Source organism: Scyliorhinus canicula, chromosome 9 (assembly GCF_902713615.1).
Source record: "Scyliorhinus canicula chromosome 9, sScyCan1.1, whole genome shotgun sequence".
Taxonomy (NCBI): domain Eukaryota; kingdom Metazoa; phylum Chordata; class Chondrichthyes; order Carcharhiniformes; family Scyliorhinidae; genus Scyliorhinus; species Scyliorhinus canicula.
In genome coordinates, this window is record NC_052154.1 from 2347272 (window position 1) to 2458543 (window position 111272).

Sequence of the window (111272 nt, forward strand, 5' to 3'; positions counted from 1 at the left end):
CACACTCTCACCCTCACCCCTTAAGCCCCACTCACACCCTCACCCCGTAAACACCACTCACTCACCCTCACCCCCTAAACCCCACCCTCAGCCCCTAAACCCCACCCTCACACCCTAAACCCCAGCCTCTCACCCTCACTCCCTAAACCCCACCCTCTCACCCTCACACCCTAAACCCCAGCCTCTCACCCTCACACCCTAAACCCCAGCCTCTCACCCTCACTCCCTAAACCCCACCCTCTCACCCTCACACCCTAAACCCCAGCCTCTCACCCTCACTCCCTAAACCCCAGCCTCTCACCCTCACTCCCTAAACCCCACCCTCTCACCCTCATTCCCTAAACCCCACCCTCTCACCCTCAGCCCCTAAACCCCATCCTCTCACCCTCACCCCTAAACCCCACCCTCACCCCCTAAACCTCACCCTCTCACCCTCACCCCCCTAAACCCCACCTTCTCACCCTCACTCCCTAAACCCCACCCTCGCCCCCTAAACCCAGCCTCTCACCCTCACCCCCTAAACCTCACCCTCTCACCCTCACCCCCCTAAACCCCACCTTCTCACCCTCACTCCCTAAACCCCACCCTCACCCCCTAAACCCCACCCTCACCCCCTAAACCCCACCCTCTCACCCTCACCCCCTAAACCCCACCCTCGCCCCCTAAACCCAGCCTCTCACCCTCACCCCCTAAGCCCCACCCTCTCACCCTCACCCCCTAAACCCCACCCTCTCACCCTCAGCCCCTAAACCCCACTCTCTCACCCTCACTCCCTAAACCCCACCCTCGGCCCCTAAACCCCACCCTCTCACCCACACCCCCTAAACCCCACCCTCTCACCCTCGCCCCCTAAACCCCACCCTCTCACCCACAGCCCCTAAACCCCACCCTCTCACCCTCACCCCCCTAAGCCCCACCCTCTCACCCTCGCCCCCTAAACCCCACCCTCTCACTCTCACCCCCTAAACCCCACCCTTGCCCCCTAAACCCAGCCTCTCACCCTCACCCCCTAAACCCCACCCTCTCACCCTCAGCCCCTAAACCCCACCCTCTCACCCTCACCCCTTAAACCCCACCCTCACCCCCTAAACCCCACCCTCTCACCCACAGCCCCTAAACCCCACCCTCTCACCCTCACCCCCCTAAGCCCCACCCTCTCACCCTTGCCCCCTAAACCCCACCCTCTCACCCACAGCCCCTAAACCTCACCCTCTCACCCCATAAACCCCACCCTCTCACCCTCACCCCCTAAACCCCACCCTCTCAGCCTCACCCCTAAACCCCACCCTCATCCCCTAAACCCCACCCTCTCACCCTCACCCCCTAAACCCCACCCTGACGCCCTAAACCCCACCCTCTCACCTTCACGCCCTAAATCCCCAACCATTATCCTCACTCCCACTCCCTCATCCTCACCCACCTTCTCACTCCCGACCTCCTAACCCATCAACCGTTATTCTCATCCTCATCCTCCCCACTCTTTGACCCCCACAACGTACCCCCAACTCCCACCTGCTCCACCACCCCTTCACCCTCAGCCTAACATCCCTAAACCCCCACCCCCTCATTCCCCACCATCTGACACCTTAATCCCCAACCATCACATGCCCACCCTAAACCCCACCCCCTCACACTCACCCCTAAATCCCCCGCACACTTCACTCTCTCCTCACCTTTAAGCCCTTACACTACACTCCTCATACCCACCCCCAACACCCCACTCCCTCAACCCCTAACCCCACATCACTCCTCATCGCATCCTCTGAACCCCCTCACACTCAAAGCCCCACCCTCCTAACCTCCCATCCCTCTCACTGACTAATTTCCCACCACAGACCCATTCCCTAACCCCACACCCCTCACCCACTCCCACCTCCTACATCCCACCCCCACCCTTCAATGGGCTGTCCATTGGTGTAAAACAATGGTTGTGGGTACCCCATGGGCTTATAGTCCTTCTCTCTGTAAAACCTATTCTGTAAGGTCACAAGTCAGAGTGGGATGAAACATAATTCTCCAGGGCATGAGGGTTTAGCTGCTTATTTCCTGCAAGGTTTACAATACCTGATAAGTAACCTGCCTTTAATTAAAGATGAGCAGATGTCAGAGATTGATGTCTGAGAGATCAGAACCAGCGTTATACACAACATAGTTGAGAAAGTTTGAGATGGAAAGTGTTCCAGGAAGTAAATGTGACACTTGCAGGAAGTGAGCACTCGAGCAAGGTTTTTTAAATATATCACTGGCTGCAGCGTCCAGTATCAATCAGCCTGAACAGCAATGAGATGAAGGAAATGAGACCCCAGGATTACGCCGAGAGACACAAAGATTCAATTTCCCATTTTTAAGTTGCACATGTCTTGTGGTAATCAACCTGTTGTATATATTAGGAGATGTGTGGCAAGACCCTGTACTACAGGTACGGGGGGTAGATCCCTGCCTGCTGGCTCCGCCCAGTAGGCAGAGTATAAATATGTGTGCTCCCCGTACAGCAGCCATTTCGCCAGCTGCTGTAGGAGGCCACATATCTTACAGAGTAATAAAGTCTCTGTGCAATTGATCGTTTATCAATTTATTACTCTAAGATTTTCAGAAGATGGACCACCGCATCAAGCCGGATCGCCTGCAGCTGGATCCGCAATCAAGCGACGCCAAAAAGGACTTTCAACATTGGCTAGCTGGTTTCGAAGATTACATCAGGTCTGCACCAGACCCAATTCCGGAAGCTCAGAAGATCCAGATCCTCTATACGCGGCTGAGCTCCAATGTATTTCCTCTTATCCAGGACGCGCCGGCCTACGATGTAAGCCATGGCGCTACTGAAAGAGAATTGCTCCCAGCGGACGAACACGCTTTTCACCAGACACGTACTCTCTACTCGTAGTCAGCTCCCTGGTGAGTCCGTAGAAGATTTCCCCTGGTCAGAGACTGTGACTGTCCGGCCGTCACGCTGGTCAGAGACTGTGATTGTCCGGCCGTCAGGCTGGTCAGAGACTGTGACTGTCCGGCCGTCACGCTGGTCAGAGACTGTGACTGTCCGGCCGTCACGCTGGTCAGAGACTGTGACTGTCCGGCCGTCACGCTGGTCAGAGACTGTGACTGTCCGGCCATCACGCTGGTCAGAGACTGTGACTGTCCGGCTGGTCAGAGACTGTGACTGTCCGGCCGTCACGCTGGTCAGAGACTGTGACTGTCCGGCCGTCACGCTGGTCAGAGACTGTGACTGTCCGGGCCGTCACGCTGGTCAGAGACTGTGACTGTCCGGCCGTCACGCTGGTCAGAGACTGTGACTGTCCGGCTGGTCAGAGACTGTGACTGTCCGGCCGTCACGCTGGTCAGAGACTGTGACTGTCCGGCTGGTCAGAGACTGTGACTGTCCGGCCGTCACGCTGGTCAGAGACTGTGACTGTCCGGCCATCACGCTGGTCAGAGACTGTGACTGTCCGGCCGTCACGGCCACGGAACATTCGAACCTCCTCATGCGGGACGCTTTCGTTACGGGGATAGGGTCAGACCTCATACGCCGGAGACCTTTAGAGGCCACACTCAACCTCGCAGAAACCAAAAAGCTGGCGCTATCGATGACGGTCGCCTCGCGCAATATCCAGGCCCACACCCCCAGCCGCGCGACCCACCGCTCCTACGCAGCATGGACCCCACAGACGGCCACCCCACCGGGGACCTCACCTAGCCAATCCTATGCCTGTGCCACACGCCAGCCAGCCAACCCCAGGGGCCCCAAATATTACTTCTGCGAGCAAGAGAAACACCCCTGCCAACGCTGCCCGGCCCACAGCGCCCTTTGCACGGCCTGCGGCAAGAAGGGGCACTTCGCTGCGGTGTGCCAGGCCCGCGCAGTCGCCGCTATCTCCCCGACCCCCCTTGCGTACGGCCAGTTGGCGCCGCCATCTTCCCCTCCTCGGACCACGTGCGGCCCATGGGCGCCGCAATCTTGTCTCCCCCATGGCACATGGGCGCCACCATCGTTCCAGGATCCGTGCCCCCCCGGGCACCCCATCATTCGACACCAGCGACGACCAGCCGCGACTCGCCTCGGTCACGATTGACCAGTCGCGCCCGCACAATCTAGCCACCACCTCGACAAGCGTGAAGATCGATGGGCACGAGACCTCTTGTCTGCTGGATTCCGGGAGCACCGCAAGCTTCATCCATCCAGATACGGTAAGCCGCTGTTCCCTCGCGGTACACCCCGCCAATCAGAGAATCTCCCTGGCCTCCGGGTCCCACTCCGTGGTGATCCGGGGGTGCTGTATAGCCACGCTCACGGTCCAGGGCATAGAATTCAGTGGCTTTGCCTCTGAGTCCTCCCCAACCTCTGCGCTGCCCTACTACTCGGCCTGGACTTCCAGTGTAACCTCCAGAGTATAACACTGAAATTCGGCGGGCCCCTACCACCCCTCACTGTGTGCGGCCTCGCGACCCTAAAGGTCGACCCACCTTCCCTATTCGCAAACCTAACCCCGGATTGCAAACCCGTCGCCACCAGGAGCAGACGGTACAGCACCCAGGACAGGACCTTCACCAGGTCCGAGGTCCAGCGGCTGCTTAGGGAGGGTATTATCGAGGCCAGCAACAGCCCCTGGAGAGCCCAAGTGGTGGTGGTGAAAACTGGGGAGAAACACCAAATGGTCGTGGACTACAGCCAGACCATCAATCAGTACACGCAGCTCGGTGCGTACCCCCTCCCTCGCATATCTGATATGGCCAATCAGATTGCGCAGTACCGGGTCTTCTCAACTGTAGACGTAAAATCCGCCTACCACCAGCATCCCATCTGTAAGGCGGACCGCCCATACACTGCCTCCGAGGCAGACGGCCGCCTCTACCACTTTCTCAGGGTTCCCTTCGGCGTCACCAACGGGGTCTCGGTCTTCCAAAGGGAGATGGACCGAATGGTCGACCGGTACGGGCTGCCGGCCACTTTCCTGTACCTAGATAATGTCACCATCTGCGGCCACGATCAGCAGGACCACAACGCCAACCTTGCCAAATTTCTCCACACCGCCTCTCTCCTAAACCTCACCTATAACAAGGAGAAGTGCGTATTCAGCACGAACCGCTTAGCCATCCACGGCTATGTGGTCCAGAACAGAGTTCTGGCACCCAATCCTGACCGCATGCGCCCCCTCATGGAGTTCCCCACTGCCCCAAGGCCCTCAAGCGCTGCCTGGGGTTCTTTTCTTACTACCCCCAGTGGGTCCCAAACTATGCGGACAAGGCCCGCCCACGCATCCAGGCCACCCTTTTTCCCCTGATGGCTGAGGCTCAACAGGCCTTCAACCATATTAGAGCCGATATCGCCAAGGCCGCAATGCATGCAGTTGACGAGACGTTACCCTTTCAAGTGGAGAGTGGCGCATCAGACGTCGCTCTAGCTGCCATGCTCAATCAGGCAGGCAGGCCCGTGGCATTCTTTTCCCACACCCTTCATGCCTCCGAAATTCGGCACTCCTCCGTTGAAAAAGAGGCCCAAGCCATCGTTGAAGCTGTGCGGCATTGGAGGCATTACCTGGCCAGCAGGAGATTCACTCGCCTCACTGATCAACGGTCGGTAGCCTTTATGTTTAACAACACACAACGGGGCAAGATCAAGAACGATAAGATCTTGAGGTGGAGGATCGAGCTCTCCACCTACAACTACGAGATTTTGTATCGCCCGGTAAGCTCAATGAGCCCCCAGATGCCCTATCCTGAGGTACATGTGCCAGCGCACAAGTAGACCGACTCCGGCCCCTGCACGACAACCTTTGTCACCTGGGGGTCACACGGTTGTACCACTTCATTAAGGCCCGAAATCTGCCCTACTCCATCGAGGAAGTCAGGGCAATCACCAGGGACTGCCAGGTCTGTGCAGAGTGCAAACCTCACTTCTACCAGCCGGACGCGCGTGCCTGGTGAAGGCCACCCGCCCCTTTGAACGCCTCAGCGTGGATTTCAAAGGGCCCCTCCCCTCCACCGACCGTAACACGTACTTCCTCAGTGTGGTCGATGAGTACACCAAATTCCCCTTCGCCATCCCATGCCCCGATATGACGTCTGCCACCGTCATCAAAGCCCTAAACACCATCTTCGCTCTGTTCGGCTTCCCCGCCTACGTCCACAGTGACAGGGGATCCTCATTCATGAGCGATGAGCTGCGTCAGTTCCTGCTCAGCAGGGGTATCGTCTCCAGCAGGACGACCAGCTACAACCCCCGGGGAAACGGGCAGGTGGAGCGGGAGAATGGGACGGTCTGGAGGGCCGTCCAGCTGGCCCTACGGTCCAGGAACCTCCCAGCCGCTCGCTGGCAGCAGGTCCTCCCCAATGCACTGCACTCCGTTCGGTCGCTCCTATGCACTGCTACTAACGACACACCCCATGAACGTCTCTTTGCCTTCCCCAGGAAGTCCACATCCGAGGTGTCGCTCCCGACTTGGCTTGCAGCTCCAGGACCCGTACTCCTCTGTAAGCACGTACGACTCCACAAGGCGGACCCGTTGGATGAAAGGGTGCAGTTACTCCACGCTAACCTCCAGTACGCCTACGCGGCGTAATCCCGACGGCCGCCAGGATACTGTCTCCCTCAGGGACTTGGCACCAGCAGGTTCCACACATACACACCCCCGCCCGGCCCGGCACCACCCTCCCCTCTCCCGGTGCTCCCAGCAGCAACTCCCCCCGGGACCATCCATCCTTCCCCTGCCCACGCCAGAGGATGAAGAGGATTTTGGCACGCTCCCGGAGTCACCAAGGATCAGACTACCACCGGAATCTCCGCCACCACTGCGTCGCTCCCAACGTCACATCAGGACCTGGACCGGCTAAACCTGTAATTGGTTCGGGACAGTTAAAGCACCTTGTACTGGACTTCAAAAACAAATTATTTTTTTTTGCCTCTGTATATTAAACTTGCTCTGTATATAGTTCTCCGCCACCCCCGCCGGACTCAATTTTAACAGGGGGGTGAATGTGGTAATCACCACTGTTGTGTATATTAGGAAATGTGTGGTAAGACCCTGTACTACAGTTACGGGGGTAGTCCCTGCCTGCTGGCTCCGCCCAGTAGACGGAGTATAAATATGTGTGCTCCCCGTACAGCAGCCATTCGCCAGCTGCTGTAGGAGGCCACATATCTTAGAGTAATTAAGCCTCAGTTGTATTCAACTCTCGTCTCTGTGCAATTGATCGTGCATCATGTCTTTTTTACATTTCATGATAAACTACTGTATTACATCAACAATGGGAATAGAAATGGTGCTTGTCAGGGTTAACACTCACAGGGGTATGGATGTTCCCAGTGTTACAGGACAAGAAGACACTACACGGGACTAGATACAGAGTAAATCTCACTCTGCACTGTCCCATCAAACACTCCCAGGACAGGTATAGCACAGGGTTAGATACAGAGTAAAGCTCCCTCCACACTCTCCCCGTCAAACACTCCCAGGGCAGGTACAGCACGGGGTTAGATACAGAGTAAAGTCCCCTCTACACTGTCCCCATCAAACACTCCCAGGACAGGTACAGCACAAGGTTAGATACTGAGTAAAGCTCCCTCTACACTGTTCCCATCAAACACTCCCAGGACAGGTACAGCACGGGGTTAGATACAGAGTAAAGCTCCCTCTACACTGTCCCCATCAAACACTCCCAGGACAGGTATAGCACGGGGTTAGATACAGAGTAAAGCTCCCTCTACACTGTCCCCATCAAACACTCCCAGGACAGGTCCAGCACGGGGTTAGATACAGAGTAAAGCTCCCTCTACATTGTCCCCATCAAACACTCCCAGGACAGGTAGAGCCCGGGGTTAGATTGAGAGTAAAGCTCCCTCTACACTGTCCCCATCAAACACTCCCAGGACAGGTAGAGCACGGGGTTAGATACAGAGTAAAGCTCCCTCTACACTGTCCCCATCAAACACTCCCAGGACAGGTACAGCACGGGGTTAGATACAGAGTAAAGCTCCCTCTACACTGTCCCCATCAAACACTCCCAGGACAGGTAGAGCCCGGGGTTAGATTGAGAGTAAAGCTCCCTCTACACTGTCCCCATCAAACACTCCCAGGACAGGTAGAGCCCGGGGTTAGATTGAGAGTAAAGCTCCCTCTACACTGTCCCCATCAAACACTCCCAGGACAGGTACAGCACGGGGTTAGATACAGAGTAAAGCTCCCTCTACACTGTCCCCATCAAGCACTCCCAGGACAGGTACAGCACGGGGTTAGATACAGAGTAAAGCTCCCTCTACACTGTCCCCATCAAACACTCCCAGGACAGGTACAGCACGGGGTTAGGTACAGAGTAAAGCTCCCTCTGCACTGTCCCCATCAAACACTCCCAGGACAGGTACAGCACAGGGTTAGATACAGAGTAAAGCTCCCTCTACACTGTCCCCATCAAACACTCCCAGGACAGGTAGAGCACGGGGTTAGATATAGAGTAAAGCTCCCTCTACACTGTCCCCATCAAACACTCCCAGGACAGGTACAGCACGGGGTTAGATATAGAGTAAAGCTCCCTCTACACTGTCCCCATCAAACACTCCCAGGACAGGTACAGCACGGGGTTAGATACAGAGTAAAGCTCCCTCTACACTGTCCCCATCAAACACTCCCAGGACAGGTACAGCACGGGGTTAGATACAGAGTAAAGGTCTCTCTGCTGGATTCTGTAACTGTGCTGGAGCAGTTGCTGATTTGTATTATTTGATGATTTCTGACACATTTACAGACAAGGCCATGACCCTGTCGAACATTGTTCTACATCTTAGTCAATATTTTACCAAAGACAGTTCCATTCCCCTTGTCCAGAACTCTAATCATCAGTTTCTCATCGGCAGCAGATAACTGCGAATGAGTTACAAACACTCTAATCTAATCTGGGCTTCAGATGATGCCTTGAGAGGTTTATTAACATCATCTGGATTCCACAGATTAGATTGCAGCCTTGGAGTCAGCCACTACACACTCTGATTTTATAGAATACATGCTGGATATCTCCTGAGTGTCAAAGAGTTCATTCTTCTGGCTGGAACAGAGTCAGCCCCTGTCTGCTGTCCCCGTTTCAATACCAGACCAGTCAAACCCTGGGCTGAAACCTGGTCATGACTGAGCTGGCTGCCCCGTTTGATGCTCATTGTCAAGGATCGCGTGTGTTACACGTGTAAAACAAATGCCTGAGAAGGAGGATAGACATTTGATTTGATTTGATTTATTGTCACATGAAATGAAATGAAATGAAAATCGCTTATTGTCACGAGTTGGCTTCAATGAAGTTACTGTGAAAAGCCCCTAGTCGCCACATTCCGGCGCCTGTCCGGGGAGGTTGGTACGGGAATCGAACCGTGCTGCTGGCCTGCTTTAAAAGCCAGCGATAAAGGGCGGGCATCAGCAAATTGAGGGACCTGTTTATTGGCGGGAGGTTTGCGGGCCTGGGGGAACTGGAAGATAAATTTGGGCTTCCCCAAGGGAACATGTTCAGATACCTGCAGGTAAAGGCGTTTGCTAGGCGACAGGTAGAGGGATTCCCTTTGCTGCCCTCGCGGGGGACGATGGACAGAGTGCTTTCGGGGGTGTGGGTAGGAGAGGGGAAGGTGTCTGACATCTATAAGGTAATGCAGGAGGTGGAGGAATCGTCAGTGGAGGAGCTGAAGGCTAAATGGGAGGAGGAACTCGGGGAGCAGATAGAGGACGGGACTTGGGCGGAGGCCTTGGAGAGAGTCAACTCTTCCTCCTCATGTGCGAGGCTTAGTCTCCACCCCCCCACCCCCAATCACCAACCCCCCCCACCCCCAATCACCAACACCCCCAATCACCAACACCCCCCCACCCCCCCCCACCACCCCCAATCACCAACCCCCCACCACCCCCAATCACCAACCCCCCCCACCCCCAATCACCAACACCCCCCACCCCCAATCACCAACCCCCCCACCCACAATCACCAACCCCCCACCCCCAATCACCAACACCCCCCCACCCCCAATCACCAACACCCCCCCACCCACAATCACCAACCCCCCCACCCCCAATCACCAACACCTCCCCACCCCCAATCACCAACACACCCCCCACCCCCAATCACCAACCCCCCCCACCCCCAATCACCAAACCGCCCCCACCACCCCAATCACCAACCCCCCCACCACCCCCAATCACCAACCCCCCCACCCCCAATCACCAACCCCCCCACCCCCAATCACCAAACCGCCCCCACCACCCCCAATCACCAACCCCCCACCACCCCCAATCACCAACCCCCCCACCCCCAATCACCAACACCCCCCCACCCCCAATCACCAACCCCCCCACCACCCCCAATCACCAACCCCCCCACCCCCAATCACCAACACCCCCCCACCCACAATCACCAACCCCCTCACCCCCAATCACCAACACCCCCCCCCCACCGACAATCACCAACCCCCCCCCCCCCCGCCCCCGCCAACAACAGTATAAATATCATCCTATTTCCAGTTATATCAAGCATTGACAAAGAATCATCCAGACTCAAAACGTTAGCTTCCTTCTCTCACAACAGGGAGACAGTGGCGTAGTGGGCTAGTAATCCAGAGACCCAGAGTAAAACTCTGGGGGTGCATCACATCAGGGCAGATGACAAAATTTGAATTCAATAAAAATCTGGAATTAAATGTCTAATGATGATTGTCGATTGTCGTAAAAACCCATCTGGTTCACTAATGTCCTTTAGGGAAGGCAATCTGCCGTCCTTACCTGGTCTGGCCTACACGTGACTCCAGACCTGCAGCAATGTGGTTTGGATTTGGATTGTGTTTATTGTCACGTGTACCGAGGTACAGTGAAAAGTATTTTTCTGCGAGCAGCTCAACAGATCATTAAGTACACGGGAAGAAAAGGGAATAAAATAAAATACATAATAGGGCAACACAAGGTATGTGGTGGACTCTGAATGGCAATTAGGGACGGGCAGTAAATGTTGGGCCAGCTGAAGACGCCCACCTACCATGAATGAGTTTTAAAAATGCTGTGAGATTTGCTGAGATTGTCCGGTATTTTCTGTTTTTGTTTCAGATTCCAGCATCCGCAGTAATTTGCTTTTATGCAGTATACACTCGTGACTGTATATGAAATGAAATGAAAATCGCTTATTGTCACGAGTAGGCTTCAATGAAGTTACTGTGAAAAGCCCCTAGTCGCCACATTCCGGCGCCTGTTCGGGAAGGCTGGTACGGGAATTGAACCGTACTGCTGGCCTGCTTTCAAAGCCAGCGATTTAGCCCTGTGCTAAACAGCCCCATACTCGCTGGGGATTTATTTTATTCACGTGTTTAAAATGCAGAAGGGCTTCAAGGGGTGGCGCAGTGGCACAGTGGTTTGCACTGCTGCCTCACAGCATCAGGGACCCGGGTTCGATTCCGGCCTCAGGTGACTGTCTGTGTGGAGTTTGTACGTTCTCCCTGTGTCTGCGTGTGTTTCCTCCGGGTGCTCCGGTTTCCTCCCACAGTCCAAAGATGTGCAGGTTAGGCGGATTGGCCAAGCTAAATTGCCCTTAGTGTCGAAAGATGTGTAGGTTAGGTTCAGGGGTTGTGGGATAGGGCTGGGTCTGATCTTGGATGGAGTGTTCTTTCAGAGGCTCAGAACGGGCTTGAAGGGCCAAATGGCCTCTTCCTGCTCCTGTGCATTGGGGTTTTATGGGTTGGGACCTGATCACTGCCCAGATGTTCAAAAGTTCATGGTGACTGATAGGGTCAGGGAGGAGACAGTAACATTCAGGTATGCATTATTCTTTGAAATCATTGTAATGTTTCAGAAATAAAAGAAATAGAATCATTTCAAAGAATGCCATTCGAAAGGGCAGTTAGGGATGACGGCTTTGCAGCAATGCTCACTTTTTTGAGGACCGCGATGAGTTCAACATGAGTTTCTGAGTCAAATGAGACTTTATTTACAATAATATTTACACAGCACCAGTACTTTGCCACTGGTCTTCTCTCTAGCCGGTACCTAACTGGCCGGCTCTGTACTTGATTTGATTTGATTTGATTTATTGTCACATGTACCGAAGTACAGTGAAAAGTATTTTTCTGCAGCCGAGGGAACGTACACAGTACGTACATAGTAGACAAAAGAATAATCAACAGAGAACATTGACAAATGTTACATCGACAAACAGTGATTGGTTACAGTGCGGAACAAGGGGCCAGACAAAGCAAATACATGAGTAAGAGCAGCATAGGGCGTCGTGAATAATGTTCTTACAGGGAACAGATCAGTCCGAGGGGGAGTCGTTGAGGAGTCTAGTAGCTGTGGAGAAGAAGCTGTTCCTATGTATGGATGTGCGGATATTCAGACTTCTGTACCTTCTGCCTGATGGAAGGATCTGGAAGAAGGCAATGCCTGGGTGGGAGGGGTCTCTGATAATGCTGTCTGCCTTCCTGAGGCAGCGGGAGGTGTAGACATAATCAATGGAAGGGTGGCAAGCTTGTGTGATGCGTTGGGCTGAGTTCACCACACTGCAGTTTTTTGCGATCTTGGATCAAGCAGTTGCCATACCAGGCTGTGATGCAGCCGAAGGATGCTCTCTATCGCACATCCGTAGAATTTTGTGAGAGTCGATACAGACATGACGAATGTCTTTAACTTCCGCAGGAAGTAGAGACGTTGTTGGGCTTTCTTGATTGTTGTGTTAACGTGAGTGGACCAGGACAGACTGTTGGTGATGGTGACCCCCAGGAACTTAAAGCTATTGACTGTCTCTACTTCGGAGCCATTGAGTGTATGTTGTGCTGCGCTTCCTGAAGTCGATGATCAGTTCCTTGGTCTTTCCAACATTTAGAGAGGTTGTTTTTGGTACACCATGCAACCAAGTGATCTATCTCTTGGTTGGCACAGCAGAAAATACAACAGAAAAGGTTAACGATTGTCCCGCCCCCATATCTGGAAGCTCACATTCCCCATTCTCTGACTGGCTGCCGGTTGTGGCTCCTGTGTCCAGCAGCAGACTGCTTGCAGGCTTAGTTTCTGTTTGCTGCCCCTTCTGCTTATTTGACCTGGAGTGAGGCCAGGCAATGAGGAGATATTGGCTGGCCTGCTCCCGGACTGAAGAAGGGAGAGGGATGCTTTCTCAGTGCCAGAGGAAGAGGGAGTGAAGTAGTAGTGACCCGGATAATACTGCTGCTACCTGAAGGCTGTGGGTCTGTTGCTTTGGTCCTTTCTGCTTCTTTGACCAGGCGTGAGGCAAGGGTAGGTTTTTTCTGGCCTTCTACTGGACTGAAGATGGGGGCGGGGGTGCCTTCTCGTTTCTTCTGCAATGCTCTGTGTTTCTGTGGCTTCCGGTAATGATTGTTTCTGCCTGGAGTGTTCGCTGCTGGAACTGCCAGAGGGCATGAGAGAGGAGGAGTGTTACTGAAACTATTTGGAGCCGTGTGTCTGCTCATCACGGCTCCTTCTGCTTCTTTGACCTGGAGTCAAGCAAGGGGAAGGCCGACCTACTAATGGGCTAAAAACAGGGGAGAGTCTGCACTTGCAGTTTTCTGGTACTTTAGTTGTAATATTGACTTTGACAGTTTCAAGTTTGGAAGTGTGAGTTGCTTGCTGCTGCCTCCTTTGTTCCTGTGGCCTGGACCATGGACTGGGTGGTGTCAGGTGATCAGATCCAGTATTGCAGGAGAGGAGGGGTGGCAGTAGTCCGATTCCACTGAAAAACTTGAAGGCTGTGCTGAGATACCTTGTGGACTAGTGGTGGCTTTATTGTGCTGATGACCATTACTGCTCCGGTTGGAAGCTGTGCCAAAAGGCTGATGGTTTTTTTGCATTGTTGCCTGTTTATATCTTTCATGTTTGGAAGTTGAGTTGCATGCTCGTTATTGCAATGTTGTTGTTTACTGCCTAGAGGCTGTGGGGTTGTCTGCTGCGGCTCCTCTTGATTCTGATGGCCTGGGGTCTCTGGAATCACTGCTAGTACTGGAGTGGGGGAGGGGGTGCTGCTTTCTCTCTTTCGCTATCCTCTGTATCAGTGTGACTTTTCTGATGGATTGGTTTAGCGATTTTCCAATGATGTGGGTCTACTGCTAGGGCTGTGGGAAGAAGAGTTTTTGTACTGTTGATTGTGTATTTATTGCTCCATGTCTGGAAGCCATGTGTTTGTCAGCTACTGCCCCTTTTGTCTGCGGCTTGGCTGATGGAATGAGGTGCTCACTTGCCCTTCCGCAATGCCCTGCGGGAGGGGGAGGGACTGGTGGGTTGATTTAGATGCTGAGATCCTTATTGTATTGTTAACTGTCCACCGTTGCTATTTGGAGGTCATGTGCGTATCACCTACAGCCCCTTTATCCATGTCTTCGCCCTCGGATGCGGTGCTTTCTCGCTCTTCCGCTGTGCTCTGTGCCAGTGTGACTTTCCAGTGCATCGTCGCATCACCCCCAGCGGCTTTCCACTGGTGTGACTCCACTGTCGGAAGCTGTGGGGGAGGGAGTAGAGGGTTGATTTGGATGCTGGTATCTTCATTGTACTGTGGCCTTTCTTTTTGGTTCATATCATTGTTCTGTGATTTGGTTTATCTCCTTTGTAAAGGTGAAATGTTGGTGACCTTATTGAATTGTTGCCTGTTTATTGTTTTATGTAATTTTTTTCTACTTGTTTTGGTTTTGCTTTGTACAAATTCAATGAATTAAATTAAATCCATGGGGTAACCAGTTGCCCCTACCCAGTAAGGTCTGTGCAGGTTACAACAGTCACATCTATGATCAAATATATATCTGCAAAATACACGCTGGAGGCCATTTGGCCAATTTTGCTGTGTTGGCTCTGTGAACCATCTCTCAAATTAACCCTTTCTCCATTTCCGGAAACTGTTTTCACTTCAAGTACTTATCCAATTCCCCTTTTGAAACTTACTATCGAACCTGTTTTCACCACATTTTCCAGCGCTCCAGTTCAGGGGTCATAAAAACTGGCTGTATTAAAGAAAAATTATTATCTCCCTCTCTGGTTCCTTTGCCAAGCACCTTAAATATGTGTCTTTGCCTGCCCGCCTGCCACGAGAAACAGTTTGTTCCTTTCTAGTCCATCAAAACCCACCAAGAAGCTGAACAGCTCGATTACATCTCCCCTTAATCTCCTCCCTAAGAACAATCCCAGCTTCTCCAATATATCCGTGTAACCCAAGTATCTCACCCCCGGTATCATTCTCGTAAAATTCCTCTGGACTCTCTCCAGAGTGTTGTCCACCTTCCTAATGCACATTCATGGCCCCTCTCCCACATTTTAAGCTCCGTCAACTTCAGCTCATCCAAAACAATGCTGCCCAAGGTTTAACTCGGAGCAAGTCCCATTTCCCCTTTTCACCCCAGTGCTCTCACCTACACTGCCTCCTAGTCAAGCAACATCTGAATTTTAAATCTCTCATTCTCGTTTCCACTTCCTTCCATGGCCTCACCCCTTCCTATCTGAGTAATAGCACAGTGGTTAGCACTGTTGCTTCACAACGGCAGGGTCCCGGGTTCGATTCCCGGCTTGGGCCATTGTCTGTGCGGAGTCTGCACGTTCTCCCTGAGTCTGCATGGGTTTCCTCCGGGTGCTCCGGTTTCCTCCCACAAGTCCCGAAAGATGTGCTGTTAGGTGAATTGGACATTCTGAATTCTCCCTCTGTGACCCGAACAGGCGCCGGAATGTGGTGACTAGGGGATTTTCACAGTAACTTCATTGCAGTGTTAACGTAAGCCTACTTGTGACAATAATAAAGATTATTATTATCTCCTGTAACCCTATAATCCTCTGAGATATCGGCCCTCCTCCAATACCAGTCTCTCGTGCATTCCCAAATAATTGCTCCACCAACGGTGTCCTATCTGCCTCGCTACCTCACTCTCCTCCTTCAGGACACTTCTTCAAATCTAACTCTTTAACCAAGCGTTTGGTATCTGACCTTATATCTCCTTCCATGACTCGATGCCAGATTTTGTTTCATAATGTTCCTATGAAGCAGCTTGGGATGTTTCATTCTGTGTAAGGTGCTGTGTGAATATAATTTGTTATATAGTGGAAACTGAAAGGAAAGGAACGGCCCAAGATTTTGATTTGATTTGATTTATTGTCACATGTATCGAAGTACAGTGAAAAGTATTTTCTGCGGCAGTACGTACATAGTAGACAAAAGAATAATCAACAGAGAACATTGACAAATGGTACATCGACAAATAGTGATTGGTTACATTGCGGAACAAGGGGCCTAACACAGCAAATACATGAGCAAGAGCAGCATAGGGCGTCGTGAATAGTGTTCTTACAGGGAGCAGATCAGTCCGAGGGGGAGTCGTTGAGGAGTCTTGTAGCTGTGGGGAAGAAGCTGTTCCTATGTCTGGATGTGCGGGTCTGCAGACTTCTGCCTGATGGAAGGGTCTGGAAGAAGGCAATGCCTGGGTGGGAGGAGTCTCTGACAATGCTGTCTGCCTTCCTGAGGCAGCGGGAGGTGTATACAGAATCAATGTGTGGGTGGCAAGCTTGTGTGATGCGTTGGGCTGAGTTCATCACACTCTGCAGTTTCTTGCGATCTTGGACCGAGCAATTGCCATACCAGGCTGTGATGCAGTCGGATAGGGTGCTCTCTGTGGCACATCTGTAGAAGTTTGTGAGAGTCGATGCAGACATGCCAAATTTCTTTAGCTTCCATAGGAAGTAGAGACGTTGTTGGTCTTTCTTGACTGTTGTATCACCATTTTCCCAGGATAGAGGTGTCGATTACTAGAGGCATAGATTTAAGGTGCGAGGGGCAAGGTTTAGAGGAAATGCACGAGGCAAGTTTTTTACACAGAGGGTAGTGGGTGCCTGGAACTCACTGCCGGAGGAGGTAGTGGAAACAGGGACGATAGTGATGATAAAGGGGCGTCTTGACAAATACATGAACAGGATGGGAATAGAGGGCTACAGACCCCGGACGTGTAGAAGATTTTAGTTTAGACGGGCAGCATGGTCGGCGCAGGCTTGGAGGGCCGAAGGGCCTGTTCCTGTGCTGTACTTTTCTTTGTTCTTTGTGAGTGGACCAGGACAGACTGTTGGTGATGGCGACCCCCAGGAACTTAAAGCTATCGACCATCTCCACTTCAGAGCCATTGATGTAGACGGAAGTGTGTGTCGTGCTACGCTTCCTGAAATCGACATTTAGAGAGAGGTTGTTTTCGGTACACCATGGAACCAAGTGATTTATCTCCCTCCTGCAGTCTGATTCGTCATTGTTTGAGATACGGCCCACCACAGTCTCAACTTATAGATTGAGTTGGAGTTAAATCTTGCCACACAGTCATAGGTGTATAGGGAGTACAGTAGAGGACTGAGCACACATCCTTGAGGGTCTCCGGTGTTGAGGACTATTGTGGAGGAGGTGCTGTTGCCTATTCTGACAGATTGCAGTCTGTTGGTGATGAAGTTGAGGATTCAGCTGCACAGGGAGGGATCAAGTCCAAGATTGCGGAGTTTGGTTATTAGTCTTGTTGGGATAATGGTGTTGAAGGCGAAGCTGTATAAGTTGTTGTTGATGGTGTCCAGAGGTGTATCCAATGGCCCAGTTGATGCCTAACAGTATTCTCTCAATCAGCATTCCCTCGAAATACAACTCTCTTCACACTCAGAACTCTTCCCGTGGGAAACACCTCAGCATTGCCCTGCAATCTGCTCCATCTCTTTACAGCCATCAGAATCCATTCAATGACCAACAAGGACTAAATAAATCATTCCTGGGAAGGTTTTGTAAATGCAAACATTTAAAAAAATAAAACCGCAATAAGATTTGAATGTACAAAGAGTAATTGGTGAGTAGATGAGTAGATTGGAACTGGAAAGGTCCAGTTACCCAGCAACAGGCCGGTGGGACCTCTACGCTCACTGATAACCATTAGGTCAGCTCATATTGCGTTTATGGTATGTTTTTATATATAAAATAGATATAGATTTAGAAACCATACAATTTGTTAAGCAATTTAAAAATATGTATTCTCTCATGAGATGTGAGTGTCACAGCATTTATTACCCATCCCTAATTACCCCTTGATGGGGCAGTTAAGAGTCCACCACATTGCTGTGGGTCTGGAGTCACAAGTAGGCCAGACCGGGTAAGGACGGCAGATTTCCTTCCCTAAAGGACATTAGTGAACCAGATGGGTTTTCACAACAATTGTTGATAGTTTCATGCTCGCCATTACCGAGAATAATTTTCAATTCAAAACTTTATTAATTGAACTTAAATTCCACCACCTCCCGTGGTGGGATTTGTACCTGTGTCCCCATCACATGTGTTCCGATGATGTCACGTTCCAAAACAGTGCTGCTGACATGCCTTCCTTCTTCCTTAATCATGGTTTCCCACCTACAATGGTCCGACAGGGATCTCAACCATGTCCGGCTCACCTCCCGCATCTCTACCCTCACCCGCACCCCTCTTTCCCAGGATATGCTCCCCCCCCTTGTCCTCACTTTTCACCCCACCAGCCTCCATATTCAAAGAAACATCCTCCGCCAGTGCCGCCAACTCTAGCATGATGCCGCCTCCAAACACATCTTCCCCTCATTCCCCGTGTCAGCATTTCAGAGGGACTGTTCTCTCTGAGATACCCCAGTACATTCCACCATCAGCCCCACACTTCACCCTCTTCCCATAGCACCTTCCCATGCAATTGCAGAAGGTGTAACACCTGCCCCTTTACCTCCTCCCCGCTCACCATCCAAGGCCCTGAACACTCCATTCAAGTGAGGCAGTGCTTCACGTGCACCTCCTTCAATCTGATCTATTGCATTCGCTGCTCACAATGTGGTCTACTCTACATTGGAGAGACTAAATGCAGACTTGGTGACCGCTTTGCAGAACACCTCCGGTCCGTCCGCAAGTAAGACCCAGACCTTCCTGTCGCTGCCATTTCAACTCACCGTCCGGCTCTCACATCCACATGTCCGCCCTTGACCTGCTGCAATGTTCCAGTGAAGCCCAGTGCCAGTGTGAACTGGAGGAACAGCACCTCCTCTTCCGATCAGGCACATTACAGCCTTCCGGACGTAACATTGAGTTCAACTACTTCAGACTGATCGCTGTCCTCCAAAGGACCATAAGATATAGCAGCAGAATTAGGCCATTTGGCCCATCATGTCTGTTCTGTCATTCGATCATGGCTGATATGCTCCTCACCCCCATTCTCCTGCCTTCTCCCCATAATTCCTGATCCCCTTATTAATCAAGAACACCAGATTTTTGCTTAAAGGTGCTGTTACCGACAGGGTTACAGACCAAGAGCTGGAAGGTGGAATTAGACAGAATAATTAGAACATGAGAACCAGGAGCAGGAGAAGCCAATTTAGCCTCTCAAGCCTGCTCCACCGTTCAATACGATCATGGCCCGTTCTCCACAACCCTTCAACCCATTACCAATTAAAAATCTGTCTAACTCCTCTTTAAATTCATTCACTGTCCCAGCATCTACTGGGGTAGCGAATTCCACAGATTCACAACCCTTTGGGAGAAGTAGTTTATCGTCAACTCTGTTTTAAATTTGCTACCTCTTATCCTGAGACTATGACCTCTCGTTCGAGAATGCCCCACAAGAGGAAGCATTGCTCCATGTCCACTTTATCCATACCTTTTATCATCTGATATACCTCAATTTGATCTGCCCCCATTCTTCTAAACTCTGGAGAATGTGGGCCTAAACTGCTCAATCTTTCTTCATAAGACAAACCCTTCCACTTCACCCCATTTTTATTTCTAGCAATTTGTTTTCATTTCTTCCATTCGTCCGTGGTCTAATTCTGCTCATATATCTAATGGTCTTATGGGATTAGATGGCAACATACCATCCTGGAGTCTCTGACACGTCCACAGAAGTGCCTATCTGGGCCCCTTACTATCGAGTCCCTTACAACCTTCGCTCTCCTGCTCTTTGCCCTCCCCTGCTGAGCAACAGAGCCAGTTGTGGTACCACTGTTCTGGCTGCTGTTTACACCTCATAGGCTATCCCCCAACAGTATCCAAAACGGTATACCTGTTAGAGGGGGACAGCCACAGGGGATTCCTGCACTGACTGCCTGCCCTTTCTAATGGTCACCCATCTGTCTGCCTGCACCTTGGGTGTGACCACGCCTCTATAACTCCTATCTATACACATTTACACATGACTTCTCAGATTTTCCCCCACAATTTGAAAACACAGAGACACAGACCAAAGGGAGTCACAGACACAGACACAGAGACAGAAACAGACACAGACACAGATACAAATACCATTTACCTTCCCAAACTGCACTCCAGATTTCTCCCGCTCAGCTCCGCTCCCGATGTGAAGGCCTTACCTGCCTTACCTGCTACTCACCAATCAGCTCTCTCCCTTGTAGTCACCTGCAGCAGGGCAAGGCCACTCACTGGAATTTGAGAGTGACAAATCAAGGGGGGAAAAACACCTCCTCCCACCCAGCCTCGAATTCCCATCTACTGTCATATTCCCAGCTGCCAGACTCACTCTTCGGTGTGTCTCACTCTGGATGTGTCTTCTCTGTCTCACTGGGAGTGCGCAAAGCTCCCAGTGATACTGCCTTGTGGAGTACCCGCTCCCTCGTTAAGGGAGAGCGGGAAACTCAATCTATAAAAGCAAATTACTGCGGATGCTGGAATCTGAAACGAAAGGGAAAATACTCGAAAATCTCAGCAAGTCTGGCAGCATCTGTGTTACCCCATTTAACGTCAACTGCCCCAGCATTTAACAGCTGGTGACGCGGTATTCATCCGCGACTCTGCTGACTGCGCACGCTGGCTGTCAGGGTCTGACTACTGTCGGACTGGGCTAGTCTCCTACCAGGTGCGTGTTCGCGGCCAGCTGATGAAGAGGCACCTGGATCACCTTCAGTCGCGGAGACCACTCCTTCATCAGATTCCTTATGTACGACTGGTCCTTGATCGTCCAAACCGATGCCAGACCAGCCGTGGTGGTGCCCTGCGCTTGTCTCGATGCCAAAGTACAGGACGTCGTCTCTTTGGATTCAGACATGGAAACACAGGCTTCTGAAGACTCCGATGCAGATTTCACTGTGCAGCTGCCTCCAGCCGACTGCCGATCACAGCGTTCCTGTAGAAAACGGCGTTCCCCGGTGCTGCCTGCACCGAAGAGGGTGTGGAGTCTTCCTCCTCCTCCTCGTCCACGACCGTCAGGGGTTCCTTCAGGCTTTGGAGGAGGAGGAATCTCATTTTTGTTGAATATCTCTAAAGTCTCTTCTTCCAGAGCAACCTCAGGCCTTCAATGTGACTCAAATCCTCGATCCCCCTCGAGTAAATCTCCTCTGCACGCTCTCCAAATCACTGACATCTTTCCAAACGTTTGCTGCCCAGAGGAGCATATATGGCTCCGGGATCTTTTCTTTTTAAACAGTCCTTCTCAACCTTAACTCCAACCGTGGGAGATTTCTGCACGTACATCCCAGGTCAGTCTGTTCCTGCATCACCTTTAGTTTGTGGTGCCTCTCCCCATTCGGCCCAGCAAAGCATATCACTTCACACCTCCCTGGGTTGAATTCCGTCTCCCACATGCCTGCCCAATTCACTGGTCCGTCTTTGTCAACTGTGAGAGCCAGATCTGACACTCTGGGCAGGATCCCCCCCACCACACAGGGGGATTCCCTCAGCGGGACCGGATCATCTTCCTGCTGGGAGCACGCACAGAACATTGAACATGGCATTCCCTTGATGCCTCAGCAAGTTAAAGGAGTCACATTAACGTCCCAATTACACATTGTCAGCATGCATGTTAATGTATACTGATGACACGGTGCTGACATGTCAGGAGTTGCTCCTGTTATGGGCCAGGGTTTAGAGAACCCCAAAGTATATCATGGAGTTTACCTGACCCACAACTTTTACTAGATTGTGGTATGGGGAGCACACGGCCCACTGTACAGGTGCAGTACAGCAGAAATGGAAAAGTATTTTTTAAAGCAAAACAATGTTTATTCTATGAACTCAAGTTAACCTTTTTAAAACATACAGTGAACATCTTAGCAACCATTAATTCAAATATAACCCCCAAAGAATATAACACTAAGTAATCCTTTAAGCTTTCCTTTTAACATCCATAAGACTTAAAAACACCTTTTAACAGAAAGACTTCAGGCTTAGCGTCACTACTGAGAAGAGTTACCACGTTGAAATCAGCAAATGGACATTCATAAGCTTGCAGAGATTCACACACATCCTGGTGTGATTGCAGCTTCTCCACAACTAAAATGAAACCAAACCCACCCTGCAGCAAAAAGCCTAAAGCGAAAGTAAAAAGCTGACAGACAGCCCAGCTCCACCCACTCTCTGACATCACTGCAGTAATAAATACCCATTTCTTAAAGGTACTCTCACTACAGATATTTATATACACCCATTTATAAACACCCATTTCTTAAAGGTACTCTCACATGACACTTCATTACACCCGAACAAAAAACAGAAAAACAACAGTACAATTGAGCTGTTTTACATTACAAGCATTAACAGTACCACTGGATGACTGAAAGTTGTGATTGAATCACCATGCAGACAGTGCTTGGGGTATTAAATGTTTTACCAGAGGGACTGGTGGAGACGGAGACCATTCAGTTTTCAAGAGAAATTCATAGAATGGTACAGAACAGGAGGAGGCCATTTGGCCCATCGTGTTGTGCCAGCTCTCTGAAAGAGCTATCCACTTAGTTGCACTGACCCAGTATCTCCTCCCGACCCTGGACCGTCTGTATCTTTTTAAAATATGTATCTAATCTCCTTTGGAAAGTTACTATTAATTCAGCTTCCAGCGTACTTTCAGGCAGTGCCTTCCAGATCACAATAACCCACGGCGTCAAAACATTCTCATCTGCCCACTGCCTTTTTTGTAACCTCCCCTCCCCCTTCCCTCCCTTCCTTTCCCCTTCCCACTCCCTCCACTGTCCTTCCCCCTGCCCCTCCCCTCCCTTGTCCTCTTCCCTCCCTGTCCTTTCCCACTCTCCTTCCCTCCCCTGTCCTTTTCCCTTCCCCACCCTGCCCCTTCCCTCCCTGTCCTTTCCCCCTTCCCTTCCCTCCCTTTCTTTCCCCCCACAGCCCTCCACTGCCCTCCCCCACCAAGCCCCTCCCCATCCCTCCCTTTTCCCACTCTCGACAAGCCTATCCCTGATAATCTGTGACTAGGGGCTTTTCACAGTAACTTCATTTGAAGCTTACTTGTGACAATAAGCGACTTTCATTTTTTCATTTTAGTCTGTGAAGCACTTTGTGATTTTTTTGTACATTCTAAATGCAATTCACTGACCAGTCAAAGCTTTCCTCAGCTGCCTATTGATCTTCAAAACTTCCTTGTTCCTCCCTATCCCAAGGCACCATCATAGTGCAGCACGACAGCATGGTGGTTAGCATAAATGCTTCACAGCTCCAGGGTCCCAGGTTCGATTCCCGGCTGGGTCACTGTCTGTGCGGAGTCTGCACGTCCTCCCCGTGTGTGCGTGGGTTTCCTCCGGGTGCTCCGGTTTCCTCCCACAGTCCAAAGATGTGCAGGTTAGGTGGATTGGCCATGCTAAATTGCCCGTAGTGTCCTAAAAAATGTAAGGTTATTGGGTTACGAGTATAGGGTGGATACGTGGGTTTGAGTAGGGTGATCATGGCTCGGCACAACACTGAGGGCCGAAGGGCCTGTTCTGTGCTGTACTGTTCTATTCTATTCTATAGGGCCAAATATTCCTCATCCTCCCAATCTTTATTAAAGTTCTCCCTCTCCATCCATCCCATCCCCCCCTCAATCCACCTCTCCCCTCTCCATCCATCCCACCCACCGCAATCCACCTCTCCCTCTCCATCCATCCCCTCCTCCTCTCCCCCATCTCCGTCCATCCCACCCACCGCAATCCACCTCTCCCCTCTCCATCCATCCCCTCCTCCTCTCCCCCTCTCCATCCATCCCACCCACCCCAATCACCTCTCCCCCCTCCATCCATCTCCTCCTCCTCTCCCCCTCTCCATCCATCCCACCCACCCCAATCCACTTCTCCCCTCTCCATCCATCCCCTCCTCCTCTCCCCCTCTCCGTCCATCCCCCCCACCCCAATCCACCTCTCCCCCTCCATCCATCTCCTCCTCCTCTCCCCCTCTCCGTCCATCCCACCCACCCCAATCCACCTCTCCATCCATCCCCTACCCCTCTCCATCCATCCCCGCCTCCTCTCCATCCATTTCTTCCTCTCCACTCATCCCTTCCTATCCATCCTCTCCCCCTCTCCATCCCCTCCATCTCTCCATCCATCCCCTCCTCGCCACTCATCCCCTCCTATCCATCCTCTCTCCCTCTCCACCCATCCCCTCCCCTCCATCCATCCCCTCCCCTCCATGCCCTCCCCTTCTCCAGCCACCTCTTCCGCCTCCATCCACCCCTTCCCTCCATCTCCTCTCCCGCTCCATTCCCACCCTCTTCATTCCCCTCCCCCACTCCATCCATCCTCCCTGTCTCCATCCACCCCCCCTCCACCCCCTCCCCATCCACCCCCCCTCCATCTCTTCCCTCTCTTTCCATCCCCTCCCCGACTCCATGGATTCTCACCCTCTCCCTGCCCCTCGCCCCTCCCGTCCCCCCCCCCCCCCCCTCCATATCCCTTCCCCTCTCCCTCCAGAGTCTGCTCCCATGCTTCATCCTGGAAGAGTTCTGAAGATTACGCAAAGAGGCAGCAGGAGCAGGACAGAAATCCAAAAGGAAAGAGGGCGGAGAACTAAAAGCCGAGAAACAAAAGCCAACAACACCAAAGGAAAGAGTGAAGGAATCAAGCTGAGGGAGAATAAAGAAACAGCAATCAACCCAAGATTGTATTTAATGACATTTATGTAATTATGATTTCAATTTATATATAATTACATACATTTCTTCTATACTGCAAATAATGATATATAATTACATTGACGTGTAACCAAACACAATTAGATATAATTAACTGTCGTCTGATCTATCCTGGCCTCTACCTCAGAAATGTCAGTCCCTATGAATCAAATTTGATACATCGATTGGCCCGGTTTTCACACCCCAACTCTATCTCAAGGAGAAAAGTTTCACTTGTACAGGTGCTGTCACAACCCCCTATTGTGGTTAGGGAGTGTGGGCCATCCGCTTCCCCTTTGACCTCCACAGAATACGAATGTCCCTCATCACGGGGCGGGGCTTTTCCTTTAACGAGGGGAGACTACATAGTACAAACTCCCACCCTGGGTGCAAGGCGGGGAGGGAGACCCTTTGGGGAGTTATTGTGTACCAAGAATAAATCAGTATTGTTGTATCCAGCCTCCCGTTCCATGTGTGTTCACTCTGCACAGATTCTACACTGGCGACGAGGGTTAAGTGGAGTGCTGCGTAACCGGATTGCTTCATTTAGGCTTCAGGAGGTCCCGAACCCACTGGCAGAGATGCCCCGCATTGGAAAATTGGAGCTGGACGATGCAGGTATTGATTATTGGGGACAGTACATTGAACGCGTGGAGCATTGTTTTCAGACTATTGCAATTATTGGGGACGAACGGCAAATGATAATACTGCTCAGGGCTTGTGGAGGACCTACCCACAGCATCATAAAAATTCTGATCAACTGGATGCGCTGGATACACAGGCCGGGATTCTCCCCTACCTAGCAGGGCGGAGGGTCCCGGTGGGACGGAGTGGCGTGAACCACTCCGGCGTCGGGCCTCCCCAAAGGTCCGGAATTCTCTGCACCTTTAGGGGCCAAGCCCTCACTTTGAAAATGAAAATCGCTTATTGTCACAAGTAGGCTTCAAATGAAGTTACTGTGAAAAGTCCCTAGTCGCCACATTCCGGCGCCTGTTCGGGGAGGCTGTTACGGGAATCGAACCGTGCTGCTGGCTTCCTTTGGTCTGCTTTCAAAGCCAGCGATTAGCCCTGTGAGCTAAACAGCCCCGTGCCACGGGCTAGGCCCGTGCCGGAGTGGCTCCCACTCCGCTGGACGGCGCGAACGGCCTTTGGCGCACCGCCAGCCGGGGCCGAAAGGCCTTCGCCAACCGGCGTAAGTCCGCGCATGCGCAGGAGCGTCAGCGGCTGCTGACGCCATACCGGCACATGTGCAGGGGAGGGGGTCTCTTCCGCCCCCGCCATGGTGAAGGCCATGGCGGGGCAGAAGAAAAAGAGTGCCAGCACGGCGCAGGCCCGCCCGCCGATCGGTGGGCCCCGATCGCGGGCCAGGCCACTGTGGGGGCACCCCCGGGGTCAGATCGGCCCGCTTCCCCGCCCCCCCCCCCCGGACCCTGGAGCCCGCCCGCACCGCCAATCCCGCCAGTCAGGTAGGTGTTTTGATTCCTGCCGGCGGGAGAGGCCTGTCAGCGGTGGGACTTCGACCCATCGCGGGCCGGAGAATTGCCGTGGAGGGCCGCCGACCGGCGCGTGGACCCGCCGACCGGGGCGGCGCGATTCCCGTCCCAGCCGAATCTCGGGGGGGGCGGAGAATTCGGGACACGGCAGGGGGGCAGGATTGGCGCCGGTCCCGTGCAATTCTCCGACCTCCCGGGGGGTCGGAGAATTCCGCCCACAGTCTTTTTCCATCTTGGTAGTCCTTGTGGGGACCACTTTAACCCGAAACCCCTCCATAATCATTTGCCGGTTCCGGTTTCATACCGGCCCCCAGGCCCGGGGTGAATCAACTATCGACTTCTTGGCCTGATTGTGCAAACTGACTGAAACCTGCGAGTTTGGCACTACACTGAATGAAACTCTGCGAGACCGTTTTGTCTGTGGAATCCGCAACAAGGCAACACAACAAAAGCTTTTAGCAGAAACTCACCTGGATCTGCAGAGGACGGTTGAGATTGCAAACTCCCGTGAGAACACTGAGCAGGGTGTCTAGGAACCCCAGGGCATGGCGGTCCTGAATCTAGGCCGCCCGAGCGACCGCCGTTCGGTGTTTCTGCGACCCGAAGAAGCGGGCCCCCCCTGATGGTGGGGTCATTACCGCAGGACACAGGCCGCTGCAGCAGAACCCGGAAAGCTGGCACACAGTCTCCACGACCTAGAGGACCCGGATGTCAGGTACGGGCAGGCAACAGTGGGCCACTGAGATGGAAGTGACAGACAGCCCCATGAGGGCCAACCCCCCCCCCCCGGCCCCCGCCATTTGGCCGCATGCAATCGCCCCCCCCCCCCCCCCACATGACCGAGCGTCCTCTGTCGATGGCGAAGACGCATCCTACCAGCAGCTACACTGCGTGGCAATGCCACGGGTCTCTCCCATCCACATGCCCTGCCTGCTCCAAATGGAGCTCCATAGCGGAGCGGAGGTCTCCGTGGGCAGACCCTGCATGTTTGATAAGATCTGGTCCGGCCTCCAGACGTTGACCCTTAATTCCACCAGTATGTCTATGGGAATACGTTTACGGTATTCACGGATCATTATCCCTTATTGTGCCTGTTCAAGGATGATTGGGCGATTCCCCCGCAGCACCGCTCGGAACCAGCATTGGGCCCTGTTGCTGCCGCATACTGGTATACACTGGAACACCATTCGGGGGCAAAGATTCCCCACCCGGATGCGTTGAACCGCCTCGCCCTCTCCCACCAGCTGACAAAGACGTCGCGCCCTCCATTTCATGGACTCCTTGCCGGTCACAGCATCACGCATCCGAGGTTGGACCCAGGCAGACCCTCAGTTATCCCACGCCCACCGCTTCATTCAGTATGGGGCTTTGCCAGACGATTTGAAGGCCTATATTTCCAAAATCCAGGAACGAAGCATCGAGGACGGTGTTATTCCCTGGGAACGTGGGTGGTGGATCCGGAACGTGGGTGCAGCCCACTGCTGCAGGGCCTCCACAACGGACACCCGGGTGGGGGCTGTCGAAGATTAAATTCCGCTGCTTCGTCTGGTGGCCCGGGATCGTCACCAACATTGACTGGTTGGCCCAGCATTGCGTGCCTTGCCAGGAGCATCAGAGGTTACCCCCGGCTGCTTCACCCGTGGGAATGGCCGGGTACGCCCCGGTCTTGTATCCACATTGACTCCCCTTTGATCCCCTTCACCCTAAGTGCTGTATCTAACTGCTTCTTGATTGTAAACATGTCATGATTTGGCCTCAACTACTTCCTGTGGTAATGAATTCCACAGGCCGACCACTCTCTGGGTGAAGAAATTTCTCCTCATCTCTGTCCTAAATGGTCTCCCCCGTATCCTCAGACTGTGACCCCTGGTTCTGGACACACCCACCGTGGGGAACATCCTTCCTGCATCTACCCTGTCCCCATCGGGAACATCCTTCCTGCATCTACCCTGTCCCCATCGGGAACATCCTTCCTGCATCTACCCTGTCCAGTTCCGTTAGAATTTTCGAGGTTTCTATGAGATTCCCCCTCATTCTTCTGAACTCCAGCGAATACAATCCTGACCGATTCAATCTCTCCTCGTACGTCAGTCCCGCCAGCCCAGGAATCAGTCTGATGACAATATCTCCTTCCAATGTCTGTCCATTGCCACCCAGCTGCATGGGACTGCTCTTGCCTGGTTTCTTCCGTTATCCCTTTTCTTATTTCTTCCTAGGATTTGAGCATCGTTGGAAGGCCATCATTGCTGCCCATCCCTAATTGCCCCTTGAGAAGATGGTGGTGAACTGCCTTCTTGAAACACTGCGGCCTATGCAGTGCAGGTGCACTTAGTGGTGTAAGGGAGGAAGTTCCAACCGTAGCCACAAAATCAGCTGCAATTATTGCTCTTCCTGTTCCCACGCCATTACCTCTGGAGTCATGGAGGATCTCTCCTTGATCATGCCCTCAGTCCCTCGCACACTGACAACGCCCAGCTCTACCTTCACCACCGCCTCACGCCACCCTTCCTGTGTCTCTAATTGTCAGACTGCTTGACTGGCATCTGGAACAAGAGAAACGTAAATTTTCTCCAAATAAATATTGGGAAAACCAAATTCCCTTATCACCGACTCCATTCCCCCTGCTGTTTGAGGTTGATTCATGCTTTCAACCTGGAGATGAACGTCTGGCCTCAAACTTCTGCCGTCGCCAAGATCACCTCCTTCCATCTCTGTGACTGTTGTGTTGGCAGGATTGATGCTCAGACACACAGAGGCTGCTTCTTCACTCTGCAGAGTTGCTCACACTGGCGATCGATCACACCACCTCCGTGTTTACATTTGGAATACTGTGTGCAATTCTGGTCGCCTCATTACTAGAAGGATGTGGATGCTTTAGAGAGGGTGCAGAGGAGGTTCACCAGGATGTTGCCTGGTATGGAGGGGGCTAGCTATGAAGAAAGGTTGAGTAGATTAGGATTGTTTTCATTGGAAAGACGGAGGTTGAGGGGAGACCTGATTGAGGTCTACAAAATTATGAGAGGTATGGACAGGGTGGATAACAACAAGCTTTTTCCAAGAGTGGGGGTGTCAATTACAAGTGGTCACGATTTCAAGGTGAGAGGGGGAAAGTTTAAGGGAGATGTGCGTGGAAAGTTTTTTACGCAGAGGGTGGTGGGTGCCTGGAATGCTTTGGCAGCGGAGGTGGTAGAGGCGGGTACGATAGCATCATTTAAGATGCATCTGGACAGATATATGAACGGGTGGGGAACAGAGAGATGTAGACCTTGGAAAATAGGCAACAGGTTTAGATAAAGGATCTGGATCGGCGCAGGCTGGGAGGGCCAAAGGGCCTGTTCCTGTGCTGTAATTTTCTTTGTTCTTTGTTCTATATCATGTCGTCAGGCGTATATCATTATACAGTGCTCGGTGCTGCTTCTCAGATACCAATATAAATATATTACACTTCCTCCCCCTTTTAAATTGAACGCCCCAAAACATTCAAACAAGTGTGACATGTACAACAATCAGTCAAACAATAATAATCAGTAAGTCGGCCGATTTTGAGGGTCACGCTCTCTCAATGGTTGCTGTTGAAGCTCAGGATCTGCTTCTTGACTCTAGCTTTAACCTCTGCAGTTTTTGGCTTTGTGTGGCCGGTGTCAGTGGTTGTTTTGACCGGTGTTGATGTTGTCACTGGAGGTTGACTTTGTGCTTGGTCTGAAATTGTTCTTTCCCTCAACCGGTTCTGTCGGTGTCTGGGTTTCATGAAAGTTCAGGTCAGAACCTTGGGCAGCTGAGTTTGGATTGACTGCAGATTCCATCTCGGACATATTGGTTCTCCCACCAACGTGTCTCCTGTTCTGGGTGGTATACGAGACAGATCCCGTCTGTGTGATGATCGTGGCAGCAACCTGTTTCTCTGCTGGTCAGTAGTTCTGAGTCAGAACTTCTTCTCCTTGGTGGAGAACTCGATATTTTGCTTCTTTTCCCGCCGTTTCTTTTGCCATTAAAGGTTTCAATAAGTCGAATGCTGAATGTAATTATCACTTCATCATCAGTAATGCAGGAGGAATTTTCATTGTTGAATGAGCACTATTCCTATACATGGGTAGGAATTGATTGGTTAGCGACCCATGTTCCCTGGATGCCTTAATGTGTGCTTCATTGTTTGCGCAAAATGTCTGGCAGTCCGTTCGTAGCAGGATTTTTATTTAAATTAATTTATAGGATGTGGGTGTGGCTGGTTGGGCCAGCAATTATTGCCCATCCCTAGTTGCCCCTCAGAAGGTGGTGGTGAGCTGCCTTCTTGAACCGCTGCAGGGGCTGTTTAGCACACTGGGCTAAATCGCTGGCTTTGAAAGCAGACCAAGGCAGGCCAGCAGCACGGTTCGATTCCCATAACAGCCTCCCCGAACAGGCGCCGGAATGTGGTGACTAGGGGCTTTTCACAGTAACTTCATTGAAGCCTACTCGTGACAATAAGCGATTTTCATTTTTCATTTCATTTTCAGTCCCTGAGATGTAGGTACACCCACTGTGCTGTTAGGGAGAGAGTTCCAGGATGTTGCCCCAGCAACAGTGAAGGAACGGCGATTTATTTCCCAGTCAGGATGGTGAGTGACTCGGAGGGGAACCTCCAGGTGGTGGGGTTCCCAGGTATCTGCTGCTCTTGTCCTTCTAGATCAGGGGTGGGCAAACTACGGCCCGCGGGCCGCATGCGGCCCGCCAAAGGTATTTCTGCGGCCCACCAAGTCATTACAAAAAAAAAAAAAAAAAATTTTTTTTTAAAAATTTTTTTTTTTTTTTTTTTAAAGTTTTTTTTTTAAAGGTTAATGGGTGGGGGGGCTGTTGGGTTACTTACTGGTATAGGGTGGATACGTTGACTTGAGTAGGGTGATCATTGCTTGGCACAACATCGAGGGCCGAAGGGCCTGTTCTGTGCTGTACTGTTCTATGTTCTATATGAGGCGCCCAGAATCATAACCGGGTGAAGTAATTATTTTACTTAATATACTATGCGGCCCTTTGTGAATTGTGAATTTCTGAATGCGGCCCTTGCACGGAAAAGTTTGCCCACCCCTGTTCTAGATGGTAGTGATCATGGGTTTGGAAGGTGCTGTCTAAGGAACCTTGGTGAGTTCCTGCAGTGCATCTTGTAGATGGTTTGGATTTGGATTTGTTTATTGTCACATGTACCCGAGGTACAGTGAAAAGTATTTTCCTGTGCGCACCTCAAACAGATCATTTAGTCCATGAAAAGAAAATACATAATAGGGCAACACAAGGTACACAATGTAAATACATGGACACCGGCATTGGATGAAGCATACAGGAATGTAGTTTTTTTAAAAATAATTTTTATTAAGGTTTTCACAAAATATAAACAACAAAACAATATTAACAAAACAACCATGGTAAAAACCCAAGAACAACAACCACCCAACTACAAAAGCAACTACTAAAACACAAAAAAAAAAGCAAGCAACAAAAAGGAAAGAGATAACACCCGCCACATCCAACAAACCCATGTACACAATTCTCCCTCCCACCAAACCCGCCCCCCCCCTCCCCCCCACCGGGTTGTTGCTGCTGCCGGCCTATTTCCCTACCGTTCCGCCAGGAAGTCCAGGAAAGGCTGCCACCGCTTAAAGAACCCTTGCACCGACCCTCTCAGGGCAAATTTTACGTTCTCCAATTTGATAAACCCCGCCATATCATTGATCCAGGCGTCCACACTTGGGGGCCTCGCATCCTTCCATTGAAGAAGAATCCTCCGCCGGGCTACTAGGGACGCAAAGGCCAGGACACCGGCCTCTTTCGCCTCCTGCACTCCCGGCTCCACTGCAACCCCAAAAATTGCGAGTCCCCAGCCTGGCTTGACCCTGGATCCCACCACCCTCGACACCGTCCTTGCTACCCCCTTCCAAAACTCCCCCAACGCTGGGCACGCCCAAAACATATGGGCGTGGTTCGCTGGGCTCCCCGAGCACCTAGCACACCTGTCTTCGCCCCCGAAAAACCTGCTCATCCTCGCCCCAGTCATGTGGGCCCTATGCAGCACCTTGAACTGTATGAGGCTAAGCCTTGCACAGGAAGAGGAGGAATTCATCATTTCCAGGGCATCCACCCACGTCCCCTCCTCAATCTCCTCACCCAGCTCCTCTTCCCATTTACCCTTCAGCTCCTCCACCGAGGCCCTGTCTACCTCCTGCATTACGCGGTATACGTCCAAAATCCTCCCTCCTCCAACCCACACCCCTAAGAGCACCCTGTCCCATACCCCACATGGGGGCAGCAGAGGGAACCCCTCCACCTGCCGCTTGGCAAACGCCCTAACCTGCATGTACCTAAACATGTTCCCCGGGGGGAGCCCAAACTTCCCCTCTAACTCCCCCAGGCTCGCAAACCTCCCATCCACAAACAGGTCCCTCAACCTCCTACCTACCCTGTGCCAGCCCAGAAATCCGCCATCGATGCTCCCTGGAACAAACCGATGGTTCCCCTGTATCGGGGACTCCGTCGAGCCCCCCACTTCCCCCCTGTGCCGTCTCCATTGCCCCCAAATTTTGAGGGTAGCCGCCACCACTGGGCTCGTGGTATACCTCGTTGGAGGGAGCGGCAACTGCGCCGTTACCAGCGCCTCCAGGCTCGTGTCCACACAGGACGCTATCTCCATCCTCTTCCATGCTGCCCCTTCCCCGTCCATTACCCAATTACGCAGCATCGCTGCGTTGGCAGCCCAATAGTACCCACAGAGGTTGGGCAGCACCAGCCCTCCCATCCCTGCCCCGATCCAAGAACACCCTTCTCACCCTCGGAGTCCCATGCGCCCATACAAATCCCGTAATACTCCTGTTAACTCTCCTAAAAAAGGCCTTCGGGATAAAGATGTGAAAGTACTGGAACAGGAACAAAAACCTCAGGAGCACTGTCATCTTACGGACTGCACCCTACCCGCCAGTGACAGCGGTAACATATCCCACCTTTTAAACTCCTCCTCCATTTGCTCCACCAACCTTGTGAGGTTGAGCTTATGCAGGGCCCCTCAGCTCCCAGCCATCTGGACTCCCAGGTACCTATAGCTCCTCCCTGCCTGCTTCAGTGGGAGCCTACCAATCCCCTCCTCTTGATCCCCTGGGTGCACCAAGAACAGCTGTCAAGAACACCCCTGTCTCGTCTCCCGGTACAGCCGAAAGTACTCCGACCTTCTCCTATTCGTGGCTACACTCACCATCGGGGCCTCATAAAGCAACCTCACCCAACGGACAAACCCCTCCCCAAACCCAAACCTTTCCAACACCTCCCACAGATACCCCCACTCAACCCTATCAAAGGCCTTCTCCGCATCTAATGCCACCACTATCTCCACCTCCCCTTCCACAGCCGGCATCATGATATTGAGAAGCCTTCGTATGTTGGTATTCAACTGCCTTCACTTCACAAACCCCGTCTGGTCCTCGCGAATGACCCTCGGCACACAATCCTCTATTCTTGTAGCTAAGATCTTTGCCAACAGCTTGGCGTCTACATTTAGCAGCGAGATCGGCCTATATGACCCACACTGCAGAGGGTCCTTGTCCCACTTAAGGATCAAGGAAATCAGCGCCCGTGACATAGTTGGGGGCAAAGCCCCCCCCTCCCTTGCCTCGTTAAAAGTCCGAACCAACAGGGGGCCCAACAGGTCCGCATACATTTTATAAAATTCGGCCGGAAACCCATCCGGCCCCGGCGCCTTCCCCGACTGCATGCTGCCTATCCTAGTCACCAGCTCCTCCAGCTCAATCGGCACCCACAGCCCCTCCACCTGCCCCTCCTCCACCCTCGGAAATCGCAGCTTGTCCAAGAAGAGCCCCATTCCCCCCCACCCTCCACCGGGGATTCAGACTGGTACAGTTCCCCATAAAAGTCCCTAAAGACCCCATTAACGTCTACCCCCCTCCGCACCACCTTCCCATCTCTATCCTTTACTCCCCCAATCTCCCTGGCCACGTCTCGCTTTTGGAGCTGGTGTGCCAGCATCCTGCTCACCTTCTCCCCGTATTCATACACCGCTCCCTGTGCTTTTCTCCACTGAGCTTCCGCCTTTCTGGTGGTCAGCAGATCGAACCTGGCCTGAAGGCTACGCCGCTCCCCCAGCAATCCCTCCTTCGGATCCTCCGCATATATCCTGTCCACCCTCACCATCTCCCCTACCAATCTCTCCCTCTCCCTCTGCTCTCCCCTCTCCCTATGGGTTCGGATGGAAATCAACTCCCCTCTAATCACCGCCTTCAATGCCTCCCAGACCGTCCCCACTCGGAGCTCCCCGTTATCGTTGGCCTCAAGGTACCTCTCGATACACCCCCGAACCCTCCCGGCCACCTCCTCGTCTGCCAGCAGCCCCACCTCCAAGCGCCAGAGCAGGCGCTGGTCCCTCTTCTCCCCCAGCCCGAGGTCCACCCAGTGCGGGGCATGATCCGAAATGGCAATGGCGGAGTATTCAACATCCTCCACCCTCGAAACCAGCCCCCTGCTCAGGACAAAAAAATCAATCCTGGAATAGGCCTTATGCATGTGGGAGAAAAACGAGTACTCCCTGGCCCTTAGCCTCGCAAACCTCCAGGGATCCACCCCTCCCATCTGATCCATAAACCCCCTCAACACCTTAGCCGCCGCCGGCCTCCAACCCTTCCGGGACCTGGATCGATCCAATGGGGGATCCAGCACCGTGTTGAAGTCCCCCCCCTCCCCCCCATGATCAGGCCCCCCGCCTGCAGGAATGTAGTTCATCGGGTCAGTCCATAAGAGGGTCATTTAGGAGTCTGATAACAGCGGGGAAGAAGCTGTTTTTGAATCTGTTTGTGCGTGTTCTCAGTCTTTTGTATCTCCTGCCCGATGGAAGAAGTTGGAAGAGTGAGTAAGCGGGTGGGAGGGATTTTTGATTATGCTGCCCGCTTTCCCCAGGGAGCGGGAAGTGGAGACAGAGTCAATGGATGGGAGGCAGGTTCGTGTGATGGACTGGGCAGTGTTCAAGACTCTCTGGAGTTTCTTACGGTCTTGGGCCGAGCAGTTGCCATACCAGGCTGTGATGCAGCCAGATAGGATGCTCTCTATGGTGCATCTGTAAAGGTTGGTAAGGGTTAATGTGGACATGCTGAATTTCCTTAGTTTCCTGAGGAAGTATAGGCGCTGTTGTGCTTTCTTGGTAGTAGCGTCGACGTGAGTGGACCAGGACAGATTTTTGGTGATTTGCACCCCGAGGAATTTGAAACTGCTAACCATCTCCACCTCGGCTCCGTTGATGCTGACAGGGGTGTGTACAGTACTTTGCTTCCTGAAGTTAATGACCAGCTCTTTAGTTTTGCTGGCATTGAGGGAGAGATTGTTGTCGTTACACCACTCCACTAGGTTCTCTATCTCCCTCCTGTATTCGGACTCGTCGTTATTCGAGATCCGGCCCACTATGGTCGTATCGTCAGCAAACTTGCAGATGGAGTTGGACCCAAGTTTTTCCATGCAGTCGTGTGTGTACAGGGAGTAGAGTAGGGGGCTAAGTACGCAGCCTTGCGGGGCACCGGTATTGAGGACTATTGTGGAGGAGGTGTTGGTGTTCATTCTTACTGACTGTGGTCTGTTGGTCAGAAAGTCAAGGATCCAGTTGCAGAGTGTGGAGCCAAGTCCTAGGGTTTGGAGCTTTGATATGAGCTTGGCTGGGAATATGGTTTTGAAGGTGGTGTTGTCGTCAATAAATAGGAGACTGATGTAGGAGTCCTTGTTGTCGAGATGCTCCAGGGTTGAGTGCAGGGCCAGGGAGATGGTGTCTGCTGTGGACCGGTTGCTGCGGTATGCGAATTGCAGTGGTTCTAGGCATCCTGAGAGTATGGAGTTGATGGTGCTTCCTGACCCACAGCTGCCACCGTTCATCGGTGGTGGAGGGTTTGAATGATTGTGGTAGGGGGAGCAATCAAGTGGGCTGCTTTGTTCAGGATGGTGTTGAGCTTCTTGAGTGTTGTTGGAGCTGCACTCATCCAGGCAAGTGGCGAGTATTCCATTACACTCCCGACTTATGCCTTGTAGATGGTGGACAGACTTTGGGAGGGTTAGGAGGTGTGGTTTTGCTGTAGGATTCCTAGCCTTTGACCTGCCTTGGTAGCCACTGTATTAATGTGGCTCGTCCAGTTCAGTTTCTGATCAATGGTAATCCCAGGATGTTGATTGTGGGGGTTCAGCGATAGTAATGCCATTGAATGACAAAGGGGGAGGGTTAAAGCCTCTCTTATAGGAGATGGCCATTGCCTGGCACTTGTGTAACTTGCCACTTGTCAGCCCAAGCCTGGATGTTGTCCAGGTCTTGCTGCATTTGGACATGGACTGCTTCAGTATCTGAGGAATCGCAAATGGTGCTGAACATTGTGCAGTCATCCGCAAACATACCCTCTCCTGACGTTATGATGGAAGGCAGGTCATTGATGAAGCAGCTGAAGATGGTTGGGCCGAGGACACTACCCTGAGGAAATCCTGCAGTGATGTGCTGCAGTTGAGATGATTGACCTCCAAACACCACAACCATCTTCCTTTGTGCCGGGTATTACTCCAACCAGCGGAGAGCTTTCACCTCTGATTCCCATTGATTCCAGTTTAGCTAGGGCTCCTTGATGCCACACTCGGACAAATGCTGCCTTTGACAAGGTTCCACATAGGAGACTGTTAAATAAGTTAAGAGCTCATGGTCTGAAGGGTAAGATCCTGGCATGGATCGGGGATTGGCTGACTGGCATAAGGCAGAGAGTGGGGATAAAGGGGTCTTTTTCAGGATGGCAGCCGGTGACCAGTGGTGTGCCTCAGGGATCTGTGCTGGGACCACAACTTTCACAATATACATTAATGATCTGGAAGAAGGTACTGAAGGCACTGTGGCTAAGTTTGCAGACAATACAAAGATCTATAGAGGGACAGGTAGTATTGAGGAAGCAGGGGGGCTGCAGAAGGATTTGGACGGGCCAGGAGAGTGGGCAAAGAAGTGGCAGATGTAATACAATGTGGACATACATTGGGGCTTTTTACAGTAACTTCATTGAAGCCTAACTTGTGACAATAAGTGATTATTATTATTATTATTGAAAGTATGTACTTTGGAAGAAGGAATGGAGGCATAGACTATTTTCTAAATGGGGAGATGCTTAGGAAATCAGAAGCACAATGGGACTTGGGAGTCCTTGTTCCAGATTCTCTTAAGGTTAACGTGCAGGTTCAGTCGACTGTTAAGAAGGCAATTGCAATATTGGCATTCATGTCAAGAGGGCTGGAATACAAGGCCAGGGATGTACTTCTGAGGCTGTATAAGGCTGTGGTCAGACCCCATTTGGAGTATTATGAGCAGTTGTGGGCCCCGTATCTAAGGAAGGATGTGCTGGCCCTGGAAAGGGTCCAGAGGATGTTCACAAGAATGATCCCTGGAATGAAGAGCTTGTTGTATGAGGAACGGTTGAGGACTCTGAGTCTGTCCTCGTTGGAGATTAGAAAGATGAGGGAGGATCTTATTGAAACTTACAGGATACTGCGAGGCCTGGATAGAGTGGACGTGGAGAGGATGTTTCCACTTGTAGGAAAAACTAGAAGCAAAGGACACAACATCTCAGACTAAAGGGACGATCTTTTGAAACAGAGATGAGGAGGAATTTCTTCAGGCAGAGGGTGGTGACTCTGTCAAGCTCTTTTCCACAGAAGGCTGTGGAGGCCAAATCACTGGGTGTCTTTAAGACAGAGATAGATAGGTTCTTGATTTTAAAAAAAATTTACAGTACCAAATTACTTTTTTCCAGTTAAGAGGCAATTTAGCATGCCAATCCACCTACCGTGCGTGAGAACCACGCAGACACGGGGATAATGTGCAAACTCCACACGGACAGTGACCCAGGGCCGGGATCGAACTGTGAGGCAGCTGTGCTAACCACTGTGGCACCGTGCTGCCCCACCTCCACTTCTTGTTTTGGCACAGCAGGTTATCCAGTGGTTGTAAAATGGTTGCCAAATTTGGAACGAATCTTCCTTAATAGTTTCACAATCCTAAGAAGGATGGTAACTGGTTAACATTCTGAGATACAGATGCCTTTGTAACTGCCTTGACCTTCGAAGGACATTTGTGAAGGCTCGTGGTGTCTATCGCATGTCCCAAATATTGAAATGAAGATTGTAAGAATTTACACTTGTCCTTGCGGACTCTCAGTCTGCATTCCTCCAATCTTTGAAGAGTGCCATCCAGTATCCGGTGACGTCACCTCCATGCCGTTAAGCACATGTCATTATACAGTGTTCAACGCAGCTCTTCAGAAATCAGTATAATTATATGACAATAATGTTACGTGACATGACCCAGCCACAGCTCCATTAGCTACTCAAACCCTCATCCATGCCTGTGCACAGTGGTTAGCACTGCTGCCTCACAGCGCCAGGGACCCGGCTTCAATTCCCGGCCCCGGGTCACTGTCCGTGTGAAGTTTGCACTTTCTCCCCGTGTCTGTGTGGGTTTCCTCCGGGTGCTCCAATTTCCTCCCACAGTCCAAAGATGTGTAGGTTAGGCGGATTGGCCATGAAATCCGCCCCCACGCCAATCGGATACAAATGCTATAAATTGCCCCTTAGTGTCCAGAGATGTGCCGGTTAGGTTAAGGGCTTATTGGGATTGGTGCGCTCCGGTGGAGTGCTCTGTCAGAAGGTCGGTGCAGACCTGATGGACTGAATAGCCTCCTACTGCACTGTAGGGATTCTACGATTCTGTGCCTCTAGACGTGACTATTCTCATCTCTTCTGGCCTCCCATCTTTCACCCTCCATAATCTTGAGCATATTCAAACTCTGTTGCCTGAATCCCAGCTGATATTAGGACCTGTTCGTCCATCATCCCTGTACGCGTGATCTATTTTAGCCATTGGTCCGGCAGCACATTTAATTTACAATTCTTGTTCTTGTTTTAAATCGCTCCCTTTCCTTTACCTTCCCTATTTCTGTAACCTCCTCCAGCCCTACATGTATTTGAGATATCCGCACTCCTCCAATTCTGGTATGTTCTGATTTTAAATACTCCAGCACTGATGGCTGTGTTTGCAGGTGCCTAGGCTCTCGAAGCCCTCCCTGAACCTCTGGCTCTCTGCCTCCTTCTCATTCTTTATGACACTGTCTAAAATCGACTTATTTGTTGAAGCTTTTGGCCAGTTGTCCTTCTATTGGGCTGCACGGTGGCACAGTGGTTAGAACTGCTGTCTCACAATGCCAGGGACACGGGTTCGATTCAAGCCTTGGGTGACTGTGTGGCATTTGCATTTTCTCCCCGTGACTGCGTGGGTTTCCTCCGGGTGCGCAGGTATCCTCCCTGGGGGCAGGCACGGTAGCATTGTGGATAGCACAATTGCTTCACAGCTCCAGGGTCCCAGGTTCGATTCCGGCTTGGGTCACTGTCTGTGCGGAGTCTGCACATCCTCCCCGTGTGTGCGTGGGTTTCCTCTGGGTGCTCCGGTTTCCTCCCACAAAGATGTGCAGGTTAGGTGGATTGGCCATGATAAATTGCCCTTAGCGTCCAAAATTGCCCTTAGTATTATAGATCATAGAATTTACAGTGCAGAAGGAGTTACTGGGTTATGGGGATAGGGCGGAGGTGTTGACCTTGGGTAGGGTGCGCTTTACAAGAGCCGGTGCAGACTCGATGGGCCGTATGGCCTACTTCTGCACTGTAAGGTCTATGGTATGGTTAGGTCGATTGGCCATGCTAAATTGCCCCTTTGTGTACAGGGTAGTTGGGGTTGCGGGGGTAGGGCAGCAGAGTGGGCCTAGGTAGGGTGCTCCCTCGGAGGGTTGGTGTAGACTCGATGGGCTGAACGGCCTACATCTGTACTGTCGGGATTCTACTATTCCTTATGAGGGTCAACTCTTGCTTCAATACACTCCTGGTAAGCCCTTTGGCGTGTTTCACTATGTCAGTGCATAATTGCAAGTTGTGGTGGGTGCTCTGTGGCAACTCACCATCGTTTCTTCGGCAGCATCTCCCAGATCCTCCCACCATCCACATTACAATCGTACATCGGATGTGTGCACTCAGTCTTTATGCAGTTGTTTTGATCCTCAGACAAATAATCTAAAGTGGACAAATTTATTCGGCAATGTTGCTATGGTCATTCTTCCAAGGTGGTCATGTCGGCTGGCGGTCCGGTGCGGTACCATGGCAGTGCGGCACTGTCAGCGGTACCGTCCCCACACTCCGAGACCTCATTTACCCTCTGATGTGGGTGTTAATGATCCTCAGGCACTGTTACGGGAGGGGGTGGGAGTTCTCCCCGGCCTCCTGCCCAATGTTTATTCTTCAGCCAATATCGCCAGAACACACCATGGGGTTTTCCTGTGGGCGTTTCCTGCATCACAACAATGACTGTACTTCATTGGCTGTAAAGCACTTTGGGACATCTTGAGGAGATGGGAGGCGCTATATAAATGTAGCTGGTCCTTGTCCGTTGGCGGCAGTGCGTCATGCCTCATGGGCGGGAAACCGCGCCAGCTCTGATTGGCTGCCGCATTCACCTATCCGGAGAGCTGATTTGGTCAATACGCATTCTGATTGGTCAATGGGGCGGGTCTAACGCGAGGAACGCGCGCTCCTACTGGTCGGCCATAGCCCGGTACTCCGATTGGTTCGCCGGCCGTCAATCAGTGGCCGGGATTACATCATCGCTGAGAACGGAGTGTTGAATGGCTACAGCCGCTGTCAATCAGCCAGGAGATTGCGTCATACCCGAAATGCCGGGCTGTGATTGGCCGGTTGCCTGGGTGAATGACGTGGGCGGGAGCGCCGGGCCGCGAGCGCCGGAAAAAAAATAACAACCGAAAATCCCGAAGAAACCGTCCGGAGCGGGTAAGGGGAACCGGGGGGAGAGGGAACCGGGGGGAGTGGGAGTGGGAGAGGGCGGGACTGAGGGGGGCGCGGGGAAAAGCTCCCACCCGGAGGCTGCCCGGTTCGGTAGGAGAGGCCCCGGCACTGGGCCCAGTCCCGGGTCAGGGGTCGTATTCCCCCCCCCCCCCCCCCCAAACCAACCATAACCCCCCCAAACCAACCATAACCCCCCAAACCAACCATAACCCCCCAAACCAACCATAACCCCCCCAAACCAACCATAACCCCCCCCCAAACAAACCATAACCCCCCAAACCAACCATAACCCCCCCAAACCAACCATAACCCCCCCAAAACCAACCATAACCCCCCAAAACCAACCATAACCCCCCCCAACTAACCATAACGCCCCACCCCCAAACCAACCATAACCCCCCCCAAACCAACCATAACCCCCCCCCAAACCAACCATAACCCCCCAAACCAACCATAACCCCCCAAACCAACCATAACCCCCCCCCCAAACCAACCATAACCCCCCAAACCAACCATAACCCCCCAAACCAACCATAACCCCCCCCAAACCAACCATAACCCCCCAAACCAACCATAACCCCCCCCCAAACCAACCATAACCCCCCCCCCAACCAACCATAACCCCCCCAAACCAACCATAACCCCCCCAAAACCAACCATAACCCCCCCAAAACCAACCATAACCCCCCAAAACCAACCATAACCCCCCCCAAACCAACCATAACCCCCCCCAAACCAACCATAACCCCCCAAACCAACCATAACCCCCCAAACCAACCATAACCCCCCAAACCAACCATAACCCCCCCCCCAAACCAACCATAACCCCCCAAACCAACCATAACCCCCCAAACCAACCATAACCCCCCAAACCAACCATAACCCCCCCCAAACCAACCATAACCCCCCAAACCAACCATAACCCCCCAAACCAACCATAACCCCCCCCCCCAAACCAACCATAACCCCCCAAACCAACCATAACCCCCCCCCAAACCAACCATAACCCCCCCCAAACCAACCATAACCCCCCCCCAAACCAACCATAACCCCCCCCAAACCAACCATAACCCCCCAAACCAACCATAATCCCCCAAACCAACCGTAACCCCCCCCAAACCAACCATAACCCCCCCCAAACCAACCATAATCCCCCAAACCAACCATAACCCCCCAAACCAACCATAACCCCCCCCAAACCAACCATAATCCCCCAAACCAACCATAACCCCCCAAACCAACCATAACCCCCCCCCAAACCAACCATAACCCCCCCCCAAACCAACCATAACCCCCCCCCAAACCAACCATAACCCCCCCCAAACCAACCATAACCCCCCCAAACCAACCATAATCCCCCAAACCAACCGTAACCCCCCCCAAACCAACCATAACCCCCCCAAACCAACCATAATCCCCCAAGCCAACCATAACCCCCCAAACCAACCATAACCCCCCAAACCAACCATACCCCCCCCAAACCAACCATAATCCCCCAAACCAACCGTAACCCCCCCCAAACCAACCATAACCCCCCAAACCAACCATAGCCCCCCCCAAGCCAACCATAACCCCCCAAACCAACCATAACCCCCCAAACCAACCATACCCCCCCCCAAACCAACCATAACCCCCCCAAACCAACCATAACCCCCCAAACCAACCATAACCCCCCAAACCTACCATACCCCCCAAACCAACCATAACCCCCCAAACCAACCATAACCCCCCAAACCAACCATAATCCCCCAAACCAACCATAACCCCCCCCCCCGAACCAACCATAACCCCCCACCCCGAACCAACCCTAACCCCCCCCAAACCAACCCTAACCCCCCCAAACCAACCCTAACCCCCCCAAACCAACCCTAACCCCCCCAAACCAACCCTAATCCCCCCCACCAACCCTAACCCCCCCCACCAACCCTAACCCCCCCCACCAACCCTAACCCCCCCCACCAACCCTAACCCCCCCCCCCAACCAACCCTAACCCCCCCCCCCAACCAACCCTAACCCCCCCCAACCAACCCTAACCCCCCCCCAACCAACCCTAACCCCCCCCCAACCAACCCTAACCCCCCCCCAACCAACCCTAACCCCCCCCCAACCAACCCTAACCCCCCCCCAACCAACCCTAACCCCCCCCCAACCAACCCTAACCCCCCCACCCCCAAACCAGCCATAACCCCTCAAACCAACCATAACCCCCCAAACCAACCATAACCCCCCAAACCAACCATAACCCCCCCAACTAACCATAACCCCCCACCCCCAAAGCAACCGTAACCCCCCCCCAAAGCAATGGTAACCCCCAAAGCAACGGTAACCCCCAAAGCAACGGTAACCCCCCCAAACCAACCATAACCCCCCAAAGCAACGGTAACCCCCCCCAAAGCAACGGTAACCCCCCCAAAGCAACGGTAACCCCCCCCCCCAAAGCAACGGTAACCCCCCCCCCCAAAGCAACGGTAACCCCCCCCCATACCTCCTCCCAAAACCAACCACACACACCCTGAAACCGCTGCTGGCTGGGTCCGAAAGGACATAGCTGCTGGGCTGGGACTGCAGGAGGTGGTGAGGGAAGCAACAAGGGAGAGAAACATATTTGACCTCGTCCTCGCCCATCTGCCTGCCACAGATGCATCTGTCCATGAGAGTATCAGGAGTGACCACCGCACTGTCCTTGTGGAAACAAAGTCCCGTCTCCACAATGAGGATACCCTCCCGTCATGTTGTGTGGCACGACCACTGTGCTAAATGGGATAGATTTTGAACAGAGTGAGCATATCCAGACTGGGCATCCATGAGGTGCTGTGTGCCATCAGCAGAATTGTATTCAGCCACTATCTTATCTCCACCAAGCCAGGGGATCATCCTTGCTTCAATGAAAAGTGCAGGAGAGCATGCCAGAAGCAACACCAGGCATACTGAAAAATGTGCCAAAGAGAAAATGCTGGAAAATCTCAGCGGGTCTGACAGCATATGTAGGGAGAGAAAAGAGCTAACGTTTCGAGTCCAGATGACCCTTTGTCAAAGCTTTGCAAAGGGTCATCTGGACTCGAAACGTTAGCTATTTTCTCCCCCTTCTGATGCTGCCAGACCTGCTGAGATTTTCCAGCATTTTCTCTTTAGTTTCAGATTCCAGCATCCGCAGTAATTTGCTTTTTATTAATGAAATGCCAACCTGATGAAACTACAACACAGGACTACTTGTGTGGCAAACGGTATAAGCAGCAAGTAATATATAGAGCTAGGCGATTCCACAACCAAAGGTTCAGATCAAAGTTCTGCAGTCCTGCCATGTCTAGCCGTGCATGCTGGTGGACAATTAAACAACTCACTGGAGGAGGAGTTATCCCCATCCTCCATGATGGAGGAGTCCAGATCATCTGTGACAAAGACAAGGCTGAAGCATTTGCAGTAATCTTCAGCCAATTATCAATACAATTCATTCCACGTGGTATCAAGAAATGGCTTGAGGCACTGGATACTGCAAAGGCTATGGGCAATGTGTACAAGTGTGTCCTGTATGCAAGAAATAGGGCAAATCCAACCCAGCCAATAACCGCCCTATCAGTCCACTCTCCATCAGCAAAGTGATGGAAGGAGCCATCAACAGTGCAATCAAGCGGCACTTACTCAGCAATAACCTGCTCCTAATCTCATTCCAGCCTTGGTTCAAACATGGACTAAAGAACTGAATGTCAGAGATGAGGTGAGAGTGGCTGCCCTTGACATCAAGGCAGCATTGAATCGAGTATGGCATCAAGGAGTCCTAGCTAAACTGGAGTCAATGGGAATCGGGGGGGGGGGGGGGGGGAAACTCTCCGCTGGCTGGGGTCATACCTGGCACAAAGGAAGATGGTTGTTGGCGGTCAGTCCTTTCATCTCTAGGACATCACTGCAGGAGTTCCTCAGGGTAGCGTCCTAGGTCCAACCATCCTTGAACTGTTTCAGTGACCCAAGGCCAGATGTGGGAATGTTTGCAGATGACTGCACAATGTTCAGCACCATTCCTGACTTCTCAGACACTGAAGCAGTCCACGTGCAAATGCACCAACACCTGGACAATATCCTGGCTTGGGCTGACAAGTGCCAGGCAGTGATCATCTCCAAACAGAGAGTATCAGACCATCGCCCCAGGACATTCAATGGCATTACAATCACTGAGTTCCCATTATCAACATCTTGGGGGTTGCCATTGGCCAGGAAATGAACTGGAGTAGCCATATTAATACTGTGGTTCCTCGGGCAGGGTAGAGGCTAAGAATCCATTGGTGAGGAACCCACCTCCTGACTTTGAGGATAAGGGGTAAACCTTTTAGGACTGAGGTGGGGAGAACTTTCTTCACCCAGAGAGTGGTGAATCTGTGGAATTCACAACCACAGAAAGCAGTTGAGGCCAAAACGTTGTGTAATTTCAAGAAGGAATTAGATACAGCTCTTGGGGCTTAAGGGTTATGGGAGGGGGGGGGGGGTGGTTGGGAGGAGGTGGGTCAGGGTATTAAACTTGATGATCAGCCGTGCTCATAAAGGCAGAGCAGGCTCGAAGGGCTTCTATTTTCTATGTATGTTTCTATGCTTGACTCCTCAAAGTCCGTCCACCACCAACAAAGTCAGGAGTGTGATGGAATACTCTCCACTTGCCTGGATGAGTGCAGCTCCAACAACACTCCAGAAGCTCAACACCATCCAGGACAAAGCAGCCCGCTTGATTGCTCCCGCTTCCACCACCGGGGAACAGTGGCAGTCGTGTGTACCATCTGCAAGACGCACTGCAGGAACTCACCAAGGCTCTGTGGACTGGATCTTCCAAACCCATGACCACTACCATCTAGAAGGACAAGAGCAGCAGATACCTGGCAACCCCACCACCTGGAGGTTCTCCTCCAAGTCACACGCCACCCTGACTTGGAAATATATCTCTGTTCCTTCACTGTCACTGGGCTAAAATCCTGGAGAACCCTCCCTAACAGCACAGTGGGTGCACCTACACCGTATGCACTGCAGCGGTTCATGAAAGCAACAATTAGGGATGGGCAACAAATGCTGGCCTAGCATGCGAAGCCCAGATCCTGTAAAAATGAATTTGAATAAACTCCCAGACTCCTCAGGAGTTTTAATTCTTCCATAAAATTTTCTCTCCGCCTTCTTTTCTCAAAAGAAAACAGTCCTAACTTCTCCAATCCAAACTTCTCAAATCCATCTTCGTAGCTGAAGTTCCTCATCCCAGGAATTCTTTATCGTGAATCTTTTCTGCTCTCTCTCTCTAGCCCCTTCACACCATTCCTATAATGCAGCTCCCAAACGTACATGCAATACTTCAGTTGCGGTTGAACCAGTGTTTTCGAGCCATCATAACCATTTTGCTCTTGTACTTTGTAGCACTAATCAAAATGCCCAGAATTCCAGCAGACTGTTTAATTCCTCAATCTGACCCGCACTTTCAGTTTGTGCATATGTATCTCCAGGTCCCTCTACTCCTGCTCCTTCTTTAGAATTGTCCCCTTTATTTTATATTGCCGTTCTTCATTCTTGAAATGACCACTTTTTACTTTTCTGTATTAAATTTCATCTGCCATGTTTCCATCCATTTCTGCAGCCTGAATCTATCCTCTTGAAGTCTATTGCTTTCTTCACAGTTCACAATATTTCCCGGTTTTGTATCATTTAGAATTTGTGTCCTATACACTGACACAGTTGTTAGCACTGCTGCTTCTCAGCTCCAGGGACCTGGGTTCAATTCTGGCCTCGGGTCACTGTCTGTGTGGAGTGTGCACTTTCTCCCAGTGCCTGTGCGTGGGTTTCCTCCGGGTGCTCCGGTTTCCTCCCACAGTCCAAAGATATGCAGGTTAGGAGGATTGGCCATGATCAATGCGCGGGGTTACGGAGATAGGGCAGGGGAGTGGGCCTAGGTAAAGTGCTCTTTCGGAGGGTTGGTGCCGGCTCAATGGGCCGAATGGTCTTCTTCACTGTAGGGACTCTCAAGTCTTTAGAAGCATGTGGGTTCTTAAGTACTATAATTAGGAACCTAGAACATTATAGCGTCAGCATCTTCAGTGGCTAGTACTGCTTCTGGATCAAGGTTGTGGGTTCAAGACCCACGGCAGAGACGTGGCTGGCACTCCAGTGTGGCAATGAAGCAGTGCTTCACTATCCCAGGCAATATCTTTTGCGTGTGACATTAAACTCTTCCCCCTCCGAGAGGGTAGCACAGTGGTTAGGACTGTTGCTTCACAGCACCAGGGACCCAGGTTCGATTCTCGGCTTGGGTCACTGTCTGTGCGGAGTCTGCACGTTCTCCCCGTGTCTGTGTGGGTTTCCTCCGGGTGCTCCGGTTTCCTCCCACAAGTCTCGAAAGACGTGCTGTTATGTGAATTGGACATTCTGAATTCTCCCTCAGTGTACCCGAACAGGCGCAGGAATGTGGCGACTGGGGGATTTTCCCAGTAACTTCATTGCAGTGTTAATGTAAGCCTACTTGTGACAATAATATGGAATATTATGCTATGTCAGGATTCTCCTGCACTATTTGAAGGATGTCTCAGAGAAAGTGTATATGGTTTATTATAATGACTAATATGTTTATTGCACATTAGGAATCGGTGTTGGGGTTGATTATGTTTTGAGGTTCTCGGGTCTAGACAGCTTTAGTGATTGTGCAAGAAGGCTGCTGGAGTATAATGTGGGTAAGTGTGGAATTCTCTGCTTTGCTGCGAAGAATGGAAAAACAATATTTTTTTAAATGGTAAGAGAGAAGAAAATGATAGTCGGCAAATGGATTTGGGTTTCCTTGAAAGTTAACGTCGGCGCAGCAAGCAATTAGGAAAACAAGCAAAATGATCGGGCCTGCCCCGTGCCGAAGGGCCTGTCTCCGTGCCGTAGATTCTGTTAGAAAAGGTTCAGAGGGATATGGGCCAAGTGCAGGCAAATGGGGTCAGCTTTGATGGGCGTTTTGGTTGGCATGGACCAGTTTGAGCTGAAGGGCCCGACTCGGTGCCGTAGAGCTGCGGTTACCATGATGAAGTGGAACTAGCTGGTACCTGCGATTTATTGAGTGATGAACAAGAATTGATTGAAGAAAGAGCAGTTTAGATATCTAATCCAGAGAAGAGTGTATGAGAGTGATTCAAACCTGTTGTGTGTTTGAGAAGTTCAAATGACGTCAAATTCTCCTGAATGATGTTACTGCATTTTTAAAACTTTTTCTGAGATTAGATTGGCAGCCTTGAAGTGATCGGTGTTGAGCTCCGATCAAGGAGAGGAAAGCTGGGGGGATAGTTGGGTTTATCTCGGGACTGTGCGTGCTCCCGTATCCTTGATGCTTGCTGACAAAAACAATTAATGGTGGTTGAATCGTCACTGGATGTTTACTGAGAAAGTGATCTGTCTGCTGACGTTTTGGTACCTATGATATGGAGATGCTGGCGTTGGACTGGGGTGAGCACAGTAAGAAGTCTTACAACACCAGGTTAAAGTCCAACATGTTTGTTTCAAACACTAGCTTTCGGAGCATCTGAGGAAGGAGCGGCGCTCCGAAAGCTCGTGTTTGAAACACACCTGTTGGACTTTAACCTGGTGTTGTGAAACTTCTTATTGGGTACATGGACAGTGGTATCATCAGTCTGTGCAGTGTGCTCACTAACTTATCATTACACCTTCAACCAATTGCTTACTTTAATGTGTTTTTATCCACTGGATGTGTGCATCACAGGCAAAGCCAGCATTTGTTGCCATCCCTAATTGCCCTTGACTTCAGAGGGCTTGTATGAGTCGACCACATTGCTGTGGAGTTCCATGTAGGCCAGGCAAAGACTGCAGATTTCCTTCCCCAAAAGGAACCAGATGGGTTTTGCTGCTATATTTACTCGCTATAAATATGGCAGTAAATAACGTTGCCCTTTTGTCTAGATATTGATATTCTATTGCTTTCAGAGTCGCCAGGTATCAAATGATACCACCAATATGACAACCTGTACTTAACTTCAGGCACCCAGCTTAGGTCAGAGGAACACTGGCCTTTGTTCGAATCTGGATCTGCTGGGTCTGGGCGAAGTAACTGCGATTCAGCTAGGCTCATCCATCTGGTAGCGAGCGTTGAACTTGGGCTTGCTTCTGGTCGTGGTGCTGCAGTTGGAGATAGACGTTGCCGGGTCCAAAAGAGATCGAACACATGGCAGTGTCTCTCTTTATCCTTGGGGGCTTTGCACTCTTTTGGGCAGTCCTTGGGTTCGGACCCAATTAATTGGGCAGTTCTCGATCACTGCCTTCGATCTGAGCCAATAAAGGGGGCGGGTGCCTTGATGGCTGGGCATGTCCTAACTGGTCAGTGACCTTGGCTGTTTATGCTTCCTGAGTAAAGGGAGTGGTGCCGATGTGTCTGGAATTGTGTCGGTTACCTGAGTATCAGTCCTTTGTCTTACGGAGATGGGTCATTAAAATGCTAATCAGTTGGGTGTTTCGATGCTGTCTGGATTCTCTGCTCACAAATATACATTCAGGCCTGTGCCTGTCTGAATCTTACATTGCCCATATTTCCCTTTAGACTTTGCGAATGTCCATGTTTCTTGTTGTAAGTGGCCATCCCAGATGGCTACAGTTTTCACAATCAACAACGATCATCATTAGATTTTTAATTCCAGATTTTTATTGAATTCAAATTTCACCATCTGCCCTGGTGGAATTTGAACCTGGGTCCCCAGAGCATTACTCTGGCTCTCTGGATTACTAGCCCAGTGACAGTACCACTATACCACTATCTTGCATTGTGTCACATCACTCCCACCAGCAATGACATACATGCAATACACACCATTCCACCCTTTTTTCAGGTCACTTTGGCTCGGATGTAGGGCTCCGACTTCTGGAACAGAAGGTTAGGGTGGGGCTCTTTCAGAGGGTCGGTGCAGACTTGATGGGCCCAATGGCCTCCTTCTGCACTGTAGGGAGTCTATGATTAAGCTGTGAGTTCGCATCCCAGAACTCATGGTCTTGAGTGCTATGTGAAAGGAGTGCCGTATCTATCATTCACAATCTTAAACAGTGTCTTAAACTCTGGATGTTATTCTTTCGCTAGGAAGAAAATGAGTTTGATATCCTGAACAGTTAGATCTATGGCTGAGTGTGATCATATGCTTTTACCAGATTGAGAATGTCACATTTTAATTTAATAAAGAAACATTGCAGTTTGCACTTTTTGCTGAAATTGAGTGTCAGGAGAGGATGGTTAGAGTGAGGTGCTGATGCTTTCAGGACCATTACTGATGGAATCAATTTGAAGTGAGTGAAATACAGTATAATGAAGCATTTCAGTGAGTTTAGTCTGCCTTTGTTTTGTTTGTTTTTGTTACTCTTGATATCATATTAGTTGCAATATTGCCATTTATAAACCCAGAATGCTCTCTCTCAATGCAACTGCAGTTTGAAAGAACTCATTGGACTGAGCAGTGGTTTTCAGTCAATAAATTGAATGGAAATAAGAACAAAGAGAAGTACAGCACAGGAACAGGCCCTTCGGCCCTTCAAGCTTGTGCTATCATGATACCCTAACTAAAAACAAAAGCCTTCTGCCCTTACTCAGTCCATATCCCTCTATTTCCTCCCTATTCATGGACCCATTCAGATGCTTCTTAAATGTTGCTAATGTGCTGCTTCCACCACATCCTCTGGGTTCAACTCACTGGCACCCACCACTCTCTGTGTGAAAAACTTACCCGCACATCTCCCTTAAACCTTCCCCCTCTCACCTTGAACCTGTGCCCCCTGTGTAATTGACACTTCCACCCTTGGAAAAAGCCTCTGACTATCCACCCTGTCTGTGCCTCTCATAATTTTGTAGACGTCTATCAGGTCTCCCCGCAGCCTCCATCTTTCCAGTGAAAACAATCCTAATTTATTCAACCTCTCCTCATAGCCAGCACCCTCGAGACCAGGAAACATTCTGGATTGGATTGGATTTGTTTATTGCCACACGTACTGAGGTACAGTGAAAAGTATATTCTGGTGAACCTTCTTTGCACTCTCTCCAAAGCTTCCACATTCTTCTGATAATGTGGTGACCAGAACTGCACGCAATACTCCAAATGCAGACTAACCAAGGTTTAATATAGTAAGAAGTCTTACAACACCAGGTTAAAGTCCAACAGGTTTGTTTCAAACACAAGCTTTTGGAGCGCAGCTCCTTTCTCAGGTGAATGGAGAGGGCAGCACGGGAGCATGGTGGTTAGCATAAATGCTTCACAGCTCCAGGGTCCCAGGTTCGATTCCCGGCTGGGTCACTGTCTGTGCGAAGTCTGCACGTCCTCCCCGTGTGTGCGTGGGTTTCCTCCGGGTGCTCCGGTTTCCTCCCACAGTCCAAATATGTGCAGGTTAGGTGGATTGGCCATGCTAAATTGCCCGTAGTGTCCTAAAAAGTAAGGTTAAGGGGGGGTTGTTGGGTTACGGGTATAGGGTGGATACGTGGGTTTGAGTAGGGTGATCATTGCTCGGCACAACATCGAGGGCCGAAGGGCCTGTTCTGTGCTGTACTGTTCTATGTTCTATGTATGTTCCAGAAATATTTATATAGACAAAGCCAGAGATGCTGGACAATGCTTGGAATACGAGCATTTGCAGGTAATCAAATCATTACAGTTCCAGGGAGAGGGATAATCACAGGTTAAAGAGGTGTGAATTGTCTCACGCCAGGACAGTTGGTAGGATTTTGCAAGTCCAGGCCAGATGGTGGTGGGTGGATGTAATGCAACATGAATCCAAGATCCCGGTTGAGGCCGCACTCATGCGTGCGGAACTTAGCTATAAGTTTTTGCTCGGCAATTCTGCGTTGTCGTGTGGTTGGCTGTGGGCTTGCGGTAAAGCGAAGTGCTAAGGTGACCATCCTTGATGGAGATGAGTGGGTCCAAGAATGCAACAGAATTTGGAGAATAGTCCATGGTGAGTCTGATGGTGGGATGGAATTTATTGATCTCATTGTGTAGTCGTTTCAGTGATAACGATGAGATCAATAAATTCCATCCCACCATCAGACTCATCACGGACTATTCTCCAAATTCTGTTTTGTTTGTTTTTGTGGGATATGACGCTTGACTCATCGATCGACAGTTCCAACGCGCCACAGCAAAAAACCGCACCAACCTCCTCAGAAGACAAAAACGGGACACCACTGGCAGAGTACCCTTCGTCGTCCAGTACTTTCCTGGGGTGGAGAAACTACAACATCTTCTTCGCAGCCTTCAACACATCATCAATGAAGATGAACATCTTGCCAAGGTCATCCCCACACCCCCACTACTGGCCTTCAAACAACCGCGCAACCTCAAACAAACCACTGTTTGCAGCAAACTACCCAGCCTTCAGAACAGCGACCACGACACCACACAACCCTGCCATGGCAATCTCTGCAAGACATGCCAGATCATCGACTTGGATACCACCATTACACGTGGTAACACCACCCACCAGGTACGCGGCACATACTCGTGCGACTCGACCAATGTAGTCTACCTCTTACGAAGGAAAAGATGTCCCGAAGCGTGGTACATTGGCGAGACCATGCAGACACTGCGACAACAAATGAACGGGCATCGTGCGACAATCACCAGGCAGGAATGTTCCCTTCCAGTCGGGGAACACTTCAGCAGTCAAGGGCATTCAGCCTCTGATCTCCGGGTAAGCGTTTTCCAAGGCGGTCTTCAGGACACGCGACAACGCAGAATTGCCGAGCAAAAACTTATAGCTAAGTTCCCCACGCATGAGTGCGGCCTCAACCAGGATCTTGGATTCATCCGCATTACATCCACCCTCCACCATCTGGCCTGGACTTGCAAAATCCTACCAATTGTTCTGGCTTGAGACAATTCACACCTCTTTAACCTGTGATTATTCCTCTCCCTGGATCTGTAATGATTTGATTACCTGCAAATGCTCACATTCCAAGCATTGTCCAGCATCTCTGACTTTGTCTATATAAATGTTTCTGGAACATACCTCGCCATTCACCTGAGGAAGGAGCTGCGCTCCGAAAGCTCGTGTTTGAAACAAACCTGTTGGACTTTAACCTGGTGTTGTAAGACTTCTTACTGTGCTCACCCCAGTCCAACGCCGGCATCTCCACATCAAGGTTTAATATAGCTGCAACATGATTTCCCAACTCCTATACTCAATGCCACGGCTGATGAAGGCAAGCATGCCTTATGCCATCTTAATCACCTTGGCCACCTGCGTTGCCACTTTTAGGGAACTGTGGACGTGCTCGCCCAGATCCCCCTGTATGTTACTGTTCCTAAGGGTTCTGCCATTTACAGTATAATCAAACCCAGATTTGATCCTCCAAAATGCATCACCTTGCATTTGTCCAGATTAAACTCCATCTGCCATTTCTGGGCCCAAGTAACCAATCTATATCCTGTTGTATCCTCTGACAATCCTCGGCACCCTCTGTCTTCTATAACCAAGCCAGTTCTGTATCCATCTCGCCAACCCACCCCGAATCCCATGTGATTTTAGTTTTTGTATCAGTCTGCCATGTGGGACCATGAATGTTTTGTGCCAGTAGTTTAAAAAAAAATTTTTTTTAGCGAATCCAATTATCTTTTTTCCAATTAAGGGGCAATTCAGCGTGGCCAATCCACCTAACCTGCACATCTTTGGGTTGTGGGGGTGAAACCCACGCAGGCACGGGGAGAACGTGCAAACTCCACACGGACAGTGACCCAGGGCCGGGATTCGAACCCGGGTCCTCAGCGCCGTAGGCAGCAATGCTAACCACTGTGTCACCGTGCTGCCCTTGTGCCAGTAGTACTGGATATCTTTAGGACACCGGATACATGGGAGAACTTGGATCAAAGGACCCAGATTATATCATAAAATGCATTTCATAATCATCAGGAAAGTAAGGTAAGATTGCAGTTTAGCAAACACTGAGGTCTGACCTTTTGCACTGGGAACGAGCACTTTTGGTTGTTTGATGCTGCATCTCCAGCTCTCACAGTGTCACTGCTGAAGTACATCAAGGATTCAACCTTGACCTTTCCTCTTCCTTAACAGCCGCTTCCATATGAACAATTCTCAATCTCTCTATCATTCCTCTGACCCCCCCCCCCCAGTAACGACATCTCTGACCTTCAAATATTCTTCAGCTGAACATCAGGCAGGCCAAAGTAGCCAAGGCTGAACAAAATCTTTGCAACCTTTTGTAGCGTTTCTATGGATAGTGATAATGGCCACATCTTCCCTGGCCTGAATATAAGTGGTTGAGAATTGCCCAGATTTTCTGGAATGTTGAAACCTGTGACCTCACCACTCGAGTCAGTGACCAGGTTGTGGACGATGCAATCAACCAGGAAATGAGATAAATACAGAACAGATGTCAGAGATAAGTTATTTACTCAGAGAGTAGTAAGGGCATGGAATGCCCTGCCTGCAACAGTAGTGGACTTGCCAACACTGAATGCATTCAAATGGTCATTGGATAGGCATATGGACGATAAGGGAATAGTGTAGATGGGCTTTAGAGGGGTTTCACAGGTCGGTGCAACATTGAGGGCCGAAGGGCCTGTACTGCGCTGTAATGTTCTATGTCCATCGCGTGGTGGGGCTGCCATCACGGTGTGGAGTGTGTTCCTGTCGAGGCCACGGGAACTCAATTGAGTGTGTGGGTATTTTATTTCAGGTACAGTGTATATGAGAGTGGCTCATTAGCTGCCAGCGATGGTGTTCTTTGAGGAGGATGTTTTCAATGTGGACAGCAGGTGGTTCAATGTGTGCAAGCGCAGGAAGCCACTTGAGCTGAGTCGCCTCAATGTTCCAGAAATGATCCTCATGACTTCCCAGTGGTGGAGATCTCTCCAGATTGGGCTTGGCTAATAGCCCCTTGGGACAGTGACAATTATTACTGAAGTTCATACCTGAATAATTGTCACTTACAGAACTATGAACTTCCCATTCACATCCTCCGAAGCCCTCTCAACCTCACCATCTCTCAAGGCCTCCCTGCACTATCACTGTCATTCCCCTCTGGGGTCTGGGTGAACATACCTTTGTCTTTGCAAAAGTTCATTCTCAAAACTGCCTGTCTTCTGACTGGCTTGTGATGTGACACCACTTGTCAAACACATCAAATACAAACTATTAAGAAAGATGGAAAATAGGAGTAGCCCATTCAATATGATCATGGCTGATCCTCTATCTACACCAGGGGTGGGCAAACTTTTCCGTGCAAGGGCCACATTCAGAAATTCACAATTCACAAAGGGCCACATAGTATATTAAGTAAAATAATTACTTCACCCGGTTATGATTCTGGGCGCCTCATATAGAACATAGAACAGTGCAGCACAGAACAGGCCCTTCGGCCCTCGACGTTGTGCCGAGCAATGATCATCCTACTCAAGTCAACGTATCCACCCTATACCAGTAAGTAACCCAACAGCCCCCCCCATTAACCTTAAAAAAAAATTAAAAAAAAAAAAAAAATTAAAAAAAATTTTTTTTTTTTTTTTTTTTTAATGACTTGGAGGGCCACAAAAATACCTTTGGCGGGCCGCATGCGGCCCGCGGGCCGTAGTTTGCCCACCCCTGATCTACACAATACTCCCATAATCTCCCCATACCTCTTGGTGCCTTTAGAGTCCAGAAATCTATTTTCTTGAATATATTCAGTGACTTGAGCTCCACAGTTTTCTGTGGTAGAGATTCACCACCCTCTGATTGAAGACGTTTCTCCTCCTCTCAGTCCTAAATGGCCCACCCCGCACCCTGAGACTGTGGCCAATTGTCCCCCCCCCCCCCCCCCCCCCCCAGCAGAGGGAACAACATCCCTGAATCCAGTCTGCCCAGCCTGGTCAGAATTCTATGCATTTTGATTAGATCCTCTCATTCTTCTGAACTCCAGAGAATACAGACCCACTTGACCCAATCTTTCCTTGTACAACAATCCTGCATCCCAGGAATCAGCCTGGTGAACTTTCGCTGCACTCCTTCTATGACAGGTATGTCCTTTCTTAGGTAAGGAGACCAAAATTTCACACACTGCTCCAGGTGTGGTCTCACCAAGGCCCTGTATAGCTGCAGTAAGACATCCTTACTCCTGTACTCAAATCCTATTGCAATGAAGGCCAACGTGCCATTTGCCTTCCTAACTGCTTGCTGCAACTGCATGCTTGCTTTCAATGTCTGGTGTACTAGGACACCTGGGTTGCTTTGTACATCAACATTTCCCAATCAATCACCATTCAAACAATGTGCTGCTATTCTGTTTCTCTGTCTGAAATGGATAACTTCACATATATCCCCGTTATTCTACATCTGCCATGTATTTGCCCACTCACTCAACTTGTCCAAATCACTTTTGAAGCCCCTTAACATCCCCTCACCACTAAAATTCCCACCCAGTTTCGTGTCATCAACAAACTTAGAAATATTAGTTTTGATTCTCTCATCTAAATCATGAATATACTTTGTGAATAGCTGGGGCCCGAGAACTGATCCCTGTGGTACCCCACTAGTCATTGCTTGCCACATTTGCCACTCTCCAACCTACTGGAACTGTTCCAGAATTTACAGAGGTTTGGAAAATGACAACCAACACGTCACTATTTCCATGGCCACCTCCTGGGTTGTTGATGTCAGGCCCAGCGGATTTATTGCCTTTCAGTCCCATTAATTTCTCCAGCTCTATTTTTCTAATAATACTAATTTCCTTAAATTCCCCCTCATTAGACCCTTTATTCCTTAGCATTTCTGGGGAGTTATTTGTCTCTTCATCTGTGAAGACAGAACTAAGGTAGCTGTTTAATTCTTCTGCTTGTTCTCTATTATAATTTCTCAACTTTTTGGACTGTAAGGGACCAACATTTGTCTTCACTAATCTTTAGAAACTTCTACAGTTTACTTTTGTGTTACTTGCAAATTTGCTCTCACTCTATTTTCCGCCCTTTGTCAATCTTTGTCCTCCTTTGCTGAATTTTAAACTGCTCCCAATCCTCGGGTTTGCTACTATTTCTAGTAACTTTATATGACTCTTTGGATCTAATACTGTCTATATTTATTTTGTAAGCTATAGTTGGAACGCCTTGTGTTCCTAGAATGTTGCAACGTATACATTCGTTCCTTAAATATTAACCGTTGTCTATCCACCATTGTGCCTTTCAATGAAATTCCCCAATCACCCTTGGCCAACTCACACCTTGATTTAGGACCCTAATTTCAGATCTTCACTTTCCATCCTAATGAAGAATTTTATCATGTTTCCCGTGTGCCTTATTTTGACCTTCCTGACAAATTGACCACCATTGTATAGATCTACTGTTTTGCCTGGTAGACAGCCCATCTCCACTCCCTCATGTCCAATACACGACAGCCCGACTATATCTAATGCACTGCAGGTCTAATCAACTGACATTGTGGACACCTCACAGCTCGACATCAGCCAAAATCATCAGCAACTTTAGGATCATTTTATAGGTCAAGAATCATCCCAGTCTGTCCCGTGCAATAAGCTTCCTTAAAGCCGTTTCTTCTGGCCCGTTACACTATGACTATTAAGTGGCCGCTGTGCTGTCTGATTTGTGACTGTCCTGGATAGACAAGGAATTATGGGAGTTTCAGACCAGCCCCTGTCTCTTTGGCATTGATTTAACCATCTATTTGAGGTGATTTATGCATTGTATACTGTCCAGTTGAAGCTAAAGCCAGGGTATAATAGCAACCTGCTTTCTACATCATACTGGTGTAAAAATTGCAGGCTAGCAGAATTGCTTACTGCCTGAGTTACTAGGTCATGAACAACTTGATGTTATTCTCACGAGTATCGTGATGTAAATCCTGTTTCTGGGTTCCTGAGGAAGTTCAATAACTTTTGTGATACAAGTTTTCTTAAGGTTAAATTCTGAACATTGTAAATAGCCTCAGAAACGAAGCTTTTATGCTTCATGAGGAAGGACATTTTAAAGGTGTGTTTGTGTGCATCAGTACTGAGTTTGTTGCTCTACATGGTACGCTAGAATAGGTAAGAGATGTTCATTGAAAATGTTAATTATTTAAGTAAAGCTAGAGTGATGAATTTGACTTGACGAGCTGCAGGAAATGGTTAAATTTAAGTGTTGCCAAAGGCTGGTAACTATTTTGTAGTGTCAAGTTTTTAGAAGTTTCCAAGTCTTTATACCACCTGGTAAGTTTTTAACTTAACCTTTAATGTGATTGGTGCAGTGGGGGATATTCTCTTCTCCCCATTGAGCTCTGAAAGCAATTTGCTCTCATGACACAGTGGTTAGCGCTGCTGCCTCACAGCACCAGGGTTCAATTCCGACCATGGGTAACTGTGTGGAGTTTGCAGGTTCACCCACATCTGTGTGGGTTTCCTCTGGGTGCACTGGTTTCCTCCCATAATCAAAAGGTGTTCAGGTTAGATGGATTGGCCGTGATAAACTGCCCCTTAGTGTCTAAAGGTTAGGTGGGGTTACAGGGATGGGGTAGGGAAATGGGCCTAGGTGGGGTACTCTTTCAGAGGGTCGGTGCAGACTCGATGAGCCAAATGGCGGCCTTCGGCACTGTAGGGATTCTATGAATTGCACAGCTCAACTGCTCTGATCTAACATCAAAACCAGTTCATTGCAATGTCGTGGTTCATTTCCAATGCACATTACAATGTCACGTGTCCATGTCTAACACGCATTACAATGTTGTGTGTCCGTGTCTAACGCACTTTGCACTGTCGTGTGTCCGCTTCTAACGCACGCTGCATGTCTGTATCTAACACACATTGCAATGCCGCGTGTCCATGTCTGCACTTTGCAAGGTTGACTGTCCACGTCTAAAGCACATAACGAGGTTGTGTGTCCGCGTCCAATGCACATTGCAATATCACGTGTCCGCATCTAACGCACGTTGCAATGTCACGTGTCCGCGTCTGACGCATGCTGCAATGTCACGTGTCCGCTTCTGATGCACGTTGCAATGGGGATTGCACCAGTTGATGTTGACTGAAAGTTAAATGTCAAACATTGTTTAAAATTTAAACCAGGCAGCTTACTGATGCATTGCCCTGAGGAATGAACCAACAAAGGGCAATCAATTATTTTGTTTCACTGAAACAGGTGCAATGTGTGCACGTGTTGTTTCTGTCAGCAAAGAACAGCGCCCTTCTGGCTTCTAGCACAAGCTGTCACTGTGGGCCTGACTGACAATCATAAATTGGTTGTCAGTGCAATTTGTAGCACACTTGAGGATTATTTAGCAAATTTTGTCTAATCACGGAATCACATTTATTGTTGGAAACTGGGTTTTGCAAGTGCGGGCTGGTACGGTCTGTATCTTGCCTGTTGTGAACAGCAGTGCACAGATTTCCACGCAGGGTCGGTGTGCGAAGCTATGAAGGGGGAGGGGGGCGCGGTGTGCGAGGCTGTGATGGGAAATCAGTGGGGGGCCGGCATCCAAGGCTGTGGTGAGGAGCTGGTGGAGGGAGGTCAGCGGGTAGTTGGCGGAATGTGGCTGTGGCGACTGTCTGGAGGCGCGTGGCTGTGGCCGGAAGCACGTGGCTGTGGCGAGTGGCCGAAGGCGCGTGGCTGTGGCGAGTGGCCGGAGGCACACGGCTGTGGCGAGTGGCCGGAGGCACACGGCTGTGGCGAGTGGCCGGAGGCACGTGGCTGTGGCGAGTGGCCGAAGGCGCGTGGCTGTGGCGAGTGGCCGGAGGCACACGGCTGTGGCGAGTGGCCGGAGGCACACGGCTGTGGCGAGTGGCCGGAGGCGCACGGCTGTGGCGAGTGGCCGGAGGCGCACGGCTGTGGCGAGTGGCCGGAGGCGCACGGCTGTGGCGAGTGGCTGGAGGCACACGGCTGTGGCGAGTGGCCGGAGGCGCACGGCTGTGGCGAGTGGCTGGAGGCGCACGGCTGTGGCGAGTGGCTGGAGGCGCGCGGCTGTGGCGAGTGGCCGGAGGCGCGCGGCTGTGGCGAGTGGCCGGAGGCAAGTTGCTGGCGGCACGTGACTGGAGGCGCGCGGCTGTGGCGAGTGGCCGGAGGCGCACGGCTGTGGCGAGTGGCTGGCAGCACGTAGCTGTGGCTGGAGGCAAGTTGCTGGCGGCACGTGACTGGAGGCGCGCGGCTGTGGCGAGTGGCTGGAGGCTCACGGCTGTGGCGAGTGGCTGGAGGCGCACGGCTGTGGCGAGTGGCTGGAGGCGCACGGCTGTGGCGAGTGGCTGGAGGCGCACGGCTGTGGCGAGTGGCTGGAGGCGCACGGCTGTGGCGAGTGGCCGGAGGCGCACGGCTGTGGCGAGTGGCCGGAGGCAAGTTGCTGGCGGCACGTGGCTGGAGGCGCGCGGCTGTGGCGAGTGGCCGGAGGCACACGGCTGTGGCGAGTGGCTGGAGGCGCACGGCTGTGGCGAGTGGCTGGCAGCACGTAGCTGTGGCTGGAGGCGAGTTGCTGGCGGCACGTGGCTGGAGGTGCGCGGCTGTGGTGATGGGCTGGCGGCACATAGCGGTGGCGAGGGGCCGGCATTTCTGGGGGATGATCGAGATCCCACAAGGACAGACAGAATACAGCAGAAGAATGGTCATGTTGTCTTGGCCAGTATGAATCCCACAGATGAAGAGCAATAAAAACAGATTAACTCCTCATTTATCTCATTGTTACAAGTCAGATCGTGCTCTCCTCATGTGGCTCATTGTAACCAGACAGGCATTTGACACTCCTGTGCAGCACCCAAGGACATTTTCCATGTTGCACGGCAGCACATTGGTTAGCACTGTTGTTTCACAGCGCCAAGGGTCCCATGTTCGATTCCTTGCTTGGGTCACTGTCTGTGCGGAGTCTGCACGTTCTCCCCGTGTCTGTGTGGGTTTCCTCCGGGTGCTCCGGTTTCCTCCCACAAGTCCCGAAAGACGTGCTGTTAGGTGAATTGGACATTCTGAATTCGCCCTCTGTGGACCCGAACAGGCGCCGAAATGAGGCGACTAGGGGCTTTTCACAGTAACATCATTGCAGTGTTAAAGTAAGCCTACTTGTGACACTAATAAAGATTATGATTATTGTTAAAGATGCTGAAGGGAAATGCCGATTCGGGGGAACCACAGATTTGAGCCAGGGGAGTGGGATGGAAATGGGAGAAGAAAGGAATTAGGACACTAAAAGATTTGTTTCTTAGGGTTCGGTTTGCAAGATTGAAGGAGCTGGGAGCGAAGTATGGGCTGGAGCAGCAGGGGGAAATGTTTAGATACATGCAGGTTCAAGACTTTGCCAGAAAGGAGATACAGAACTTCCCGGAGGAGCCGGTCTCCACATTGCTGGAGGAGGTGCTGACGACAGAGGGACTGGAGAAGGGGGTAGTGGCGGCGGTTTACGGAGCTATTTTGGAAGAGGAGAAGGCACCGCTGGAAGGGATCAAAGCAAAGTGGGAGGAAGAGTTGGGAGAGGGTATGGAGGAGGGGTCCTGGTGTGAGGTGCTCTGGAGAGTGAATGCCTCCACCTTGTGCGCGAGGTTGGGGCTGATACAGCTGAAGGTGGTGTACAGAACACACCTCACGAGGGCGAGGATGAGCCGATTCTTTGAAGGAGTAGAAGATGTGTGTGAACGTTGCCGGGGGGTGGGACCGCTAATCACGTTAATATGTTTTGGTCCTGTCCAAAGCTAGAGGATTACTGGAAGGAGGTTTTTAGGGTCATTTCCAAGGTGGTGCACGTGAAACTGGACCCGGGCCCCCGGGTGGCCATGTTCGGGGTGTCGGACCAGCCAGGGTTGGAAACGGGCGCGGAGGTAGATGTTGTAGCCTTCGCCTCGTTGATCGCCCAAAGGCAGATCCTGCTGGGATGGAGAGCAGCCTCTCCACCCTGTGCCCTGGCATGGCGGGGGGATCTGTTGGAATTCTTGACTCTTGAGAAAGTTAAGTTTAAACTGAGGGGAAGGATGGAGGGGTTCTACCATTCATGGTCATTATTCATTATGCACTTTCAAGAACTGGATAACATCGAACATTAGGGGGGCTGGGAGGGTTGGGGGGGGGGGGGGGGCGGTGTGTGTTAATGGCGACTATGGGTGATTCCTGATTCCTATTTGTCATTTGTGTGAACATGCGGGCTAATGTCTGCGGTTTGGCGGGAGGATGGGATCGTTGTTATTGATATGGGGATTGACATATTTGTTACTGATTACTGTTTATTGTTGGTGGGTGTAAATTTGGGAGAAAATGAGAAAAAGGAGAAGAATAAAAAATACTTTTTTTAAAAATGACCAAAGATGCTATATAAATGCAAGTTGTTGTTCTCGTTTCACCGAGGAAATGGAATACTGGGGTTGCGAGAATTGCTTTAAATTTATTGAATGCAACCAGCCCTGCTGGCAATTGATGGTTCTCACTGTGGGTTTGAATGATCTGAAATTAAATGAAAATCGCTTATTGTCACGAGTTGGCTTCAATGAAGTTACTGTGAAAATCCCCTAGTCGCCACATTCCGCCACCTGTTCGGGGAGGCTGGTACGGGAATTGAACCGTGCTGCTGGCCTGCCTTGGTCTGCTTTAAAAGCCAGCGATTTAGCCCAGTGTGCTAAACTAGCCCTGTGAGAAGGGTCAGTGTAATGGTGCATGCTGCTGCTCGGCAGCTGTCTTAGTGATTGTGTGTCAAGTTAGTACGGTTCTCATCCTTGTGTTCAAGAGGTTACAGAGATGGGGAGGGTACGAGTCCACGGAGGGATGTGAACACCAGGATTAGAATTTTAAAATCACTTGCTGGACTGGCAGTGAATGTGGAGCACTGAGCAGAAGGTGATGAGTAAACAACACTTACTGTGGGTTAGGTTAAAGTTTTGTACGAGCTCCAGTTCATAGGTGTGGCAGGGTGTGAGGCTGGGGCAGGGCGAGGATTACAAATGCCAGTCTGGAGGTGAGTCTGGATGGCTGAGGCAGTAAATGAGAGGGCCAGTATTGTGGAGGTGGAAGAGGTTCATTGGTCGCAGAGCTCACGTCCAATAGGAGCAGCAGGAGTGATGTCAGCGAGTGACAAGCTTGTGAGATTCTAACTGGGTTTCCCGCTGCTTCCTCAGCCGTTTTGGTCAGGTGCAGTAATGGACCGTGTGCGAAATACTTGCTCCAGATCCATTTTACAGTCTGACTTTGGCTGTGCAGCCATCAAGTGTTCAAGTCTCGACAGGAAACGGCACTGAAACTCTGCCACCCCTTCCCTATTGGAGAACGCTGCCAGTGAAATCCCAGCGAACAGCAGCCAAGTTTAAGCTGTGATATGCTTCTCTCTGATATAACATCTTGAATGCCATAAACTATCGAATGGTGTCAGACAGGAACATTACTCAAAGACCAAAATTGTCACTGAGCCAATTGGGGAAGTGCGAGGGCACCTGGCTGGAAGCCTGGGCAAAGAGGTAGATTCTGTGGAGTGTCTCGGAGAAGGAGAGAGCAGCAGAGAGGTTTCACAGAGCTCAGGGTCCCGGTAGCTGGAAGCACAGTCACCAATAGCGAATCGATGGTTGCCTTGGCTTGCTGCCAGTTTTCAGATTCACTCTGCAATGTTGCTGTCCCACCCTGTACTTCACTGCTGCAGGCTGGAGAGTATTTCACAGTCAGATTGTGTAATCCACCTAAATGGTGTCGGCCCAGAGCCTGGCGCTATGATTGACTAGAATAAACACTAAGACGTAACAAGCAGGTAGGCGGTGACAAGGTGACGCCTAGCTTGGGGGTTTTAAACGCTGTGGGAAGAATGGGGATGGAGGGAGGGGAGCATTTTGAGGTCTTGGGAAGGAACAAGTTGGAACCTTGATTTCAACATCTTGAGGTTAAACTAGGTGGAACAGTCTGTCGGTGGTGGACTTGGACTAAACAGGGAAAACAACACGAACAGAGAAACTAACAGCATAACGCAGGATAAACGGTGTCCTCTGCATTCAGAACAGTCACAAGCCCCAGTAATAAATACTCTCATTTCTGTACACTTCTTTCTTGAGCTCAGGATGTCAGAGTCACTTACAGCAGGTGAACTGCATTAGAAGTGTGGGCACTGCTGTAATTTAGGAAACGTGGCAGGGAATTTGCACACAGCAAGCTCCCACACACAGCTAGGAGATAAATGACCACATCTGTTTTAGTTTTGTGAAAGGATAAATGTTACTCCCGATTATTATGGAGAAGCCCTCCTTGTTGTGGTCTGAGGGCAAATTTGACTTTGGTTCAATATCCTGTGCAATAGACAGCATTTCTGACAGTGCAGCGCTCCCTCAGTACTGACCCTCTGACAGTGCAGCGCTCCCTCAGTACTGACCCTCTGACAGTGCAGCACTCCCTCAGTACTGACCCTCTGACAGTGCAGCACTCCCTTAGTACTGACCCTCTGACAGTGCAGCACTCCCTCAGTACTGACCCTCTGACAGTACGGCACTCCCTCAGTACTGACCCTCTGACAGTGCAGCATTCCCTCAGTACTGACCCTCTGACAGTGCAGTGCTCCCTCAGTTCTGACCCTCTGACAGTGCAGCACTCCCTTAGTACTGACCCTCTGACAGTGCAGCACTCCCTCAGTACTGACCCTCTGACAGTACGGCACTCCCTCAGTACTGACCCTCTGACAGTGCAGCATTCCCTCAGTACTGACCCTCTGACAGTGCAGTGCTCCCTCAGTTCTGACCCTCTGACAGTGCAGCACTCCCTCAGTACTGACCCCCTGACAGTGCGGTACTCCCTCGGTACTGACCCTCTGACAGTGCAGCTCTCCCTCAGCACTGACCCTCTGACAGTGCAGCACTCCCTCAGTACTGACCCTCTGACAGTGCGGTACTCCCTCGGTACTGACCCTCTGACAGTGCAGCTCTCCCTCAGCACTGACCCTCTGACAGTATGGCACACCCTCAGTACAGTAGTCCCCCGTTATACCGCGCCCCGCAATACCGCGGTTCGCGATATACGGCGGGGGTGCTTATGGACCCCAACTTTTTTCACTCTTTTTGAAACAACACCTTTTTAAGCCGGTAAACTTGTTTGTCATTCCGATTAGCCGCGATGATTAGCCCGATTAGCCGCGATGATTTGTAATTAAAGCGTATAAATACAAAATGCCTAAGCGCAAGTCTTACACAGTAAAGGAAAAGATAAATTTGATAGACCGTATTAGAAACGGCGAAACAAAGGCAAAATTATCCAGAGAGACTGGTGTGCCAGAGTCAACCCTCCGTGGGTGGGAGAAAGATGAGGACAGTTTGAGAACTTATGTTGAGACAGTTTCTGAGAGTGAAGGGCTTGCCAGGAAAAAGGCAAGGACCGCTAGTGACATTAACTTGGAGAAGGCTGTGTTCGCCTGGTTTGTCCAGGAACAGTCTGGTGGCACCCCCCTATCTGGACCTATCATCAGGACTCAGGCTGAGAAGTTCCATCACCAGCTCCACCCAGAGGACACCAATTTCGTAGCCAGCAAGGGTTGGCTCCATCGGTTCCAGAAAAGACATGGGATAGGTGCAGTTACCATCAGTGGTGAACAGAGGTCCGCCGACTCAGCAGCAGCAGAAGCCTTTCCGGACATCCTCAAGGACTACATGGTGCAAGAGGAGCTGACCCCAGAGCAACTCTACAATGCAGATGAGTCAGGGCTCTACTGGAAGATGCTGCCTGACAAGACCCTAGCTGTCAAGGATGATGCCCACAAGACTCTGGGGTTCAAGCAAGCCAAGAACAGGCTCACCATCCTTTGATGAACTTTGATGTTTTTTATTTAAAACGCCCTTCCATTCTTACATTGTAAGGCTATTACATCCACAATACCTGAAACTACCCTGATAGGTTCACTTGTAATTATTCTTTCCCGCAGCAGAACATTATCTGGCCATGTGTTGCTCTTTCAAAATTTTCGTAGGCTATCCGCGGCTCGGATGCAACGCGGGTGGCTGTCTTGGACCCCAACACCCACGGTATAACGGGGGACTACTGTACTGACCCTCTGACAGTGCAGCGCTCCCTCAGTACTGACCCTCTGACAGTGCGGCACTCCCTCAGTACTGACCCTCTGACAGTGCGGCACTCCCTCAATACGGACCCTCTGACAGTGCGGCACTCCCTCAGTACTGACCCTCTGACAGTGCAGCACTCCCTCAGTACTGACCCTCTGACAGTGCAGCACTCCCTCAGTACTGACCCTCTGACAGTGCGGCACTCCCTCAGTACTGACCCTCTGACAGTGCGGCACTCCCTCAGTACTGACCCTCTGACAGTGCAGCACTCCCTTAGTACTGACCCTCTGACAGTGCAGCACTCCCTCAGTACTGACCCTCTGACAGTGCAGCACTTCCTCAGTGCTGACCCTCTGGCAGTGCAGCACTCCCTCAGTACTGACCCTCTGACAGTGCGGCACTCCCTCAGTACTGACTCTCTGACAGTGCAGCACTCCCTCAGTACTGACCCTCTGACAGTGCGGCACTCCCTCAGTACTGACCCTCTGACAGTGCAGCACTCCCTCAGCACTGACCCTCTGACAGTGCAGCATTCCCTCAGTACTGACCCTCTGACAGTGCAGCACTCCCTCAGTACTGACCCTCTGACAATGCGGCTTTCCCTCAGTACTGACCCTCTGACAGTGCAGAACTCCCTCAGTACTGACCCTCTGACAGTGCGGTGCTCCCTCAGTACTGACCCTCTGACAGTGCGGCTTTCCCTCAGTACTGACCCTCTGACAGTCCGGAGCTCCTTCAGTACTGACCCTCTGACAGTGTGGCAGTCCCTCAGTACTGACCCTCTGACAGTGCAGCACTCCCTCAGTACTGACCCTCTGACAGTGCAGCACTCCCTCAGTACTGACTCTCTGACTGCGGCTTTCCCTCAGTACTGACCCTCTGACAGTGCGGCATTCCCTCAGTACTGACCCTCTGACAGTGCGGCATTCCCTCAGTACTGACCCTCTGACAGTGCAGCACTCCCTCAGTACTGACCCTCTGACAGTGCAGCACTCCCTCAGTACTGACCCTCTGACAGTGCGGCACTCCCTCAGTACTGACCCTCTGACAGTGCGGCACTCCCTCAGTACTGACCCTCTGACAGTGCGGCATTCCCTCAATACTGACCCTCTGACAGTGCGGCATTCCCTCAATACTGACCCTCTGACAGTGCAGCACTCCCTCAGTGGCGAGATGGGGCTCATCCGTAACCCAGAAAGAGGGTGGGGCCATATCCCAGCAGCAAAGGAGGGAAAAGAATTGGCAGAAAAATGAGGGAAGTTGAATGTGAGGGATGTTTTTGTTCTTGTTTGTTTCCCTGACTTGGTAATTGCTCCTCGCTTGTCTCATTTCTTGCTGGGGCCTGCCTCGCTATCAGTGCAGTAATCTCCCTCCTGGCCTGCCTGCGGTTTGGATGATTTGTTTTGATTTATTGAAGATACCCATCCCTCAATATTATAAAAGCAGTAGTTGAAACATTGTTTAAAAATTCCAGTCAGTGAATTGAGAAGCTCGAGAGTGCTGCCTGGAGTCTAGAACAGTGTTTTTCAAACTTTACCCCGGGGCCCCCTTTTACCAACCGGCTGACCTTTGGGAGCCACGCCGGCCGATCTTCACAACACACCATTTGTGCTTACCTTTGATGCACAGTAAAAAGTCTTACAACACCAGGCTAAAGTGCAGCAGGTTTGTTTCAAACACGAGCTTTCGGAGCACTGCTCCTTCCTCAGGTCATTCACCTGAGGAAGGAGCTGCGCTCCAAAAGCTAGTGTTTGAAACAAACCTGTTGCACTTTAACCTGGTGTTGTAAGACTTCTTACTGTGCTCACCCCAGTTCAGGTGAACCTGCTTGATTCTCACGATCACATTCCAATAAGGTTCACAGGAGGAGAGGCAGAGCGCATAATCAAGTGCAGATTTCACCCAGTTCCTTTGTTCTGTCTTAATTTTTGAGGTTGGAAATTCCAACCTTGCGCACTTTGGTCGTCGAGAACGGCAAAGGCAGCAAAATGCTTGTTTTACTCAGCACTGGATGCTCTTCAGGAGATGTTACTCCATAATGCTGATAGTCTCATGGACTTGTGGCGTGTTTTTAATGTGCTGTCACACGTGAGGCACAGAAGTTAAGTCTCTTCATTTGGAGTCAGCTGTAAGTAAATAATTGACTCTGGGGTCTCAAATCAAAAGGATTTTCCACCCACCTCTTATCTGAAAATCTGAACCTTCTCCTCTGACAGAAACTGTTGATCAGTGCAGCCACATGCGACTGAATAAAGCTTGCTAGTCTATTGACAGTTCCCTTACTAACTTGTTTTCTTCGATGTTTCGTGGCAGTGTGGGGAACATGTAGTTCTGGCTTTGTACTCACACTTGCCAAGCTTTCAATGACTTCGGAAAGCATCTATTCCTTCACGGTGCCGAAAGCAACCATCATCCTTCCCTTGCAATTTGAGGTTCAATTCATTTAGAATTTAAATGATCTCTACAAGGTAAGATATAGTTACCATCCAACTCTCATTTGCCAGTGCTTCCCTGTTTATAACACACATGGGCTTTGCAGCGGCACAATTAACAAAGCCATACCTCAACGTATCATCTTTATACTGCTTTGTTCCCGATTTCAGTTTCTTCTTAATGGGTTGTTCACCAGATACTTGGAGCTCTGTATCCAGCTCACACCAGAACTGCTTTGTCCTGCCGTGGACTCTCCTGGGAAGCTCTCTCCATTAGGTTCAGTTGTGAGACCCAGGCCTGTTTGTATCTCTGGCCCTCTCTTCCTTATTACAAAATGACCCACCTTCAGCTCTTCACAGTCTGGTTGCTTGCTTGATCGCATCTGCAACATGGAGGAATCTCTCCTCAGTGATTCTGAGCTGCCAAAGTACGGACGTACAGGGCCCGTGACATCAGTGTATGTGCCGGGTGCGTGACCTTCTCTCTGCTGCCGCTTCTGCGGGGAAGATCCTATCATTCCTATTTAAAGGCCTGTCACGGCTATTGGAAGCTTCTCCCATGATCGGGAATGCTGCGACCGATTGTTCCGTGACTCTCCCGACAGCTGCGCGCGACTCTACCACGTGTCATGACCCCCAGTTTGAAAAACCTGATCTAGAAGATGCATTGCGTGCAGACACCACATTACTGCTGCAGAACAATGGTCTGAAGAGTAACTCTTAACTCAAGTAATTAAAAGCAGTTCCAGGGACAGTGGTGTTTGACTTGGAGAGATATTAGAATCACTTTAACAAACAAAACTGTTTTATGATGCTGTCACTGACAAACTGATTTAACATTGATAAGCAGAGTGCATATTGACTATTATTAGTCTCTTACTGTACAGACTAATATGTCACGTGCTCCAGTAACTGCGGATTTTTGTTTCTGAAATAGCAATACTAAACCAAATGTGTGCTCACAGCTTTCATTTTCTCCTGGCCAGTTACTGGACGAGGTGTGTTCAGCAGAAGTTTTTTTAAACTAATTTACGGGATGTGGGCGTTGCTGGTTAGACCAGCATTTACAGCCCATCCCTAGTTGTCATTCAGAAGGTGGTGGTGAGCTGCCTTCTTGAACCGCTGCAGTCCTTGAGGTGTAGGTACACCCACTGTGCTGTTAGAGAAGAGGTTCCAGGATTTTCACCCAGCGAGGTGGTGAGTGAACTGTTTTCTGCAGCAAACGATGAGAGTCTTCGTGGCTGCCAGGATTCAGGATGTTTACTCATAGCTGGGGAGGGATTTGCACTGGGAGGGACAGATCTGGTTGTCGTGGTCCATATTGATATCAATGGTATACACAGGACAAGAAAAGAGGTTCCACATAATCATTATGAGGAGATAGGTCTTGAATTAAGAAACCGAACCTGAAAGATAAATTTTCAAAGGGCGAGTAAGATCAGAGAGATGAATGTGTTGCTCAAAGACTGATGTGGGAGAATGGGTTTTGGTTCAGAGAGCACTGGCATCAGTACTGGGGGGAAGTGGGGGCTGTACCGTTGGGACGGTCTATACCTGAACTGTGGGCGGAGAATTAGTTCCAATGCCGAAACCACAGCGGTGGCCGATTTGATGCCAAATCACAATTCTCCATCGCCTCGACAGTGGTGACAATGCGTTCCGGAACGCACGTACGGTAAACACTGTTTGCATGTTATTAGCGGGCCTGACCCGGTATTCTCTGGGGTCTCCGCGATTCTCCGATGGGCAAAGTTCCTGATGGCGTGGTTCACTTGTGCTTTTAAAAATCGTGAAACTGACGTCGTGGCTGATGAGGACAGAGAGGAGGTCGGACATTGAGAGTCGTGATCGAGGGCTGCTGGGCTGGACACTGGCCTGGTTGGCTGGGGTGAGGGAGGAACAGGCCGAGTGGTCGGGGTGACCCCCCACAGGACCAGAGTGTCCAAGCACGGACCGCCATTGCCGCAGTCTGCCAGGGAGCCATCTTGCTGCACACCCCATTGGCCAACCACCTTGGCCACTGCAGAGTGACACCGGCCGTATGGGTGCTCCCACCCCCTGCACCCTGCCACGGGGTGGGGCATCACGCCGGCCACACAAGAGCAACGCTCACTCTAGCCCGGATAGGGGCCGTGTGGTGTACCGCTGGCAAGGGCAGCGTCAGCTGATGGTACCCCTGGCAACAGGGACGAGCCCCTGTCATTCGAGGACCTGCCGGAACGGGCATGCCGTCGAAGATTCCGGCTGAGCAAGGAGACAGTGCGGCTCATCTGCCAATTCATAGCACACCTGGCACTGCGGGGGAATGGGGGAGGACACCCGCTCCCTGTGGCCGTCAAGGTGACGGTCGCCCTGGACCTTTACGCCACGGGGTCCTTCCATGCACCGAGTGGGGACCTGTTAGGGATCTCCCAGAGCTTGGTGCACAGGTGCATCCGCGCCGTCATGGAGGCTCTTTCTGCCCAGTTGGCACAATACATCCATTTCAATGTTGGACCGAGCCCACCAGGATGCCAGGCAGGGGGCTTCGCCGCCACCGATGGGATGCCCGGGGTCCAGGGAGTGATCGACGGGATGCATGACCCCCTACAAACATCTGCGGATAACAGGCCGCTCTACACAAACCGAAAGGGGTTCCACTCGATGAACATGCAACTGATATGTGACCATTAGCTGCGCATCATTCACGTCTGTGCCCGATACCCGGGCAGTGTGCCCCCGATACCCGGGCAGTGTGCCCCCGATACCCGGGCAGTGTGCCCCCGATACCCGGGCAGTGTGCCCCCGATACCCGGGCAGTGTGCACAACACCTTCATCCTGGCACAGCCGATGATTCTTGACATGTTTAAGATGCCCCCAAGTTGAGGGATTGGCTCCTGGGCGACAGGTTATTCGCTGTGGTCGTGGCTAATTACACCTATCCAGAGGCTACAGACCGACACAGAGACCCACTACAATGAAGCCCATGCAGCGACCAGGAGTGTGATCGGGCAGAGCTTCGGCCTCCTGAAGATGCGGTTCAGGTGCCTGGGTCACTCTGGACAGGCCGCCCAGTATAATGCTGAGCGGGTCGCCCTCATTGTGGCGGCCTGCTTCATCCTCCACAACATCGCACAGCAGAGGGACAACATGCTGGAGGAGGAGGAACACCAGGCTTCATGCAATGAGGACAATATGGGGAGGGGGAGATTGGGCAGGACATGGGGCCCAGGCAGGCACGGGTAGCCGCACGACGTGTGCGCCGGGGCCAACGCGCTGAACACCTCCAGGTTCACCGACTGAGGGTTGGGGGGGGGGGGGAAGAGAAACTGGCCAGAGGCATATACACTGCAACCCCCACTGTGATACATACTTGCCGCACCACGGGGTGGGTGCCCTGGGTGGGCAGTAACAGCGGGTCTGGTCCATGGGATGGAGAATGATGACAACCCGCTCTGCGATGAGCTCCGTGCTCCACATCGTTTGACAATGTCTGACTCCTGCCCAAGGTAGCACTTTCCACCGTCTACCTGGGTAATGCCTGCATGCGAGCTGGCCATTCCATCACACGGTCCCATCGAATCGTTGGGGTGACGGTGTGAGAGGGCAGCCCTGTCCTGGGCCTCGGCCAGCGCCTGCACAGAATGCCCCAGGCCTTGAACATGCTGATCCAAAGCCAAACCCTCACCCCCAATGCGGACGCCACCCGAACAGCATTGGCCTGGGTGGCACGCATGGTCGGTGCCACCTCCTGCTGCCGCAGGTGGTTGGATTCCTCCAATTGCACCTGCAGGCGCTGGATGCTCCCCGACAACCCCTCATGTAGTCCCTGGCTCTGTGACTGCATCTCCACAATCAATGGGACCGTCCATTCCAGAGGCCCAAAACGCGTCAGGACGGCAGGAGCCGGCCTGCCCTCCACCCCCCTCGGGAGTTTCTACCTCCATCTGTTGTACTGCAGCACGTGTGTGGTGCGCACCAGAGTGTCCCAGGAGCTTCTTCACTAACGTACCCAACCGAGGTGAGTGTCTCTGGGATGGTGGAGGCTGTTGGAGACGCTGTGACGGGAAGTCAGTGTCATCCTCTGACTCGAACTCCGGGGTGTCCTGGTTCTCAGGTCCATGGCTCAGGCTGCCCTGAGGAGGTTGTGCAGTTTTTTCCAGCACTGCTGGCCGGTCCGGACGGTGTTGCTGGTGCCGCTGACCGCCTCTGCCACCTGTGCCCAGGCACGGTGAAGGACGGCGACTGGCAGCCTCCTTCCCGGACCGGGGTACAGGGTCGCCTGCGTCTCCTCCAGCGCATCCAGGGGAGTCTCCAGCTCTGCTTCTGTAAATCTCAGGGCTTCTCTCTCCGCTGCCACCTTGTTGGCTGAGGTGGTGTGTGTGGGAAGTGAAGTGTGGCTACATCTTGTCAGCCTCCTGTAATATATATCATCTTTATTAGTGTCACAAGTAGGCTTACATTAACACTGCAATGAAGTTACTGTGAAAATCCCCTAGTCTCCACACTCTGGCGCCTGTTCGGGTACACTGAGGGAGAATTCAGAATGTCCAATTCACCTAACAGCCCATCTTTGTGGGAGGAAACCGGAGCACCCGGAGGAAACCCACACAGACACGGGGAGAACATGCAGACTCCGCACAGACAGTGACCCAAGCCGGGAATCAAACCCAGGTCCCTGGCGCTGCACATTCTCCCCGTGTCTGCGTGGGTTTCCTCCGGGTGCTCCGGTTTCCTTCCACAGTCCAAAGACGTGCAGGTTAGTTGGATTGGCCTTGCAAAAATTGCCCTTCGTGTCCAAAAAGGTTCGGTGGGGTTACTGAGTTACGGGGATAGGGGGGAGGAGTGGGCTTGAGTAGGGTGCTCTTTCCAAGGGCCGATGCAGACTCGATGGGCCGAATGGCCTCTTTCTGCATTAAATTCTCGTGATGTAGGGGGTTACATAGAACAGTACAGCACTGCACTAGCCCTTGAGCCCACAATGTTGTGCCGACTATTTATCCTAATCTAAGATCAACCTAACCTACACCCCTTCAATTTACTGCTGTCCATGTGCCTGTCCGAGAGTCGCTTAAATGTCCCTAATGACTCTGACTCCACCACCTCTGCGGCAGTGCATTCCACACACCCACCACTCTCTGAGTAAAGAACCTACCTCTGACATCTCCCCTATACCTTCCTCCAATCACCTTAAAATTATGTCCCCTTGTGACAGCCATTTCCACCCTGGGGAAAAGTCTCTGGCTATCTACTCTATCCATGCCTCTTGTCACCTTGTACACCTCTATCAAGTCACCTCTCTGCCTTGTTCTCTCCTGTGAGAAAAGCCCTAGCTCCCTCAACCTTTCTTCATAAGACATGCCCTCCTGTCCAGGCAGCATCCTGGTAAATCTCCTCTGTACCCTCTCCAAAGCATCCACATCCTTCCTATAATGAGGCGACCAGAACTGGACATAGTTCTGTAAGGGGATGTTCAGCACAGGGCTAAATCGCTGGCTTTGAAAGCAGACCAAGGCAGGCCAGCACCACGGTTCAATTCCCGTACCAACCTCCCCAAACAGGCGCCGGAATGTGGCGACTAGGGGCTTTTCACAGTAACTTCATTTCAAGCCTACTTGTGACAATAAACGATTTTCATTTCATTTCACAATATTCCAAGTGTGGTCCAACTAGAGTTTTATAAAGCTGTAGCAAAACCTCACGGCTCTTAAACTCAATCCCCCGTTAATGAAAGCCAACACACCATACGCCTTCTTAACAACTCTATCAACCTGGGTGGCAACGTTGTGGGATCTATGCACGTGGACCCCAAGATCCCTCTGTTCCTACACATTTCCAAGAATCCTGCCTTTAACCCTGTATTCAGCATTCAAATACGACCTTCCAAAATGAATCACTTCACATTTATCAAGGCTGAACTCCATCTGCCACTTCTCAGCCCAGCTCTGCATCCTGTCAATGTCCTGTTGTAACCTCAACACTATCTACAACTCCACCAACCTTTGTGTCATCGGCAAACTTACTAACCCACCCTTCCACTTCCTCATCCAAGTCATTTATGAAAATCACAAAAAGCAGAGGTCCCAGAATCGATCCTTGCGGGACACCACTGGTCACCGACCTCCAGGTGGAATACTTTCCATCCACTACCACTCGCTGTCTTCTTTTGGCCAGCCAATTCTGTATCCAGGCAGCCAAATTTCCCTGTATCCCATGCCCCCGAACTTTCTGAATGAGCCGACCATGGGGAACCTTATCAAATGCCTTATCCATATACACCACATCCACTGCCCGACCTTCATCAATGTGTCTCGTCACATCCTCAAAGAATTCAATGAGGCTTGTGAGGCATGACCTGCCCCTCACAAAGCCATGCTGACTATCTTTAATCAAACTATGTTTTCTAAATAATCATAAATCCTATCTCTCAGAATCCTTTCCAATATTTTGCTCACCACAGACATAAGACTGATGGGTCTGTAATTCCCAGGGATTTCCCTATTCCCTTTCTTGAATAGGGGAATAACATTCGCCTCCCTCTATTTATCCGATACTACTCCAGTGGAGAGTGAGGACGCAAAGATCATCGCCAACGGCGCAGCAATCTCCTCCCTCGCTTCCTGTAGTAACCTTGGGTATATCCCATCAGGCCCAGGGGACTTGTCTATCCTGATGCTTTTCAAAATCTCCAGCACATCCTCTTTCTTAATATCAACCTATTCGAGTCTATTAACCTGGTTCACACTGTTCTCATGGGTAAGAAGGTCCCCCTCTCTAGTGAATACTGAAGCAAAATATTCATTTAGGGCCTCCCTCATCTCTTCAGACTCTAGGCACAAGTTCCCTCCACTATCCCTGATTGGCCCTACTCTCACTCCGATCATCCTCTTATTTCTTACATAAGTGTCGAAGGCTTTGGGGTTTTCCCTAATCCTTCCCACCAGGGCTTTTTCATGTCCCCTTCTAACTCTCCTCAGTCCATTTTTGAGTTCCTTCTTGGCTACCTTGTAACCCTCTAGAGCCGTGTCAGATCTTTGCTTCCTCAACCTTATGTAAGCTTCCTTCTTCCTCTTGACTAGAAGCTCCACTTCTCTTGTCATCCAAGGCTTCTTCACCTTACCATTCCTTCCTCGTCTCAGTGGGACAAAACTATCCAGCACTCCAGCAAGTGCTCCTTAAACAATCCCCACATTACTGTTGTGCATTTCCACAAGAACAATTATTCCCACTTTATGCTCCTCAGCCCCTGTCTAGTAGCAGTATAATTTCCCCTCTGCCAATTAAATACCTTCTCATACAGTCTGTTCCTATCCCTCTCCATAACTATGGTAAAGGTCAAGGAGTTGTGGTCACTGTCACCAAAATGCTCTCCCACCGAGAAATCTGACACCTGGCCTGGTTTGTTGCCGAGCACCAAGTCCAATATGGCCTCCCCCCTCATCGGCCTATCCACATATTGAGTCAGGAATCCTTCCTGTACACACCTGACAAAATCTGCTCCATCCAAACCATTTGCACTAAGGAGGTTCCAGTCAATATTAGGGAAGTTGAAGTCACCCATGACAACAACTCTGTTACTTCTGCACTTTTCCAAGATCTGCTGCCCAATCTGTTCCTCTATCTCTGCTGTTATTGGGGGGGTCTATAGAAAACTCCCAATAAAGTGACTGCTCCTTTCTTGTTTCTGACTTCCACCCATACTGACTCAGTAGACAAACCCTCCTCAACTACCTCCTTTTCTGCAGCTGTGGTGCACTCCCGAATTAACAGTGCCACTCCCCCTCCTCTTTTACCTCCCTCCCTATTCTTCCGAAAACATCTAAACCCCGGAACATCGAACAACCATTCCTGCCCCTGTGAAATCCATGTCTCCGTAATAGCCACAACATCGTAGTTCCAAGTACTGATCCATGCTCTAAGTTCATCTCCCTTATTCCTGACACTCCTTGCATTGAAACAGACACACTTTAACCCATTCCACTGAGTGCAACTTTGCCCTAACAACTGTCTATCACTCCTCACAGACTTGCTGCATACTATTTCTGCCTGTTCAACAGCTATCCTATCCTCTGATCCATAGCTCTGGTTCCCATCCCCCTGCCAAACTAGTTTAAACCCTCCCAAAGAGCTCGAGCAAACCTCCTACCCAGGATATTGGTGCCCCTCCAGTTTAGGTGCAATGTGTCCTTCATGTACAGGTCCCACCTTCCCCAGAAGATATCCCAATGATCCACATATCTGAAGCCTTCCCTCCTGTACCAGCCCTGTAGCCACGTGTTCAGCTGCACTCACTCTCTGTTCCTTGCCTCACTTGCACGTGGCACCGGTAGCAATCCTGAGATCACTACTCTGCTCGTCCTGCTCTTTAGCTTCCAACCTAACTCTCTAAAATCACTTTTCAGATCCTCATCCCTTTTCTTAGCTATGTCGTTGGTGCCTATGTGCACCACGACTTCTGGTTGCGCCCCCTCCCCCTTAAGAATCCTGTAGACTCGATCCGAGACATCCCTGGCACCCGGGAGGCAACTTTCCTTCCGGGAGTCTCACTCGCGACCACAGAATCTCCTATCCATTCCCCTAACCATTGAGTCTCCTATCACTATTGCTTTTCTATGCTCGCCCCTTCCCTTCTGAGCCACAGAGCCAGACTCAGTGCCAGAGACCTGGCTGCTAGGGCCTTCCCCCAGTAGGTCATCCCCCCAACAATATCCAAAACGGTATACTTGTTTTGAAGGGGAACAGCCATGAGGGATCCCTGCACTGTCTGCCCGTTCGTTTTCTTTTCCCTGACTGTAACCCAGCTACTCTTGTCCTGTACCTTGGGTGTGGTTACCTCCCTGTATGTCCTCTCTATCACCCCCTCTGCCTCCCGGATAATTCGAAGTTCATCCAGCTCCAGTTCCCTAACACGGTCTCTGAGGAGCTGGAGTTGGGTGCACTTCCCGCAGGTATAGTCAGCGGGGACACCGGTGGTATCCCTCACCACCCACATCCTACAGGAGGAGCATGTAAGTGCCCTAGCCTCCATCCCCTCTTACCTTACAGAATGTAGCTGCCCTGTGGACCAACTGGAACTCTGCCCTCCGACTCTGCTCCCAGTCAGCTGCACTCTCTGTAAAGTCCCCCCTCCCTTCACGCTCTTTGAGGAAATGTAGGAAATGAAATGAAAAGGAGCACCTTACTCCCTCCTCACCTAACTCCCTCCTCACCTAACTCCCTCAGTCACCAAACTCACTATAGCACTCAAATGCACCCAAATTCAGCACTCAGTGCAAAAAAAACATATTAACCTGGATTGAAACTTGACGGAAGGCAGAAAACAGTATGTAAAATGGGGCTTTTTCCGATTGGCTGGATGTGATGAGTAGAGTCCCACAGGGGTCTGTGCTGGGACGTCAACTTTTTACAATGGTTTAGATGAGGGGAGTGAAGGTACGGTAGCTAAATTTACAGGTAACACACAGGTAGGAAAGTATGTTGTGAAGAAGACATGAGATTGCAGACGGATAAGGTAGGTTGAGAGAATCTGGCAGATGGAGTGTAATTTGGGAAAAGGTGAAGTTCACTTTGGCAGGAGGAATAAAAAAAGTAGAGTTTTATATAGAGACAGCTGCAGCTGCAGAAGTCTGAGGTGCAGAGGGATCTAGATGTCCTAGTGCATGAGTCACAATAAGCTTGTTTGCAGGTACAGCAAATAATTAAAAAGGCTCATAGAACATAGAACGATACAGCGCAGTACAGGCCCTTCGGCCCTCGATGTTGCACCGACATGGAAAAAAAAACGAAAGGCCATCTAACCTACACTATACCCTTATCATCCATATGCTTATCCAATAAACTTTTAAATGCCCTCAATGTTGGCGAGTTCACTACTGTTGCAGGTAGGGCATTCCACGGCCTCACCACTCTGCGTAAAAAACCCACCTCTGACCTCTGTCCTATATCTATTACCCCTCAATTTAAGGCTATGTCCCCTCGTGCTAGCCACCTCCATCCGCGGGAGAAGGCTCTCGCTGTCCACCCTATCTAACCCTCTGATCATTTTGTATGCCTCTATTAGGTCACCTCTTAACCTTCTCTCTAACGAAAACAACCTCAAGTCCATCAGCCTTTCCTCATAAGATTTTCCCTCCATACCAGGCAACATCCTGGTAAATCTCCTCTGCACCCGTTCCAAAGCTTCCACGTCCTTCCTATAATGAGGCGACCAGAACTGTACGCAATACTCCAAATGCGGCCGTACTAGAGTTTTGTACAACTGCAACATGACCTCATGGCTCCGGAACTCAATCCCTCTACCAATAAAGGCCATCACACCATAGGCCTTCTTCACAACCCTATCAACCTGGGTGGCAACTTTCAGGGATCTATGTACATGGACACCAAGATCCCTCTGCTCATCCACACTACCAAGAATTTTACCATTAGCCAAATATTCCTCATTCCTGTTATTCTTTCCAAAGTGAATCACCTCACACTTCTCCACATTAAACTCCATTTGCCACCTCTCAGCCCAGTTCTGCAGCTTATCTATGTCCCTCTGTAACCTGCAACATCCTTCCGCACTGTCTACAACTCCACCGACTTTAGTGTCGTCTGCAAATTTACTCACCCATCCTTCTGCGCCCTCTAGGTCATTTATAATAATGACAAACAGCAACAGCCCCAGAACAGATCCTTGTGGTACGCCACTCTTAACTGAACTCCATTCTGAACATTTCCCATCAACCACCACTCTCTGTCTTCTTTCAACTAGCCAATTTCTGATCCACATCTCTAAATCACCCTCAATCCCCAGCCTCCGTATTTTCTGCAATAGACGACCGTGAGGAACCTTATCAAACGCTTTACTGAAATCCATATACACCACATCAACTGCTCTACCCTCGTCTACCTGTTCAGTCACCTTCTCAAAGAACTCGATAAGGTTTGTGAGGCATGACCTACCCATCACAAAACCATGCTGACTATCCCTAATCATATTATTCCTATCTAGATGATTATAAATCGTATCTTTTATAATCCTCTCCAAGACTTTACCCACCACAGACGTTAGGCTCACCGGCCTATAGTTACCGGGGTTATCTCTACTCCCCTTCTTAAACAAAGGGACCACATTTGCTATCCTCCAGTCCTCTGGCACTATTCCTGTAGCCAATGATGACCTAAAAATCAAAGCCAAAGGCTCAGCAATCTCTTCCCTGGCTTCCCAGAGAATCCTAGGATAAATCCCATCAGGCCCCGGGGACTTATCTATTTTCACCTTGTCCAGAATTGCCAACACTTCTTCCCTACGCACCTCAATGCCATCTATTCTAATAGCCTGGATCTCAGCATTCTCCTCCACAATATTATCTTTTTCCTGAGTGAATACTGACGAAAAGTATTCATTTAGTATCTCGCTTATCTCCTCAGCCTCCACACACAACTTCCCACCACTGTCCTTGACTGGCCCTACTCTTACCTGTTGCACGTTTTACTATGGGCGTAAAACGCGTTTATTGGAGTGTATTAACACGCCTCCGAGTTCGACGTGTGCTTAACACTGCTAGGCTCTGTTCTATGTAATTATTTAGCTCTGGAGTCGCCAGTTGCCGTATAGGCAACGTCACAAGTATTCCAAGGTCAAGTTCAAAGTAATAAAGACGATACACCGATTAGTAAAGTTCAAACGATCAATATTTATTATACAGTTATAATAAATACTCATGCACACTAAGAGACTAAGCTATAACTAAACTTAAGCAAACAGAATACTTATCTAACAGGAACAGGCAAGGTCAGAGAACGAGGCCTTCGTCCTGGTTTTGTCTGCAGCCTTCAGCAAGCGTTCTGGTACTTGGGAGTCTAGTGGGCTTGGATCGCGTAGCGAGCGTTGAACTTACGGTTTCGGCGGCTGGTGCTCAACGGCTGGAGTCAGGATACCAGGTGTCAGTCGGGGCCGGAGCACGGGTTTAACAGACCGGACAACACGAGGTCCCTATCTTTTATAGGGGTTCCGTTGTCCTTCCCTCTTCTCGGGCGGGCTCTACCTATTGGATCAATTTCTTATCGATACTGGATTAATTCCCCAATGCGAGGGGGTCTCCGTGATGGAGGGGGCGTTTCTTATGTCCTTTTGTTTGGAGGTTTCTGGTGCCTCGATGTCTGGGTCTTGATTAGAATGTGTCCATTCAGAACCAAATGTATCTATTGTGTGGGTGTTCAAGTCTGATGGCCTCATTAGCATGCAAAGCGTTTTGCCATTTGCACCTAGCTAAGGTCTTTTCACCTGAGCCCAAACTGGTTTCTGCTGCTGCAGAATGCAAACTGCTCTTTGCAGACTGCTGTTCTGGCTAAACTGTCTGTTTCCCAGCAGTCTTCCATTTTAGTTTGGCTCAGTGTCCATTTTGTGTGGCCAGCATGGCTACATTCCCTCCTTGTGATCCTCACAATCATACTATTGTGAAGGATCACCTATGTACTTTGCCTCCTTGTGTTCTGACCTCTTGCCAGTTCCTGTTCTACTCTGTTCTAAACTATGGGAAGAAGAGAAAAAATTTTTTAACTAACATCTCTACTTGGCCCTATGTCAAAAGGGACATGCATTACTACAATCGGGAAACTCTACCTATCACTATTAACCTTAACCTTAACTTAAACATTTAATCACTCTAAAATCTTAACCATTCACACCACAACATCACACTTCCCAACTCGGCAGTCGAGTATGGAACAATATAATACATGGCTGAATTTTATTTACAGAGTGTTGTAATCAGTGAGGGGTTGAGGGGTTTGGTGGAATCCGAAGATGGGGGATTGCACTCTATAGATGGGTGAGGTGCTGGAACGAGAGGCTCTCCTCTTCCATTTCCTCAACCTGAGGGTCTGCACTAGGATGATGAGGATCGCAATCACCAACAGTGATTCGATTATGTAGGACATGGAGTACCACGTCATGAATTTAGTACACCAGGTCTGAACCTCGCTGATCAGAGCTGAGCACTGGGGGTTTGCTGTACTAACATTTACGGTGGGGGTTGTGGGGGAAACGTGTCTTGTTTCCACACATATACATATGACATTAAACAGTAATAAGTGGGCTTCCATCATTTTGCTGTTCTTCCTCTTTCTCTTCCTTCTTCCTCCGGTATTGACAATCCTGGCTTCGACCTCTGTCTCGTCCTTTGAAACCTTTGGGATCAAGCACAGTATCTGTCAATACACAGTTTAAGACCTTTACTTGTTAGTGCATCTGTCTTTCAAAACCCAATTGACCCTTTAAAATGACTGGCTAAGTCACACCCTGTGACTCCCCTCATTTTTTTTTTTTCAAAAAGCGAATTTAAAGACCAGCATACACCTAACAATCCTTCCTTCTGCGAGCCGTCTCGCAGGCTTTGCTGATTTACCATCCGAATGTTTCCGGATGTAAATAGCATGTGGGATGGCGGCCGAAGGGCTACCTAACGTAAAATGAAAAGAAACTTGGAAACAAACATCCGAATGAGTTGCGTATGGGCCGCGACGGGTATGAGTTGGGTGGGATCCCCGGGTAGGGCGTGCTGTGCCATACCCGAGCTTGGCTGACCAAGGGTTGGTTCTCAGACAGGGCGGGTCCTCAGTGCCGTTTGTCCACTGCCTGAGTAACCTGGAAAAAACGGGTACGAATGTGTTTACCATGACTTGCAGCCTCTATTTCGCCGAATAGAGGGGCACCTAAAAAACCAAGGGAGCCAAGATGCTCCAACTGAGGACATCACTGAAGTTCTCAGAGATATCTGCGGACAAGCTATTTGGCGTGTGGCCTTACAGCTCTGGAAAAGATCTCCAATCAAACCGAAGTTCTCAAAAGTTTCGGCAGACAAGCTAACGTGTATGTGAGGTGGTCACAATCTTTTCAGCTGAAAAGAAGATGTCCATCCTCCAGCTGAAACATTTACATTCCTGAAAACAAACAAACATAAAACGAAGACAAACATACGTGCAGGTTCCATCAGAAAGGACATCGTTTCCCTCAAACGATTCCTATCTTACATCATCTGGACACCTCACTTTGATTCTGCCTCTGTGAACAGGGTCACAAAGGGGTTGCCGTGTCGGGAGTCAGACACCGTGTCGTCCTGCTCTCCCGGATCCCACACCCTTGTGTGGATCAGGCATGCTATTTTGGAGTTGTGTGACCGGGGGTCACTTTCATCATTGCGGACAAGTCTGTAGGAATTGTCCCTGTGCCATTGTGTAGCGTCGAGTGTGTTGTCGGGGTAGTCGGGGTCGGGTGGTGGTTCTGGATATTTGAGGTAGGTGACTTCCATGGGGTCACTGGAGTCGGGGTCGTAGTTGGTGCAGTGTGGGCTGTATGGCTGTGTGGTGTCGCTGTCTTCAGAGGCAGTGTCTGTCCTACTGTCTCTGCTGTGGCAGCTTGTGGGCGTGTCGGGGCGTGGTCTGTAGTGGTCTGTGGGCGGAGTCGTGGGCGAGTCCGTTGATGAACTGGTCTGTGAGGGGGATGGTGGAAAAGTGTCTCTGGTGGGCGGGGGTGAAGTGTTCTGCTGCATCCAGCAGGACATGGTGAGCATGGTTGGCCTGTGTTCCATATGCCTTTAACTGGTTTATATGGAACCACGCGGTCTTCCCATTAGGATATTTGATCCTGTAAACGGAGGGGCTAATTTTGTCCGAAATTGAGTAGGGACCGGAATATTTTGGAGCCAAAAAACTGCTGGGGTTATAAACAGATAACATTACCTGTTGCCCAACCTGGAATTCTGTGGTGTGTACGGTCTTATTGAAACAGGCAGTCCGTTGCTGTCGGCGTTTCCCTAGCTGGACTGCGGCTGCGATCTGTGCAGACCTCACAGTCTCAACTAGATCTTTAACTGCCTTTTCATGTGTGAGGGCCGTCACTTCGGGGCTTGTCATGTCCAGTCCTAAAAGGAATTCTGTACCTTTCATAGGGCGTCCGGTCATGAGTGTATGTGGTGTGTATCCTGTCGATGTGGAGACAGTGTTCCTTATGAACATAAGTGCAAATGGGAGCACTGAATCCCATGTGGAATTATTCTCTTGAACCATTTTCCTAAGGGTAGTTTTTAGGGTCCGATTCATGCGCTCCACAATCCCGCTGGACTGTGGATGATACGCAATGTGGAAGTTCTGTTTGATTCCGAATATTGTCAGGACGTTCCTCATGACCCGTCCTGTAAAGTGAGATCCCTGGTCCGAATCGATACTTCGGGGTAAACCCCATCTCGTGAAGATGTGGTGGGTCAGGATCTTTGCAGCTGTCTTTGCTGTATTTGTTCGTGAGGGAAATGCCTCTACCCACTTGGTAAAGGTATCTATCACCACCAGAACGTATTTATAGCCATTCCGACAAGGGGGCAATGGACCTATAAAGTCGATCTGGAGGTTTGTCCAAGGGCCGTTAACTGGGCGAGTATGCCGAAGTTGTGCCTTCTTAGAATACCTGTCCGGGTTATTCTGAGCACAAATCAGGCAATTCTCTATGTAGTGCGTTACATCATTCCTGAGATTAGGCCACCAACAGAGTCGCCTGAGGTGCCTCGTTGTTGCATCAATTCCCTGATGCCCGTGTCCGTCATGGAACAAGGCAATCATCTGATTCCTGTCCTGCTGTGGGACCACATAAAGTTGGTCCTTAATGATCACACCCTCATGTGTGGTCAGTGTGTGTTTAAAGTGCTCGTAAGCAGGCACAAAGTTTCCCTTGAAAACCTCCCTGAGGTCTCCGTCCTGTTTTTGTGCTGCCACGAGATCTTTAATATCAGTCTGTGAGACTTGGACTGCGCTCACAGGGGCGCTAGCTGGTGCGCTAGCTGGGGGGGTCCATAAGTGTCCTCTCCTGGAACCTGCCTTAGCCAATGCGTCGGCTTTTACATTCCCAGGGGGTGATGACCTATGGTGGCTGCGAACTTTTATAATGCCGAAGGTCCTGTCCTTCGCTTTCTCTAGGATATGCTGGAGTAAGGGGGCTGATGGAAGGGGTTTTCCGTCTGCGGAGACAAAACCTCGTGTCCTCCACAGGGGCAGAAAATCTGTTAGGCTATTGCATACATATAGGCTGTCTGAATATATGTCTGCTGGGCTGGGGAAAGAATCGGGGTGGTCCACTATGTACGCTATGGCTGCTAGCTCTGCTGCCTGCGCGCCTAAGTGACCTGGTAACTTAAGAGCTATCTCTTCGAGAGCGCGCCCCTGCGCGTCCTCTACATAGATGCCGCATCCTGTGATACGCTCACCATTTAAAACTGTGGAGGAACCGTCTACATAAATCCTCAAGGGTCCACACGTGTCTGTGGGCTGGGGGCTTTGTTTCGGGTTCCCTATCTTCCTGGGGGGTGTTTTTGCTGAAAAGGGTCCTGTGTTATGCAGGGGAGCTACAATTTCACAGTCATGGGGCTGTCCGGGGTATTGGAGGTTGTCTGCTAAGTATGTGTGTGTGAGTGTCCGTTTTACTGTAATGTCCCGTCCTTGTAAAAGTAGGGTCCACCTAGCTGCCCTAATCTGGCTAACTGAACCGTCCTTCAGTCGACCGTCTAGTAGTAGCTGTGTGGGTGTATGTTCGGTTAGAATGGTGATGGGGTTTAGTCCGGTTATGTATGAGAAATACTGTACTGCCCAGAAGACAGCAAGGAGGTGCCTCTCACAGGCTGAAAATCCTTGTTCTACCGGGTCTAACAGTCGGGAGGCATAAGCCACTGGTCTTAGCTGCTCGTGCCGTTCTTGAAGCAACACGGCCGAGAGGGTCAGATCGGTGCTCGCTACCTCTATTGCGTACGGTGAAAGTTGGTCGGGGACTAGCAGCGCGGGTGCTGCACTAAGGGCTCGTTTTAACTCCTCCACAGCGCCTGTATGCTGCGGAAGCCATTCCCAGGGGGCTCCTTTCTTAAGGAGGTCTGAAAGTGGGGCGGCTTTTGTCGCGAATCCGTCTATGTGGTTCCGACAATAGCCAACCAGTCCTAAAAACGACCGGAGGGCTGAAACATTCTGGGGAAGGGGCAATTTGACAATCGAATCAATTCTTTTGAATTCGATCTCGCGTTTGCCGTGCGTGATGACTGATCCCAAATACATCACTTTACTTTCCAATATTTGGGCCTTTTTCGGGTTAACTTTACAGCCAATTTCAGTTAAGAGTTCCAGGAGTTCGGCCAGAAGCGAAATGTGCTCTGCCTTTGTGTCTGTCTGCAGTAGTAGGTCGTCTACATACTGTACCAGACATTCGGGTCGGGAAAATTTTTCTAATCCACTTGCCAGCTGTCGGTGGAAAATGGAGGGTGAATTGTGGAATCCTTGTGGGAGGCATGTCCACGTGTACTGCTGAGTTTTGAAAGTGAATGCGAATTTGTATTGGCACGCTTTTGCCAATGGTATTGACCAGAATCCATTACTGATGTCCAATACCGTGAAGTACTTGGCGTTGAGACCCTGCTTGAGCATGGTCTCGGGACTAGTAGCTACCGTTGGGGCTACTGCGGGGGTTACTTTGTTGAGTTCCCGATAATCGATGGTCAGACGCCATGATCCATCGGGCTTCCTCACTGGCCAAATAGGGGCATTGTTGGTGGAGGCTACCGTTCTCAGTACACCTTGGTCCAACAAGCTGCCTATAACTTTTTCTATTTCCACCTCTGCTTCGAGGGGAAATCTATACTGCTTTTGCGGTCGGGGGTCCTGTCCGGTAACATGAACTTGTCCAGTCATTCTGCCACAGTCATGACGGTGACTTGCAAATGCTGTCCTGTGTTTGTGTAGTAGGGCCTTAATTTGTCTGTCGGTGTGGAGCGTAGTCAGGTCGAATGAGTACTCTCCCACTGCGCTAATCCGATTAGCGTAGTCTCCTACTGTGAGGGTGGCTGGGGCTCTGTCTGATCTCGCCATTCGCCAGACACACTGGTTCACTGGGTCGAACGACAAGCTGTGTGCGTTCATAAAATCTATCCCCAGGATGTGCTCTGCTGTCCTGGGAAGATTTACTAAAACTACGGGGTGCCTTGTGCTAATGTTCCCTAGCTGGATCGCTACGGGTGCTGTGATATGTCCCTGCTGCGAGTGTCCGGTGAACCCGCTAAGTGTGATGGTGGAGGTGGTCGGCCACGTGTCTGAGTGTGCCGTGGTTGTGGAGTTAATGGTGGTGCGGGATCCTCCTGTGTCCCACAGTAACTCTATGGGCTTCCCTTTGACTTTTGCTGTGACTACGGGCCTCCCTGATGAGTCCCATAGTGTGTCACAGACCCAAGTGGGGGAGCCCGAACACCGTCAGTTCGTCTCGTCCACATTGGTGGGTCCTGACTGTACTGCTACATTATGGATGGGTTTAGCCTTACTGCGGTTCAGAGTGCCTGTCTGCTGACCTCTCTGAGATCGCTGGGGTGCTTGGCATTCTTTTGCCCAATGCCCTAACTGTCCACAGTTATAGCATTCCTGTCCTTTCTGTTGTGGGCTGCTCTTTCCTTCATTTACCCATGCGGGCTTCTGGTGCTCTCTGACTGCTTGGATATCTGCAGCAGCCTGAGCCTCTTCTGGGGATCTAACCTTTCCTTTTGCCTGAAGCGATTGCTCCCAAGCGCGGGACAATCTTTTCAGGACCCATTTTTCGTTATGGGCCTCTTCTGAGGGGTCGTAACTATTGCAAGCGCTCTGTCCTGCTTCTGTTGCGTGTGAGATAATTGTGCGCGTCCACTTAACCATGTTTTCGCGGGTTAAATGCGCTCTATCTAACTGTCCGAAAACTGCGCTGAAATGAATCCACAGCCTTCCTGCGAATGCTGTGGGGTGTTCGGATCTCTTCTGCCTGCACTTATTCAATCCTTCTACGGGGTCACCTCTATTGTACCCGATGGCATCTAAAATGGCAGTGTGCATCTCCTCTAGGCTGCCTCCTGCCACGTTCTGTGGGTCGGGGAGGGCTGCCACTACACTCTGGTCTAAGCTCAGCACGGTGAGCTTAACCTGCTCTCTCTCATCCAGGCCGTACATGGTAGCCTGCTGTTTTACTTTAGCGAAAAACTGGTGGGGGTCTGCGGTGGGGAGGAACGGAGTGATCTTTTCACAAGCGTCCCTTAGCTATGTTCCCTGAACATAACGCTGCGCTGTCTTGCTTAATTCCTGCCAATCTGGGGCGTTTTCCCCATCTAACTGAGCTCCAAAGGTGCTTTGGAAGCCATTCTGCACCGAAAGCAGAGATTGCAGTTCCGCAATCTGTTTCCTGCATTTCGCGTGGTCAACTGTGCTTTGTCTGTGTTCGGTCGTTGCAGCGTGGAGTGCTCTCAAAGCTGCTTTGAGATCGGAACATTGCCTCTGCAATGCCTCCACCTGCTTTTCCGATTCCTGTCTTATCAGAACGGCACGTTGCACGTCCTGATAGGCTTTCTCATACTGGGTCTGGGAACTGTTCAGATGAGCTAGACAAGACTGGTGAGCCCTCTTGGCATCATCCACCTCTCTACCCTTCTCTGCCAACTTCCCTTTTAATTCCAGGTTTTCTTTCTCGATGTCCCTGACATCGACCTTACTCATTCGGTTCCTTTCCTCTAAATCTGCCCGGAGCGTCCTGATGACCTCCTCTGCGCCTCGCAACTGTGCCAAGCAGGACACAATCGCCATCGGCTTGCGTGCTTTACCTAAACTCTTTTTGTGTATTTGAGAGAGGTTCTCCCACCAAGTATGACCTATACTTCCGGGACCTGTCTCCTCATTTGCACAAAACTCTTTCCAAAGGGGTCATCCCTTTCCTTGTAAATATTTGCGGAGTTCCAGCTCCCACGTGGGACACTGGCCTACCCTGCTACTGCTGCTGGTCGCTGCGACCACAAACTTTGCTGGATCCATCAGACGTTCCATTGCCTGCATGGCCATTTCCTCTGACTCTCTTTTTATAATTTGGAACAGGGGGTTGTTGGGGTGGTGTTTCGAGAAAAGGGTACGGCTTACGCTATTTTCCGATCACAAAACTACCGAAAGTTTGTCGCAACAAAAAGCTTTCAGTTTTACCTTACAGCCCTGTTAGTACGCATGCACTAAACACACTTCCGAATTTCGCTTATTATTTTGAACACCTTGAATACTTGTGATCTCTTTCTTTCTCTGCAATTTGGAGTTCTAATTCAAATTTCAGGGTCCTGGACACTGTGGTGTTTCCACTTACAACAGGGTCCCGGCGGATGTCGCCACTAAATGTTGCACGTTTTACTATGGGCGTAAAACGCGTTTATTGGAGTGTATTAACACGCCTCCGAGTTCGACGTGTGCTTAACACTGCTAGGCTCTGTTCTATGTAATTATTTAGCTCTGGAGTCGCCAGTTGCCGTATAGGCAACGTCACAAGTATTCCAAGGTCAAGTTCAAAGTAATAAAGACGATACACCGATTAGTAAAGTTCAAACGATCAATATTTATTATACAGTTATAATAAATACTCATGCACACTAAGAGACTAAGCTATAACTAAACTTAAGCAAACAGAATACTTATCTAACAGGAACAGGCAAGGTCAGAGAACGAGGCCTTCGTCCTGGTTTTGTCTGCAGCCTTCAGCAAGCGTTCTGGTACTTGGGAGTCTAGTGGGCTTGGATCGCGTAGCGAGCGTTGAACTTACGGTTTCGGCGGCTGGTGCTCAACGGCTGGAGTCAGGATGCGCGATGTCAGTCAGGGCCGGAGCACGGGTTTAACAGACCGGACAACACGAGGGTCCCTATCTTTTATAGGGGTTCCGTTGTCCTTCCCTCTTCTCGGGCGGGCTCTACCTATTGGATCAATTTCTTATCGATACTGGATTAATTCCCCAATGCGAGGGGGTCTCCGTGATGGAGGGGGCGTTTCTTATGTCCTTTTGTTTGGAGGTTTCTGGTGCCTCGATGTCTGGGTCTTGATTAGAATGTGTCCCTTCAGAACCAAATGTATCTATTGTGTGGGTGTTCAAGTCTGATGGCCTCATTAGCATGCAAAGCGTTTTGCCATTTGCACCTAGCTAAGGTCTTTTCACCTGAGCCCAAACTGGTTTCTGCTGCTGCAGAATGCAAACTGCTCTTTGCAGACTGCTGTTCTGGCTAAACTGTCTGTTTCCCAGCAGTCTTCCATTTTAGTTTGGCTCAGTGTCCATTTTGTGTGGCCAGCATGGCTACATACCCTAGTCATTCTTTTATTCCTGACATACCTATAGAAAGCTTTTGGGTTTTCCTTGATCCTACCTGCCAAAGACTTCTCATGTCCCCTCCTTGCTCGTCTTAGCTCTCTCTTTAGATCCTTCCTCGCTTCCCTGTAACTATCAAGCGCCCCAACTGAAACTTCACGCCTCATCTTCACATAGCCTCCTTTTTCCTCTTAACAAGAGATTCCACTTCTTTGGTAAACCACGGTTCCCTCGCTCTACCCTTTCCTCCCTGTCTGACTGGTACGTACTGATCAAGAACACGCAATAGCTGTTCCTTGAACAAGCTCCACATATCCAGTGTGCCCAACCCTTGCAGCCTACTTCTCCAACCTACACATCCTAAGTCATGTCTAATGGTATCATAATTGCCCTTCCCCCAGCTATAACTCTTGCCCTGCGGGGTATACTTATCCCTTTCCATCACTAATGTAAAGGTCACCGAATTGTGGTCACTGTCTCCAAAGTGTTCACCTACCTCCAGATCTAACACCTGGCCTGGTTCATTACCCAAAACCAAATCCAAAGTGGCCTCACCTCTTGTTGGCCTGTCAACATATTGTGTCAGAAAACCCTCCTGCACACATTGTACAAAGAACGACCCATCCAATGTACTCGAACTATATCTTTTCCAGTCAATATTAGGAAAGTTAAAGTCTCCCATAACAACTACCCTGTTACTTTCGCTCTTTTCCAGAATCATCTTCGCCATCCTTTCCTCTACATCTCTAGAACTATTAGGTGGCCTATAGAAAACTCCCAGCAGTGTGACCTCTCCTTTCCTGTTTCTAACCTCAGCCCATACTACCTCGGAAGAAGAGTCCCCATCTTGCATCCTTTCTGCCACCGTAATACTGTCCTTGACTAGCAGCGCCACACCTCCCCCTCTTTTGCCCCCTTCTCTGACCTTACTAAAACACCTAAACCCCAGAACCTGCAACAACCATTCCTGTCCCTGCTCTATCCATGTCTCTGAAATGGCCACAACATCGAAGTCCCGGGTACCAACCCATGCTGCCAGTTCCCCTACCTTATTTCGTATACTCCTGGCATTGAAATAGACACACTTCAAACCACCGACCTGAACACTGGCGCCCTCCTGCGAAGTCAAATCTGTGCTCCTGACCTCTCTACTCTCAATCTCCCGTACCCCAAAACTACAATCCAGGTTCCCATGCCCCTGCTGAATTAGTTTAAACCCCCCCAAAGAGTACTAACAAATCTCCCCCCCAGGATATTGGTGCCCCTTAGGTTCAGATGTAGACCATCCTGTCATGGAATGCTATCATTTATTATGCGAGGAAATGAACATTAAAGTAAAGATGTTATAAGACCATAAAACATAGGAGCAGAATTAGGCCACTCAGCCCATCGAATTTGCTCCGCCATTCAATCATGGCTGATATTTTCTCATCCCCATTCTCCTGCCTTCTCCCCATAACCCCTGATCCCCTTATTGATCAAAAACCTATCTATCTATATCTTAAAGACACTCAGTGATTTGGCCTCCACAGCCTTCTGCGGCAAAGAGTTCCACAGATTCACCACCCTCTGGCTGAAGAAATTCCACATCATCTCTGTTTTAAAGATCGTCCCTTCAGTCAGAGGCTGTGTCCTCTGGTTCTAGTTTTTCCTACGAGTGTAAACATCCTCTCCACATCCACTCTATCCACGCCTCGCAGTATTCTATAAGTTTCAATGAGATCTCCTCCCCCTTTCTAAACTTCAACGAGTACAGACCTAGAGTCCTCAACCCCTGTATGCACTGTATAAGTGAAGCATAACAAAGATATGTAGAGGGACAGGTAGTATTGAGGAAGCGGGGCGGGGGGGGCTGACTCACTGTTCCTCAAACGGCAAGTTCTTCATTCCAGGGATCATTCTTATGAACCTCCTCTAGACCCTTTCCAAGGCCAGCACATCCTTCCTTCAATACAGGGCCCAAAACTGCTCACAATATTCCAAATGGGGTCTGACCAGAGCCTTATACAGCCTCAGAAGTACATCCCTGGCCTTGTATTCCAGCCCTCTCGACATGAATGCCAATATTGCATTTGCCTTCTTAACAGCCGACTGAAGCTGCACATTAACCTTAAGAGAATCGTGAACAAGGACTCCCAAGTCCCTTTGTGCTTCTGATTTCCTAAGTATTTCCCCATTTAGAAAATAGTCTTTGCCACCATTCCTCCTTCCAAAGTGCATAACCTCACAAACTTTTCCACATTGTATTCCATCTGCCACTTCTTTGCCCACTCTCCTAACCTGTCCAAATCCTTCTGCAGCCTGCCTTCTTCCTCAACCTGTCCTCTAAATATCTTTGTTATGCTTCAGTTATACAGGACATTGGTGAGATCCCATCTCGAATACTGGGAGCAGTTTTGATCTCCTTATTTAAGAAAAGATGTAAATGCGTTGGAGGAGGTTCAGAGGAGGTTTACTAGATTGACCTGGAATGAGCGGGTTGTCGAATGAGGACATTCTCCCCGTGTCTGCGTGAGTTCCCTCCGGGTGCTCCGGTTTCCTCCCACAGTCTAAACATGTGCAGGTTAGGTGGATTGGCCTTGCTAAATTGCCCCTGGGTGGGATTATGTGGATAGGGTGGGGATTGGGCCTGGGTAGGGTGCTCTTTCAGAGGGTCGGTGCAGACCTGATGGGCTGAATGGCCTCCTGCTGCACTGTAGGCGATTCAATGAAAGGTTGGACAGACTGGGCTTGCTTTCACTGGAGTTCAGGAGAATGAGGGATGACTTGATTTAATTCTATAAGATCCTGTTGACAAGGTGGATGTGGAAAGGATGTTTCCTCGTGTGGGTGAGCCCAGAACGAGGGGCACAGTTTTAAAATGAAGTGCCGCCCTTTTAGGACAGAGATGAGGGAATATTTTTCTGAGGGTTGTGCGATTTGGAATTCTCGGCCTCAGAAGGTGGTGGAGGCGGGGTCACTGAATATATTTGAGGTGGGCAATGGGATCAAAGATTATCAAAGATAGATGTGAATGTAGAACTTGAAACACAAACAGGTCAGCCATGGTCTTGTGGAGTAGTCTCAAGGGGCCGAGTGGACTATTTCTCCCTTTTTTGTATGTTTGTAAGTCAGGTTTTTGTCAGTTTCTGTGCAGTCATTTCTCTTCTCTTGTTTTTAGGTTGTGTGGATCGCCTGTGCGGCACTGTCAGTCCTGGGGAACGTTTCTCCCACTGTGTAATACTGGGCGTATCATAAAGCCAACGGGAAGAGAATCCAGAGCACCAAGGGGATCGTTGACCCAAATGAGTGCACAGTCTGTCATTTCCTGTCACCCCAAAGAGAGTACAGGTCAGAATGGAGTGAGCAGAGTACAGCTCCAGACCATCAGCGTCGGCGCGCAGCAAGTCCCACAGCTCCGTCCACTCAGCCCCTCTGGGGCTGGCAAGACCATGGCACCGAGTAAACAAAGCAAGAAGAACGGGGGCTACAGCAAGGAGAGCGATGAGTACCGGCAGCGGCGAGAGCGCAACAACATGGCAGTCAGGAAGAGCCGATTAAAGAGCAAACAGAAAGCACAGGACACGCAGCAGAGAGTCAACGAGCTGAAAGAGGAGAATGAGCGTCTGGAAGCGAAAATCAAACTGCTCAGCAAGGAGCTGGGCGTTTTAAAGGATTTGTTTCTTGAGCACGCGCATACTTTCTCAGATAACGGCCATTCACCATTCACTGAAAACACTGGCTCTAGCCAGGAGTCAAATAACATGGGGCAATAGGAGGGAGCAGGGGCGGCCAGTATCAACACCAGGGTAACTTTATTGAACGGGGTTTTGCTTTGAATTGTCTATTTTAATTTAATGTTTTTTAAAGTGTATATTTCTGCTGTCCAGTGTTCTATGTCTGGATATCTGAAGGACTGAGAAAAGCAGCAGTTGGCAAAATGGACTGTGTATAAACTAACGGCACACTCAACAATCATGGAAAGCATCCAATTGTCGCAGGATTACGCTTGCTGCTTGGTATCTGCCCCACCCCACCCAACCTCTCTCCCATTTCCCTCTATTCTTTTGGGGCTGTGATGGTGTGTGTGGGGCTCTGAGTTTCCAGTGCTAAGCTAGCGAGGCTGCAGTTTCACCAATTACTTATATTGGGGGAACAGATTGTAAGTTCGAGGCCGGGGTCTGACACTGAATATTGGGCTATTGACTTTCGAAGGGATAATTAGACTGACTAACACAGTAGTCTAGACAATATCTAAAGCAGACAAAGCACGATAACATTGTGGTCAGTCCCTTCATCACAAACTGAGGACTCTGGCCCTTCGACTAAGAACAGATAATTTGCCTTGTAGCCGTAATGTGGGTCTGCCACTGGGCGGGGGTCCTGGGTTTGAAACACTAAACTGTATTATTTTCTGTGCGTGTCTGTATGTGTGTGCGTGCGCAGTTCAAATCTCATCAGGACAGCTGAGGACAGTTTAGAAATAAAAGTTGGTAGTTGTGCAAGTGCAGTAGTTTGGAGGCAGCACTATCTCCTCATTGGGCCTGTCCACAACCTGCTTCGATGCAGAGATCTTCATTCTGGCGTTTATAGCAGTTTCTAATCTCATCGTCTTGCGCTCAGATATCGTTTGCTTTCATTTTCTGTCTCTCATCTTCTACTGCCTCCATTCTCTTTGTCACTGGGAATCTCTGCCTCCGTTTCTCACTCACTTCACCGTCTGCTTTCAGTTCTCATCCATGCCCATGGATGTGGCAGTGATAATAAGTGAGAACCCATCTGATCACAGCCTGAATCCCAATTGTGCAGCCACTTGGAGGTGGAGTTCAGCTGCTAACCCTCGCCAGCCCCCTTGATAAACTGCTCGGGAGAGGGTGGGACACCCACTGCTCGGGAGAGGGTGGCATACTCACTGCTCGGGAGAGGGTGGTATACTCACTGCTCGGGAGAGGGTGGTATACTCACTGCTCGGGAGAGGGTGGGACACCCACTGCTCGGGAGAGGGTGGTACACCCACTGGGCTAATCCAGAGGGAAGCTCTTGGGGCCTGGCTTCAACTCCCACACAGGCAGCTCTCCGTAATTAGCGAAGGGCAACAAATACTGACTGTCAGTGGCACCCACGTGCCAGGAAAATAATGAAAACCGCCTCGGCCCCCTCCCCAGTTTGCAGCCCCCTCCCCAGTGTTTACATCATCGTGGCTTTGCAGCTGTTTATGTGTGAAGCAGCATTGATGAAGCTCTGTGGGTCGGTAACGAGCATTGAAGCACTCCGGCTGTGGAACTGCATCAGAGTCGGATCCTCCCTCACTCGTTTCCCCCCAATAAGCCTGCCGAAAAGCACTTGCTCGTAGGTCTCTCAGACAGATTCCTAAGCACTTCATACACACACAACAATTTATATTATACTCAACTGAGCACAGAGAGATCCTGCAAATATCTATCAGATGAACGAGCTGTTTTAGTTGGGTGATGACAGGCACATTTCCTGCTTTTCTGTGAATAAAACAATAAAATCTTTCACAGCCGCCTGTGAAACAGGCCAAACCTGTTCTTAATGCCTTATCTGAAAGCTGGTGGCAGTGCAGCACTTCTTCTGCGCTGGGAGATTATGTGGGCCATAGGTTCAACTCCTGAATGGGGACGTGAACCTACCTGGATGGGAATAGAGGGATACGGACCCAGGAAGTGTAGAAGATTGTAGTTTAGTCGGGCAGCATGGTCGGCACGGGCTTGGAGGGCCAAAGGGCCTGTTCCTGTGCTGTACTTTTCTTTGTTCTTTGTACCTGACTCTGAGGTACCAGTGCTACCTGATTAACTATTTCCCACCCCCTCCAGTGACAACACTGACCCAAGGTTTTATAAACCTATGGAAATGAAGGTAAACACTAACGTGGCTCAGGTACCGGCATATTAACCCTTTTGAGACGGTGATTATTTGGGGCAATGTGAGCAGCCCGCGTTACAGAGCATCAGTCCGCAGGCTGCAAGGCTCGGGGTTCAAATGCTGGTCCCAGCTGAGCTCAGCAGCTTTGGGATTGAGTTAAGTGGCCTCAATCTGAAGGGTGGGGGCCGAAACATTGACTTTGCTAAGGTACAGGGGGGGTCACAGACCCTGTATTCCAGCAGGAATAGCAAGAGGCAATGCACGGTAGCATAGTTGTTAGCACAATTGCTTCACAGCGCCAGGGTCCCAGGTTCGATTCCTGGCTGGGTCACTGTGCGGAGTCTGCACATCCTCCCTGTATGTGCGTGGGTTTCCTCCGGGTGCTCCGGTTTCCTCCCACAGTCCAAAGATGTGCGGGTTAGGTGGATTGGCCATGATAAATTGCCCTTAGTGTCCAAAGTTGCCCTAAGTGTTGGGTGGGGTTACTGGGTTATGGGGATAGGGTGGAGGTGTTGACCTTGGTTGGGGTGCTCTTTCCAAGAGCCGGCGCAGACTCGATGGGCCGAATGGCCTCCTTCTGCACTGTAAATTCTATAAAGTTCCTTGAGCTGTACCGGCACTCGGTGAAATCAGAGCTGATAACCCCCAAATATCACCTTTGCCCCATACCCCTTCCCTTTGGACAAATTAAACTAGCTCGGTTTTAAATCAACAGCTGATTTAACATCAATTACTGTTTGCTGAACAGAGTTCCAAACTTCTACCATGTCTGGAGACGTTTTCTCTCTCTCTTTCCCCCCAGATGCCCCAGCCAGTGGGAATAGATTCTCTCTCTATCCTCACTCCAAGGCAAATATATCTTTCTGAAGGTTTGGTGCCTGGAACTGCTCACTGTAACTCCAGCTGTGGCCTAACCCAGGCTTTGTGTCGCTGAAGCATGACTTTACCCTCTTGTATTCTAGTCTCTTGATATGAAGGTAATCATTCTATTCACCTCTTTGTACTTTTTAGGGCAGCACGGTAGCACAAGTGATTAGCACTGTGGCTTCACAGCACCAGGGTCCTAGGTTCGATTACCTGCTGTGTCACTGCGTGGGTTTCCTCCGGGTGCTCCGGTTTCCTCCCACAGTCCAAAGACGCGTGGGTTAGGTGGATTGGTCACGATAAATTGCCCTCAGTGACCCAAAAAGGTTAGAAGGGGTTACAGGGATAGGGTGGAAGTGAGGGCTTACGTGGGTTGGTGCAGACTCGATGGGCTGAATGGCCTCCTTCTGCACTGTATGTTCTATGTCTACTTGTACATGACAATTTAATAATTAATGTCTCTGGGTTGCCCCCACCCCCTTTCGACCCTCACAGTCTCTGCCTTTCACCATTATGAAAATTCTCTGATTTGGCTATTTAGATCCAAAGTGGGTGACCTCACATTTGCCGACATTGGAATCCATTTGCTACAATTTTGACCATTCGCTTTATCAATAACGTTACACTTTCAGCTACAATCTCACCCATCTTTCTGTCATTGGTAATTTGTACTTGTGTTTTTTATAATCGAAATGGTTAATGAATACAGTGAATAGTCGAGGGCCCGACACAGATCCTTGCAGGAGGTCACCAGTCACATCCAGCCAATCAGAATTCCTGGCCATTATCCCTACTCCCTGTCTCTCCCTCAGCCAATTTCCCAGATGGGTCAATCAGTTGCCTTTAATCCCATGACTTTCAATTTTGGTGAACAGTCTCTTACGAGGGACTTTATCAAATGCCTTATCAATATTGGTAATATCCACAGACACTCACCTATCTGTTACCTTAGTGACCTCTTCAAATAAAATCCATTCAGGTTCGCCAGGTATGAACTCACCTTTACAAATCCGTGCTGGCTCTCCGATCAGCTGAACATGCTCACAGCATTCAGTCGCTCTGTGCTTCATCATAGACTAGTGTAATCCCCAGAGAGCTGATGTTGGGAAGCACTAGTCTAACTCCTTGGTTTCAATCTCTCACTTTTCTTAAGTAACCTACGTGCAATTTTCCAATTGAAAGGAACAATTCTCAATTCTTGAAAACTCTAGAAGATATAGCTAGGGGTGAGCGGAGGGAAAATAGAGATTGAGGATAGTTAATTTCAAGAATAAGTCTGTCCCCTTTGCTTTTTGTAAAAAATCAGTTTAAAAATCTACAGCCTGCTATTTTTCCAGAATGTTTGTGAATTCACGTGGTCAAAGCAGCAGAGGACATTGGAATCTCAAGAGTTAAAATCCCGAGGCCTTGTTTGAAGAAGCCACTGTGCGTAAATGCATTCAGATTCAATCAATATGTTACTGAATGAGCAGTGAAACTGCTGCACTTTGTATCCTTTTTAGTTCAGTTTGAGGAATGAACACATTTTGTCTATAATGAGAGAATGATGAGCTTTATAACGTGTAGACGAAATGCTTCTGTACGGGGCCCTGTGATAAAATTATGTTGCTATATTTTGAAAGGGTTTTTAAACTTTAACTTTAGCTGAAAAGACATCTGTATATTTTCTGCGGCATTTGAAGAGGGATCTTGTGGTTGTTGAATGATATTTTGTACAGAGAATTGTTGAGTGCTAATTTTATATTTTATAAATGTCCTGTCTATATCCAGATTGCCGATAGATTTTAGGCAATCCAGGTGTGGGCTGTCTAATTGTATTATATTATAAAATTGTTTTGTGAAGGAACACCTGAGATTTGTTCAATTGTGACTGCGAGTAGAGTTAAACTTTTAGAAGCAGACACTCCCGAAAAACACGCTTGACAGTCCCAGTTAACGCACACGGTAAAAGGACTGGAGGGCCACTCTGAAGGTGTTTGCTAAAAATGTACTAAAAATGCTTCTGCATCTTAAAATACTGAACACTCCCTGCCATTAGCCATGTCCACACTGCGCTGAGCTTCAGAGAGCGTGACTGATGGATTGTTACTGGATTCCTTTCTGTCCTTGCCATTCACTGGGGTTGAATCCTGCCTGTAGTCTGCTGGTCTGTTAGAGAGCCTTAATTTGTGAATCTCTCTATCTGACAGCTACTGAGCCTGCGGGCGGGGGGCATTGGACAACAGGTGCAAGCAGAGGGAGGGTGCAGTGATCAGGACAGGCGGAAAGAGGAGGAGGTCAAGTTCAGAAGAGGGCCATGTTATGTGGTTAGTAAGGAACAACAGATAAACTGTGTGTTTGGAGCTAAGTGCTTTCCAAGAGGAACTTCCCAACCCCAGAATGCAGTATTCAGAAGTGACAGAGGAGGAGAATGTGCGCGGAATATGTCAACGTGCCCTGAATATGTCAACGTATCCTTTTTGTGGACAGGTAAGACAGTTTGGATTGGAGCTTGGAAGGGAGTTTCCTACCCGGATGATAGAAATGTTGCCTCACACTGCTGGACATGTTGCATATTCTATAAAAATCACCATTCCACAGGGAAGGTGATGTCTCAGTTTGTCAATGAAGCAACTCAACCTAACAACCAAGTAATGACCGAGAACGTCATTAACATCATCAAATCTGCTTCTCTCATGGCTCCTGGGCGCTCTCCTATCACTGATTCTAGCCAGCAATTTAATCTGCTCCTAATTCTCCAGAAAGTCCAGCTCTGGATTGTCAAACCATGGCATAATGAAAATGACATTTTCTCATTACTGGTTCTTTTGCCATCATGATGAATATTTCACTGATCTCAGTTCTCCAGCCGCACAGAAACATTCTTATGGCAGTACTACCTAAAGCAAATTGTATATGACATTTTCTTAAATTATCCCTTCCCTCGTGAGGATAATCTCTGATATCCTTTCCTATTTAATGAAGTCAGGAAGTGCTCCTTTTAAAAGAGGGTTGTTTTAAACCTTGTGTTAGAACCAAATGCTTTGCTGTGTAAATGGCTCCCAGTCAAAACTAGAAATTTCAATGTGTGATATTAAATACTAGGATGAACTGCTCAGGATATTTGATGTTGAAAAATTTAAATCTCTTTACACTCTATTTTATACACTGTGCTCATAAAAGCCAAAACTACAGTCTTTAGTTGTAAGAATGGAGATTAAAATTCTTTCACAATTGTGCTTGGTGTATGTCTGATGCTGTTTATGGTGTGGTTGTCCTAACACATTGTGTTATGATCCAAAGTACTGGCATCTAAAAGCTTTTTCTTAAAAATAAATTTAGAGTACACAATTCATTTTTTCCAATTATGGGGCAATTTAGTGTGGCCAATCCACCTACCCTGCACATCTTTGGGTTGTGGGGGCGAAACCCACGCAAACACGGGGAGAATGTGCAAACTCCACACGGACAGTGACCAAGAGCCGGGATCGAACCTGAGACCTCGGCGCCGTGAGGCAGCAGTGCTAACCACTGTGCTGGCATCTAAACCAGTGGCCACTACCAACAGTGTCTGCAACAATAATTTATATTCACACATCACCTATGATGAAGTAACTTTTAAAAAATGAATTTAGAGTACACTTTTTTTTCCCAATTCAGCGGCAATTTAGTGTGGCCAACCCACTGACCCTGCACATCTTTGGGTTGTGGGAGCGAAACGCACGCAGACACGAATTCAGAATGTCCAATTCACCTAACAAGCACGTCTTTCAGGACTTGTGGGAGGAAGCCGGAGCACCCGGAAGAAACCCACGCAGACACGGGGAGAACGTGCAGACTCCGTACACTCAGTGACCCATGCCGGGAATCGAACCCGGGTTCCTGCCGCTGTGAAGCAACAGTGCTAATCACTGCACTAACGAAGGAGGCTACAGATGTGTGGTGGGTGAATGGGACCTGGTGTTTGTGGGCTGAAGTTTACAGAGGGTGGCAGACTGGCTGGGAGAAGATTGGAATCTTGGAGTTTGGAGAGTAGGTTTAGTGGCAGCACGACTGGGAGGTCACTGCATAAACAAGATAGCCACCCTTGCCTCAAATCTGATTTGGTGAAAGTATCTGAGGGTGGGTGAACCCATCTGATTGAATTATCCACAGGCAAAAAATAATCAGGAGTTTTTATTGTCTGACACAATGTGGACAAGCCAATATTAATTACCCATCCTGAGTAGCCATGGGGTGATTGGGAGGAACTAGGGGTGAGATTGGGTATTCCTGATCCTCGGGGCCATTTAGGAACCATTGGGCTTTCCACTGCAATCCACTGCTTCATGGCCACGTTATCAGATACTATCCCACAAATCACTAGAAAACTGAACTCAGTTCCACAGTTTGATGGAATTTTAACCCACGGCTCCTGGCTTGCTCCAACCCTATCAATACTATTCGAGGATGAAAAATCACTTGGGAGCCTCCGCTCTATACGTTTTACAGAGGGATTTGATTTATTTTGCCCCAAGATGATAGAGATGCCAGATTGAGAAACCTCCTGGGTGCCATCGTAAACTTCCTGATTTGTTTACAATACAGATACAGAACTGGCTCGGTCACAGAAGACAGAGGGTCACAGTAGAAGGGTGTTCTCTGAATGGTAGGTTGTGACTAGTGTTCCACAGGGGTCAGTGCTGGGGCCTCTGTTGTTTGTAGTATACATAAACAATTTGGAGGAAAATGTAGCTGGTCTGATTAGTAAATTTGCGGATGACACCGAGATTGGTGGAGTGGCAGATAGTGTTGAGGATTGTCAGAGGATACAGCAGGACATAGATAGGTTGGAGACTTGGGCAGAGAAATGGCAAATGGAGTTTAATCCGGTGAAATGTGAAGTAATGCATTTCGGTAGGTCCAACATGCAGGGGAAATATCCCGTAAATGGCAAAACTCTGAGGAATATAGAAAGTCAGAGAGATCTGGGCGTGTAGGTCCACAGATCTCTGAAAGTGGCAACACAAGTGGACAAGGTAGTCAAGAAAGCATACGGAATGCTTGCCTTCATTGGACGGGGCATCGAGTATAAAAATTGAAATGAAAATGAAAATCGCTTATTGTCACGAGTAGGCTTCAATGAAGTTACTGTGAAAAGCCCCTAGTCGCCACATTCCGGCGCCTGTCCGGGGAGGCTGGAACGGGAATCGAACCGTGCTGCTGGCCTGCTTGGTCTGCTTTAAAAGCCAGCGATTTAGCCTGGTGAGCTAAACCAGCCCCAGTGAGCTAAACCAGCCCCAGAGTTGGCAAGTCATGCTACAGTCTTTTATGCAGAGGGTGGTGAGTGCCTGGAACGCGTTGCCAGGGGAGGTTGTGGAAGCAGATACATTAACGGCGTTCAAAAGGCATCTTGACAAACACATGGATAGGTTGGGTATCGAGGGGTACGGCACAAGGAAATGCTGAGGGATTTGGCCAAGGTTGGTATCATGACCGGTACAGACTTGGAGGGCCGAAGGGCCTGTTCCTGTTCAGTGTTGTTCTTTGCTATATGGTGTAATTGGGATATTAAAATCACAAAATTGCTACTTGTTCAGAAAAACTGAAGAATTTGGTACTGCTTTTCTGTTTAGAAAGGGAGCTGCAATTATATTACTCCTCCAGCATGATAACTCGGAACCCATTACAGAGATATGTGGACATCAAGAAGCAAAGAAATAGAATAAGAATGAAAGTTTGAAGACACAGCCCAGCAGCTGAGATTAGTAAGAGGCTCCGATTGCTGGTGAGAGGGAGCAAGGGATCAGTGAATTTGGAAGAAAGCTTCAGAAGGACAGGAAGACAATGACTTTGAGTTTTGTCTTCAATGGTGCAGGAAGGGTTTGGGGCACCACACAAGTAATCTGCGTGATGCGACCCTGGAGATTACTCAATACAAATGAGGTAGCAACCTGGGAGTCGACTTTTTGGGTAAATTGGAATGAGGAGATGGAGGAAAAGACGTCAAACTGAGGTTCAGGAAAGGACTGAGTTGCAGAGATGTCATTACCAAGGTTTGTGAAGAATGGAGGATGGAAGGCCAACAAGGGAAATTTGAAGAAGTTATGCCTTGAGGTAATTAGAAAGCTGGATGAGGTTTTTCGCGAGTGTGAGGTAAGAGAGTTCTTGATGTGGGGAATGGGCTAATTTATGGTGAGATCTCAGAACTGACAGGATTGCACATGACCTCAACGGCTGAGTGAGGATGATTGAATTTCTCCCCATGTCTTCGTGGGTTTCTTCCACGTGCTCTGGTTTCCTCCCACAGTCCAAAGATGTGAAGGTTAGATGATTGACCATGCTAAATTGCCCCTTAGTGTCCAAAAGGTTAGGTGGGTTATGGTGATGGGGCAGGTAGGGTGTTCTTTCAGAGGGCCGGTGCAGACTCGATGGGCCGAATTGCCTCCTGCACTGTCAGGATTCCATGATTCTATTCCAAGAGTGGGTGAGGTAAATTGATGTATTTAATTTGAAGCTGGATAAACATATTCGGGAAAAAAATGGAAGGATTTTCTAATAAAGTTGGATGAAGAGGGGTAGGAAGAGGAATGTGCGAAGTATAAACATTGGCATGGACCGGTCACAAGGACACAAGAAATAGGATCAAGAGTGGGCCATTCGGCCCATCGGGCCTGCTCTGCCATTCAATATCTTGGGTTTCAATTTTATTTTCCCCCCACTCCCTGTGGTCCTTAATTACCCGAGATGATAAAAATGTCTACCTCGACCTTCACTATATTCTCTGGGGTAGAGAAATCCAAAGATTCAAAGACATTTGTGTGGAGAAAATTCTACTCATCGAAGTTCCAAATGATTGGCCTCTAATCCTGAGACTGCGCCCCCGTGTTCTAGATTCCCCGACCAGCGGAAACAATCTCTGTGTCCACCTTTCGGAATTTTGTATGTTTCTTCTAAACCCAAGAGTAAATAGACCCAATTTGCTCAGCCTCTCATCATGGGACTCTCTCACATCCAAGGACCCAATCTAATGAACCTTCACTGTACTACCTCTGATGCAACTTGTTCGGATACCGGACCGGACCCTAACTTCTGTTTGGATTCCAGATGAGAACCCAAAATAATTTTCAAATTGTAAAACTGAGGAAGGGATACTCCACCCCAGCAGTGATGACTCTGACCAATAGGTATATTTTATGTTAAAACAAACTTTAATTTAAACACAGTATTAGGAAATAGATTTACAATTAACAGTTAAGTATTTCTTAAATAAAAGAGCAAACTAACTTATGCCTTACACTTCACTGTAAATCTTCTAACTGGGCACCCCAATACAGTTCAAATGTCACTTATAAATAAAGTTAGCAATCAGGGTTACTTGTTTATCTGTGCAGACCTTTGGAGCGAGACCGACTCTTTCAGTAACAACCGGAAAATCCTTCTGTCTTGTCAAACTCAAATCCTATGGCAAATTGCTGTTCAATTTAAAACCCTATACCAGACGTCAAAATTACACAGACCTGGCTCCTCCCATTAATTACATCATCTGCATCCCACTAAGATGTCCCATGTCGTGCTGAGCTGGAATAAACACACTCTCTCATAAATTATCTATACCCCACATAACATTGCTGTCCACCCCGTTCCCCAATTTACCATCACACAGGGAGGTGGGACATAGGAACAGGAATATGCCATTCTGTCCATTGAGCCTGCTCTACCACCCTGTTAAATCATACCTGATGATCTACCTCAACATCATTTCCCCCCACTCCCCCCCCCCCCCCACATATCCCCTGGTGTCATTGGTATCCATAAATCTATTGATTTCTGTCTTGAACCTGTTCAATGGCTGAGTTTCCACAGCCCTCTAGAATTGAGAATTCCAAAGATTCACCACCCTCAGTCAAGGAATTTCTCCTCATCTCAATCTGAGACTGCACTTCCTCGTTCGAGACTCACCTGCCAGGGGAAACATACTATCCACATCTACCCTGTCACTCCCTGGAAGAACTTTGTACGGTTCAATCAGATCACATCTTATTCGTCAAAACTCTAGAGAATATAGGCCCAACCACCTCAATCTCTCCTCATAGGACGATCCCAGGGATGAGTCTGGTTAACCTCTGATGGACTCTGTCTATGGTAAGTACAAGATAAGGAGACCAAAACAGTGCACATACTCCAGGTGCGGTCTAATCAAAGCTTTGTATTACTACAGCGAGACATCCTTATTCCTGTTTTCAATGCTCTTGGGATGAAGGCCAACATGTCTTTTACCTTCCCACTTGCTTGCTGCACCCGCATGCTAGCTTTTAGTGACTCACGACCAAGTACGCACATTCCTTTGGAGTAACCACACTTATTCGCATTATATCCCATTGACTCTGCTCCACCATTCGATCTCAAATGTTCCTCATCCCCATTCTCCTGCCTGCTCCCCAAACCCCTGATCCCCTAATCGACATTCACCTGAGGAAGGAGCAGTGCTCCGAAAGCTAGTGTTTGAATCAAACCTGTTGGACTTTAACCTGGTGTTGTAAGATTTCTTACTGTGCTCACCCCAGTCCAACGCCGGCATCTCCACATCACCCCTACTCAAGAACATAGCTGCAGAAAAGGAGGTAGTTGAGGAGGGTTTGTCGACTGAGTCAGTATGGGTGGAAGTTAGAAACAAGAAAGGAGCAGTCACTTTATTGGGAGTTTTCTATAGACCCCCCCAATTGCAGCAGAGAGATGGAAGAACAGATTGGGCAGCAGATCTTGGAAAAGTGCAGAAGTAACAGAGTTGTTGTCATGGGTGACTTCAACTTCCCTAATATTGACTGGAACCTCCTTACTGTAAATGGTTTGGATGGAGCAGATTTTGTCAGGTGTGTACAGGAAGGATTCCTGACTCAATATGTGGATAGGCCGATGAGGGGGGAGGCCATATTGGACTTGGTGCTCAGCAACGAACCAGGCCAGGTGTCAGATGTCTCGGTGGGAGAGCATTTTGGTGACAGTGACCACAACTCCTTGACCTTTACCATAGTCATGGAGAGGGATATGAAGATTGTATGGGAAGGTATTTAATTGGGGGAGGGGAAATTATACTGCTACTAGACAGGGGCTGAGGAACATAAAGTGGGAACAATTGTTCTTGTGGAAATGCACAACAGTAATGTGGGGATTGTTTAAGGAGCACTTGCTGCGAATGCTGGATAGTTTTGTCCCACTGAGACAAGGAAGGAATGGTAAGGTGAAGGAGCCTTGGATGACAAGAGAAGTGGAGCTTCTAGTCAAGAGGAAGAAGGAAGCTTACATAAGGTTGAGGAAGCAAGGATCTGACTCGCCTCTAGAGAGTTACAAGGTAGCCAGGAAGGAACTCAAAAATGGACTGAGGAGAGCTAGAAGGGGGCATGAAAAAGCCCTGGTGGGAAGGATTAGGGAGAACCCCAAGGCGTTCTACACTTATGTGAGAAATAAGAGGATGATCGGAGTGAGAGTAGGGCCGATCAGGGATAGTGGAGGGAACTTGTGCCTAGAGTCTGAGGAGATGAGGGAGGCCCTAAATGAATATTTTGCTTCAGTATTCACTAGAGAGGGGGACCTTCTTACCCATGAGAACAGTGTGAACCAGGTTGATAGACTCAAACATGTTGATATTAAGAAAGAGGATATGCTGGAAATTTTGAAAAGCATCAGGATAGATTTGTCCCCTGGGCCTGACGGATATACCCAAGGTTACTACGGGAAGCGAGGGAGGAGATTGCTGCACCGTTGGCGATGATCTTTGCGTCCTCGCTCTCCACTGGAGTAGTATCGGATAATTAGAGGGAGCCAAATGTTATTCCCCTATTCAAGAAAGGGAATAGGGAAATCCCTGGGAATTACAGACCCATCAGTCTTATGTCTGTGGTGAGCAAAATATTGGAAAGGATTCTTAGAGATAGGATTTATGATTATTTAGAAAACATAGTTTGATTAAAGATAGTCAGCATGGCTTTGTGAGGGGAATGGGACAGTTCAGCGCCAACGTTTCAGCGCCAGGACGTTTCAGCGCTCATTCATTCAGAAATCATTCTTGAGTATGGTCACAGGTATGACACAGGTATACCAGCTTTTACACTTAGTTATTTGGTCGTTTCATCGTTCTAACTGTCTTTAGATTTTATTGGAGTTTCATTATGATTACTGTTTAGATAATGTTAGAGTTTTGTTAACAAGTTTTTATACTTACTTAGTTATTTGGTAAATTTCTTTTGGTAAATTTGGTAAGTTCCATATCTTTAAACCCATGGCTGAATCAGTGAAAAGCAAGCGAGGCAGAGAGAAGTTCTGTCATGAAGGTTTTATATATCGTTTCGACAAAGAAAGCAAGAAACAAAAGCAAGTTAAGTTTTGGCGATGCCATGAGGATGGTAGGTGCAAGGCCCGCATTCACACGTTAGAAAGAGAGGTGATCGAAAAGATCAACGAACATACTCATCCCCCATCTGCAGTTGCTATCAAAGTGGAAAAGGTCATAACTGATGCGAGAGACCGGGCTGAAAAGACTTGTGAGCCTCCAAGTACGATTATCAACAAGTGCATTGAAAAAATGTCCGTGGCAGGTATGGCACAGTTACCAAACAGGCAGGCAATGCGAAAAATTATTCGTAGAAAACGAGACGAAGTTAATCAGGTCCCCGATAATCCAAGATCGATTCAAGAGCTTCAGTCACCTCATCAATACATGATGTATAAACCCACCCCAGAAACCGAGGAAAATTTCTGTTCAAAGGATAGTGGTACGAACAACGAACGGATTATTATATTTGGGAGAGAGAGTTGGTTAGAACACATGGCAACTTCCACGACTTGGTATGCTGATGGGTCATTTGCGGTAGCACCACACCTATTTTTATATCGGCCGTCCTAATCGCCGAGGAGCAGGCAGACGAAGTCCTTTATTTCCTACCGAGATGTGGAATATGTATCAAAGAACATTAGATGGGGATGACAGAACAAATAACTATGCTGAGGCAGCCAACAGGAGATTGAAAAGTGAACTGTTAATGTCACACCCAACTATCTGGAAGTTCATTGATGTCCTTAAGCATGTTCAAAAGGGAAGAGACAAGCACTTTGAGAAACTTTTAGCTGGCAATGAACCTCAATTAAAATTACTTAAATATAGAAAAGCTGATGAGAGGATATTGAAAATTGTTTCCGAATATGGCAGCAGGAATGAAATTGACTACCTTCGTTCAATAGGGCACAATTTAACAAACTAAATGCGTTTTTTCCAATGAATGTCCAATGAACTTTCCTTTTAATGATTGATTTTATGAACTTACAGATTTGTAAATTGTTTTAATGTACTGTTTTTGGATCTTTATAAGTGGATCTTTTACAATAAAAACATTTTGTTAACACTTGAGTTTTATTTCATTTTATGAACTTACAGATTTGTAAATTGCTTAGTGCCAAAAAAAAATTCTGTCATAACTATCTGACAACATTGGCTGAAACGGCGGGGCTGAAACGGCGGGGCTGAAACGGCGGGGCTGAAACGGCGGGGCTGAAACGGCGGGGCTGAAACGGCGGGGCTGAAACGGCGGGGCTGAAACGGCGGGGCTGAAACGGCGGGGCTGAAACCCTGGCGCTGAAACGGCGGGGCTGAAACGGCGGGGCTGAAACGGCGGGGCTGAAACGGCGGGGCTGAAACCCTGGCGCTGAAACGGCGGGGCTGAAACGGCGGGGCTGAAACGGTCTGGGGCTGAAACGGCGGGCTGAAACGGAGGGGCTTGACACGGTGGGGCTGAACGGCGGGTCTGAAACGTCTGAAACCGCTGGGCTGAAACCCTGGGTCTGAAATCGGCGGGGCTGAAACGGCTGGCTGAAACGGCGGGGCTGAAACGGCTGGGCTTAAACGGCTGCTCTAAACAGGCGGGTCTGAAACGGTCTTAAACGCGGGTGCTGAAACGCGGCTCTGAACTGCGGGGCTGAAACCTGGGGCTGAAACGGCGGGGCTGAAAACGGCGGGGCTGGGGCTGAAACGGCGGGGCTTAAACGGCGGGGCTCAACACGGCGGGGCTGAAACGGCGGGGCTGGGGCGAAACGGCGGGTGGCTGTGGGTCTGAAACCCTGGGCTTAAACGGCGGGCTGAAACGGCGGGGCTTAAACGGTCGGGGCTGAAACGGCTGGGCTGAAACGGCGGGGCTGGGGGCTGAAACGGCGGTGGCTGAAACCGCGGGGCTGACACGGGGCTGAACGGCGGGGCTGAAACCCTGGGGCTGAAACGGCGGGCTGAAACGGCGGGGTCTGAAACGCGGGGCCGAAACGGCGGGGCTGACACGGGCTTGAACGGCGGGGCTGAAACGGCGGGGCCGAAACGGCGGGGCTGAAACCCTGGGGCTGACACGGCGGGTCTGAAACGGGGCTGAAACGGCGGGGCTGAAACGGCGGGGGCTGAAACGGCGGGCTGAAACGGCACGCTGAGACGGCGGGGCTGAAACGGCGGGGCTGAAACGGCGGGGCTGAACGGCGGGGCTGAAACGGCGGGGCTGAAACGGCGGGGGCTGAACGGCGGGGCTGAAACGCGGGCTGAAATCGGCGGGGCCGAAACGGCGGGGCCGAAACGGCGGGGCCGAAACGGCGGGGCCGAAACGGCGGGGGCCGAAACGGCGGGGCCGAAACGGCGGGCTGAAACCTGGGGCTGAAACCTGGGGCTGAAACGGCGGGGCTGAAACGGCGGGGCTGAAACGGGGCTGAAACGGCGGGGCTGAAAACGGCGGGGCTGAAACGGCGGGGCTGAAACGGCGGGGCTGAAACGGCGGGGCTGAAACGGCGGGGCTGAAAGGGCGGGGCTGAAACGCGGGGCTGAAACGGCGGGGCTGAAACGGGGCTGAAACGGCGGGGCTGAAACGGCGGGGCTGAAACGGCGGGGCTGAAACGGCGGGGCTGAACCCTGGGGCTGAAAACGGCGGGGCTGAAACCTGGGGCTGAAACGGCGGGGGCTGAAACGGCGGGGCTGAAAGGGGCTGAAACGGCGGGGGCTGAAACGGCGGGGGCTGAAACGGCAATGCGCTGAAACGGCGGGGCTGAAACGGCGGGCTGAAACGGCGGGGCTGAAACGGGGCTGAAACGGCGGGGCTGAAACGGGGCTGAAACGGCGGGGCTGAAACGGCGGGGCTGAAACGGGGCTGAAACGGCGGGGCTGAAACGGCGGGCTGAAACGGGGCTGAAACGGCGGGGCTGAAACGGCGGGCTGAAACGGCGGGGCTGAAACGGCGGGGCTGAAACGGGGCTGAAACGGCGGGGCCGAAACGGCGGGCTGAAACGGCGGGGCTGAAACGGCGGGGCTGAAACGGCGGGGCTGGGGCTGAAACGGCGGGGCTGAAACGGCGGGGCCGAAACGGCGGGGCTGAACGGCGGGGCTGAAACGGCAACGCTGAAACGGCGGGGCTGAAACGGCGGGGCTGAAACGGCGGGCTGAAACGGCGGGCTGAAACGGCGGGGCTGAAACGGCGGGGCTGAAACGCGGGGCTGAAACGGCGGGGCTGAAACGGGGCTGAAACGGCGGGGCTGAAACGGCGGGGCTGAAACGGCGGGGCTGAAACGGCGGGGCTCACGGGGCTGAAACGGCGGGGCTGAAACCCTGGGGCTGAAACGGGGCTGAAACGCGGGGCTGAAACGGGGCTGAAACGGCGGGGCTGAAACGGCGGGGCTGAAACGGCGGGGCTGAAACGGGGCTGAAACGGCGGGGCTGAAACGGCGGGGCTGAAACGGCGGGGCTGAAACGGCGGGCTGAAACGGCGGGGCTGAAACGGCGGGGCTGAAACGGGGCTGAAACGGCGGTGGGGCTGAAACGGCGGGGCTGAAACGGGGCTGAAACGGCGGGGCTGAAACGGCGGGGCCGAAACGGCGGGGCCGAAACGGCGGGGCTGAAACGGCGGGGCTGAAACGGCGGGCTGAAACGGCGGGCCGAAACGCGGGGCCGAAACGGCGGGGCCGAAACGGCGGGGCCGAAACGGCGGGGCAAACGGCGGGCTGAAACGGCGGGGCTGAAACGGCGGGGCTGAAACGGGGCTGAAACGGCGGGGCTGAAACGGCGGGGCTGAAACGGCGGGGCCGAAACGGCGGGGCTGAAACGGCGGGGCTGAAACGGCGGGGCTGAAACGGCGGGGCTGAAACGGCGGGGCTGAAACGGCGGGGCTGAAACGCGGGGCTGAAACCCTGGGGCTGAAACGGCGGGGCTGAAACCCTGGGGCTGAAACGGCGGGGCTCACAGCGGCGGGGCGGAAACGGGCGGGGCTGAAACGGCGGGCTGAAACGGCGGGGCTGAAACGGCGGGTCTGAACGGCGGGGCTGAACGGCGGGGCTGAAACGGCGGGGCTGAACGGCGGGGCTGAAACGGCGGGGGCTGAAACGGCGGGGGCTGAAACGGCGGGGCTGAAACCCTGGGGCTGAAACCCTGGCGCTGAAACGGCGGGGCTGAAAACGGCGGGGGCTGAAACGGCGTGGGCTTGAAACGGCGGGCTGAAACGGCGGGGCTGAAACGGCGGGGCTGAAACGGCGGGGCTGAAACGGCGGGGCTGAAGACGGCGGGGCTGAAAACGGCGGGGCTGAAACGGCGGGGCTGAGACGGCGGGGCTGAAACGGCGGGGCTGAAACGGCTGAAAAGGCGGGCTGAAACGGCGGGGCTGAAACGGCTGAAAAGGCGGGGCTGAAACGGCGGGGCTGAAACGGCTGAAACGGCAACGCGGAAACGGCGGGGCTGAAACGGTGGGGCTGAAACGGCGGGGCTGAAACGGCGGGGCTGAAACGGCGGGGCTGAAACGGCGGGGCTGAAACGGCTGAAACGGCGGGGCTGAAACGGCGGGGCTGAAACGGCTGAAACGGCGGGGCTGAAACGGGCTGAAACGGCGGGCTGAAACGGCGGG

At 50.4% G+C, this 111272-nt stretch overlaps 1 protein-coding gene across 2 annotated transcripts; it reads left to right on the forward strand.

Moving 5' to 3' along the window:
* Window positions 1-41071: 41071 nt before the first annotated feature.
* cebpg (CCAAT enhancer binding protein gamma) lies at window positions 41072-95922 on the forward strand. Of its 2 annotated transcripts, XM_038806188.1 has the most exons (3): window positions 41090-41181; window positions 47797-47886; window positions 92837-95922. In XM_038806188.1, the coding sequence occupies exon 3, from the start codon at window positions 92961-92963 to the stop codon at window positions 93429-93431; it is 471 nt and encodes a 156-aa protein (XP_038662116.1). In that variant the 5' UTR covers window positions 41090-41181; window positions 47797-47886; window positions 92837-92960; the 3' UTR covers window positions 93432-95922. The 2 variants fall into 2 exon arrangements, with proteins under 2 accessions (XP_038662115.1, XP_038662116.1); XM_038806187.1 differs by lacking the exon at window positions 47797-47886 and having other exon boundaries at window positions 41072-41181.
* Window positions 95923-111272: the final 15350 nt, after the last annotated feature.

Excerpts from the sequence above, each read along its gene's own strand:
- cebpg (XM_038806187.1), top strand. The coding sequence starts at position 92,961 with ATGAGTGCACAGTCTGTCATTTCCTGTCACCCCAAAGAGAGTACAGGT.